General features: G+C 43.2%; 1 protein-coding gene across 2 annotated transcripts; it reads left to right on the top strand.

Annotated features, from left to right (window-relative positions):
* Window positions 1-8,362: 8,362 nt before the first annotated feature.
* Window positions 8,363-113,327, top strand: FAM124A (family with sequence similarity 124 member A). Of its 2 annotated transcripts, none has more exons than XM_077298121.1 (4): window positions 8,363-8,649; window positions 30,954-30,985; window positions 101,345-102,081; window positions 110,894-113,327. In XM_077298121.1, exons 1-4 carry the CDS (start codon window positions 8,597-8,599, stop codon window positions 111,650-111,652), a joined length of 1,581 nt encoding a protein of 526 aa, XP_077154236.1. In that variant the 5' UTR covers window positions 8,363-8,596; the 3' UTR covers window positions 111,653-113,327. The 2 variants fall into 2 exon arrangements, with proteins under 2 accessions (XP_077154236.1, XP_077154238.1); XM_077298123.1 differs by having other exon boundaries at window positions 110,897-113,327.
* Window positions 113,328-144,179: the final 30,852 nt, after the last annotated feature.

The following is a 144,179-nucleotide window of genomic DNA, read 5'->3' on the forward strand; positions in this document are numbered from 1 at the left end:
CATCTCCCACCTCGACTACTGTAGCCTCCTGCTCTGTGGCCTCCACTCTAACACTCTCACACCCATCCAATGTATTCTAAACTCTGCTGCCCAACTAATCCACCTGTCCCCCCGCTATTTCCCGGCCTCTCCCATCTGTCAATCCCTTCACTGGCTCCCCATTACCCAGAGACTCAGAAACTACAGTGAAAAACCCTAACCATGACATACAAAGCCATCCACAACCTGTTTCCTCCATACATCTGTGACCTCGTCTCCCGGTACTTTCCTGCATGCAACGTCCTATCCTCACAAGATCTCCTTCTCTATTCCCCTCTTATCTCCTCTTCCCACAATCGCGCCTCACCCCTACTCTGGAACCCTCTACCACAACATATCAGACTCTCGCCTACCATCGAAACCTTCAAAAAGAACCTGAAGACCCACCTCTTCCGACAAGCCTACAACCTGCAGTAACCACCGATCGACCAAACCCCCCGCACGACCAGCTCTACCCTCACCTACTGTATCCTCACCCATCCCTTGTAGATTGTGAGCCCTCGTGGGCAGGATCCTCTCTCTTCCTGTACCAGTCGTGACCTGTATTGTTTAAGATTATTGTACTTGTTTTTATTATGTATACCCCTCCTCACATGTAAAGCGCCATGGAATAAATGGTGCTATAACAATAAATAATAATAATATTAATTCCAACAATTGTAACATTAGACTTGCAGTGCTTTGTCTAGCAACACTCCTTTTCTGGATGTTATGCTACAGGGCAACACCATTACTAATAGGGCAGATTAATCTTTATATAGAAAGGACACTGCTGGAACACCATTCTTCTATCCACAAGTTCACACCCCAAATAAATAAACGCCATTCCAAAGGGGAATTCAATCGAGCTAGAAAAATTTGCTCTAATGATGAGTTCTTTACAGAAAGTAAAATTGTTAACGATAGATTGATTGACAGGGGATATGGCACATCTAACATCAATCGTGTATTATAGCAGGATAGAAACACCCCACAATAAAATGCACTATATGGATCAGGCAAAAGTCGTGAATCTTTTTCTCCCTCCACTATTGCTTTCTCCACTGCTTACAGTTGTCTCTTCAATACCATTAAAAGCATCATTTTGAAATATCAGCCAGTAGTGAAACAAGACAGTTGTCTTCGCACCATGATAAGTAATGGGTGCCAGGTGATAGCAAAAAGAGGTAGGACACTTGGCGACATGTTTTCGCCCAGCATTAGATCTCCTTTATTGTGGCTATCCACCACAGGCTTTTAAAAATGTGCATTAAACAGATGCAATGTATGCCACCTTGCGGATAGTGGTATACCGTACTTAATTTTTTCTCAACACAGGGAGTCTCTTTCCCGATCAAATCATTCATCAATTGTGAAACCACCCACATAGTGTACTGTATCTGTTGCAATATTTGCCGCTTGCAGTACATAGGATACGCTACACATAAACTCAAGAAGAAGATAGCCGAGCATAATGGCAACAATAATAGCAGAAATTCTAGCTACTCTGGAGCTGTGAAACATTTCACCATCATACACAAAGGTGACATTTCGAGCCTGTCTTTTTTTGGAATTGAGAAGGTCAATCGTTCCTTTCGGGGAGGTAGCTGGCAAAAACAACTGACTTTAAGGAAAGCACAGTGGGTATTAACCCTGGACACAAAACATCCTCATGGTATAAATTTCAGAAATGATTTCTTTCTTTCTTTTTTTTTCTTTTTTTATGTGTTTCATGATGCTTTTTCTTGTGCAAACTGTTTTATATGTATGTTAATATTTTTTCCGTCAATTCTGTCTAGTGATTACTACAATCGAGAATACATATTAACAACCGGTTTTTAGAGTTGTTTTTTTTTTTCTCTTGTTATTATTTGCAACAATGAATAACTAAATTGGATCTAAGTTATACACATACTTTTCAAAAATGTTTTGATTTAATTGAGACTATCCATTTTTATTTTAGGCTTACATATTTTTGATTTGTTTCCATACGGGCAAGTGAATTAAATTTGTTTTCAGGATTTCCTCAGCTACCTCCCTTTTCAGACCTGCGTGGCAGTTTAACTGCTTTCTTTTTATTTGATTTCCTTGCACGCCGTCTTTTGACTGTTGAATTCCATGTGTTCATTCACTCTTAGGTTGTGACATACGATCCATTTTTCTCAGAAGTATTGGTATTTAATTCAGGGGCGGACATATTATTAGTGCAACCTGTGCAGTGGCGTAACTACAAAGCTATGGGCCCCGGTGCGAACTTCCAAATGGGCCCCCCCCCCACATTCCCCTAGATACGCCTCGGACTGTTGCAGGAATCTCCTGCTCTGCAACATGGTGTTGGGTGCCAGCACAGCCCGCACAGTGGTATATCCAGCACAGCCCGCACAGTGGTATATCCAGCACAGCCCGCACAGTGGTATATCCAGCACAGCCCGCACAGTGGTATATAGAGCACAGCCCGCACAGTGGTATATCCAGCACAGCCCGCACAGTGGTATATAGAGCACAGCCCGCACAGTGGTATATAGAGCACAGCCCGCACAGTGGTATATACAGCACAGCCCGCACAGTGGTATATCCAGCACAGCCCGCACAGTGGTATATCCAGCACAGCCCGCACAGTGGTATATAGAGCACAGCCCGCACAGTGGTATATAGAGCACAGCCCGCACAGTGGTATATAGAGCACAGCCCGCACAGTGGTATATCCAGCACAGCCCGCACAGTGGTATATAGAGCACAGCCCGCACAGTGGTATATAGAGCACAGCCCACACAGTGGTATATAGAGCACAGCCCGCACAGTGGTATATAGAGCACAGCCCGCACAGTGGTATATCCAGCACAGCCCGCACAGTGGTATATCCAGCACAGCCCGCACAGTGGTATATAGAGCACAGCCCGCACAGTGGTATATAGAGCACAGCCCGCACAGTGGTATATAGAGCACAGCCCGCACAGTGGTATATAGAGCACAGCCCGCACAGTGGTATATAGAGCACAGCCCGCACAGTGGTATATCCAGCACAGCCCGCACAGTGGTATATCCAGCACAGCCCGCACAGTGGTATATAGAGCACAGCCCGCACAGTGGTATATCCAGGACAGCCCGCACAGTGGTATATCCAGCACAGCCCGCACAGTGGTATATCCAGCACAGCCCGCACAGTGGTATATAGAGCACAGCCCGCACAGTGGTATATAGAGCACAGCCCGCACAGTGGTATATCCAGCACAGCCCGCACAGTGGTATATAGAGCACAGCCCGCACAGTGGTATATACAGCACAGCCCGCACAGTGGTATATAGAGCACAGCCCGCACAGTGGTATATAGAGCACAGCCCGCACAGTGGTATATCCAGCACAGCCCGCACAGTGGTATATCCAGCACAGCCCGCACAGTGGTATATAGAGCACAGCCCGCACAGTGGTATATCCAGGACAGCCCGCACAGTGGTATATCCAGCACAGCCCGCACAGTGGTATATCCAGCACAGCCCGCACAGTGGTATATCCAGCACAGCCCGCACAGTGGTATATACAGCACAGCCCGCACAGTGGTATATACAGCACAGCCCGCACAGTGGTATATAGAGCACAGCCCGCACAGTGGTATATAGAGCACAGCCCGCACAGTGGTATATCCAGCACAGCCCGCACAGTGGTATATCCAGCACAGCCCGCACAGTGGTATATAGAGCACAGCCCGCACAGGGGTATATAGAGCACAGCCCGCACAGTGGTATATAGAGCACAGCCCGCACAGTGGTATATCCAGCACAGCCCGCACAGTGGTATATAGAGCACAGCCCGCACAGTGGTATATCCAGCACAGCCCGCACAGTGGTATATCCAGCACAGCCCGCACAGTGGTATATAGAGCACAGCCCGCACAGGGGTATATACAGCACAGCCCGCACAGTGGTATATCCAGCACAGCCCGCACAGTGGTATATAGAGCACAGCCCGCACAGGGGTATATACAGCACAGCCCGCACAGTGGTATATAGAGCACAGCCCGCACAGTGGTATATACAGCACAGCCCACACAGTGGTATATGGAGCACAGCCCGCACAGGGGTATATACAGCACAGCCCGCACAGTTGTATATAGAGCACAGCCCGCACAGTGGTATATAGAGCACAGCCCACACAGTGGTATATAGAGCACAGCCCGCACAGTGGTATATAGAGCACAGCCCGCACAGTGGTATATCCAGCACAGCCCGCACAGTGGTATATCCAGCACAGCCCGCACAGTGGTATATAGAGCACAGCCCGCACAGTGGTATATAGAGCACAGCCCGCACAGTGGTATATCCAGCACAGCCCGCACAGTGGTATATCCAGCACAGCCCGCACAGTGGTATATCCAGCACAGCCCGCACAGTGGTATATCCAGCACAGCCCGCACAGTGGTATATAGAGCACAGCCCGCACAGGGGTATATAGAGCACAGCCCGCACAGGGATGTATACAGCACAGCCCGCACAGGGATGTATACAGCACAGCCGGCACAGGGGTATATACAGCACAGCCCGCACAGGGGTATATAGAGCACAGCCCACATCTCATCCCACCACCCACGATAATGGCCCCACAGTCCGGTTAAAAAGAAAAAAAAACAAAACACTCTCCTCACCTTTCCTTTTGCCCGCGCTGCTCGTCCCTGCTCCTGTCTCGGTGGCTGCAGTCTGCGCAGGACACAGCAGGTGCGCGATGATATGACGTCATCGCGCACCCGCAGTGTACTGTCAGAGGCAGAGCGGGGAATGATGGGACATCATTGCATTGAACTATACCGGTGTCATAGACGCCGGTATAGTTAAATGCGGCGGCGGCGGCACTGGCGGGGGGCACAGTACAGCGGGCGGCCCACTACTGGCACCGGCTCTTCTGGCATTTGCCAGAAGTACCCGATGGCCAGTCCGGGCCCGCAGGTCAGGGGCCGGCCCTGGGCCCCTGACCTGCGGGCCCCGGTCGCAATGGCGACCGCTGCGACCGCGGTAGTTACGCCCCTGAACCTGTGCATTCATACAGGGGCACAAGAGGTAAGGGGGCCAATTTATACCTCCAAATCAGGTGCAATCTTGCCTTTTTAGGAGCCCTTGGGCTGCAAAGGGCCCATATACTGTTCTTGCACAGAAGCCCTTTTCTGTGTCCACCAGTGATTTAATTGCTTGCTTTTCAGTGAGGCTCTTGCGTGCCGCCCGTGCATCTAATATCAGGGTGTTTACAACACTTTATTCCACCATCTACTCTATCAGTCGATACGTAGGATGCCTCTATGGACATAGTCAATTCATATGTTTTGTCATTTTTTGTATCATTTTATCCTTATATAATCCGACGCGGACTTAGATACACTTCGTGGCAAGAAGAGAACCATATAGTGAAAATTATATATATAAATCTTTATTAATGATATATAAAAACAACAAGGCCAAGCTATATCCTAGAAACAGAGTATCAAAGAGAATGATAAGATCACACTTCAACCAATTATGTCAAAACTTATCCATAGCTCTATTAAGTAACATGATATTATGTTTCAAAGAAATCCTAGGCTGATGCTATCCTCAACTGCAGATATATAAGGGCAGAAGTAATCCTTATTAGATATCCCCTATTCACAAAAAGAAGATCCGGCCATCAATAGCCAGCACGTGTGCCCGTTAAATCTGGATTATCATTATTACCTTGGAAGATGAAATTAATCCCCAAGCTGACCTAGTGGTGTGAAGTGAGAGCCGATCAATCCTCCCTCGTGCGCCCCGACGCGCGTTTCGCCCTGAGCTTCTTGATGGGTGCAGTTTTTATAATTATGTCACTTTTGGGTATTTTCTGTTATATTGACTGCCAAATTTCCAATTTTTCCACAAATAAACACATAAAGAAGACATTTTACCACTATTATGAAGTACAAAATGTCACACAAAAAAGACTCAAAATCAGTGGGATCCGTTGAAGTGTTCCAGAGATATGACATCATAAAGTGGTGATAACGAGCTGAGATCTCAATCAGTGCATGGCCCGCCTCCTCCTTTGAATATGCGTTTCGCTCGAAACACGTTGACATATGTCCTCTATTCCCCCTACGCTGCACATTCCTATCCCCCATATTTTCAACCATTTGATCATGTTCCTTCTGTTTTAATGTTATTATTATAAGTCATGTTTTAACCCTATTATACAAGGTGGATGCTGGAAACCCCGTTTTCTTTTTTTATTGTCTGTTGCCCAGCTGCCAGGCTGGAGTCCGTTCACCTCATATCGTGATGGAGTCTACATTCTCACACTTGGTGAGCTGAATAATCCTCTCCCTTTTTTTTCCTTTCACTTCCTGGCAATGACTGGCACCAGGTAAGGCTCCTCCTGATGACTGGCACTGGGCAAGTCTCTTCCTGGCAATGACTGTCACATGGCACCTCCTGACTATGACTAGCACCAGTAACGACATTTCCAGGCAATGAATGGCAACAGTTAGGACATCTTCTGGCAATGACTGGCACATGACACCTCCTGGCAATGACTGGCACTAGGTAAGTCACCTCCTGGCATTGACTGGCACCAAGCAAGGCTCCTCCTGGCAATGACTAGCACCAGTTAGGGCACTTCATGGCAATGACTGGCACCAGGTAAGGCACCTCCTGGCAATGAATGGTACAAAGTAAGGCTCCTCCTTGCAATGATTGGCATCAGATAAGGCTCCTCCTGGCAATGAATGACACCAGGTAAGGCTCCTCCTGGCAATGATTGGCATGAGGTAAGGATCTTCCTGGCAATAATTGGCATGAGGTAAGGTTTCCTCCTGGCAATGATTGGCATGAAGTAAGGCTCCTCCTGGCAATAACTGGCACCAGTTAGAGCACCTCCTGGCAATGATTGGCACCAGTTAGGGTACTTCATGGCAATGACTGGCACCAGGTAAGGCACCTCCTGGCAATGAATGGTACAAGGTAAGGCTCATCCTTGCAATGATTGGCACCAGTTAGGGTACTTCATGGCAATGACTGGCACCAGGTAAGGCTCCTCCTGGCAATGAATGACACCAGGTAAGGCTCCTCCTGACAATGATTGGCACCAGGTAAGGGTCCTCCTGACAATGATTGGCACGAGGTAAGGCTCCTCCTGGCAATGACTGGCACCAGGTAAGGATCCTCCTGGCAATGATTGGCACCAGGTAAGGGTCCTCCTGACAATGATTGGCACCAGGTAAGGCTCCTCCTGGCAATGAATGACACCAGGTAAGGCTCCTCCTGACAATGATTGGCACCAGGTAAGGCTCCTCCTGACAATGATTGGCACGAGGTAAGGCTCCTCCTGGCAATGACTGGCACCAGGTAAGGATCCTCCTGGCAATGATTGGCATGAGGTAAGGCTCCTCCTGGCAATGACTGGCACCAGGTAAGGATCCTCCTGGCAATGATTGGCATGAGGTAAGGATCCTCCTGGCAATGATTGGCATGAGGTAAGGATCCTCCTGGCAATGATTGGCATGAGGTAAGGATCCTCCTGGCAATAACTGGCACCAGTTAGAGCACCTCCTGGCAATGATTGGCACCAGTTAGGGTACTTCATGGCAATGACTGGCACCAGGTAAGGCACCTCTTGGCAATGAATGGTACAAAGTAAGGCTCATCCTTGCAATGATTGGCACCAGTTAGAGCACCTCCTGGCAATGATTGGCATGAGGTAAGGTTCCTCCTGGCAATGAATGACACCAGGTAAGGCTCCTCCTGACAATGATTGGCACCAGGTAAGGCTCCTCCTGACAATGATTGGCACGAGGTAAGGCTCCTCCTGGCAATGACAGGCACCAGGTAAGGCTCCTCTTGGCAATGAATGACACCAGGTAAGGATCCTCCTGACAATGATTGGCACGAGGTAAGGCTCCTCCTGGCAATGACAGGCACCAGGTAAGGCTCCTCTTGGCAATGAATGACACCAGGTAAGGATCCTCCTGGCAATGATTGGCATGAGGTAAGGCACCTCCTGGCAATGAATGGTACAAAGTAAGGCTCATCCTTGCAATGATTGGCACCAGTTAGAGCACCTCCTGGCAATGATTAGCATGAGGTAAGGTTCCTCCTGGCAATGACTGGCGCCAGGTAAGGACCTCCTGGCAATGACTGGCACCAGTTAGGGCACCTCCAGGCAATGACTGGCACTGGGCAATGAATGGCACAAGTTCAGTTATTCCTGCAGTGAGCCTGTGTCTGGTGTAGACCCACAAGTTTCTCACAAGTTCACAGGGTCACTTCATCACAAGCACCTCTGTGAGAGTCACGCCCCGAGAGTCCCCCTGGCTGGGTATATAGTGGTAGCTGCTGCTGATGACAGAGGATGGAGACAGGCGAGCTCATTCACTGGCCGATACAAAGGATGGGGGGAGGCGGGGCCGTGGGCTGCTAGGGGCGGCTGCATCCTGGAGAAGGAGAAGAAAGGAGAGAAGGTCGGAAGGCGGAGAGACCCGGGCAGGAGAGACCCGGGCAGGAGACTCCGGGGGCTCAGCCGGGGAGGTCTGGGTACTGGAGAGACACAGCAGCCGCACATCAGCCATGGCTCCCTGATCCCTGACATGGAGAAGACTGCAGAGGATGACTGCGAGGACTCGGGAGCAGAGACCGGCGGGTACGTGCTGTGGGACCCCCACATCGGTGCACTGTGGGGGCAGCAGAGCCCAGTGATGGGCAGGTGTCAGCTGTGCAGCACATGGAGCTGACAGACAGATGTGTGGGGCAGATATGGCGTGTATCATACCTGTATACTGCTATATGTAGTGTCCTATGTGTATATATATATATATATATATATATATATATATATATATATATATATATATATATATATATATATATATCTCCTGTGTGTATAGTGATGACTGGCACAAGAGTGGGCACATGGCGGGCACTGCACGCTGGTTACATGTAGGGCTCATTTATTATTGTCCCTTATTGCACTTGTACTGGACTACTGATAACTTTAGGTGGGTGCAGGTCTCTGTATCCACGGTCACAGACCACCAAACACGGAGGCGAGGGCACATGGGTCGGGTAGTGCAAGGTTTTCAAATTTGGGGAGCAGTCCTGCTGTCCCAGTAAGTTGGGGTGTGCCCTACTTTAACCGTATGTGTGTCATCAGGTTCAATTACAGCTGAATATTATTTATTTATCATGCTTTGCTGATACAGCGCCATTAATTCCACAGCACTTGACAGATATCATCACTGTCCCCATTGGGGCTCACAATCTAGATTCCCTAACATTATATCTTTGGAGTGTGGGAGGAAAGCGGAGGAAACCCACACAAACATGAGGAGAACATATAAACTCTTTCCAGATGTTGTCCTTGGTGGGATTTGAACCCAGGACCCCAGCGCTGACATAGCAACAGTGCTAACCACTGAGCCACCATACAATGGAGACCAAAGAATTATCAGATCCCTACTCCTTGATCAGTCGTGGTACAGACTGAAGGACCTCCATGTCACGGGACTGGCAGCACAGACAGCTCAGCAGAGAATCAGGACCCACTGTGAGATCCTTGTGTGTTGGGGGGACGGTGGGGGTGTTGGGGCATTATAACCTGGTGGGGCTTCCCAGCAAACTCACTCCAAGGTCAGAAAAATTGCAAAAAATTAGAGACAGCTACATTTGAGTCTAATGACCTTAGTTGTAAATCTTCCAAGTTTATTATAGCACATTTAGAAGACTGGACAAGTGTGACTTGGTTGGAAGTGTTGCCTGGAGAAAACGTCGTCCTTCTAAAAGAATATGGCAGCTTGGCTCAAGTTTGCAAAGTTGCTTCTGAACAAACTACAAGACTTCTGGAATGTCTCTTGGACAGATGAGACCAAAGTGGAGATGTTTGGCCATTATGCCCTGCTCCTCTATGTTTGACATAACTTAAAGAAGTTGTTCAGTACTTGGACAACTTCTTCTCACACCCCATGCTTGGCCTCCCGTGTCGGCGCCGTTCCTGCAGTGTCAGCACTGTCTTTCCCAGGGATCCGGTGCTGTTGTGACACGTGATGCCGGCGCCCAATCAGCAGCAGCCCGGACTTCCTCTTCATGTTTGATTTTTCCAAAGGCGGGGACAGTGACGTCAGCACTGATTGGGCACCAGCGTCACGTGTCACTACGGTACTGGAGCCCCAGGAGAGCCAGTGCCGACACCACGGGAACGTCTCCGGCACAGGAGGTGAGTATAGGCTTTATTATTTTATTGGGGCCAAACATTTTGATGAAGAAGGGGTTCTCCAAGTAGTGGTCAACCCCTCTAAAGAAGCACAAACACCTCATATCAATTGTCAAGCTTGGTGGTAGAGGGGTAATGATTTCACCTTGTTCTGTAGCCACAGGATTTGGGCACCTCAAGTGTGTGACCATTTAAGCCAAAAGCTAAAGCTTAACCAAAATTGGGTCATACAACAGGACAATAATCACATCCACACCAGCAAGTCTACATCAGCATGGCAGAAACAGAAAAGAAGGTGTTGGAGTGGTCCAGGACAAGTCCAGGCCTGAACGTAATTGACAAGCTGTAGACCAGTGTTTCCCAAACTCCAGTCCTCATGACCCCCAACACCTCATGATTTCTGGGTTTCCTTAGTATTGCACAGGGGATGGAATAATTATAAAAGCATCAGAAACCACCGCAGGTTCTCTCACCAGGCTGTGCAACCCTAAGGAAAGCCTGAAAACATGAGGTGTTAGGTGGCCATGAGCACAGGGTGTGGGAATCACTGCTGTGGAAGGACCTTACAGGGGTTGTCCTCTCCAAAACGATAAGTCAGCAGTCACTCTTCGGATGTGCTGGTTTCAGACCCGGGACCGGAGGGTACGTGTGAGTTGTATATCATACATATGTTGGCCTCGCTTCCATACACTTTTAGTGACGCACCCGTGCGTACAAATGTGTGGAGCGAGATCGCTCCCTCTGCCCGGGAGTATGTATAACTCATAAATACCCTCCGTTCCTGGGCCTGAGACTGGCGAATCCTCGCAACTCATAGTGCGTGCTCTGGGGGAATTCATAAGTTTGCAGTCATACAGGGTGACTGCAGATTTATCGACTTTAACTGGAAAACCCCTTTAAGAAATGTGCCCAAACGACTGAACTTAAACAACGCTGTAAAGAAGAGCGGGCCAAGAGGTCAGACGGAAAACGATTACTGGTTCCTCAAGTTAGTCGCTGCTAAAGATGTTTCTACAGACCATAGATTTATGGGGTGTACTTAATTTTTGTTATGCTGCTTCTGCATGTTGACCTTGTTCTTGGTAAATAAATAGTGACCCGGTGTCATTTATTACATGTTGTTGTTCCCCTGAGTTTACATTTACCTAGATTGAGACCTTCTAAGGACCAAGTGGTTTTATTTTTAATGTTTTGATTCTTGAAAGCGTAAAATTCAAATAGGGTGTACTTAGTTTTTCTCCTGCCTGTAGGTGATATATATCTCCATGTGGACGTTCTCAGTATTTATACTGCACAGTCCATGCCCGCTGTGCCAGCTGCTCATATCATCTGTGATCTGCCGATCCGCTGACTTCTGCATTCGTTTCATTGCTGCTTATCTGCCACCGTTGAAGTCATTAATATTTGTGTCATCAGTCACGGCTGTACATGCCCAGGGACGTGCAGCCCCCATGTGCCAGCAGTAAAGACTGTGGCACTGTATTCGCCTGTTTGTGGTGGCAGGATGGAGCCCCCCGTCCTGATCTCGGCCTCTGGGGTGGACGGTTGATCCTGCATTATTTATATTACAGCTCTCTTGTGTTGTGTATGAGGAGTGATGCATTTTTCCGGATTAATATAAGTCAGCAATGTTAATCCCTCTCCACCTGTAGCAGGCAGCATCACTAGGGAACCACAGGGCATTACTGCCACTCACTGGAGCCCATGCACTGAGCTTCGTGCCTGACTGTCCCTGGTGGCTGTACGTGTAGTGAAGGGGTGACGTCTGCTGTTCAGTTTACTACATGTTACACTTTGTGGGACTTAGGAGCTTTGAGTGTTAATGCCTCTTCTTCTCCTTGGGTATACCAGTCTAAAGAACCCCATTGATGATAACTAAAGGGGCTCATACATTTCACCCCCAAATTATGTGTAACTGTGTTTTCTTATATAGCAAGTCAAGTCATGTGCTTCATTATTATGATTATGCTTTGCTTATATCATATTCCACAGCACTTTACAGACATTATCATCGCTGTCCCCATTGGGGCTCACAATCTACATTCCCTATCAGTATGTCTTGGGAGTGTGGGAGGAAATCAGAAAACCCAGAGGAAACCCACACGAACACGGGGAGAACATACAAACTCCTTGCAGATGTTGTCCTTGGTGGGATTTGAACCTACGACCCCACCGCAGTAGTGCTAACCACTGAGCCACCGTGCTTCATCTTATGGTCTTTTATGCTGTATTATTGCTTTGTTCATTTAGATCTATAGGATCAATGAAATCTTGTCACTTGCCATAAATACAGTATGTTTTTTTACCTGATTGAAATACTGCTTTCCTCTTGAATCTGCCATTGTTTTTTTTTAGTTCCTGTATTTTTCCGCTCCTGAGTTACGACCCTATTTTCCCTATATATAAAATGTAGTCTACTTATCAGTGAATAGTTAAAGGCCACACCCATTTGGCTATAAAGATTTATGTGGAGCGCCCGGTCAGGGCAGTGGGGTACTCGGTACCGGGTCCTGCGGTTCACAGGGGGGATGTCACGGTGGCTGACCCGGTCCGTGACCCTGGGACGTCCGTAATAAAGGGAAAGGTCTTTAAAGGGATAAAGTTTATGTTCGTGACGCCACCTGTGGTATTCGGTCAGGGTGACCAACGCTGTTTTAAGGGGTCCGCTGGGGTGATGTTATGGCAGCTAGGTGGTATACCTTCCCACAGGTGAAGTATATCCCCAGGACTTCACAGTGTGTAGATGGTAGGATGGTGAGAGGCGCAGTGAAGAACGAGGACACAGGATTGCAGTCTCTTTACCTTTACTGAAGACTTCAGCATCCACAGTCCAGAGTCCCCTTGTCCAGGTGGAGAATAAAAGCCTTTCCTCTAGTGCCGTGGTAGTGTAGTCCCTTACTGCTAAGCTTCTCATAAGGTCCTCACAGATGTTATCTCTCTCTGTCCCCCGGATTGGATAGGACATACCCGTATGACTGGTGACTTTATAGGGACTCTAGCACGACTCAGCCTCTACGGTTGTCACCGTGCCTTCTGGGTGTTAGGTCAGACAGGTAACGTGGAGTTCAGCTGTCCTGCCGGTCTCTGATGTAAGTCATAGAGGTCCTTACAACCTCGGTGTTCCAGCTACCGGTCTCTGCACCTCAGAAGGAGGCAGCCTGCTTGGGGCTGGTCCCCTTCTGATATCCTCTCCTGTGCTTCCTCTCTTGCACGCTCGCTGCAAATAATTTGGCCTTCAACTATCTCTTTCTGGGAGCTGCAGCTCTGAGGGCAGGCACAGCTCCGTGAACCCTCTCCTCTGTCCACTGACAGGAATTCGCTCCTGCCAGGAACAGCTTCCCTGAAGGACTGACTAACTTTCCCTACAGACTACCGGTTATATATATACTAGATGGTGGCCCGATTCTAAAGCATCGGGTATTCCAGAATATGTATGTATGTATATAGCAGCCACATAGTATATAGCACAGGCCACGACATATTCTAGAATACCCGATGTGTTAATACAGGCCACACAGTATATAACAGTGGCCACGCAGTATATAACACAGCCCAAACAGTATATAACATTGCCCACGTAGTATATAACACTGCCCACATAATATACAACATTGCCCACGTAGTATAGAGCAGCCACGCAGTATATAACACAGCCCACGTAGTATATAACAGCCCAAACAGTATATAACATAGCCCACGCAGTGTATAACATTGCCTACATAGTATATAACACTGCCCACGTAGTATATATCAGCCATGTAGTATATAACGCAGCCCACGTAGTATATAACACTGCCCACGTAGTATATAGCAGCCATGTAGTATATAACGCAGCCCACGCAGTATAAAACACAGCCCACGTAGTATTTAGCAGTGTGGGCACCATATCCCTGTTAAAAGAAATAATTAAAATAAAAAATAGTTATATACTCACCCTCCAGCATCCAGTGAAGCTCTGTCGATGCGCGTGCGGCTGCCGCCAGCTTCCGTTCCCAGGATGCATTGTGAAATTACCCAGATGACGTAGCAGTCTCGCGAGACCGCTTAGTCTTCTGGGTAATTTCGCAATGCATCTCTGGGAACAGAAGCTGGCGGCAACTGCGCGCGCCTCGGCGGACGACGGAAGGTGAGAATAGCAGGTTTTTGTTTTTTTAATATTTTTAACATTAGATCTTTTTACTATTGATGCTGCATAGGAAGCATCAATAGTAAAAAGTTGGTCACACAGGGTTAATAGCAGCGTTAACGGAGTGCGTTACCCGCGGCATAACGAGGTCCGTTAACGCTATCATTAACCCTGTGTGAGCGCTGACTGGAGGGGAGTATGGAGCGAGCGCCGGACACTGACTGGACGGGAGTAGAGAGGGACTAATTCTCGGCCGGGCTGTGCCCATCACTGATTGGTCTTGGCAGCCAGGACAGGCAGCTGGTGAGACCAATCAGCGACGCAGGATTTCCGTGACAGAAGTTGCAGACAGACAGACAGAGGACAGACAGAAAGACGGATGTACCCCTTAGACAATTATATAGTAGATGCGGAGTCACCTAGTAAATAGGATCAGAAGCTCCCCCTGGTGGTATGAATGTGTTGCATGTTTGTGATACCTGGATGCAGTTGTCCTTCCTTGCCTCCAAACGTAGCATCTTTCTCCCCGGGAGGAAAGCAATACCACTGTGACGACCAGGACCCTGGGGCGCCACATATACAACAGGAAGAGAGGGCCATATCTCAGGATGGAGAGGAACAAATGAAAAACAATGCCAGATTCAGAAGAGCATAAATACAAATTTATGGCATGCGGCAGGTCCTCTTTAAGGAAGCCTTTAAGGAACTTAAAGGGTATTCAGGCTTTTCTATAAATTGCCCAGCATCAAGGAATTGTTCTAAAATAATGTGTCATTACTTACCTGTTCCATCCTTTCTCCACTCCAGCACCACCTCTCCAGTGTTCCTCACTGGTCCCACATTAATGACGTCACACCCATCTTTTACGTGACAGCTATAGCCTCAGTGGTCACATGTCACACATAGAAATGTCACTCAGGCCAGAACTTAAACTAGTTTTTCTGACCCTGAATTTAATTTCTAAAACCACTGACCAAGATGCCAGTAGGTTGCAATAGCCCCCAAACCGAACCAGACCATTACACAACTCCTGATTGACTACATACAAACTGTATGCAGCCAATATTAATATTGAATGTATATATATATATATATATATATATATATATATATATATATATATATATATATATATTCAATATATGCAATTCCTTATTCCATTTTTCCTCCAATTTACACTATTTGATATAGGAGTCATTATGATTCTTGTGACCCTTTTGATGCACGAAAGGGATTGTTCTGGGATTTTGGCCCTAAGGTCGGGAATGTTCCAATATAAGGAATATATATATATATATATATATATATATATATATATATATATATATATGAACATTCCGAACCTTAGGGCCAAAATCCCAGAACAATCCCTTTCATGCAACAAAAGGGTCACAAGAATCAGACCAACTCCTATATCAAATAGTGTAAATTGGAGGAAAAATGGAATAAGGAATTGTCAGTTATTGAACGCCTATGATGAGATTGCTCCAAAACATGCAAAATGATTCGATAAGGCTGAGGTACTCGCTAATAAAATATTAGTAGCATTTTCCATGTTCTCTCTTAAGTGATCAATTTCCATAGCACTGCTAAATATATTGGCGCTATATAAGCAAGAAAAATAAATCATGAATATAGTATAAAGTACAGTTCTTTTGTCTCTCACCCCTATGGCTGATGTATCTGATGACAGCACTTTGGGCCTCTCCCATGCCACCTCTAGCGTGACAACCAAGAAACATGGGTAACAAGGCTGACAATGACCTGAAACCTGAGTCCCCGTCAGTGTCATAGTCTGGCATGACTTGGACCCAGTGTCAGACTTAGGTGCCAAGCCCACCAGTAACCAACTTCAAGGCCCCACTTTTCAGCTTCATGCAAATGTGACATTATCCTCAATCACAAATTTATATAACCACTAGATGGTGACCCGATTCTAACGCATCGGGTATTCTAGAATATGCATGTCCACATAGTATATTGCCCAGTCACGTAGTATATTGCCCATTCACGTAGTATATTGCCCAGTCACGTAGTATATTGCCCAGCCACGTAGTATATTGCCCAGTCACGTAGTATATTGGCCAGCCACGTAGTATATTGCCCAGCCACGTAGTATATTGCCCAGCCACGTAGTATATTGCCCAGTAATATAGTATATTGCCCAGCCACGTAGCATATTGCACAGCGACGTAGTATACAGCACAGAGCCACGTAGTATACAGACTTAAAATAAAAAATAAACATATACTCACCTTCCGAAGGCCCCTTGAAGTCCTGGCCCTGCGTGCTGTGCACGCGGCAGCTTCCGGTCCCAGGGTTGGTATGAGCGCAAGACCTGTGATGACGTACCGGTCACATGACCGTGACGTCATGGCAGGTCCTTCTCGCAGACCATCCTTGCCACCAGAACCTGCCGCTTGCATGGAGCGATCACCGGAGCGTCGCGAGAAGCGGGAAAGGCGGCGGAAGGTGAGTATATAATGATTTTTTATTTTTTAAATTATTTTTAACATAAGATCTTTTTACTATTGACGCTGCATAGGCAGCATCAATAGTAAAAACTTGGTCACACAGGGTTAATAGCAGCGGTAACGGAGTGAGTTACCCGCAGGATAACGCGGTCCATTACCGCTGGCATTAACCCTGTGTGAGCGGTGACTGCGGGGAGTATGGAGCGGGCGCCGGGCACTGACTGCAGGGGAGTAGGGAGGGACTAATCGGACTGTGGCCGTCACTGATTGGTCGCGGCAGCCATGACAGGCAGCTGGCGAGACCAATCAGCGACTTGGATTCCATGACAGACAGAGACCGCGACCAATGAATATCCGTGACAGGCAGACAGAAGGACAGACGGAAGTGACCCTTAGACAATTATATAGTAGATGAACTGGGCAGATTGTTATATGAATAAGATGTCGCCTTTCTCTATAACATAGTGATTCATGTATATAGTGCCAAGTGCTGCTCATATAAGAGGGTGGTGGCCCACCTGAGGATTCTCCTGCTCTCCTGTGGGCCAGTCCAAGCCTGCAAAGTTGGACGATACTTCTTTTGTCTTCGAGGCTCCTAGATTATAACGTTTTGTATATTGTCAAAAGAAAGCGTCCTTATGAAACACTGAAAATGTAACTTTTTGGTCATCATATACATTATTCTCGGATCATATTTTTGACTATGAGGGAACTGTAATAGCATTTACAGCCCACTTATCTAAGACCCCTGACACAGCCTTGTAAAGTGTGCCTACAGGGATGTCTGTGTAAATGCTTGCATGGTGTTTTGTGTACAGCCTGGAGGTTGCAGGATTTTATGACATACATCAGTTATCTAGCACAGAGACAGCGCCACAGCCTATAAATACTACTTAGCGGATTGTTTATTTATTGTATATAATGACTGGTAAGGGACCACAACGCACCGTGATTGATAGCACCTCCTGCCAGCGTCCAATCACAGGCGACCATCAGACATAAAACACTCAGGGTACACAGTGAGGATAAACACTGGCGCATTCTTTTTCTATCCCACCGTTAATGAACTAGTCAGTAGGTATAGAGGGAATCAGGACCACCCTGGCTGGTGATGACAATGTTTGGAGATTCCCATCAGGGGGGCTGTAAGGAGTGATAATGTGTTATCCCTCAGGGCAGATGTTCTAGCACATGTCTGACAGTATCAGCCACAAGCAGTGAGCTCATGTTTCCACTCACAAAGTGATGAGGATAAAACGCCATATTCTGCTTTGTTTCCTATTCCTCCTATTGTGTCTTTTGTTTCCTAGTTGTACACCAATCAGCCATAACATAATATTGTGTAGGTTCCCCTCGTGCTGCGTTAAGTAGCTCTGACCCATTGAGGCACAGACGCCACAAATCAGCACATACTTAAACGGAACCTGCCAGGTCGGATAACGCAGATAACCAAAAGATATAAGGTAGCATCAGCAAGGTGTGCGGGCCGGCATTGCATTAGGAAGGTTTGTGGGCCGGCAGTCATCAGAAAGGTGTGCGGGCCGGCAGTGCATCAGGAAGGTGTGCGGGCCGGCAGTGCATCAGGAAGGTGTGCCTGCCGGCAGTCATCAGGAAGGTGTGCGGGCCGGCAGTGCATCAGGAAGGTGTGCAGGCCGGCAGTCATCAGGAAGGTGTGCGGGCAGGCAGTGCATCAGGAAGGTGTGCGGGCCGGCAGTGCATCAGGAAGGTGTGCGGGCCGGCAGTCATCAGGAAGGGGTGCGGGCCGGCAGCGTATCAGGAAGGCGTGGGGGCCGGCAGCGCATCAGGAAGGCGTGCGGGCCGGCAGCGCATCAGGAAGGCGTGCGGGCCGGCAGTCATCAGGAAGGTGTGCGGGCCGGCAGTCATCAGGAAGGTGTGCGGGCCGGCAGTCATCAGGAAGGTGTGCGGGCCGGCAGCGTATCAGGAAGGCGTGCGGGCTGGCAGTGCATCAGGAAGGTGTGCAGGCCGGTATTGCATCAGGAAGGTGTGCGGGCCGGCAGTGCATCAGGAAGGTGTGCGGGCCGGCAGTGCATCAGGAAGGTGTGCGGGCCGGTATTGCATCAGGAAGGTGTGCGGGCCGGCAGTCAGTCAGTGCCGGGGTGCGCTTATGGCCGCCCCTCACTGAGTGGTTACTGAAGCACGTCTCTGTAACTGAAAGCCAGCTTCTCTCAGATGAAATAAAGTCCATTTTCTCCCGGGTACTGGGGCCAGGCACCTTCCTAACTCTAGTAACCTACAGATTAATCCTATTTCTGCAGGTTACTAGCATTATCTCACCTGAGAGGTTCCCTTTAAACTCTTGCGATATGCGGCCTCATGGATCACACTTATTTTTATGGCACATCCCTACATTCCCGATATGATTGTGATTTGGAGAATTTGAAGAACATGCCAATACCTTAAAGGGGTTGTCCACTTCTAGGACAACCCCTTCTTGATTTAAATGTTTGGCCCCAATGAAATAAAAAAGCCTATACTCACCTCTTATGCCGGCGCTGTTCCAGCAGTGTCGGCAGTCGTGGTCCCGAGGCTTTCATGCGGTTATTATGACACATGACGCCCGCGTCCAATTAGCTCTGACGTCACTGTCCCCGCCTTCGTACTGATTGAACATGAAGAGGAATCCTGGGCTGCATCTGATCTCGGACTTCCTCTTCATGTTCAATTTGACAGAAACCGGGGACAGTGACTCCAGCACTGATTTGGCGCCAGGCTCATGTGTCATACAATCACATGTTAGCCCCGGGATTGCGAGAGCCAACACTGCCGGAACGGCGCTGGCACGGGAGGTGAGTATAAGCGTTATTATTTTATCTGGGCCAAACATTTAAATCAAGAAGGGATTGTCCTAGTAGTAGACAACCCCATTAATCTCTGTTGCCCAAACTATTCCCTAACAAGCTGTACTTAGTTTCTGACAATGATTGAGTAGCTAGTACATGTCACATTCATATAATTACCAGGATTACCAGCATAACATTGTCCAGAGCATCTGACTCGGCTGGCTTTACTTTTTCCCATCCTAGTACCATCTTCCATTGCATAATGGTTCCATTTCTTTTCCTGGTAAGTGACACTCACCCCTGGTCAACCACTCAATAAATGTATTTAATCAGACCTGACCACCTTCTTCCATTTCTCCATGATCCAGGTTTTATGCTTCTCTGATCATAGTAGGTGCATTTGGCGGTGGGCAGGGGTCAGCATGGATACTAACTTATCTGTGGCTGTAGCCCCACGTTCAGTGGGTACAGAAAGTATTTATATCCCTTTAAATTTTTCACTCTGTTTCATTGCAGGCATTTGGTTAATTTTTTTCTCATTAATGTATACTCTGCACCCCATCTTGACTGAAAAAAAAAAACAGAAATGTAGTAATTTTTTCAAATTTATTAAAAAGAAAAACTGAAATGTCACTTGGTCATAAGTATTCAGACCCTTTGCTCAGTGTTGAGTAGAAGCACCCTTTTGAGCTAGTACAGCCATCAGTCTTCTTGGGAATGATGCAACAAGTTTTTCACACCTGGGTTTGGGGATCCTCTACCATTCACCCTTGCAGATCTTCTCCAGTTCCATCAGGTTGGATGGACAACGTTGGTGGGCAGCCATTTTCAGGTCTCTCCAGAGATGCTCAATTGGGTTCAGGTCAGGGCTCTGGCTGGGCCAGTCAAGAATGGTCACAGAGTTGTTCTGAAGCCACTCCTTTGTTATTTTAGCTGTGTGCTTAGAGTCATTGTCTTGTTGGAAAGTGAACCTTCGGCCAAGTATGAGGTCCAGAGCACTCTGGAAGAGGTTTTCATCCAGGATATCTCTGTACTTGGCCGCATTCATGTTTCCAAAGATATACTGATAAGGGATTTAGATTGTGAGCCCCATCGCGGACAGCAATGATAGTGTGTGCAAACTGTAAAGCGCTGCGGAATGTTAGCGCTATATAAAAATAAAGATTATTTAAAGATTTATTCCTTCAGTGACAACCAGTCTTCCTGTCCCTGCAGCTGAAAAACACTTCCATAGCATGATGCTACCACCACCATGTTTCACTGTTGGGATTGTATTGTGCAGGTGATGAGCAGTGCCTGATTTTCTCCACACATACCACTTAGAATTACCACCAAAAAGGTCTATCTTCGTCTCATTTGACCAGAGAATCTTATTTCTCATAGTCTGGGAGTCTATGCGGGTTTCATATGTCTTGCACTGAGGAGAGGCTCCGACAGGTCACTCTGCCATAAAGGCCCGACTGGTGGAGGGCTGCAGTGATAGTTGACTTTGTGGAACTTTCTCCCATCTCCCTACTGCATCTCTGGAGCTCTGCCACAGTGATCCTCGGGTTCCTCTTTACCTCTCTCACCAAGGCTCTTCTCCCACGATTGCTCAGTTTGGCGGGACGGCCAGGTCTAGGAAGACTTCTGGTGGTCCCAAACTTCTTCCATTTAACGATTATGGAGGCCAAAGTGCTCTTAGGAACCTTGCGTACTGCAGAAATTTTGTTGTAACCTTGGCCAGATCTGTGCCTTGCCACAATTCTGTCTCTGAGCTCCTTGGTCAGTTCCTTTGACCTCATGATTCTTATGTGGTCTGACATGCACTGTGAGCTGTGAGGTCTTATATAGACAGATGTGTGCCTTTCCAGATCAAGTCCTATCAGTTTAATTAAACACAGCTGGACTCCAATGAAGGAGTAGAACCATCTCAAGGAGGATCACAAGGAAATGGACATCATGTGAGTGAAATATGAGTGAGCAATGGGTCTGAATGCTTATGACGATGTGATATTTTAGTTTTTCTTTTTTTATAAAATTTGCAAAAATTTCTACATTTCTGTTTTATTTCAGTCAAGATGAGGTGCAGAGTGTACATTAATGGGAAAAAAATGAACTTTTTTGAATTTACCAAATGCCTGCAATGAAACAAACAGTGAAAAATGTAAAGGGTTCTGAATAATTTCCGTACCCACTGTATATCAACTTGCAGTATCAAATTTTCCGACACCTTTCTGTCATAGCCAGAAATAAGTTCTTTAGCCACTTGTCACTGGTTGTTCCTTGGACCACTGTTGGTAGATACTAACCTCTGCATGCTGAATACCCCCCCAATAGACCTGCCTGAAAGCTCGCTCACACTTGGATGAGTGCTATCTGTTATTTTATCAGATAACACATGGACCAATGTTATACTGTGGGGCAGCGCTGATCTGTGTTTTCTCTCATGCTGAATTGGCTTTAGAAAAAGTGCATGTGATAACGGGACCATGAGCACCCATACAAGTCTATGGGTGACTGTAAAACATCGGACTGCGCTCGGGTGGAGAAGATTAAGTTCTCCGTCTTCTCCGTACCTATGATACAATTCTCTCATCCGAGTGTCACTGAGCAGAGTGTCATTACCATAATCGATCCAATTCTAATTTCGCACCTAATAGAAAAGAGAAGAATTAGCTGGGTAGAAAGGCAAAATAAGCAATTGTACAGTAAGTGCACAGTGCTGTAGGACAGGTTATGATGACTGCAGTATATCAAGAGGATAAAGGAGTGCTTCTGGAAAGTGAATTAAAATGCTAGCGCCCTGCAGTCTCCACTCAAGGAAAGCTCACGGCATGCAGATTTGTACAGCTGCTATTGGGTGTATAAGTCCATAGATTGCGAGATTCATATGGTGGTCGCTGCAGGTAACCAAAGTGATTGGGTGTTCATGTGGAAATCAGAAAGCACACGGATCCAATGTTGGCCTACATGCTATTTTTTACACGGACATTGAAAGAGGTAAGAATAGTTGTAGTCATATGAGGACCACTGAAACTGGCAAGTGGAGCTGATTCTGAACAGTGTGCATAAACCACAGTGCTTGCCAAAATTTTACTAAGGACTGGACAATCCCTTAAACTAGAAGTGTTTGTTCTGACTTCTTCAAAAAGAGAGGTCTGTGCTATTTCTCTATGGCGAGGACAGTGTTTACATGCAGAGCGGAGAGGAAGCATCTCGGGGCGCTCCAGTTGCCAGAGAGTATACTGGGACTCGCAGTCCAGAGCAGCCAGATGACAACTATTCAGATACAGTCATATAGGTAATATCACCGATAGTCACAGTTCTGAAATCTCAGTTATAAAGAATGTTTTATTTATAACTGAGCATGGATTATACTTGTAGAATATCACAAATCAATCCTGAGTCTTGTAGGAAGTAGGTATTTGTGTATTGGTTTCTGGTTATACACGTATGTTTCTGTACGTCCGATACTAGAGATCATGCATGAGCATACAATATCCATACATCCTGGTGAATAAAAATGTGTAATTAACAGAAACCGTTCCTCTCCACCATTGACATCAGTTCCAGAAACACTTCAAGCTAAATTTTAAGCTATTTTCCAGTACAAACATGTTCCCTTATATCACATTGTGGACCCTCGAAAAAGGAAGCGTGTCTTAATCATAGCTCATTTTAGAGAATAAATAGGTTCTCTCTGATCGTGGTTAATAGGTGCTCAGAAGTAAGACGTAGTCTTCAAATTGATAGCGAAAGCTTCGCTCAGATGATTGAAAATGAAGATAGTAGCTATATTAAATTGAACCGACTCAGGTGAATACAGCGTGAGCCAACGTTTCAGCCAAATAGAGTTTTTATCCAGTTATATCTGTGCAGAAAGTGGTCTGTTGGTCCTGAGCAGTGCAGATCTAGTCGCGACATGGCTCCTCGACATCTCTAGATCCTTACTGCTCAGGACCCTCCGACCACTTTCTGCCCAGATATATGGTACTTTGATAAAGTCCCTATTTGGTTAAAACGTTGGCTCAGTCTGTATTCACATGAGTCGGTTCAATTTAATCATTGTAGATGGCAGCTACTTGTTAGGACCAATATTGCAACCACAAGACACGGACACCCTACTGTTATTACACTGAACTGAATTTAAACTATATCACCATAGGATCCCATGATTATCTAAGTCCTGTTCTCTAGAAGCGCAGGGGATCTAGTTGTGAAGACTAGTGAAGAGCGAGTATACTCATTGCTCGGGTTTTCCCGAGCACGCTTGGGTGGTCTCCGAGTATTTGTGACTGCTCGGAGATTTAGTTTTCCTTGCCAAAGCTGCATGTATTCAGGCTGGCTAGCAGCTGTAAATCATGCAGCTGCATCAACAAAAATGAAATCTCTGAGCAATCACAAATACCCGGAGACCACCCGAGCAACGAGTATACTCGCTCATCACTAGTGAAGACCTTATTATGGATGCCTAGACAGTGTTCACATCTGTGTAGTAGCCTCTGGCATACCCATCAGAACATGAATGACTTAACTGAGGTTTACCAGGGCTCCCTCACATTTTCTGACATTTCAATACACAGGACTGCATGTCATAAACTGTCTCTTAGGTTCCTGTCAAATATATTCTCATTTATATCCACCACCCTTTCTCAGACAAAAATGGACCTAGTAGCTTGGCCCCTGAGTGGAAATTTGGAGGCATTATTGAGATGGCACAAACATGCCTACTAGTCCAACTTTCATAAGGTTTCATATAGGTGTTCCTTAAACAATAAGGCCCTGATTCGTCATGACTGGCTCTTTATGAATTTGGAGATAAAAGTACATTTCTACCATAATTTATGCCACTTTTATGGTGTAAATTATGATGAACTTGTTGGGTGTCCATGGACCTTCCAGCTAAGTTCCTTCGACTTTTCGAAAAGTTAAGGGTCTGGTGGCAATTAAAAGAACAAAAAGTAGCAAAAGATTTGTACAGCTACTCCAGAATTTTGGCAAAAATGATTAATCGGCAGATTTCAGTAGTACTAAATCTGTCAGCTGAAATGTATATGAAGTTTTGAAAAAGTTTAAATTCTTTTGTTTTCAAGATAACTTTTATTCCTGTCTACTAAAAACAGAGTGCTCAGCTGAGCTGAGAGTTCATGTGCATGGGGGGAAGGTTGGGAGCAATTGATCGAACAGACATTGATCCGACAGCTCTTTTGTGTAGCTTTAAGAGCTTTCCTTGACTTACGGAACCTGCGTCGGTAGCAGGTTTCCGTTATATAATTTGGCAGCGTTTCTCACTGTAAGTTTTGTTGGAATCGCTTTTCTGTATACATGACATCAGAGCGGAAAAAGATGTATAATTTACTTCTTTAACTTTCTGATTTACACACTAATTGGATAACTAATTTCCCGATAACAATTTCCGAGGCTGCGTGCCGTACACAATATTATTTCACTCCCGAGCCACTTTTCCAGCCAGCAGATAATTTTCCTTAATTTCACGTAGGGAAGATCTGCTCTTTGTTCTAAACGTTTGTTATTCTAAACCATCATTGAGCACTGACCTTCCAGCCATCTGGTGCTAATTAATGGAAAAGTGGACATGATGGACCCTAAATTGCAAGATGCGCTATGCCTTTATGGATGGACTGCGACATTTGGCTATTGCAATAGACTGAAGTCTGTAACACATGAGAAATGTATCACCTTGCATAGGAGGTTATATGTTTTCCCTCTAGTTTATACCAATATCTGATAGACATAAATTCAGCATTTTTATGAATTGTTCTTGGCACAAAGTATGTCGCCGTTTGCTTCGGACACTACTTCATTCATCTCTCGTGGCCAACCATTTTTAATCTAGCCATTATTTGGCCACAATGCCTCATTAAAATGTGAAAACCCTTAGTCCGCTTTCATTAGAAAATACTCACAAGCTGCCATATGTCTTCAGCTGGTGAAACCTGAAGGCAGATTACCGGACCAAAATAGTGTCCGAATAATGAGGGAATGCTCTAAGAAGAAAGCCAATTAGTTTCCATCTCTGGGCGCAGCGCATGGAGCTTCTAGGAAAACACATGGTAGATTTATTATCCACTAGCCGCTCAGAAGTAGAGGGAGCTGCTTATTGTCTCAGACGTCAGGTTTTTTTCCTTCTCTTGTTTCGGACAGTAAACATATCATTTTTCTTGTATGTGTAGATTTTCGTTGCTTGACACTATGCAATGTATGTATCTAATAAACAATGGGCTATGTTGATATAAGATGTCATGGTGTAGCGGAGGCCACGTCGCTAATAAATCAGAAAACTAAGCGATATTTGGAGGAAAAAAAAACACCTGTGAAATCCATTATGATGTAATCACGTGATATTATGTCAGGTTACAAGGATGTGTATGTAGCAAGAAGAGAAGTATTAAAATGTAACTTTTCATGCATATTGCGATAAAAACAAACCTTCAAGGCCTGTTAGGAGATTGGGAAGCTATTTAGGGTAGTGAATAATATTAGTGGCAGTCCTATACTTGGGTGCTGCCCTTGTAAGCAAATTTATATACCGGCATTAATGGAGTTGTCCGGCCCTAGTCTACAAATCTGCAGTCACTCCATGTGATTGCAGACTTGTAAATCCTCACATTGCGCTTACTGCGATTGCGCTTACTTACTGTGCTTACTGCACAGCGGGCGGTCATGTGATTTGCATTCTTCCGGCCCCATCCTACTAGACTTTCCTTGATCAAGGCTGTGCACATCTAGTCGGTATGTGACCGCATGTATAGGAATCGCATATTTGCCTTCCGCTACCGCTGTTGGCACCAGAGAATCCTTGCAGCACGCAGCACTAGCGATGTGAGGATTCACCAGTCTGCAGCCTTCTGGTTTCTGGTCTGTAATGGCAATCACTTTAAAAAAAAACACACATTTTTTATATAGAATGGTAAGTTCCTGCATGGTGAAAAATCCACTTCTGGTGCAAATTTCCAACAAAACCTGTTGCATGTGAATTCTGCTGTGGATATGTCTCTGATATCATGCTTTGCATTACGTTTTTCTTCTGACACGTCTGATTAGGGTTTAGACTGTAATGAGCTACAGATTTTAAGAGCAGAATCTGCACCTAAAATCTGCAACACATCAGCAACGTCCAACTGTGGCCAAATTATCCTTCTATACAGCTCGCCACTTATTAGCAAGTGTCCTATATATTATTGGTGCAGTGCTGTATTGGAAGCGTGATTGACGTGAAGCACCCTATGAGACCATCACAGTTTAACATCAAGGTTTCTTTAGCTTTAGTTCAATTTTTCAAGGACAACGAACAATATTTTTTGTTTTGCTTGTATAAAAGGATCTGTAACTACTGAAACGTGAAGTGCTACAGTAAAGGTAGCGGCAGCCATTGTTCTGAGAAATGCCGGCTTTAGCACATGTTGTGCAATTCAACTAGAGATGACGTCTGCTCTGAAAGTCTCTTCATACCAGCCATTGTCCATATTGTAAACCTAAAAGCGATGTGCCGACAGACATCTATTGAGAGTGAAGTACATTCTGCAGAGTTACATTCCACCCTAGAGAAGTACAGTCACCATAAGAAGTACAAAACCAGGATTACTGCGCTGCGGGTCTCGCCCTGAATATATTAAGGCTGACCAGTCCGGGATTCAAGAACAAAGCTAGATATTGTCTATGTAGAGCTGCTCTGTGTACAGAGATTTCTACGCCACCTTTTGTGACTGGCCATGTTTTATGGTTCTGAAAAGGGGTTAGTGATGATGACTTTTTGGGTGGCACGGTCATACAGCTCTACCACCTTACATTACTTAGTGATGGGTTTTATTCTTATTTTTACCGACTTCAAATGGCTTCTCGTAAAGCTCATTTATTATGGTTAAGCATCTAGCATGTTAAGCTGATACATCCGTGGAGGATCGAGGTTGAGTTGAATTACCAGTTTCATGCGAATTCAAACATTTTGAGATTTGATTAATAAAAAAACAAATCCTGGCACCATTTCAAACAATGCGGAAGCATCAAGAAGTGGGCTAATGTCATTTGCATGGCCACACAAACCTCTTGATAATGCCCTGCAGCTATGACATTTTACATCATCATCCCTAGTACAGTGGTGGTCAGTATCGGGGCCATCACAGATCAGCGTTCTCAGTGGTGCCCAGTTTGTATGGCAGAGTAATTTTCCATCTCCCGAGTCACTGAGTAAGACCTCGCTCTCACTGCCGTATAACATGGGTGAGTGCTATGTGATGTTTTATCAGATAGCACTCGCCACAATGTTATAGAATGGGGCAGTGCAGATCAGCGATTATTATTCAGCATGTGAAAACAATCGCATCATGCTGCCATTGTCAGCAAGACTCGGCTCACTCGCACCCATATAAGTCTATAGGTGTGTGTGTGAAACATCGGACTGCACTCGGATGCCAACCGACATGCTCTCACATCAGATGCCATTCGTTAGTGTGACTCCGGCCTAAGTCGGCAAGGTTATCATTCACAATCTCCTGTAGAGTGTAAGCTCTTATGACCAGCTGGGTCCCCTCTCTCTTCTGTAGAGTAAAATGTAATCCCTCTCTCTTCAGTAAAGTGTAAGATCTTATGGTCAGCAGGTTCTTCTCTCTCTGTCTTCTGTAGAGTAGAGTGTAAGCTCTTATGGTCAGCAGGTTCCTCTCGGTCTTCTGTAGAGTAGAGTGTAAGCACTTATGGTCAGCAGGGTCCTCTCTCTGTCTTCTGTAGAGTGTAAGCTCTTATGGTCAGCAGGGTCCTCTCTGTCTTCTGTAGAGTAGAGTGTAAGCTCTTATGGTCAGCAGGTTCTTCTCTCTGTGTCTTTTGTAGAGTAGAGTGTAAGCTCTTATGGTCAACAGGTTCCTCTTTCTCTGTCTTCTGTAGAGTAGAGTGTGAGATCTTATGGTCAGCAGGATTCTCTCTGTCTTCTGTAGAGTAGAGTGTGAGATCTTATGGTCAGCAGGGTCCTCTCTCTCTTCTGTAGAGTAGAGAGTAAGTTCTTATGGTCAGCAGGGTTCTCTCTCTCTCTGTCTTCTGTAGAGTAGAGTGTAAGATCTTATGGTCAGCAGGGTCCTCTTTCTCTGTCTTCTGTAGAGTAGAGTGTGAGATCTTATGGTCAGCAGGATTCTCTCTGTCTTCTGTAGAGTAGAGTGTGAGATCTTATGGTCAGCAGGGTCCTCTCTCTCTTCTGTAGAGTAGAGAGTAAGTTCTTATGGTCAGCAGGGTTCTCTCTCTCTCTGTCTTCTGTAGCGTAGAGTGTAAGCTCTTATGGTCAGCAGGTTCCTCTTTCTCTGTCTTCTGTAGAGTAGAGTGTAAGATCTTGTGGTCAGCAGGGTCCTCTCTCTGTCTTCTGTAGAGTAGAGTGTAAGCTCTTATGGTCAGCAGGGTCCTCTCTCTGTCTCCTGTAGAGTAGAGTGTAAGCTCTTATGGTCAGCAGGTTCTTCTCTCTCTGTCTTCTGTAGATTAGAGTGTAAAGGTACCGTCACACTAAACGATATCGCTAGCGATCCGTGACGTTGCAGCGTCCTCGCTAGCGATATCGTTTAGTTTGACACGCAGCAGCGATCAGGATCCTGCTGTGATGTCGCTGGTCGCTGAATAAAGTCCAGAACTTTATTTGGTCGTCCGATCGCCGTGTATCGTTGTGTTTGACACCAAAAGCAACGATACCAGCGATGTTTTACACTGGTAACCAGGGTAAACATCGGGTTACTAAGCGCAGGGCCGCGCTTAGTAACCCGATGTTTACCCTGGTTACCAGCGTAAAAGTAAAAAAAACAAACAGTACATGCTCACCTGCGCGTCTCCCAGCGTCTGCTCCCTGCTCTGACTGAGATCCGGCCCTAAAGTGAAAGTGAAAGTACAGCGGTGACGTCACCGCTGTGCTGTTAGGGCCGGAGCTCAGTCAGTGTCAGGAAGCAGACGCTGGGAGACGCGCAGGTGAGCATGTACTGTTTGTTTTTTTTACTTTTATGCTGGTAACCAGGGTAAACATCGGGTTACTAAGCGCGGCCCTGCGCTTAGCAACCCGATGTTTACCCTGGTTACCCGGGGACCTCGGCATCGTTGGTCGCTGGAGAGCGGTCTGTGTGACAGCTCTCCAGCGATCAAATAGCGACGCTGCAGCGATCGGCATCGTTGTCGCTATCGCTGCAGCGTCGCTTAATGTGACGGTACCTTAAGATCTTATGGTCAGCAGGTTCCTCTCTCTCTGTCTTCTGTAGAGTAGAGTGTAAGCTCTTATGGTCAGCAGGGTCCTCTCTCTGTCTCCTGTAGAGTAGAGTGTAAGCTCTTATGGTCAGCAGGTTCTTCTTTCTCTGTCTTCTGTAGAGTAGAGTGTAAGCACTTATGGTCAGCAGGTTCTTCTCTCTCTGTCTTCTGTAGAGTAGAGTGTAAGTTCTTATGGTCAGCAGGTTCCTCTTTCTCTGTCTTCTGTAGAGTAGAGTGTAAGCTCTTATGGTCAGCAGGTTCTTTCTCTGTCTTCTGTAGAGTAGAGTGTAAGATCTTATGGTCAGCAGGGTCCTCTTTCTCTGTCTTCTGTAGAGTAGAGTGTAAGCTCTTATGGTCAGCAGGTTCTTTCTCTGTCTTCTGTAGAGTAGAGTGTAAGATCTTATGGTCAGCAGGTTATTCTTTCTCTGTCTTCTGTAGAGTGTAAGCACTTATGGTCAGCAGAGTCCTTTCTCTCCTCTTCCCCACATGTTTTTTGCAAGCAATCACAAGCTTTCCAGTATTAAGATTCACACTAATGTATTTGCCACTAATCAAACTTTTGGGGGAAATTTGCTGGGTGCTCACGATCCGGAACTAGCAGAGCTTTGAACGTAGCGCATATTTGTTGCTTCCAAAGCACTGCCGTCTATTGAACGCAGGTAAATCCGCACAAAAAACAACGTATGCCATTGATGCTGCATCTGTGTCCTGTCTAGTTTTTACTCAATGGTTGCTGGGAAAATCTTGGGAAACTTTATCATTTTCATACGAATTTAAAAATGGATGACACTCGGATGGTAAAAATGGACACAGAGCAAAAACATTGATGAAAATGGTCCTTTGTTAGCATACAAGGAAAAAATGATGTGTGAATACGGTGTAACTGTGCATGCCGGATAAATAGTGATCATTCTTGATATTCACTGAAGTCAGGGTTGGTAACTGGTACAATATTAGATGACAATACCCAGTGCACTCCCGGCTCCAGGTAAGATCCACAGATATAGATATTGCACTTATACATGCCACATACAAGCACTGATGTATGACATCTCTCTCCACTAACATTATTTATGCATGAGCCCCGATGAGCCTGGAGTATTCTGACCATGTTCTATCTTTACTTTGCAGGTCAGACTACAGCCGCATGTCCTCTACAAGTAGTAAGTATAATTCTACATTCTCCGTAATCTTCATCTACATTGTGGTTCTTAGATGAAACAGACATAATTAACAAAATATTGTGAAATAGGGCTGGGAAACAATATGAATCATAGGACTTTTGGTGTTTTCCTATACAGTGAAGGAAATAAGTATTTGATCCCTTGCTGATTTTGTAAGTTTGCACACTGACAAGACATGAACAGTCTATAATTTTAAGGGTAGGTTCATTTTAACATTGAGAGATAGAATATCAAAAATAAAATCCAGAAAATCACATTGTATAAATTATATAAATTTATTTGCACTTTGCAGTGAGAAATAAGTATTTGATCCCCTACCAACCATTAAGAGTTCTGGCTCCTACAGACCAGTTAGACGCTCCTAATCAATTCCTTACCGTCATTAAAGACAGCTGTCTTACATGGTCGCCTTTATACAGTGCCTTGCGAAAGTATTCGGCCCCCTGTAACTTTTCAACCTTTTCCCACATATCATGCTTCAAACATAAAGATACACAAGATGTACATTTTTGGGGAAGAATCAACAAGTGGAACACAATTGTGAAGTTGATGAAATTTATTGCTTATTTTAAAAAATTTTGAAAATTCAAAAACTGAAAAGTGGGGTGTGCAATATTATCACTCCAGAAGTTCATTGTGGATCTCTGAATGATCCAATGTTGTCTTAAATGCCTAATCATTATAAATATAATCCACCTGTGTGTAATCAAGTCTCCATATAAATTCTCCTGCTCTGTGATAGTCTCAGGGTTCTGTTTGAAGCACAGAGATAGAAAAAAACCTCTCCAAATCATAATTTACCATATATATTGCGATGTCTACCTAACATCTATATGCCAATTGCATATTGTGAACATAAGCGACTCAGGAGCTGCATATTATACAAAAAAAGGAAAAGAGTCATAGCTAGATAAATAGAAAATAGATACCAAATTTTATTAAATACAAATTAAACACACCATACAAAAATTATGTTTAAAAGAAGCAACGTATAGAGCAATCAAAAATAGGCCAGTAAATGTATATTGGGTTAGTGACAAAATATCGCCCAAGATAGTGAGTGCCAGCGGACCTGCAGCACAACTAGGGATGTAAAATCTTAATTGTCACATAAAAAGAAAAACAGAACACTGGATAGTGACTAGTTAGTATAGCTTAGGGTGGACAGAGTAACTGTCATAATCAGGCTCACAGGTGCAACCAGCTACCAGCGGCTGATTTATAAAGCATATCCACCCATTAAAGTGTACCAAACTAACAAACTCCAGCGGCAAAAGTATATCAGCTGACAAAGAAAGATAATAAATATACATGTGAAGTCACATAACATTACCCGTCATGGTGTAGTGCAGGGCGGCTGGGACTCTCCCCGACGTACGTTTCAGTACGAATGACCTTCCTCAGGGGGCGTGACTATTACTAGAAAGTGTCTCAGTATTTATATGCGTCCGAACTGATCACATGGTCAGAAGGCACCAATAGGAATAAGCTGGGCGCGCACCATCGCATCGCTGCCCATCACCGCACAGCGGCACCAAGAATCCGGACCCAGGTCACATGGGGCGGCCGGCGCCTGGCCGTCACCAAGCAACCTGGTACACGGAAGTCGGCACCGTCCCACGGCATGTTAGCAGACAGTGAAAAGGTACCGTGCGCGTCAGACTGCACCAGGGCTATAAAGAGATAATATATCGGCGTTTATACTGCAACCAGCAAGTGCTTTTTTCCGTGCTGCAGATACAACCATATAATATGTATTGAATCCAAAAAATGACACCCATTTTTTTTTTTTTTTTTTTTTTTAAACACAAAAAAAAAAAAAAAAAAAAAAAAAAAAAAAGGGGAGAAAAGAAGGGGGGGAAGGGGGAAGGGAGGGGGAAAGGGGAAAAGCGGAGGAACAATAGGGAACATAAGCTGTATATTATAAATATTACAGTAGAGATGTAGTCCGTTTCTTCCCACCACATATAGCATCGGGTAAATAGATTTTCCTAATAGATGGCATAATTCCAGCACAATTTCCGATGATGGAAAAAAGAGGAGCACTTTTCTTCCATCCAAGTAATGCCATTTGTAGTCATATGCGGAACAGATAAAGGTCATCACGTTAGGATGTAGTCCATTTCTTCCCTCCACATATGGCACCAGGTAAGTAGATTTTCCTAATACATGGCATGATTCCAGCACAAATCCCAATGCTGAAAAAACGGGGAGCACTCTTCTTCCATCCGAGTGATGCCATTTGTAGTCATATACGAAACAGATAAAATTCATCAAATAAGGATGTAGACCATTTCTTCCCTCCACATATAGCACCAGGTGAGTAGATTTTCCTAGTAGATGACATAATTCCAGCACAAATTCCAATGATGGAAAAAAGGGGAACACTTTTCTTCCATCCAAGTGATGCCATTTGTTGTCATATACGAAGCAGATAAAATTCATCACTTGAATTCAAAAAGAAAAAGACAACACAGTGAATAGAAACGAACAAATAAAATGAATAAAATAGCCATAAAATCAAATCAGTGACAGGACGGCGACAGGGACACATGCGGGCAAACACAGAAAAACCCTGGTTACAGGAATGAGGCGAACCCTTGTGACTCGTTTAACCCATTCGGGGACATTGTCCCCAGAATGGTGATCCATCTACATTCCTTTTGGGCTAATAGACGTTTAATGTCTCCACCACGGATACCACACTGGACATGCTGGATGCCCCTCACCATGAATGATTTAGGATTGCACTGATGGAATAGTTTGTAATGCCTGGGGATTGTCTTCAATATTGTCAGGTCAGCGACATTTGCCGCTGCCTGGATATCTCGTACATGTTCCCTTGTGCGTATTCTCAATTGGCGCGATGTCAAACCAATATAGATTTTGGGGCATCCACATGTCGCATAGTATATCACCTGAGTAGTGGCACATGTGATATACTGTTTGATGGAGAAATTTTTAGCACCGTCTACTGAAGAGAAGGTGGCTATTCTCAGAGTGTTTTTACAGGCCACACATGTCCCACATGGGAAACAGCCCTGTGGGGGGCCTCGGGATGTAAAAAAGCTCTTGGTCACCGGAACATAGTGACTTCGGACTAGGATATCGGCCAGATTCCGGCTCCGTCTAGCCGTCATGAGGGGATTTTCTGTCAGACATTTGGCCAAGACTGGATCAGTATGTAGGACATTCCAATGTCGCTGGAGGCATTCCCTCATTTGGCCCCATCGTCCATTGTAGGTAGAGATGAACCTAATGTGATCCTGTCCATCTTTCGTCCTTGCCTGAGAGTGCAAAAGCGCAGCACGATTGCTTTTTTTGGCCCGCACATAGCCCCTTCTGATGCTTCTGCCGCTGTACCCGCGCACCCGGAACCTATCAGTCAGGTCCGCGGCCTGCCGCTCAAACCCCTCCTCGGTAGAGCAAATTCGTCTTATCCGTAAAAACTGTCCCACCGGGATGGCCCTTATAGTGCTCCCCGGATGGCTGGATTTAGCATGTAGCAAAGCATTGACCGAGGTGGGCTTCCGATACACATCGGTCACCAATTGTAGATGTGCATTGGTAAAAATCTTGATGTCAAGGAAATCCACCTCGGTCCTGCTATATTTATAAGTCAATTTGATGTTAAAGACATTTATATTCAAGCCATCCATGAAGAGCTGCAGCTGCTGTTCATTACCTTGCCAAACAATAAATAAATCATCAATGTACCTTAGCCAGCACTGCACATGGTCCGCAGCCTGGGCGCCCTCCCCGCCGAAAACGCCCCTCTCCCAGAACCCCAGAAAGAGGTTAGCGAAAGAAGGCGCACAGGCCGCCCCCATGGCAGTGCCGCACTTCTGAAGGTAGAAGATGTCACGGAAAACAAAAAAATTATGGGACAGAACAAACTGCAGCAATTCAAGGATGAGGTCACATAAGGGGCCATCCCAGTTACTATTGGAGAGGAAAAAGCGACAGGCCTCAAGACCATCGTGATGCCGGATGCACGTGTACAGCGACTCCACATCAGCAGTAACCAGTATCATGTCTTGATCAAGTGACATGCCATCAATTCTGGCAAGGACATCCATTGTATCCCGGGCATAGGAGGGCAGAGATTCCACAAGCGGTCTCAGGTAATAATCTATAAATTTGCATACAGGTTCACATAGCCCTCCTATGCCCGACACAATGGGTCGACCAGGTGGGTCGGAGGGGTCCTTATGGATCTTTGGTATAAAATATATAGTGGGGATCCTTGGGAATTTAGTTAATAGTCCCTCCAAAACCTTTTTGGGGATAATCCCCTTCTCAAATGCCTGGTATAGGACCATTTCTAATTCAGTGGAAAAAGTCAATAGGGGATTATGATCCAAGCGTTGATAGGTTTTTTTATCTTTTAACTGCCTGGATGCCTCTCTCTCATATAGATGTTGTGGCCAAATGACTATGTTTCCCCCTTTGTCAGCCGGCTTGATAACTATATCATTATAGTTCTTTAATTCATTTAGGGCCCTGCGTTGTAGGTTGGTGAGATTGTCATTGCCCCATGTTTCTGATATACGTCTAAAGTCGTCCATGACCAGTCTAGTGAAAATATCAACTGCTGGGCAGGCTGACAAAGGGGGGAAACGGGTGGACCGTGGATATATAGAGTGAGGGAACATACCTGAACCAGTGGGTTCCTGTTCGTTTAGTAATTCCTCAAGGGCATTTAAGGCTTCTTCTTCTGCTTGGTCAGTGTTAGATTGTTCACCCATACCCTTCGTGTGTAATTTTCTAAGGATCAACTTTCTCGAAAAGAGAAAGAGATCCTTTATAGCTGTAAAAGAGTCATAATTATTTACAGGGGAAAAGGTTAGACCTTTAGAAAGAACCTCAATCTGTGGTGGAGTAAGTATGTGATTAGATAGGTTGATTACCTGAAGATGACTGTTTTTATTTCTCTTATCCTGTTTATTTAGTTGTGTGATCTTTCGTTTGGTCACCTGGGTTTCCTTATTGGGGAACATATTTATGGGTTCTGACACTGCCATAGTTGGCTTAGAAGAATCTTCACTAGATGCATAGGATGTCATAGATATAGATTTTGATCCAGACCTTCTCCTAGGTCCTCGTCTTATTTGACGTGCTTTACGGTTCCATCTGTATACAGTGTTGGTCTGCTTATCGCTTATATCCCTCTGAAATTTCGTAGTTTTTAGCGTACATATCTCCTTTTCCCATTTTTGGAACTCACTATCCATTTCACAATTCAATGCCTGTAATTCAGCCTCTGACAAGTCTTGTTTTTTGGCCCGCACATAGCCCCTTCTGATGCTTCTGCCGCTGTACCCGCGCACCCGGAACCTATCAGTCAGGTCCGCGGCCTGCCGCTCAAACCCCTCCTCGGTAGAGCAAATTCGTCTTATCCGTAAAAACTGTCCCACCGGGATGGCCCTTATAGTGCTCCCCGGATGGCTGGATTTAGCATGTAGCAAAGCATTGACCGAGGTGGGCTTCCGATACACATCGGTCACCAATTGTAGATGTGCATTGGTAAAAATCTTGATGTCAAGGAAATCCACCTCGGTCCTGCTATATTTATAAGTCAATTTGATGTTAAAGACATTTATATTCAAGCCATCCATGAAGAGCTGCAGCTGCTGTTCATTACCTTGCCAAACAATAAATAAATCATCAATGTACCTTAGCCAGCACTGCACATGGTCCGCAGCCTGGGCGCCCTCCCCGCCGAAAACGCCCCTCTCCCAGAACCCCAGAAAGAGGTTAGCGAAAGAAGGCGCACAGGCCGCCCCCATGGCAGTGCCGCACTTCTGAAGGTAGAAGATGTCACGGAAAACAAAAAAATTATGGGACAGAACAAACTGCAGCAATTCAAGGATGAGGTCACATAAGGGGCCATCCCAGTTACTATTGGAGAGGAAAAAGCGACAGGCCTCAAGACCATCGTGATGCCGGATGCACGTGTACAGCGACTCCACATCAGCAGTAACCAGTATCATGTCTTGATCAAGTGACATGCCATCAATTCTGGCAAGGACATCCATTGTATCCCGGGCATAGGAGGGCAGAGATTCCACAAGCGGTCTCAGGTAATAATCTATAAATTTGCATACAGGTTCACATAGCCCTCCTATGCCCGACACAATGGGTCGACCAGGTGGGTCGGAGGGGTCCTTATGGATCTTTGGTATAAAATATATAGTGGGGATCCTTGGGAATTTAGTTAATAGTCCCTCCAAAACCTTTTTGGGGATAATCCCCTTCTCAAATGCCTGGTATAGGACCATTTCTAATTCAGTGGAAAAAGTCAATAGGGGATTATGATCCAAGCGTTGATAGGTTTTTTTATCTTTTAACTGCCTGGATGCCTCTCTCTCATATAGATGTTGTGGCCAAATGACTATGTTTCCCCCTTTGTCAGCCGGCTTGATAACTATATCATTATAGTTCTTTAATTCATTTAGGGCCCTGCGTTGTAGGTTGGTGAGATTGTCATTGCCCCATGTTTCTGATATACGTCTAAAGTCGTCCATGACCAGTCTAGTGAAAATATCAACTGCTGGGCAGGCTGACAAAGGGGGGAAACGGGTGGACCGTGGATATATAGAGTGAGGGAACATACCTGAACCAGTGGGTTCCTGTTCGTTTAGTAATTCCTCAAGGGCATTTAAGGCTTCTTCTTCTGCTTGGTCAGTGTTAGATTGTTCACCCATACCCTTCGTGTGTAATTTTCTAAGGATCAACTTTCTCGAAAAGAGAAAGAGATCCTTTATAGCTGTAAAAGAGTCATAATTATTTACAGGGGAAAAGGTTAGACCTTTAGAAAGAACCTCAATCTGTGGTGGAGTAAGTATGTGATTAGATAGGTTGATTACCTGAAGATGACTGTTTTTATTTCTCTTATCCTGTTTATTTAGTTGTGTGATCTTTCGTTTGGTCACCTGGGTTTCCTTATTGGGGAACATATTTATGGGTTCTGACACTGCCATAGTTGGCTTAGAAGAATCTTCACTAGATGCATAGGATGTCATAGATATAGATTTTGATCCAGACCTTCTCCTAGGTCCTCGTCTTATTTGACGTGCTTTACGGTTCCATCTGTATACAGTGTTGGTCTGCTTATCGCTTATATCCCTCTGAAATTTCGTAGTTTTTAGCGTACATATCTCCTTTTCCCATTTTTGGAACTCACTATCCATTTCACAATTCAATGCCTGTAATTCAGCCTCTGACAAGTCTTGTTTCAGATTATTTTGGACTATTTCGATCTCCTTGTCCAGATCCTCTATTGTATCCTTGTTTAATTGGGCCAAAAGTTCCATATATCCCCTTGAGCATATATTGGCACAATCTTCCCATTTTTGCCGAAAAACTATGTCCTCCACTTCAAATGAGGGGAACACCTGGACTCTAAGGCCTCTTGGTGTGAGGCCAAAAAAAGCAATCGTGCTGCGCTTTTGCACTCTCAGGCAAGGACGAAAGATGGACAGGATCACATTAGGTTCATCTCTACCTACAATGGACGATGGGGCCAAATGAGGGAATGCCTCCAGCGACATTGGAATGTCCTACATACTGATCCAGTCTTGGCCAAATGTCTGACAGAAAATCCCCTCATGACGGCTAGACGGAGCCGGAATCTGGCCGATATCCTAGTCCGAAGTCACTATGTTCCGGTGACCAAGAGCTTTTTTACATCCCGAGGCCCCCCACAGGGCTGTTTCCCATGTGGGACATGTGTGGCCTGTAAAAACACTCTGAGAATAGCCACCTTCTCTTCAGTAGACGGTGCTAAAAATTTCTCCATCAAACAGTATATCACATGTGCCACTACTCAGGTGATATACTATGCGACATGTGGATGCCCCAAAATCTATATTGGTTTGACATCGCGCCAATTGAGAATACGCACAAGGGAACATGTACGAGATATCCAGGCAGCGGCAAATGTCGCTGACCTGACAATATTGAAGACAATCCCCAGGCATTACAAACTATTCCATCAGTGCAATCCTAAATCATTCATGGTGAGGGGCATCCAGCATGTCCAGTGTGGTATCCGTGGTGGAGACATTAAACGTCTATTAGCCCAAAAGGAATGTAGATGGATCACCATTCTGGGGACAATGTCCCCGAATGGGTTAAACGAGTCACAAGGGTTCGCCTCATTCCTGTAACCTGGGTTTTTCTGTGTTTGCCCGCATGTGTCCCTGTCGCCGTCCTGTCACTGATTTGATTTTATGGCTATTTTATTCATTTTATTTGTTCGTTTCTATTCACTGTGTTGTCTTTTTCTTTTTGAATTCAAGTGATGAATTTTATCTGCTTCGTATATGACAACAAATGGCATCACTTGGATGGAAGAAAAGTGTTCCCCTTTTTTCCATCATTGGAATTTGTGCTGGAATTATGTCATCTACTAGGAAAATCTACTCACCTGGTGCTATATGTGGAGGGAAGAAATGGTCTACATCCTTATTTGATGAATTTTATCTGTTTCGTATATGACTACAAATGGCATCACTCGGATGGAAGAAGAGTGCTCCCCGTTTTTTCAGCATTGGGATTTGTGCTGGAATCATGCCATGTATTAGGAAAATCTACTTACCTGGTGCCATATGTGGAGGGAAGAAATGGACTACATCCTAACGTGATGACCTTTATCTGTTCCGCATATGACTACAAATGGCATTACTTGGATGGAAGAAAAGTGCTCCTCTTTTTTCCATCATCGGAAATTGTGCTGGAATTATGCCATCTATTAGGAAAATCTATTTACCCGATGCTATATGTGGTGGGAAGAAACGGACTACATCTCTACTGTAATATTTATAATATACAGCTTATGTTCCCTATTGTTCCTCCGCTTTTCCCCTTTCCCCCTCCCTTCCCCCTTCCCCCCCTTCTTTTCTCCCCTTTTTTTTTTTTTTTTTTTTTTTTTTTTTGTGTTTAAAAAAAAAAAAAAAAAAAAAAAAAAAAAAAAAAAAAATGGGTGTCATTTTTTGGATTCAATACATATTATATGGTTGTATCTGCAGCACGGAAAAAAGCACTTGCTGGTTGCAGTATAAACGCCGATATATTATCTCTTTATAGCCCTGGTGCAGTCTGACGCGCACGGTACCTTTTCACTGTCTGCTAACATGCCGTGGGACGGTGCCGACTTCCGTGTACCAGGTTGCTTGGTGACGGCCAGGCGCCGGCCGCCCCATGTGACCTGGGTCCGGATTCTTGGTGCCGCTGTGCGGTGATGGGCAGCGATGCGATGGTGCGCGCCCAGCTTATTCCTATTGGTGCCTTCTGACCATGTGATCAGTTCGGACGCATATAAATACTGAGACACTTTCTAGTAATAGTCACGCCCCCTGAGGAAGGTCATTCGTACTGAAACGTACGTCGGGGAGAGTCCCAGCCGCCCTGCACTACACCATGACGGGTAATGTTATGTGACTTCACATGTATATTTATTATCTTTCTTTGTCAGCTGATATACTTTTGCCGCTGGAGTTTGTTAGTTTGGTACACTTTAATGGGTGGATATGCTTTATAAATCAGCCGCTGGTAGCTGGTTGCACCTGTGAGCCTGATTATGACAGTTACTCTGTCCACCCTAAGCTATACTAACTAGTCACTATCCAGTGTTCTGTTTTTCTTTTTATGTGACAATTAAGATTTTACATCCCTAGTTGTGCTGCAGGTCCGCTGGCACTCACTATCTTGGGCGATATTTTGTCACTAACCCAATATACATTTACTGGCCTATTTTTGATTGCTCTATACGTTGCTTCTTTTAAACATAATTTTTGTATGGTGTGTTTAATTTGTATTTAATAAAATTTGGTATCTATTTTCTATTTATCTAGCTATGACTCTTTTCCTTTTTTTGTATAATTTGAAGCACAGAGAGCATCATGAAGACCAAGGAACACAACAAGTAGGTCTGTGATACTGTTGTGGAGAGGTTTAAAGCCGGATTTGAATACAAAATGATTTCCAAAACTTTAAACATCCCAAGGAACACTGTGCAAGCGATCATATTGAAGTTGAAGGAGTATCATACCACTGCAAATCTACCAAGACCCGGCCGTCCCTCTAAACTTTCATCTCAAACAAGGAGAAGACTGATCAGAGATGGAGCCAAGAGGCCCATGATCACTCTGGATGAACTGCAGAGATCTACAGCTGAGGTGGGACAGTCTGTCCATAGGACAACAATCAGTCGTACATTGCACAAATCTGGCCTTTATGAAAGAGCGGCAAGAAGAAAGCCATTTCTCAAAGATATCCATAAAAAGTGTTGTTTAAAGTTTGCAACAAGCCACCTGGGAGACACACCAAACATGTGGAAGAAGGTGCTCTGGTCAGATGAAACCAAAATCGAACTTTTTGGCAACAATGCCAAACGATATGTTTGGCGTAAAGGCAACACAGCTCATCACCCTGAACACATCATCCCCACTGTCAAACATGGTGGTGGCAGCATCGTGGTTTGGGCCTGCTTTTCTTCAGCAGAGACAGGGAAGATAGTTAAAATTTATGGCAAGATGGATGGAGCCAAATACAGGACCATTCTTGAAGAAAACCTGTTGGAATCTGCAAAAGACCTGAGACTGGGACGGAGGTTTGTCTTCCAACAAGACAATGATCCCAAACATAAAGCAAAATCTGCAATGGAATGGTTCACAAATAAACGTATCCAGGTGTTAGAATGGCCAAGTCAAAGTCCAGACCTCAATCCAATCGAGAAAAAATGTGGAAAGAGCTGAAAACTGCTGTTCACAAACGATCACCATCAAACCTCACTGAGCTTGAGCTGTTTGCCAAGGAAGAAAGGGCAAGAATTTCAGTCTCTCGATGTACAAAACTGATAGAGACATACCCCAAGCGACTTGCAGCTGTAATCGCAGCAAAAGGTGGCGCAACAAAGTATTAAGTTAAAGGGGCTGAATAATAATATTGCACGCCCCACTTTTTAGTTTTTGAATTTCCACAAAAATTTAAAAATAACCAATAAATTTCTTTCAATTTCACAATTGTGTTCCACTTGTTGTTGATTCTTCACCAAAAATGTACATTTGGTATCTTTATGTTTGAAGCATGATATGTGGGAAAAGGTTGAAAAGTTTCAGGGGGCCGAATACTTTCGCAAGGCACTGTAAAAGACTCCTGTCCACAGACTCAATTAATCAGTCAGATTCTAACCTCTACAACATGGGCAAGACCAAAGAGCTTTATAAGGATGTCAGGGACAAGATCATAGAACCTGCACAAAGCTGGAATGGGCTACAAAACCATACGTAAGACTCTGGGTAAGGAGGAGACAACTGTTGGTGCAATAGTAAGAAAATAGAAGAAATACAAAATGACTGTCAATTGACATCGATCTGTGGCACCATGCAAAATCTCACCTCGTGGGGTATCCTTGATCATGAGGAAGGTGAGAGATCAGCCTAAAACTACATGGGGAGAACTTGTTAATGATCTCAAGGCAGCTGGGACCACAGTCACCAAAAAAACATTGGTAACAAATAAACACATGGATGATTCTGTGAGTGATTGGGAGAAGGTGCTGTGGTCAGATGAGACAAAAATTGAGGTCTTTGGCCTTAACTCAACTTGCCGTGTTTGGAGGAAGAGAAATGCTGCCTATTAACCAAAGAACACTGTCCCCACTGTCAGGCGTGGAGGTGGAAACATTTTGTTTTGAGGGTCTTTCTCTGTTAATGGCACAGGACTACTTCACCCCATCAATGGGAGAATAGATGGAGCCATGTACTGTAAAATCCTGAGTGCCAACCTCCTTCCATCCACCAGGACATTAAAAATGGGACGGGGCTGGGTCTTCCAGCAAGACAATGACCCAAAACATACAGCCAAGGCAACAAAGGAGTGGCTCAAAAAGAAGCACATTAAGGTCATAGAGTGGCCTAGCCAGTCTCCAGACCTTAATCCATAGAAAACTTATGGAGGGAGTTGAAGCTCCGAGTTGTCAAGCAACAGCCTCAAAATCTTAATGATTTAGAGATGATCTGTAAAGAGGAGTGGACCAAAATTTCTCCTGACATGTGCCCAAACCTCATCATCAACTACAAAAACGTCTGACTGCTGTGCTTGCCAACAAATTTTTTGCCACCAAGTATTAGGTCTTGTTTGCCAGAGGGATCAAATACTTATTTCTTACTGCAAAGTGCAAATAAATTTATATACTGTAATTTATACAATGTGATTTTCTGGATTTTATTTTTGATATTCTATCTCTCAATGTTAAAATTAACCTACCCTTAAAATGATAGACTGTTCAGGTCTTTGTCAGTGGTCAAACTTACAAAATCAGCAAGGGATCAAATACTTATTTTCCCCACTGTACATTAAATTCAGGCCACACAGATCTGCAATACACATATATGCTCTTGATTGTGTGTGTGTGTACATCCACCTTCTGGAATAGTGGAAGGTCATATATGAGATTGGCCAATCTGTATTTAAAGAAGCACTCCTCCTTTCATCCAAGTTTTTGTCTTACTAATATACAGTATTGCAGTCATCACATTATATAGCACTGTGTACTTACAATTGCTCATTTTGGCTTTCTAACCAGCTAATTCTTCTCTTTACTCTGTGGTATGTAGAAACAGGAAGTCTCTTGTCCCTGCATTTATAATTTCCTGACCCAGCTGCTCCCTCCTCCCCGACAGGGACTTTTGCAGTCACTCATGACTCATGCAGGGAAAATTGACCTCCTCTTTCTACATAGACCTAATGGAAAAGAGATGAATTATCTGGGTTGAAAGGCAAAATTAGCACTTGTAGGTACACAGTGCTGTGTAATATGATGAGAGCAATATATTAAGAGGATACACATTTTAAAGGGAGTGCTTTATTATAGTCACAATATGGAGAACTGTAACCACACTCAAAAAATTGTCCTTATCATTCGTGGTTGCATGTAGACTAGAGTATATCATGGACCTGCTGCTTAAAGATAATCCCGAAGTATCAGCTTAAAGAACGTCATGGGAAAGCTGATGGTTCCATGATGTTACACTGGAGATGATGCCTCATAATCCCTATTTTGTATAAGTAGTAAAGCATGTTGTGCTGTTTTCACTTAATAACTCCTAGTAATGTGTCTCTGTGTTAACCAAATTAACGATGGGGAAATCTACATAATGGAACAAATTTAAGTAAAATCCCATTAATTTTAGACTTTGCTTATTTTCTTGCTTTTTTTTGTAATGCATTGATTCATGGTCTTATTTGCAGCAATATATTACTGCTCCCTATTATCTTACAATGGATTTTCCTTAAACTTTATTCTCTTTATTTGTATATCTTCTATATTTTTTATTGAAAAAAGTAAAACCATCAGTTCCTATTATACTACATTTCACGATCCTGCCACTCACTGTGTCCTAGGGACGCAGTGAGTGACAGTTCAGCCGCCCTATGGATAGCGATATTATGCCGGGTCAATATTGTGAGTGACAGCTCAACCGCCATAGGGATAGCGGTATCGTGCCGGGCTGTCAGTATTGTGAGTGACAGCTCAGCCACCCTATGGATAGCGGTGTCATGCCGGGCTGTCAGTATTGTGAGTGACAGCTCAGCCGCCCTATAAATAGCAGTGTTGTGACAGGCTGTCATTATTGTGAGTGACAGCTCAGCCACCCTATGGATAGCGGTGTCATGCCGGGCTGGAAGTATTGTGATAGCTCAGCCGCCCTATGGATAGCGGTGTCGTGCCGGTCTGTCAGTATTGTGAGTGACAGCTCAGCCACCCTATAGCATGCAGGGAGGTGCTGGGCTGTCAGTATTGTGAGTGACAGCTCAGCCACCCTATGGATAGCGGTGTCGTGCCGGGCTGTCAGTATTGTGAGTGACAGCTCAGCGCCCTATGGACACCGGTGTCGTGCCGGGCTGTCAGTTTTGTGAGTGACAGCTCAGCGCCCTATGGACACCGGTGTCGTGCCGGGCTGTCAGTTTTGTGAGTGACAGCTCAGGCACCCTATGGATAGCGGTGTCATGCCGGGCTGTCAGTATTGTGAGTGACAGCTCAGCCGCCCTATGGACACCGGTGTCGTGCCGGGCTGTCAGTTTTGTGAGTGACAGCTCAGGCGCCCTATGGATAACGGTGTCGTGCCGGGCTGTCAGTATTGTGAGTGACAGCTCAGCCGCCCTATAGTATGCAGGGAGGTGCTGGGCTTTCACTATGGCTATAGCATTGCCCACCATCTCAATCTGGTCGTCCTACTGGGTTTCCTCCAGGTGTCACCCCTTCTGGGTGATTACCTGGCTATTTAGCTGGCTGATGATTGTCGGAACATTGCCAGTTGTAGCTTTGATCGGTGGTGTGTGCTTTGAGCTGTGTTCTATGATTCTGATCTTCGTTGCCTGACCTCGGACTTTGCCTTTGACTATCCATCTTATTCCTATGTCTCTGACGTACTCTCCTGGCATTTGACCTCTGACTTCGTGACTTCATTGCCTTGTCCATGAGAAGTGCCGTTTACAAGCGTCACACTAAACATGCCAAACTGCCTTCTGCATTGTGTGGGCATATTGCTCCTGCCTTTTTAGTAAAATTAGAAGACCATCAGGCAGCCTCCAATCGTTATCATTGTGAGCGTACCTGTGTGTATGTGCATGCATTGCATACCGTAAATGAAGCGCCCCTTAAAGCAATCTATTTGTAAAAGATCTTGTGCCTGAAAGTTTTTTTTTTAAGTTAAAAAAAGCAATACTTACAGAAACTTATCTCCAACATCCTTCACTGCTCCCGTTCTGACACTGACCTTGTCCCCCACAGTTATTACTTCCTGTCCACTTCTTGACACCCAAAAAAATGTCAGTCAGTCCATCACTAACTGAAGTGGGTCCCCACTGTAGACAGTGATTGGCATTTCCTGTGTCTCCAGGAACCAGAAACGGTGAGAACCTGGAGCGACGAAGGTTTGGATGGTGGGTATTGCTTCATCTAAGTATTTTTAACTCATCCTGAGCCATAGGTAAACATTTTGACCTGCTGGACAACCCCTTTAAGCTTTGGCTTACAGATCTTTGTTGTGCCTCAGGGAGATTATGATGGGAACACTACAGCGGCTAGAGGATTAATCCTGATAACCGTATTATGCAGTGGAATTATATTTTAGTAAATCAGGATTACGCTCTTGATTAGAATGCCGGCCACGGTAGTGGGGTATATAAAACATGACTTCTACTAAAACATGTTCTATGTCTATCCTGATCCGAATATTACTGCTGGTCACTTGTAGGTCCATACTGGCGGTTCTTTACTAGGACTGATGCTTCCTATTGTGAGACCTGCGGAGTGACATCAGGAGCTGGGTTCTGGTTAGAGTAGTAGATAATATCCATATTGATATATTGCACTACGGTTTATGCCTGGATTGACTTGAATAGCAGTAATGGGACATGATTCTTACCGGAGACGGCTTCATTCAGTGAGCGCCCTACTCTGCTGACAGCTACATTTCATACAGTAGGAATTATCTTGGTGTTTCCGGATTAAGTCGTTCACCAGGACATAATAGCTGTGCAGTTTTTTCTACAAAAGCTTTGCTAGCATAAGACAAAAGAAGTTATATCCCTGTAAAGAATCTATGCTGGTGACAATGCAAACAGAACGCACACAGAATATCGAGTGACTAGAGGGCCATTACTACTGACACTGATAGGACCGTGAGATTCTGCGTGCAAGGCTTGAGTCACACAACGTATAAAAAATGGGTCTGTTTTACATGGGCGAGAATCGTAGAAATGTTCCCTGAACAGTGATCCATATGTCATCTGTGTGCAGTGCGAGGATACGATTTTTTTAAGCATCCGTGTGGCATCCGTATGGCGAGATCTTCTCGCCGGCTTGCAAAATGGACATATAATAGATCCATGGCCTCAAATATTCGTGAAAACACATATATATAGTCTACATATATATATGTATATATATATATATATATGTATATATATATATATATATATATGTGTATATATATATATATATATATATATATATATATATATATATATATATATATATATATATATACACAGTGCCTTGCAAAAATATTTGGCTCCCTGGAACTTTTCAACCTTTTCCCACATATCATTCTTCAAACATAGAGATACCAGATGTAAATTTTTGGTGAAGAATCAACAACAAGTGGAACACAATTGTGAAGTTGAACGAAATTTATTGCTTATTTTAAATTTTTTGTGGAAATTCAAAAACTGAAAAGTGGGGCGTGCAATATTATTCGGCCCCTTTACTTTCAGTGCAGCAAACTCGCTCCAGAAGTTCATTGTGGATCTTTGAATTATCCAATGTTGTCCTAAATGCCTAATAATGATAAATATAATCCACCTGTGTGTAATCAAGTCTCCGTATAAATTCTCCTGCTCTGTGATAGTCTCAGGGTTCTGTTTGAAGCACAGAGAGCATCATGAAGACCAAGAAACACAACAGGGAGATCCGTGATACTGTTGTGGAGAAGTGTAAAACCGGATTTGGATGCAAAATGATTTCCAAAACTTTAAACATCCCAAGGAGCACTGTGCAAGCGATCATATTGAAATGGAAGGAGTATCATACCACTGCAAATCTACCAAGTCCCGGCCGTCCCTCCAAACTTTCATCTCAAACAAGGAGAAGACTGATCAGAGATGCAGCCAAGAGGCCCATGATCACTCTGGATGAACTGAAGAGATCTACAGCTGAGGTGGGACGGTCTGTCCATAGGACAACAATCAGTCGTACACTGCACAAATCTGGCCTTTATGGAAGAGTGGAAAGAAGAACGCCATTTCTCAAAGATATCCATAAAAAGTGTTGTTTAACCCCTTAATGCCATATGACGTACTATCCCGTCGAGGTGACCTGGGACTTAATTCCCAGTGACGGGATAGTACGTCATATGCAATCGGCCGTGCTCACGGGGGGAGCGCGGCTGGGTGTCAGCTGACTATCGCAGCCCCCGGCACATTAACCCCTGGCACACTGCGATCAAACATGATCGCAGTGTTCCGGCGGTATAGGGAAGAATCGCGCAGGGAGGGGGCTCCCTGCGGGCTTCCCTGAGACCCCCGGAGCAACGCGATGTGATCGCTTTGCTCCGAGCGTCTCTTACCTCCTATCCCTGCAGGCCCCGGATCCAAAATGGCCGCGGGGCTGCATCTGGGTCCTGCAGCGATTACTTCCGGGTCCAGTGCAGGCGCTGGTATGCCTGCAGCGCTGTCAGTCAGATCGCTGATCTGACAGAGTGCTGTGCAAACTGTCAGATCAGCGATCTGTGATGTCCCCCCCTGGGAAAAAGTACAAAAGTAAAAAGAAAAAATTCCACATGTGTAAAAAAAATAAAAAATAAAAATTCCTAAATAAAGAAAAAAAATATATATTATTCCCATAAATACATTTCTTTATCTAAATAAAAAAAAAACAATAAAAGTACACATATTTAGTATCGCCGCGTCTGTAACGACCCAACCTATAAAACTGTCCCACTAGTTAACCCCTTCAGTGAACACCGTAAGAAAAAAAAAACGAGCCAAAAAACAACGCTTTATTATCATACCGCTGAACAAAAAGTGGAATAACACGCGATCAAAAAGATGGATATAAATAACCATGGTACAGCTGAAAACGTCATCTTGTCCCGCAAAAAACAAGCTGCCATACAGCATCATATGCAAAAAAATAAAAAAGTTATAGTCCTCAGAATAAAGCGATGCCAAAATAATTATTTTTTCTATAAAATAGCTTTTATCGTATAAAAGTGCCAAAACATAAAAAATGATATAAATGAGGTATCGCTGTAATCGTACTGACCCGTCGAATAAAACTGCTTATCAATTTTACCAAACGTGGAACGGTATAAACGCCTCCTCCAAAAGAAATTCATGAATAGCTGGTTTTTGGTAATTTGCCTCACAAAAATCGGAATAAAAAGCGATCAAAAAATGTCATGTGCCCGAAAATATTACCAATAAAAACGTCAACTCGTCTCGCAAAAAACAAGACCTCACATGACTCTGTGGACCAAAATATGGAAAAATTATAGGTCTCAAAATGTGGAGACGCAAAAACTTTTTTGCTATAAAAAGCGTCTTTTAGTGTGTGACAGCTGCCAATCATAAAAATCCGATGTAAAAAAACGCTATAAAAGTAAATCAAACCCCCCTTCATCACCCCTTTAGTTAGGGAAAAATAATAAAATTAAAAAAAATGTATTTATTTCCATTTTCCCATTAGGATTAGGGCTAGGGTTAGGGTTAGGGCTAGGGTTAGGGCTAGGAATAGGGTTAGGGCTAGGGTTAGGGCTAGGAATAGGGTTAGGGCTAGGGCTAGGGTTAAGCTTATTGCTAGGGTTAGGGCTAGGGTTAGTGTTAGGGCTAGGGTTAGGGCTAGGGTTAGGGTTGGGGCGAGGGTTGGAGCTAAAGTTAGGGTTAGGGTTGGGGCTAAAGTTAGGGTTAGGGTTGGGGCTAAAGTTAGGGTTAGGGTTGGGGCTAAAGTTAGGGTTAGGGTTTGGATTACATTTATGGTTGGGATTAGGGTTAGGGGTGTGTCGGTTAGGGGTCTGGTTAGGGTTACCGTTGGGATTAGGGTTAGGGGTGTGTTTGGATTAGGGTTTCAGGTAGAATTGGGGAGTTTCCACTGTTCAGGCACATCAGGGGCTCTCCAAATGCAACCTGGCGTCCCATCTCAATTCCAGCCAATTCTGCGTTGAAAAAGTAAAACAGTGCTCCTTCCCTTCCAAGCTCTCCCGTGCGCCCAAACAGGGGTTTACCCCAACATATGGGGTATCAGCGTACTCGGAACAAATTGGACAACAACTTTTGGGGGGCTAAAAATCATTTTTCTGGGAAAAAAAAGATTTTTTATTTTAACGGCTCTGCGTTGTAAACTGTAGTGAAACACTTGGGGGTTCAAAGTTCTCACAACATATTTAGATAAGTTCCTTGGGAGGCCTAGTTTCCAATATGGGGTCACTTGTGGGGGGTTTGTATTGTTTGGGTACATCAGGGGCTCTGCAAATGCAACGTGACGCCTGCAGACCAATCCATCTAAGTCTGCATTCCAAATGGCGCTCCTTCCCTTCCGAGCTCTGCCATGCGCCCAAACAGTGGTTTCCCCCCCCCCACATATGGGGTATCAGCGTACTCAGGACAAATTGGACAACAACTTTTGAGGTCCAATTTCTCCTGTTACCCTTGGGAAAATACAAAACTGGGGGCTAATAATTAATTTTTGTGGAAAAATTTTTTTTTTTTATTTTCACGGCTCTGCGTTATAAACTGTAGTGAAACACTTGGGGGTTCAAAGTTCTCACAACACGTCTAGATAAGTTCCTTGGGAGGTCTAGTTTCCAATATGGGGTCACTTCTTGGGGGTTTCTACTGTTTGGGTACATCAGGGGCTCTGCAAATGCAACGTGACGCCTGCAGACCAATCCATCTAAGTCTGCATTCCAAACGGTGCTCCTTCCCTTCCGAGCTCTGCCATGCACCCAAACAGTGGTTCCCCCCACATACAGGGTATCAGCGTACTCAGGACAAATTGGACAACAACTTTTGGGGTTCAATTTCTCCTGTTACCCTTGGGAAAATACAAAACTGGGGGCTAATAAATCATTTTTGTGAAAAAAAAAAGGAATTTTTATTTTCACGGCTCTGCGTTATAAACTGTAGTGAAACACTTGGGGCTTGAAAGCTCTCAAAACACATCTAGATAAGTTCCTTAGGGGGTCTACTTTCCAAAATGGTGTCACTTGTGGGGGGTTTTAATGTTTAGGCACATCAGGGGCTCTCCAAACACGACATGGTGTCCCATCTTAATTCAAGTCAATTTTGCATTGAAAAGTTAAACGGCGCTCCTTCCCTTCCGAGATCTGCCATGCGCCCAAACAGTCATTTACCCCCACATATGGTGTATCAGCGTACTCAGGACAAATTGCACAACAATTTTTGGGATCCAATTTCTTCTCTTACCCTTGGAAAAATAAAAAATTGGGGGCGAAAAGATCATTTTTGTAAAAAAATATGATTTTTTATTTTTACGGCTCTCTATTATAAACTTCTGTGAAGCACTTGGTGGGTCAAAGTGCTCACCACACATCTAGATAAGTTCCTTAGGGGGTCTACTTTCCAAAATGGTGTCACTTGTGGGGTGTTTCAATGTTTACGCACATCAGGGGCTCTCCAAACGCAACATGGCGTCCCATCTCAATTCCAGTCAATTTTGCATTGAAAAGTAAAATGGCGCTCCTTTCCTTCCGAGCTCTGCCATGCGCCCAAACAGTGGTTTACCCCCACATATGGGGTATCAGCGCACTCAGGACAAATTGTACAACAACTTTTGGGGTCCATTTTCTCCTGTTACCCTTGGTAAAATAAAACAAATTGGAGCTGAAATAAATTGTGTGAAAAAAAGTTAAATGTTCATTTTTATTTAAACATTCCAAAAATTCCTGTGAAACACCTGAAGGGTTAATAAACTTCTTGAATGTGGTTTTGAGCACCTTGAGGGGTGCAGTTTTTAGAATGGTGTCACACTTGGGTATTTTCTAGCGTATAGACCCCTCAAAATGACTTCAAATGAGATGTGGTCCCTAAAAAAAAAAATGGTGTTGTAAAAATGAGAAATTGCTGGTTAACTTTTAACCCTTATAACTCCCTAACAAAAATAAATTTGGGTTCCAAAATTGTGCTGATGTAAAGTAGACATGTGGGAAATGTTACTTATTAAGTATTTTGCGTGACATATCTCTGTGATTTAAGGGCATAAAAATTCAAAGTTGGAAAATTGTGAAATTTTCAACATTTTCACCAAATTTCCATTTTTTTTCACAAATAAACGCACGTTATATCGAATAAATTTTACCACTATCATGAAGTACAATGTGTCACGAGAAAACAATGTCAGAATCGCCAAGATCCGTTGAAGCGTTCCAGAATTATAATCTCATAAAGAGACAGTGGTCAGAATTGTAAAAATTGGCCCGGTCATTAACGTGCTAACCACCCTCGGGGCTTAAGGGGTTAAAGTTTGCAACAAGCCACCTGGGAGACACACCAAACATGTGGAGGAAGGTGCTCTCGTCAGAAAAAACCAAAATCAAACTTTTTGGCAACAATGCCAAACGATATGTTTGGCGTAAAGGCAACACAGCTCATCACCCTGAACACACCATCCCCACTGTCAAACATGGTGGTGGCAGCATGATGGTTTGGGCCTGCTTTTCTTCAGCAAGGACTTGGAAGATGGTTAAAATTGATGGGAAGATGGATGGAGCCAAATACATGACCATTCTTGAAGAAAATCTGTTGGAGTCTGCAAAAGACCTGAGACTGGGACGGAGATTTGTCTTCCTACAAGACAATAATCCCAAACATAAAGCAAAATATACAATGAAATGATTCACAAATAAACGTATCCAGGTGTTAGAATGTCAAAGTCCAGACCTTAATCCAATCGAGAATCTGTGGAAAGAGCTGAAAACTGTTGCTCACAAATGATCTCCATCAAACCTCATTGAGCTCAAGCTGTTTGCCAAGGAAGAATGGGCAAGAATTTCAGTCTCTCGATATACAAAGCTGATAGAGACATACCCCAAGCGACTTATAGCTGTAATCGCAGCAAAAGGTGGCGCAACAAAGTATTAAGTTAAAGGGGCCGAATAATATTGCACGCCCCACTTTTCAGTTTTTGAATTTCCACAAAAATATAAATAAGCAATAAATTTCTTTCAACTTCACAATTGTGTTCCACTTGTTGTTGATTGAAAAAGTTGAAAAGTTCCAGGGAGCCCAATTGTTGGCATCTGTAAAATCATTACAGAACCCGACAGGATATGCACTTAGCCTCTCTCTTCCCACTGCCCTGTAGCGGTGGAATATGGGGTAATAAGGGGTAATGTCACCTTGCTATTGTAAGGTGACATTAACCCCTTTCTGTCATTAGACGTACTATTCCGTCCATGTGGGGTGGGCCCTACTTCCCAAGGACGGAATAGTACGTCATACGCGATCAGCCGCGCTCACGGGGGGAGCGCGGCCGATCGCGGCCGGGTGTCAGCTGCATATCGCAGCTGACATCCGGCACTATGTGCCAGGAGCGGTCACGGACCGCCCCCGGCACATTAACCCCCGGCACACCGCGATCAAACATGATCGCGATGTGCCGGCGGTGCAGGGAAGCATCGCGCAGGGAGGGGGCTCCCTGCGGGCTTCCCTGAGCCCCCCGCAGCAACGCGATGTGATCGCGTTGCTGCGAGGGTCTTACCTCCCTCCCTGCCTGCTCCAGACCCGGATCCAAGATGGCCGCGGATCCGGGTCCTGCAGGGAGGGAGGTGGCTTCACAGAAGCCTGCTCAGAGCAGGCACTGTGAAACAGCCTGCACTTCTCGCAGATCGGTGATCTGTCAGAGTGCTATGCAAACTGACAGATCAACGATCTGTATTGTCCCCCCCTGGGGCAAAGTAAAAAAGTAAAAAAAATTTTTTCCAATTGTGTAAAAAAAAAAAAAAAAAAAAAAATATTCCAAAATAATGGAAAAAAAAAAAAAAATTATTCCCATAAATACATTTCTTTATCTAAATAAAATAAAAAAAACAATAAAAGTACACATATTTAGTATCGCCGCGTCCGTAACGACCCGACCTATAAAACTGGCCCACTAGTTAACCCCTTCAGTAAACACCGTAAGAAAAAAAAAAAAAAAACGAGGCAAAAAACAACGCTTTATTATCATACCGCCGAACAAAAAGTGGAATAACACGCGATCAAAAAGACTGATATAAATAACCATGGTACCGCTGAAAACGTCATCTTGTCCCGCAAAAAACGAGCCGCCATACAGCATCATCAGCAAAAAAATAAAAAAGTTATAGTCCTGAGAATAAAGCGATACCAAAATAATTATTTTTTCTATAAAATAGTTTTTATCGTATAAAAGCGCCAAAACATAAAAAAAATGATATAAATGAGATATCGCTGTAATCGTACTGACCCGACGAATAAAACTGCTTTATCAATTTTACCAAACGAGGAACGGTATAAACGCCTCCCCAAAAAGAAATTCATGAATAGCTGGTTTTTGATCACTCTGCCTCACAAAAATCGGAATAAAAAGCGATAAAAAAATGTCACGTGTCCGAAAATGTGACCAATAAAAACGTCAACGCATCCCGCAAAAAACAAGATCTCACATGACTCTGTGGACTCAAATATGGAAAAATTACAGCTCTCAAAATGTGGTAACAAAAAAAATATTTTTTGCAATGAAAAGCGTCTTTCAGTGTGTGACGTCTCTCAATCATAAAAATCCGCTAAAAAACCCGCTATAAAAGTAAATCAAACCCCCCTTCATCACCCCCTTAGTTAGGGAAAAATAAAAAAATTAAAAAATGTATTTATTTCCATTTTCCCATTAGGGTTAGGGTTAGGGCTAGAGTTAGGACTAGAGTTAGGGCTAGGGTTATTGCTAGGGTTGGGGCTAGGGTTGGGGCTAGGGTTGGGGCTACAGTTAGGGTTGGGTCTAAAGATAGGGTTAGGGTTTGGATTACATTTACGGTTGGGAATAGGGTTGGGTGTGTCTGGGTTAGAGGAGTGGTTAGGGTTACTGTTGGGATTAGGGTAAGGGGTGTGTTTGGATTAGGGTTTCAGTTATAATTGGGGGGTTTCCACTGTTCGGGCACATCAGGGGCTTTCCAAACGGGATATGGCATCCGATCTGAATTCCAGCCAATTCTGCGTTGAAAAAGGAAAACAGTGCTCCTTCCCTTCCGAGCTCTCCCGTGTGCCCAAACAGGGGTTTACCCCAACATATGGGGTATCAGCGTACTCAGGACAAATTGGACATCATCTTTTGGGGTCCAATTTCTCCTGCTACCCTTGGGAAAATACAAAACTGGGGGCCAAAAAATAAGTTTTGTGGGAAAAAAAAGATTTTTTATTTTCACGGCTCTGCGTTGTAAACTGTAGTGAAACACTTGGGGGTTCAAAGTTCTCACAACACATCTAGATAAGTTCCTTGGGGGGTCTAATTTCCGATATGGGGTCACTTGTGGGGGGTTTGTACTGTTTGGGTACATCAGGGGCTCTGCAAATGCAACGTGACGCCTGCAGACCAATCCATTTAAGTCTGCATTCCAAATGGCGCTTCTTCCCTTCCGAGCTCTGTCATGCGCCCAAACAGTGGTTCCCCCCCACATATGGGGTATCAGCATACTCAGGACAAATTAGACAACAACTTTTTGGGTCCAATTTATCCTGATACCCTTGTGAAAATACAAAACTGGGGGCTAAAAAAATCATTTTTGTGAAAAAAAAAAAGAATTTTTATTTTCACGGCTCTGCGTTATAAACTGTAGTGAAACACTTGGGGGTTCAAAGTTCTCACAACACATCTAGATAAGTTCCTTGGGGGGTCTAGTTTCCAATATGGAGTCACTTGTGGGGGGTTTGTACTGTTTGGGTACATCAGGGGCTCTGCAAATGCAACGTGACGCCTGCAGACCAATCCATTTAAGTCTGCATTCCAAATGGCGCTCCTTCCCTTCCGAGCTCTGTCATGCGCCCAAACAGTGGTTCCTCCCCACATATCGGGTATCAGCATACTCAGGACAAATTGGACAACAAATTTTGGGGTCCAATTTATCCTGTTACCCTTGTGAAAATACAAAACTGTGGGCTAAAAAATCATTTTTGTGAAAAAAAAAAAAGAATTTATTTTCACGGCTCTGCGTTATAAACTGTAGTGAAACACTTGGGGGTTCAAAGCTCTCAAAACACATCTAGATAAGTTCCTTAGGGGGTCTACTTTCCAAAATGGTGTCACTTGTGGGGGTTTTTAATGTTTAGGCACATCAGTGGCTCTCCAAACGCGACATGGCATCCCATCTTAATTCCAGTCAATTTTGCATTGAAAAGTAAAATAGCGCTCCTTCCCTTCCGAGCTCTGCTATGCGCCCAAACAGTGGTTTACCCCCACATATGGGGTATCATCGTACTCAGGACAAATTGCACAACAACTTTTGTGCTCTAATTTCTTCTCTTACCCTTGGGGAAATAAAAAAATGGGGGCGAAAAGATCATTTTTGTGAAAAAATATGATTTTTTATTTTTACGGCTCTGCATTATAAACTTCTGTGAAGCACTTGTTGGGTCAAAGTGCTCACCACACATCTAGATAAGTTCCTTAGGGGGTCTACTTTCCAAAATGGTGTCACTTGTGGGGGGTTTCAATGTTTAGGCACATCAGGAGCTCTCCAAACGCAACATGACGTCCCATCTCAATTCCAGTCAATTTTGCATTGAAAAGTCAAATGGCGCTCCTTCCCTTCCGAGCTCTGCCCTGCGCCCAAACAATGGTTTACACCCACATATGGGGTATCAGCGTACTCAGGACAAATTGCACAACAATTTTTGGGGTCCAATTTTCTTCTCTTACCCTTGGGAAAATAAAAAATTGGGGGCGAAAAGATCATTTTTGTGAAAAAATATGATTTTTTATTTTTACGGCTCTGCATTATAAACTTCTGTGAAGCACTTGTTGGGTCAAAGTGCTCACCACACATCTAGATAAGTTCCTTAGGGGGTCTACTTTCCAAAATGGTGTCACTTGTGGGGGGTTTCAATGTTTAGGCACATCAGGAGCTCTCCAAACGCAACATGACGTCCCATCTCAATTCCAGTCAATTTTGCATTGAAAAGTCAAATGGCGCTCCTTCCCTTCCGAGCTCTGCCCTGCGCCCAAACAATGGTTTACACCCACATATGGGGTATCAGCGTACTCAGGACAAATTGCACAACAATTTTTGGGGTCCAATTTTCTTCTCTTACCCTTGGGAAAATAAAAAATTGGGGGCGAAAAGATCATTTTTGTGAAAAAATATGATTTTTTATTTTTACGGCTCTGCATTATAAACTTCTGTGAAGCACTTGTTGGGTCAAAGTGCTCACCACACATCTAGATAAGTTCCTTAGGGGGTCTACTTTCCAAAATGGTGTCACTTGTGGGGGGTTTCAATGTTTAGGCACATCAGGGGCTCTCCAAATGCAACATGGCGTCCCATCTCAATTCCAGTCAATTTTGCACTGAAAAGTCAAATGGCGCTCCTTTCCTTCCGAGCTCTGCCATGCGCCCAAACAGTGGATTACCCCCACATATGGGGTATCAGCATACTCAGGACAAATTGTACAACAAATTTTGGGGTCTATTTTCTCCTGTTACCCTTGGTAAAATAAAACAAATTGGATCTGAAATAAATTTTGTGTGAAAAAAAGTTAAATGTTCATTTTTATTTAAACATTCCAAAAATTCCTGTGAAACACCTGAAGGGTTAATAAACTTCTTGAAAGTGGTTTTGAGTACCTTGAGGGGTGCAGTTTTTAGAATGGTGTCACACTTGGGTATTTTCTATCATATAGACCCCTCAAAATGACTTCAAATGAGATGTGGTCCCTAAAAAAAAATGGTGTTGTAAAAATGAGAAATTGCTGGTCAACTTTTAACCCTTATAACTCCGTCACAAAAAAAAATTTTGGTTCCAAAATTGTGCTGATGTAAAGTAGACATGTGGGAAATGTTACTTATTAAGTATTTTGCGTGACATATGTCTGTGATTTAAGGGCATAAAAATTAAAAGTTGGAAAATTGCGAAATTTTCAAAATTTTCGCCAAATATTCGTTTTTTTCACAAATAAACGCAACTTATATCGAAGAAATTTTACCACTATCATGAAGTACAATATGTCACGAGAAAACAATGTCAGAATCGCCAAGATCCGTTGAAGCGTTCCAGAGTTATAACCTCATAAAGGGACAGTGGTCAGAATTGTAAAAATTGGCCCGGTCATTAACGTGCAAACCACCCTTGGGGGTGAAGGGGTTAAGCCCGGTTAATAATGGAGAGGTATCAATAAGACACCTATCCATTATTAATCCACTAGTATGAAAGGGTTAAAAAATACCCACACATGCAGAATAAAGTCTTTTAATGAAATAATTAAACACACAGGTTTTCCATCTTTATTGCACTCTCAATCCAATCGAAGCCCTCGTTCTTCTGTAAAAAATCAAAAATAAAAAAGCAACAATATCCCATACCTGTCCGCCGTACAGTCAAGTCCCACTCTGCAATCCATCTCAAGGGGTTAAAAAGTTTACAACCGGGAACCATGCTAATGCTACCGCCCCGACTGTAAGCCACTGTGTAATGAATGAAAAAGCTGCCTGCGCAGCCTCTCCGCCTGACCGGACATGAACTCATTAACGTGGGAAAGTTTCTGATCATTTTCCCACGCTGTCAGTTCACCACGGGTCAGGCGGTAGTCACTGACGCTGCGCAGACTCCCTGCCTGATGGGGTGAACTTGCAATGATTTTACAGAACCCGACAATTGAATTATCGGCTATTCTGCTATTTAACTCTCTATGATATATAAATATATATATACAGTATGTGTCTCACTGATATATATATCTACCTATACTATGTGTAGACATTTATTTTATCTATTCTATTCTAACCTGTCAGTGTGATATTACTGTACACAGCACTGAGTTGCCGGCTTTTCTATAGGACACCGGTGCGTATTTCTCGCAAGTAACACTGATGGTCCGTGTGGTGTGCGAGTTTTTCCGGCACCCACACTCATTGGCGAGTCTTGGGCGATATACGGTGTAAATCGCAGCATGCTGCGATTTCTCTCGCACATATAATACGGCCGAGAAAACAACGGATGATGGGAGCTGCCCCATAGATTAATATTGGTCCAAGTGCTATGCGATTTTTTTCTCTCATAGCACTCGTCCGTATTTCTCTCTAGTGTGACTCCGGCCTCATAGGAAATAAATGGAGACTCATGCCTTGTATACATAAAGCAGGATCGGATATAGGACAGGATATATCAGGAGCAAGTGAAAATCCAGTTCTATATGAGCTGTGCTGAAAAAATGTGCATAATATGTGAAATTCACTAGAACCTGCAGACCGTGTGATGTGTAAGGGGGAGTCCAAACTGTGGAGCAACAGATGATGTTGGGGGAGAGATGGATCGTTAGATTTTCAATACCCAATCTTTTTGATTGCAGGGAATAAAAGCTGCTGCCAAAAGCGTCTGGCAGTGGCTTTTTTCTCTCTCCGTATTGAAAGTACATGAATGCTTGGCCTAATTGAACGTTGTATGGGGGAGTTGGCAGAGATAGATGTCAAATCTGAACAACTTGTCCGACAGCTGTCTCATGTGTATGGCCGTCTTGAAGGAAACCTGTCAGTAGGATCAACCTTCTTATGCCGTCTATATGAGCATGCGGGTGATAGGAAGCTGAATAAACTGATACCTTGATATCTGAGACCCAAAGTCTTATTACAAAGTAATCAACATTGATCTTAATATGTAAATTAGCTCTTGAGATCTATGAGCTAGACCATTGTGAGACTTGTAGTTCAGGAGAGCAGACTGTCAGTCCTTACATGTTTCACACTGTTAATTTTCCCTTCCATATAAAATCATCTCTACACTATGTTCCAAATTATTATGCAAATGATATTTTTCTCAGATTTTCCTAAATGGTCAGTGCAAATGACAGTCAGTCTAATAAAAGTCATCACCCGTTAGAGTATACATCGAATTTTATTAAAGAAACCTCCCAATGATAACAGTATAATCTCCAAAATGAATAAAAACTCAAAATGCACTGTTCCAAATTATTAGGCACAGTAGTATTTCTAAACATTTGATATGTTTTAAAGAACTGAAAATGCTCATTTGTGGAATTTGCAGCATTAGGAGGTCACATTCACTGAACAAAAAAGCTATTTAACTCCAAAACATCCTAACAGGCCAAGTTACATGTTAACATAGGACCCTTCTTTGATATCACCTTCACAATTCTTGCATCCATTGAACTTGTGAGTTCATGGAGAGTTTCTGCTTGTATTTCTTTGCATGAAGTCAGAATCACCTCCCAGAGCTGCTGTTTTGATGTGAACTGCCTCCCACCCTCATAGATCTTTTGTTTTGATGATACTCCAAAGGTTCTCTATAGGGTTGAGGTCAGGGGAAGATGGTGGCCACACCATGAGTTTATCTCCTTTTATGCCCATAGCAGCCAATTACTCAGAGGTATTCATTGTCATGCATGAAGATGATTTTGTTCCTGAAGGCACGTTTCTGCTTTTTAGACCATGGAAGAAAGTTGTCAGTCAGAAACTCTATTTACTTTGCTGAGGTCATTTTCACACCTTCAGGAACCTTAAAGGGCCCTACCTGCTGGTTCCCCATGATTCCAGCCCAAAACATGACTCCTCCACCTCCTTGCTGACGTCGCAGCCTTGTTGGGACATGGTGGCCATCCACCAACCATCCACTACTCCATCCATCTGGACTATCCAGGGTTGCTCGACACTCATCAGTAAACAAGACTGTTTGAAAATTAGTCTTCATGTATGTCTGGGCCCACTGCAACCTTTCTGCTTGTGAACACTGTTTAAGAGTGGCCGAATAGTAGGTTTATGCACCACAGCAAGCCTCTGAAGGATCCTACACCTTGAGGTTCTAGGGACTCCAGACGCACCAGCAGCTTCAAATAACTGTTTGCTGCTTTGTAATGGTATTTTTGCAGCTGCTCTCTTAATCCAATGAATTTGTCTGCCAGAAAACTTCCTCATTATGCCTTTATTTGCATGAACTCTGTCTGTGCCCTGTTTCAGTCACAAATCTCATCAGAGTATGATGATCACTCTTAAAGGGCCACTGTCACCCCCCTCCAGCCGTTATAAACTAAAAGAGCCACCTTGTGCAGCAGTAATGCTGCATTCTAACAAGGTGGCTCTTTTAGTTTTAGGTTCAAGTATACCCCAAATAAAGCGTTTTTATACTTAGCCACAATTCCTGTCTCTAGCCAGGTAGGCGGGTCCTCACTCCCCAGCTTGACCAGCTCCTCTGCCGTCACTCCAATCTTCCTGCGCTTTCGGCTCCACCCCCTCAGCGCTGTTATCGATTCAAAACCGGCGCCTGCGCAGTGTACTGCTGTGCTGCGCAGACGCAGTAAGCTCTGGCCGTCTGACGTTCCAGCCAGGCTTGCACACTGCGCCTGCGCGGGCATTGCGGCCAGCCACCTTTGGAATCCCCGCCCCGCACTGTGCATAATGCATAACACATAGTGCGGGGCTGGGATTCCAAAGGTGGGTCCTTCAATGGAAGTCTTCAAACAGAGGCTGGACAGACCTGAGATGGTTTAGTGACTCTTGCGTTGAGCAGGGGGTTAAACACGATGATCCTTGAGGTCCCTTCCAACTGTAACATTCTATTATTTTATAACCTGTCTCTAATCTCCCTTTCAATTGTATTCTCCTGAAATGGCTAATCTGATATCTCTCAGATCACTCCCTCCTTGACTTTACAATCTGGCATCCACTGTTTACACTCTACCGAAACTGACTCTCTCTAACGTCTCTAATGACCTACTAACAGCAAAATCTAATGGCCACTACTTCTTGCTGATTTTCCTGGATCTCTCTTCAGCATTCAACAGTGTGGATCACCAGCTCCTCCTCAATATGCTCTGCTCTGTCGGCCTCGAGGACACCATTCTCTCTTGTTTCTTCTCCTACCTTTCTGACCGCTCCTTCCCTGTAACTTTTTCCAGCTCTTACTCTTCTAATCCTAGGCCCCCTCCTATTCTCCCATATACTGCCCCTATTGGACAAACCATCAGTAGATTTGGTTTCCAGTATCATATCTACGCTGTTGACACCCAATCATACACTCATTCTCCTAACATTACCCCTACCTTAATTCAAAATACCAGGGATTGTTTGTCCACTGTCTCTAACATCATGTCCTCCCAATGTCTGAAACTAAATCTCTCCAAAACTGAACTTCCCGTGTTTCCTCCTTCTAGTAACCAGCTTTTACCTGATATTGCAATTGCTTTGGATGGTTCAACCATAACTCTCAAGCAGCACGCTCGCTGTCTTGGGGTTGTATTTGACACAAAACTTTCCTTTTATTCCCTATATCAATTCTCTCTCACTCTTGTTACCTGCATCTTAAAAACATTTCCATAATCTGACCTTTTCTCACGTTTGAAACTGCAGGAACTCTTACGGTCGCTCTTATTGATTCTCGTCTGGACTATGGCAACTCTTTATTGGTCGGTCTCCCTCTAACCAAACTTTCTCCGTTACAATCCATCCTGAAGGCAGCAGCCAGGGATGTATGGATGTATTTCTGTCCAGCTGCTACACCGATTCCTCCACCCTATGCCAGTTTTTGCACTGGTTGCCCATTTGCTACAGAATACAATACAAACTCTCTCACACACAAGGCACTCCACACTTCTACACCACCCTATATCTCCTCCCTCATCTCGGTCTACCACCCTACCCATGCTCACCACTACGCAACTGATCTAAGACTAACATCCTTCATAATAATAGTAATACCATAATTTCCCTCCGGATCAATAAAGTGTATCATATCGTATCGTATAATCTGAACCTCCCACCTCCGTCTCCAAGACTTCTCTCGTGCTGCGCCAGTTTTCTGGAACACACTACCCCTGACGATCCAACTAATACCTATCCCCCACATTTTTAAGTGTTCTTTAAAACCACATCTCTTTAGACAGGCCTATCAAATTCACTAACTCTCCCTTTGCATCTTTTTAAATTTTACTCAGAACCTGATCCCCCTGTCCACATCCTCCTTGCACGCAATAGGATTTGGTAAATGTACCTAAGCAGATATGGACCAGCACTTTCTACCTATTGTGTCCTCCCTATTTCCTTATGGATTGTAAGCTTGCAAGGAGGGCCCGCACTCCTCCTGTAATTGTTGAACTGTGTTACTTGATGCCTATAATGTCTTCATTGTTTATTCATTTCCCCGATTAATTGTAAAATGCTGTGGAATGTGTTGGCACTTTATAAATAAAATTATTATCATTATAAAGAGGTCCCAACTCTTAATGCCCATAGTTTTGAAATGGGAAGTCCAACAAGCTTCTGTCAGCTTTGATAGTAAACTGTCCATATACTTTACTTTTGGTCATATACTATAATAATTATAGGCTTTTCAATATAACAAAGTTTTTCCTGCCTGTCATTTTGATAGCAGAAAAAGTTTGCATGCTTGGTTCTTTTAAATGGATTCAGATGGATTTTTAAAGGGGTTGACTTTTTTCTTAGGCATGTATCTTCTAAAAACAATAATAAAGAACATGTCATTAGGGAAACAACCACTAACATGGTTTTTAGTCTTCTGACTACTGCAACCAATTACATGCTTCAGTTGTCTTCAGTCAACCGGAGTGTGCAGTCATTGCTTCGAAAGCCAGCGCAGACCATCAAAGTTGATTGTGCTGGACTGGTGATTATGCCTCCAATTATTAATTTGAAAAGATCAATGCTTATAAAAAAATACATTTTTTTCAATGCCGGACAACTCCTTTAAAGTAGATGTGAACATAGTCTGAGAAAAATATGTGCATAAACACATGCCTTGTAGGAAAAATTAGCAAAGCAGCGTGTCTAAAAAGAAGCACACACCAAAATATATCAAGTTCACATGGAAACCAAATTAGTAAAGATAAAAATTATTTCATTTATCCAACTCCAATTAATGCAAATTAATTTTCTACTGACATAGAAAAATTTAAAAAACATCCTAACAGGAGGTATAAACTATGTGGTAAAGGCTATAATAAACCCTCCACATATATACAAAAAACACCCCAACCACCCAGGGCAAATAAGATAAACTGGACTCAATGAAATCAAAGAATACCGCTAAATAAAAAGCCCCCCCAAATGAAAATAAAGGCTAATAAGCTATAAAGAATATTAAAGGACACAAAAAAGTGATAGTTATAATATACCCACCCAAATGGGGTCCTCTGTACCCTTCAGCACCCTAATACATCGCTGTTAAATATATAGTGCAATTATTGATTCCCCCTTTTCTTTTTGCTTCCTTTAATTTTTGTTATAGCTTATTAGGCTTTATTTTCATTTAGGGGGTCTTTTCTTTTATCATTTTTATTTGGTTTCAGTGAATCCAGTTCATTATTTGCCCTGGGTGGTTGTGGTGTTTTGTGTGTATGTGTGGACGGTTTATTAGAACCTCTTTATGCCCTATTTTGGTCGGATAGCCTTTTAAATGTTTGTATTTTTTTTCTATGTGCCCATTTCATTTTTATTTATTGTAGTTGAATAAATAAACCTCTTTTTACATGGCTGACATGCAATGTTAATATATTTTGGTGTGCTCTGCTTTTTATGTATAAAAACGTAGCTACTTTTTCTTCCATGCTTCACCTTTATATGCTGTTCATGGTCATGCCATTTCTTGCTGGGCACATGCCGAGAATACCGTAAAGCTATAGTGACAGCTCAGTTTCCTCTTGAGATATGAGGACTTCCTGTTTTGGGTTCTTATGGAAGATTTCTGCACGAAAGAAAGGAAAGAGACCAGCAAAAATTACATTTTCCTCTGGAATCGCGTTTTGTTTCTACATTGCGGTGCATGTAATATATATAGAGAATAACTAATCATGGAGCAGATGACAGGTCTTAGCACAGGGGTTATATACTCTTGACTTGTGAATTTTATGAGTTTCTTGTTACACAATTCAAGGATTTGACGTGACGTTTCGGTCATCTCATGTGACCTTCATCAAACATGTTGCAGATGGCTTGGTGGCTTGTCGGTCTTAATGCATGTTTGATGGCTGGTAAACTTCTATTTCGGGTATGGTGCTATTACATCTTAGCGGTATACCCGCCATTCCCAACATACCTCCAATCCATCTCCATAAGTTCATCTGTTGATGAAGGTCAATTAAGATGACCGAAACGTCACATGTTATATCCTTGGCTTGTGTAACAATAAAGTCAATAAACTCACAAGTGAGTTATATACAGGGAGGAAATGGTTGAGGAGATAAGAGTGGCTGGGAACCTAGGAGGTATTGACCATGCTATCTTAGAATTTTGGATAACTAGAGGAGGAAGACCAGTGAAGACTCAGACTTCAAGGTTAGATTTCAGAAAGGCAGATTTTAAGGGACTCAGAAAGAGAATCGGAGGGATCCATTGGCTGGATATCCTTAAGGCCAAAATGTCCAGGAAGGATGAGAAATCTTGAAAAATGAGATTCTCAAAGCACAATCATTAACAAGTTCAAAAAGAGGGAAGAATACAAAGCATGTAAGGAAACCAGGATGGATGAACACAGAATTTAAACACATGCTAAAAAGGAAGAAAGAAATGTTTATCGAATGGAAAGAGGGAGGCATATCTAAAGAAGAATATAATGCTGCCTGCAGAACCTGCAGGGCACGAATAAGATTAACTAGAGCTGACAATGAATTAAGACTTAAGGTACCTTCACACGAAACGACTTTGTAACGATATCGCTAGCGATCCGTGACGTTGCAGCGTCCTCGCTAGCGATATCGTTTAGTTTGACACGCAGCAGCGATCAGGATCCTGCTGTGATGTCGCTGGTCGCTGAATAAAGTCCAGAACTTTATTTGGTCATCCGATCGCCGTGTATCGTTGTGTTTGAAAGCAAAAGCAACGATACCAGCGATGTTTTACACTGGTAACCAGGGTAAACATCGGGTTACCAAGCGTAGGGCCGCGCTTAGTAACCCGATGTTTACCCTGGTTACCAGCGTAAAAGTAAAAAAAACAAACAGTACATACTCACCTGCGCGTCCCCTGCCGTCTGCTTCCTGACACTTACTGAGCGCCGGCCCTAAAGTGAAAGTGAAAGCACAGCGGTGACGTCACCGCTGTGCTGTTAGGGCCGGAGCTCAGTCAGTGTCAGGAAGCAGACGCTGGGGGACGCGCAGGTGAGTATGTACTGTTTTTTTTTTTATTTTTACGCTGGTAACCAGGGTAAACATCAGGTTACTAAGCGCGGCCCTTCGCTTAGCAACCCGATGTTTACCCTGGTTACCCGGGAACCTCGGCATCGTTGGTCGCTGGAGAGCGGTCTGTGTGACAGCTCTCCAGCGATCAAACAGCGACGCTGCAGCGATCGGCATCGTTATCGCTATCGCTGCAGCGTCGCTTCGTGTGAAGGTACCTTTACAAGAGACGACAAAAGCAATAAAAAAGGATTTTGGGGGATATGTCAAAAGAAAAAGAAAAATCAAAGATACTATAGGATTTTTACAGAACTTTTAGAACTTTTAAATTCCTATTTTGCATGTTTTCTCTCAGAAAGGAAATGTAACATCAACTGATTTTCACTGTCCTATTAAAGGAATAGAAAAAACCAGGATATCTATAAACAGAAAGATAGTGAGGAAACACTTAGCTAACATAAATGAATTCAAGTCTCCAGGTCCTGATGAATTACACCCCAGAGTACTGAAGGATATGGCAGAAGAAAATTTTTAACCACTCTCCATAATCTTTGAAAATTCTTGGAGAACAGGAGAAGTCCCAGAAGATTGGAGAAGAGCAAATGTTGTTCCTATCTTCAAAAAGGGGAACAAGGTGGACCCAGGGAACTATAGGCCGGTGAGTCTGACTTCTATACCAAGAAAGATCTTTGAACAAATTATTAAACAACATGTATATAAGTACCTGGATAAGAATGTAGCGATTAACCAGAGTCAGCATGGGTTTGTAACTAATAAGTCATGTCGTACTAACTTAATTTCCTTCTATGACAGAATCACTGACTGGATGGATCAGGGAAATGCTGTAGCTATAGTATATCTTGACTTTAGCAATGCATTTGACAAAGTATTTCACACCATCTTTATTGAAAAAATGACTAAGTATGGAATGGACAAGGCAACTGTTAGGTGCATTCATAACTGGCTTAATGATCGGCCCCAAAGTGTGGTTGTAAATGGCTGCACATCCAGTTGGAAGAAGGTCTCAAGTGAGGTACCACAGGGTTCTGTCCTGGGCCCTGTATTGTTCAACATCTTTATCAGTGATTTAGATGAAGAAATTGAGGGTACACTGATTAAATTTGCTTACTATGCTTACTACACAAAGCTAGGAGGGATAGCTAATACTAGAGAAGAGAGAGAGGATTCAAATGGATATATATGAACTGGAGCAGTGGGCAGCAACTAACAGAATGATTTTAAACAGGGAAAAATGCAAAGTACTACATTTGGGCAATAAAAATGAAAAAAGCATATACAGAATGGGAGGAATAGGGCTAAGCAACAGCACATGTGAAAAAGACTTGGATATACTAATAGATCATAAACTGGACATGAGTCAACAGTGTGATGCAGCAGCAAAAAAGGCAAATACAATTCTGGGATGTATTAACAGGAGCATACAGTCTAGATCACGCGAAGTCATTATTGCCCTCTACTTCTCTTTGGTGAGACCTCATCTGGAATACTGTGTCCAGTTTTGGGCACCACATTTTAAAAAAAGACATCAACAAACTGGAGCAAGTTCAGAGAAGAGCGACCAGAATGGTGACCGGTCTGCAAACCATGTCCTATAAGGAACGGTTACAGGATTTGGGAATGTTTAGCTTGCAAAAAAGAAGACTGAGGAGACTTAATAGCTGTCTACAAATATCTCAAGAGCTGTCACAATGTAGGAGGATCATCTTTATTCTCATTTGCACAAGGAAAGACTAGAAGCAATGGGATGAAACTGAATGGGAGGAGACACAGATTAGATATTAGAACAAACTTTTTGACAGTGAGGGTGATCTATGAGTGGAACAGGCTGCCACGAGAGGTGGTGAGTTTCCTTCCATGGAAGTCTTCAAACAGAGGCTGGACAGACATCTATCTGGGATGATTTAGTGAATCCTGCTTTGAGCAGGGGGTTGGACCAGATGACCCAGGAGGTCCCTTCCAACTCTACCATTCTATGATAACTTGTGTGATGAACTCCTTCTGTTGTAGTAGATGGGAATGGGATCCTATTCAAGCACGAGAGCCTTCTTTTCAGAGTGCCTCATTCTGTAATGTAGACGTAGTAGTCAAATAAACTTACTTTTGATGGCAAAAGTGAATCACCATCAATAACATTAAGGCCCGTTCAGATGATGTGAAATTGGAACGTACTGAAACATCCTTATGGCAAACTATGGGAATAAAGCCAAGTGGATTTTAGGACACAGTCTTGAAGTTTACATCCACAGCAGCCACTATAGGACTTTGGGTGGCTTTTGATGATGCTGTTCTAATAGAAGGATTTATTGGTTCTGTTTATGGAAACTGCCTAGAAGGGAAGAATAGTAGTCACATATTTTGGTCATTAACCCAATGCTTTTAATGCTCCAGCCTCTTCCGCTTCCTACGGTGCTATTAAAACTTCATGTGAAGTCACTGATCACATCACGATGTGTTGATGCACAATTACAGTGGGTACGGAAAGTATTCAGACCCCTTTACGTTTTTCACTCTTTGTTTCATTGCAGCCATTTGGTAAATTCAAAAAAGTTAATTTTTTTTCTCATTAATGTACACTCTGCACTCCATCTTGACTGAAAAAAACTGAAATGTTTATTGTTTTGTAAATTTATTAAAAAATAAAAACTGAAATATCACATGTCCATAAGTATTCAGACCCTTTGCTCAGACACTCATATTTAAGTCACATGCTGTCCATCTCCTTGAGATGGTTCTACTCCTTCATTGGAGTCCAGCTGTGTTTAATTAAACTAATAGGACTTGATTTGCAAAGGCACACACCTGTCTATATAAGACCTCACAGCTCACAGTGCATGTCAGACCAAATGAGAATCATGAGGTCAAAGGACCTAGCCAAGGAGCTCAGAGACAGAATTGTGGCAAGGCACAGATCTGGCCAAGGTTACAACAGAATTTCTGCAGTACTCAAGGTTCCTAAGAGCACAGTGGCCTCCATAATCCTTAAATAAGAATGGTTTGGGACCACCAGAAGTCTTCCTAGACCTGGCCATCCAGCCAAACTGAGCAATCGTGGGAGAAGAGCCTTGGTGAGAGAGGTAAAGAAGAACCCCAAGATCACTGTGGCTGAGCTCCAGAGATGCAGTAGGGAGATGGGAGAAAGTTCGACAAAGTCAACTATCACTGCAGCCCTCCACCAGTCGGGCCTTTATGGCAGAGTGGCCCAATGGAAGCCTCTCCTTAGTGCAAGACATATGAAAGCCCGCATAGAGTTTGCTGAAAAAAACATATGAAGGACTCCCAGACTATGAGAAAAAAGTTTCTCTGGTCTGATGAGACAAAGTAGACCTTTTTGGTGATAATTCTAAGCGGTATATGTGGAGAAATCCAGGCACTGCTCATCACCTGCCCAATATAATCCCAACAGTGAAACATGGTGGTGGCAGCATCATGCTATGGGGGTGTTTTTCAGCTGCAGGGACAGGACGACTGGATGCCATTGAAGGAAACATGAATGTGGCCAAGCACACAGATATCCTGGATGAAAACCTCTTCCAGAGTGCTCTGGACCTCAGACTTAGCCAAAGGTTCACCTTCCAACAAGACAATGACCATAAGCACACAGCTTAAAGGGAACCTGTCACCACGTTTTTGGAAGATGGGATAAAAATAGCGTTAAATAGGGGCAGAGGTGGGCGTTACATTAGTGTGTGTGTTATGCGTTTATTACCCACCTAAGTTGCCGAAATAACTTTGCAAAGTCTCCGTTTTCGCCTGTCAATCAGGCTGGTCAGGTCGCATGGGCGTGGTGTCTTCACCCAGATTTGGCGTAGTTTTCCGTTGGTGGCGTAGTGGTGTGCGCATGCCCAAGGTCCCGAATCCTCTTCCAGGGGATTTAAAATAGCGCGGTGTTCGTTATTGCATTGGTGATCGGTGGGCGCGGCCATCTTCCTTTGGCCGCGCGTGCGCAGAAGCGGCGCTCTGCTGGCCGCGGCTTCAGGAAAATGGCCGCCGCGATGCCGCGCGTGCGCAGATGGATATCGCGGCGGCCATTTTCCTGAAGCCGCGGCCAGCAGAGCGCCGCTTCTGCGCACGCGCGGCCAAAGGAAGATGGCCGCGCCCACCGATCACCAATGCAATAACGAACACCGCGCTATTTTAAATCCCCTGGAAGAGGATTCGGGACCTTGGGCATGCGCACACCACTACGCCACCAACGGAAAACTACGCCAAATCTGGGTGAAGACACCACGCCCATGCGACCTGACCAGCCTGATTGACAGGCGAAAACGGAGACTTTGCAAAGTTATTTCGGCAACTTAGGTGGGTAATAAACGCATAACACACACACTAATGTAACGCCCACCTCTGCCCCTATTTAACGCTATTTTTATCCCATCTTCCAAAAACGTGGTGACAGGTTCCCTTTAAATAACAAAGTAGTGGCTTCAGAACAATCTGTGACCATTCTTGACTGGCCCAGTAAGAGCCCAGACCTAAACCCAGTTGAGCATCTCTGGAGAGACCTGAAAATGGCTGTCCACCAAATTTCACCATCCAGCCTGACGGAACTGGAGAGGATCTGCAAGGAAGAATAGGAGAGGATCCCCAAATCCAGGTGTGAAAAACTTGTTGCATCATTCCCATGAAGACTCATGGCTGTACTAGCTCAAAAGAGTGCTTCTACTCCATACTGAGCAAAGGGTCTGAATACTTATGACCATGTGATATTTCAGTTTTTCTTTTTTTAATAAATTTTACATTTCTGTTTTTTTTCAGTCAAGATGGGGTGCAGAGTGTACATTAATGAGAAAAAAATGAACTTTTTTGAATTTACCAAATGGCTGCAATGAAACAAAGAATACAAAATTTAAAGGAGTCTGAATACTTTCTGTACCCAGTGTATGTGATGACAGCTCACAATGCTGTAGTTATCAAGTTTTTTGTGCAGTTCACCGCTGTGGTTGTGCATATTTTCTGCATTATTGAGTCCACACTTACTGCACCAGATTTGTACCTGAAAGGTGCTGTCTACCCATCTGTATCAATATATAAACTCCACAATATTATTTATTTTTCTGCATGATTAAAGAGGTTTTCTAAGAGCATAAACATTTTGGCCAGAGGTGCATAATGCGATACCAAGAGATCCTATATCCACCCATTAATACCCCCGTGCCCCTGATCCATTACTCTGCTGCTTCCCGCCAATCTTAGGTTACATGGCTGCAGTGATGATGTGCTGCATAAACATGTGACTGCTGCAGCCAATTGTTGCTGCAAGAAGTAAACAAAGACTGGTGGGAAGCAGGGATATAAAGTTCAGCTGCTGTTCTTTCATGTTGCCTGCCCATGGCCACATTTTTTAAGATTTTAGAAAACCACTTTAACAATTGATCTCTTAGTTTGTTATCAGTTCGGACATTACTGTACGTCAGACAGGAGATCCATATCTTGTTCTTCTCTGCTTTGACAAGTGATATAGCGGATTGAGCACACCACAGCAGTACGCCATGAAGACAGCTGAGCCTGTGGAGCCATGTAGCGGGTGGATTTTAAATTTCAAAAGGCCAAGTCGAGGACAAGCGTGTACATGGAAATCATGGGGCCGCATAGCAAGAATCCGTATTGGACCCCCCCCCAAAAAAAAAAGAAAAATATCTTGTGGAGTAGGCGGGTCAGGGCGCATAGGCGTAGTCACAGAAGAGCATTTCTGCCACAGTCCCCAATCAATAGGATACCACTTTAGTATGACACAGTGGCTTGTAAACATTTGGGCACCCCTGGTCAAAATTACTATTATTGTGACAAGTGATGTAATTTAAAGATGAAGTGATCTCTAAAACGGCTAAAGTTAAAAGATGACACATTTACTTTGTATTTTAGTTGAAAAAAATTGTCATTTTTTACATTTTAATATTTACAAAAAGGAAAATGGGCCTATGCAAAAGATTGGGCACCCTTGGAGATTTGTGCGCTAGTTCAGGCCTCAATTAGCCTGTTAGGGTTATAGCTTGTTCACTATCGTCGTTAGGAAAGGCCAGGTGATGCATATTTCCCAGCTTCATCAGAAGAAAACCTCTCCTGCATCCTCATCGTAAAATTCAGCATAAGAAGTATGCAAAAGAGCATTCTAAACAAGTCTGATGCATTTTGGAAACAAGTCCTGTGGACCGATGAGGTTACAATAGAACTCTTTGGCCTCAATCAAAGCTATGTGTGGAGAAAAAAGGGCACAGGATTTCAGGAAAATATCATCTCGACAACCTTTAAGCATGGGAGTGGATCAATCGTTTTGGGGTTGTGTTGAAGCTAATGGCACTGGGAACATTTCATGGGTAGAGGGAACATTGGATTCAATGAAATTTCAACAAATTCTTGACGCAAATATAACACCATCTGTAAAAGACTCTCATCATTAATGAAGGGAAAATTAGAGGCAACAGCCAAAATTACGGGTATATTATAAAATGTATTAATTTATTTCATACACAAAAATTAAAATTGACAAGAGAACATCACCAGAAGTTCCGAGGATAGTACAAAAATTATATGTATTGAGGAAAAAAGGACACACCTAATGTAATAAAGCAATGCTAAAATGCCCGATTAGCCTGATAAATGGTTGCCTATAAACCAGGGTAGAAAACTACTAAATAGCAGAATGCTATACCTAAAGTGACCGTGCAAAAAACATATAACGGGCAAAAATAGAGCTGTGTGTCTATGTGCCAAATAACTCTCAATAGAAACTGCTCAATGTCAGAATCCTAGTTATAGGATGGCCATGCTGATTGCAAAAAGTACCAACATACAGCAGCCTATATCACATACACAATATTAAGGCATGCTACTTACATGTGACTTTTAAACCTTTAAACCTCGTATGTACTACCACGGACACCCCGACAGCGCCGTTTCGCCATGTGGCTTCCTCAACAGGGGGCATATGTGTTAATGGTGCAGCTACGGTCTAAATATACTAGCGGTCACAGCTGTCTGCAATGTCCGTATCACCCGTCCGTCAGACGCTCTGCGTAACCATGGTGAGCGAAGCAGGAAGTCAGAGCGTCTGACGCCTGGGTTCCAGATGCGAAGAGCAGGAAGTCCATGTTTCACTTCTGTGAGGAGACGCATGGACCGGCGCATGCGCAGTGTGATACCGGTGATACGGACATTGCAGACAGCTGTGACCGCTAGTATATTTAGACCGTAGCTGCACCATTAACACATATGCCCCCTGTAGTGGAAGCCACATGGCGAAACGGCGCTGTCGGGGTGTCCGTGGTAGTACATACGAGGTTTAAAGGTTTAAAAGTCACATGTAAGTAGCATGCCTTAATATTGTGTATCTGATATAGGCTGCTGTATGTTGGTACTTTTTGCAATCAGCATGGCCATCCTATAACTAGGATTCTGACATTGAGCAGTTTCTATTGAGAGTTATTTGGCACACAGACATACAGCTTTGCTTTTGTTCTTTATATGTTTTTTGCCATTTTTAACTAGGACTCTGACATTGAGCAGTTTCTATTGAGAGTTATTTGGCACATAGACACACAGCTCTATTTTTGCCCGTTATATGTTTTTTGCACGGTCACTTTAGGTATAGCATTCTGCTATTTAGTAGTTTTCTACCCTGGTTTATAGGCAACCATTTATCAGGCTAATCGGGCATTTTAGCATTGCTTTATTACATTAGGTGTGTCCTTTTTTCCTCAATACATATAATTTTTGTACTATCCTCGGAACTTCTGGTGATGTTCTCTTGTCAATTTTAATTTTTGTGTATGAAATAAATTAATAAATTTTATAATATACCCGTAATTTTGGCTGTTGCCTCTAATTTTCCCTTCATTAATGATGAGGGGTGTTGTTCAGTGATTTAGGTGTGGGGGTGTTGCCTCATAGTTTGGATTTTGTAATGTATACCATCTGTAAAAGATCTGAAGTTGGAAAGAGGATGCTGTCTACAAATGGAGAATGATCCTAAACACACATCAAAATCCACAATAAACGATCTGAAAAGGTGCAAGCTGAAGGTTTTACAATGGCCCTCACAGTCCCCTGATCTGAACATCATTGAAAATCTGTGAATAGCCCTCAAAATAGTAGTGCATGCAAGACGACCCAGGAATCTCACAGAACTGGAAGAATAGATGAAAATCCCTCAAATAATTTTTAATATGTAAAAGATGGAAAAAAATATATATTTTTTTCTGGCCTAAAATGCAAATAAAATGCAAAGGAAATGTGACATCTTTAACTTTAGACCTTTTAGAGATCATTTCATCTTCAACTTGCTTAACAGTTCAAAATAATAGTCATTTTGACCAGGGGTGACCAAATTTTACATAACACTGTAGTACCTACAGCTTCCCACACAGTATCTTGCCCCCATAGATCCCTCTATAAGTAATGACTGACATAATAAAGACAAATACTACTGTCCCCTCACCCGCTCATGCTACCCTGGTCTGTGCGTGGTGAGGCCTGGCGGAGCAGGCGCAATGTAGTGATATCATTGTTCATTGAAGATACTGTTGAAATCAAAATGCCCAGTAGAAGAGAAGGTGGGTAGCAGCATAGCCGCCTCCTGTCTGCCACCATGGGTGGTGCTCATGCTCAAGGGCATGCATCCTGTGATTTTCCCACTATAGTCTAAGGTTTACACTTTTATGCAGCAGATATTTTGTAGTAATGTATGTGACTTTCCTATTTGTCTGAATTACGCTTGCAACAATCCTGCAAACTTCTGCAACAAATGTGCTGTGTGTGAACGCACCCTGAGCATAAGTGATCGCACCGTGCCCAGGTCACTTCAGGGGCCCCAACGAAGAACCGAATCTCTACTGCATCCAAAATGGCTGTGAGCCAAAGAAATACTCAGTGTCCATTCAATTAGCTGTGCAAATAAAAGGAATGGCCGACTATAGGAGGTCACACGTTACATTAAATGATCACATTGTGAAGTTGTGAACAGTAAATATATCTTCTCCCCGTCTGACACAATGGAAAAAGACGAGAGGGGACTGTTTCAGTCACTTTTAAAAGGCCTTTTAACAATGGCATGCTCTCTAAATGGGCACATTCCCTTTGCCAGCGGGTGCAGCATGGCATTAATCATGCACTTGTCTATAGCACTGCTGCACATCACACAGATAAGACACAGTGTTCTGTGGCCTCAGGAAATTAGTCACTTTCCCACAGAGCTGGAAGACATCATGTTTTCCTTTTGCTTTGTCTTAATCATTTGTGTATTCTCACTTATAGGGGATCAGACAGTTGCTCTCTTTCCGTACTTCTTTATCATTACTTCTAAATCAACTCATTATTTTTAATTCCTGCAAAAAAATGAAGCGACTTTGCAATTAGTCTTCTTAAGGTTACTATAACTAAACTTTTTATTAAAAAATATTATACGTTGCAGCCCTTTAAATGCCTTGTAAAATGGAAAAGGTCCAGGTCCTGAGACCCACGCCAAGCATTCTGTACTTTGCTGTGGGTGCTCTCATTCAGCAGTGGACCACTTCAGAATAGGTCGTTTGGGTGATTGTGGGGGGTCTCAAAACCCCAAACAATCTACAAAGCTTTGAAAGGGCTCCAAATTATACAAAACTTCCGTATTTTTCAGACCATAAGACGCACTTTTTTTCCCCAAAATTTTTTTTAGAAAAATGGGGGTACTTCTTATGGTCGCAATATACTTACAAATCCTGCAGCTGTGGCGGTGCGGTGGGGCTCTGGTGTGGTGGTGGCGAGTTGTGCTCCGGGGCAGGGGCTCTCTGCTCCTTTGGGGGCTCCGCCGGCATTTTGTCAAAGCCCGGAGGCCCCCGCACATCCGTTGATGCCATGTTGCGGTGGCCTCCGGGAACATGGCCCCTGGGAAGATGGCCGCCGGGCCGGGGGCAGTGCATGCTCAGATTCAGATTTCTTCCCGAGATCTTGGGACGAGATCTTGTTGCTAAGATTTGAATCTGAGCATGCGCTGACCCGGCGGCCATGTTCCCAGGGGTCATGTTCCCAGAGGCCACCGCAACATGGCAGCAACGGATGTGCGGGGCCTCTGGGCTTTGACGAAATGCCGGCGGAGCCCCCCACGGAGCACAGAGAGCCCCTGCCCCAGAGCACAGCCTGCCCCGGAGCACAGCCCCCCTGCCCCTGCGCAGAGCCCCTGCCCCAGCATAGAGCCCCTGACCCAGTACAGAGTCCCTGCCCTAGCACAGAATCGCCACCCCTGCCCCAGCACAGTACCGCCACCACAGCACCAGCTTGGGATGGGATTTCCCGGAGGCCACCGCACCAGCCTTGACTACCGAGCGACCCCTGTGACCACTCCTCCACCTGTGCCGATCCCTTCCCTGGTAACCTGAATTCGGACTGTAAGACAGACCCCCATTTGACACATTTTTTTTTTCTTCCTTATTTTCCTTCTGAAAATTTGGGGTGCGTCTTATGGTCCGATGCATCTTATAGTCCGAAAAATACGATATATAAGGTTTGTAAAACTTTAACATATGTTCTATCGTTTTGTGTCTACAGGTCGTAGGCAAATGTTTGATTCTCCATAATTGCGGGAAAAAAACAACTTTATGTTGACTAATCCTTTAAATATTGTACTGCAGTCGGTCCCCCTTCTGTAGCATACGTTTCAGGGGGACACAGAGAGAACAGGGCCCCTGTGTAAGAACAGTATATGGACCCTTTAAGTCCAGTAGTTCATATTATTGTTTGTGCTTGGACCAGAAGCTGCTTGCTGCTGTGGAGGTAGTAGTGGGGCCCCCTTACTTCATGGGCCCTTGTGTGACTGCACAGCTTGCACCAGTGGTATGTCCGCCCTTGATATATTGGTCAATTAGGAGGAGTTGGGGACAGATGGAAGAGTATGACTTCAGGGCCAAACAATGGTATTTTTTGTTTTCACCATGGGAACAGGTACCGTAAGTCTCCTTTGCGGGTTAAAAAGGAGACTATTTGTAAAGTTACTGCACTTTGTATTTTAGGTGCAATGAAGCAATAAAAAATGGTTCCATAAGTAGAGAGAACCTTTAAAGGGGTTCTCACACTTTCAAGCTTGGGCGGGAAACCTACCGCTGGCCCCGACTGTGCGCTTTCCCCTTCTTCCAAAAGATGCAACTTTGCTCGTGCAGCATCAGAGGAGCACAGGGACACTAAAGTGGTCTCATCCAGCTTCAGAGCAGCATTTGCAAGCTCTATATTAAAGAGCTTTGCAAGTGCTGCGGTCCTTGCTTAGGTGACCGGCGACCGCTGCTAGACGTGAGAGCTGGACGGTAATTTAGGCAATGAGCAGAATACAAAAGAATGTTTAAAAAAAACTCTGTCCTGAAGAACTGACAGGATATTTAATGAGAGAGATCTTGCAAAGTTACTTGTTTTTAAAATCACTGTTCAATTTTACCCATTTAAGAAGATTGAGACAACCCACAGTTGAGGGTGTACTTAATTTACAATTTTATTCAATGGTGCACCACCTTGGTTGTCAAGTCCGAGCATTCGTACATGAACAGTTTCCTGGAAAGTGGATTGGTCATTGTGGGCAGTTGAACGGCCACCAAGGTCTCTCGATCTGACCCCCTTAGACTTTTATCTTTGGGGTCATCCGAAGGCAATTGTATAGGCTGTGAAGATACGAGATGTGCAGCATCTGAAACAACGGATACTGGAAGTCTGTGCTAGCATTTCTTCTGTGGTGTTGCTATCAGTGTGTCAAGAATGGGAGAAGAGGGTTGCATTGACAATCCAACACAATGGGCAGCACTTTGAACACATTTTATAAGTGGTCATAAACTTGTAAATAACTCAAGAAAGAATAAAGCTATGTTAAAACCAAGTGCACCATTGTTTTTCTTGTGAAATTCTCGATAAGTTTGATGTGTCACATGACCCTCTTCCCATTAAAAAAAATAAAGTTGGATCCAAAATGCCCGACTTCAAAATGGCCGCCATGGTCACCACCCATCTTGAAAAGTTTCCCTTCTCCCATATACTAATGTGCCACAAACAGGAAGTTGATATCACCAACCATTCTCATTTTATTTAAGTATATCCATATAAATGGCCCACCCTATATAATTGTGACTGCACATACACAGTCGGTGTGCCATATATGAGCAAAATATTGGGATAGGATTTATTTCCCTGAAACAAATTGTGATTTTTCAGTCCTTTATGCTGTTATACTAGTGTCCTATAGACTTGTGTCCTGAGCACATTCCCTAGGGGTCTAAACATACCGGGTACTGCGTCTTCTGTCCGTCTGCTACGTAGTGGCAACCCAGGGGAGCTTAGGGATGGACGACGCACGAGTGGGAGCACCATCTTGCGTTTCCTTTCTAGGTCACCAACCTAGGAAGGTATGGACTAGGTGTAGATATCAGGGGAAGACTACCCCTTCCAACAGCGGTATCTTATTAGACTGCACCATAGGCTATATGGAATTTATGATCATTTGTATGTTCCGTATTATGTACTTATACTAGAGGCACCCATTTTTGCCCTTTATCACTTTGGAATAAACATTGAGATTTCTCTGAGTGTATCAGTTGGTGGGAATTATACCTGTGTGCGCCTAGGGCACGCTAGTTTATGATAATAATAATAATATACAATATATTGCTGGTTTATGTGTTTTTTTGTCTGTTTCGTTACATGAGGCAGAATAAATATCTTGTTTTATAGGGTGTGTCGGCCTTTATCTGTCCTTCACTGTGGATTATTTAGGATAACTTAGGGACAGGCTACGTACTAGCGGGGGCACCATCTTGTGTATTTTTAAAGGGGCTTCCTTCTGCAGCTAGTAGGGTGTTCACTGAATATGGGGCTATAGCACCCTTTTGACACTCTCCTATGTGACATTGTTCCACTATAGATGCGCTTCATTCACATTTTATTTCACAGGGGTCGTGATCCAATGCTTTAATGCATACTGTACCTAATAAAGGTTATATTTTAACAAAGGGGTCCTTGTTGTAAGCATTAATACCCTGGAATTGACTGTCTTATGTAGACCCCCCTCCCATGATTAAAACCCAAATGCTGCTGGGAGAAATAAAGTTCATTTTCTCCCGGCAGCAGGGCTCAACGTTCGGGCATCGGGCAGGTTCAGAACTCTATTAACCTGCAGATTAACCCTCTATAATAGCGTTTTTTCACTTGAGCGGTTCCCTTTGATTTTAGTATTTTGCGTGGATGCTCAAACATCACAAGCTCCTGAGCGGCTGATGCAGGCGGTTCCTCGTGCACTTGGATGTAAACCATATGCTGACCCCCAGCGCTGTGCCTGCTCCCTGCACAACCTCCTAAGATGAGCAGGTCTGCAGTGGGTTTCCACTAGCCTGGGGTTACAAACCCATCTTGAAGTTATTACATTAGTAGGCGCCGTGTTTTCTCCCTTTTTCTTTTCAGACCATATCTTATGGTCTCACTCTATAAGGTTTCTACATTACAGTGGTAGCTCTGAGCTACTTTAATAAAGTAATGTAAGGGATCAATGTATTATGTTGAATTTTTGGTGTATTGGAACTCCCAACTAGAGTTGAGCGAATATGTTTGAGTTCGGCGGCCAAATCTAAATTTGCCATATTCGTGCCATATTGGTACCCTATTCGTGCCAAATGTATGTTTTATGACCAGTTACGAACTTATTCGTTCATTTCTACTTCCATTGGCTGTGATGCTCGGCTGTGTTCTTTTGTTTTTTCAATATTGTTTTTTTCAATATTTGGCGCAGATCATAATTGGAACCAAATTTTGAAAAATTCGCTCAACTCTACTCCCGACACTAACCTAAACATCATGGTTTGTCGGCGGTGGATGGGCTGTCAAGAATAGGCAAAATGTTTAGGGATAAAAAATCTCAGCAACAAATATTTGTCCCGTGTGTAAAAGGAAGGTTAGCAAGCATCAATCAGCATCTATATCATTGATCTTCCAGCGTTACGGACCGATATGGATTTTTATTTTTCACAGTACTGCAGTAGGTAGAGCAGCTCTTTGTGCTCTTTAGGGATAAAAAGAAAGTTGCAACCATAGTCAACCATTTTTGTAATATTGGAACTACCGTAGGTTTTTTCGGTCACGCTTTCATATATGTAATCACTGATTCTTCCATACATATGAACTCCAACATGACAGTCCACATTTTCTGATAGAACGGTGGTTTCTTTGTTTTTTTTTCATTTATTTTTATTTTTTAAAAAGGCAATTGGCTAAAACAGCTCACCCAGAGGCAAATGTCTACAATATCCATTGGACAAATATCTTGACACATGCTGGAATATTTCACATTATATATTTAAAGTTTTGCAGGTGAAAAGCAAGTTCACATTTGCTCTTAATGAAAGCCAGAAGTGTATTCTTCCTCTCCTCTGTTTGCATCTGTGTCTATTGTAACAAAGCTCTCTGCCAAGTAAACTGCTGGTCTGATGCATTTCTCATCGCTGTGGACCATCATTACCAAATCCTATTTCAGGCTACATCATGCAAATCCTATTGAATCACTAAATCCTCCCCCAGTGTGCTGCTTGGCAGCTTTTGTGTTATATCCCGAATATAGCTGAGTTCTCGAGTTATAAAACAGATGTTTATAGTCTACACCATTCCTAGTCCAAACCTTAGAGTTACTTGTGGTCAGCACTCTAAGGGAACATTATTGAAAAGCCATTTAAAGGCTGTGACAACGGATGGATGTATCCTCAGGAAGTCGAGGGCGGCTTCATTCTTTGATGTTACAAGAAGCATTCCATCAATCTTTTTACCGGTTCCTATCAATGGCATTAATCAAAGAGACGGAAGCACTGTAAGTGTCTCTTGTCCTATACTTCATTTCTGACATCGGTGTTTGGGATACAGCGTGAATTTTTTGTGGCTAGTGAAAAATGTAAAACTTTTTAATTTAATTTTTTCACTGTGACTATGCAGAAAGCCAAAAATGATCATTGTTGACAAGCTACAATTAAATACAAGCTAAGCCAAAAAATATCTCTGTATTGTATTTAATTACATGGATCTAATAAAAAATAATTTCACAATCCATGGTCGCCCTTATGGTATTTGGCTCCCAAAAGGTTATTCTCATCTCAGCCTCTTAGGGATAAAGGAGCATTGACAATGATAGATTATAATGAAATACTAATACAAATGATAATGGTCATGTGTCGTGGAAAGTCTTATTACCTATAAATCAGATACATGACCTGAAATTTACAAAGACCATATTAAGTCAAGTTTATTTAGTACAAAATATTATAAAAATTTCAACGGGAATACTATTCCACAATTAAATATTAAAAACGTACAGACACATGATGAGAGTAGAAGTGAATATGACTGGTAAAGAAAACCCTATATCTTTGTATTACATATATTCAACAAATCACTATCTAATATATAATTTCCAATTGGCTCTGTCACAGCTTCCGGCGATTGTGTCGCTATCCCACAATCCACCGCGGCCAGAAGCTGTGACAAAAACGGCACAGCTATTCCGTCAGGAGCGCCCCTGGCCTTAGCCATTGAGCGGCGCGGGATTCACATCCCCACTAAAGCCGCGCTGCTCCGCTCATTGGCTGAACCACCTGCCGGCTGAGGTATGGCGGGAAATTCAAATCCCGCACGACACTGCTCATTGGCTCAGCCGGCGGGCGGGGGATTTGAATCCCGTGCCACTCATTGGCTGAGCGCCCCTGGCAGTGCCGCCGGCTGAGCCAATGAGCGGTGCAGGATTCAAATCCCCCGCCAAAGCTGTGTTTGGCACCGCTCATTTGTTGAGCCACCCGCTGGCTGAGCCAATGAGCGGCGCGGGATTCAAATCCCTCGCCCCGCCGGCTGAGCCAATGAGCTCATTGGCTGCCGGGGGTCTGCCGGGGATGTCGGGGGTCTACTGGGGCTGTCGGGGGGGTCTGCTGGGGCTGTTTTTGTGTGTGTGTGTGTGTGTGCAGGCATCATCCGATGGGACTACAAGTCCCATCCGGCTATGCCTGCTACAGTGACAGGGATTGACACACTAGCCAATGATGGGACAGCAGTAGTCCCATCATCCGGCTAATGTATTGAATGTAAAAAAAACATACACACATATACAGTACAGACAGTACATACAGTACATACAACATACATACAGTACATACAACATAGAGTATACTCACCAGTCACCTTGATCCCGAAGCCATCGATCACCTGTAAAAAATATTAAAATAATAAACCAATAATATACTCCCTGATCCGCAGAAATCCAATTAATACGAGTGTCCCACGACGATCTCCCGTGGAGAGCTGCTACATCCGTTGATGCGACCGCTCTCCAGGGGCTCCAGCGATACAATGACGGAAGGTTTCCTTCCACACTGTATCCCTCCGCCGCTGTGAGTATAGTTCATACTCTCAGTTGCGGCACTGCTGGGTGGGAAAATTCCCACTCAACATTGCCATAAAGTGAGAGACTGAACTCAGGTAACTTCTTCAGTGATGCACTGCAGGAGCCATTGTCTCCTGTCAGTTCATCACTGGGAGGCCCTATAGAGCGGTGACATCACCAGATGTCACTGTTCTATAGGGGGGATTGTCGTGGGACATTAGTTATTAATTGGACTGCGGCGGACAGGGAGTATACAGCTGGTTTATTATTTTTTATTTTTTGCAGGCGATCGAGGGCGTCGCAGGAATTAGGTGTTTTTGTAAGTATGGTGAAATTAAGAATATTAAAACACTTTATTCTGGCTGTGTCTTTTTATTTAACTCTTTCACTACTATAGGATTAGTAATGGATAGGCGTCTTATTTACGCCTCTCCATTACTAACCGGGCTTAATGTCACCTTACAATACAAAGGTTACATTAACCCCTTATTACCCCATATGCCATCGCTTCAGGGCAGCGGGAAGAGAGGGGCTAAGTGCCAGAATTGGCTCATCTTAGAGATGCGCAATTTCTGGAGCGGCTGCAGGCTGGTATTTGTAGCCGGTGGGGGCAAATATCCATGGCCCCTCTCTAGGCTTTGAATATCAGCCCGCATCTGTCTGCATAGCCTTTCTGGCTATAAATTATAGGGGGACCCCACGTCATTTATTTTTGGGGTCCCCCTATTTTAATAGTAAAGGCTACGCAGACAGCTGCGGGCTGATATTCATAGCCTGGAAAGGGGCCATGGGTAATACCCCCTTCCCAGGCTAAAATATAAGGCCCCTGGCCGTCGCTTCCTCCCTCTGGTGCAGAAAATTGCGCAGGAGTCACCCCATTTTTTTCCTGTTTTTTTTTTTTTTTCAAATTAAACATTGTTCATTAATAAACATCAGCCTTGCTATTATATATCTATGGATAGATGTAGATAGATATATGGATAGTTAGATAGATATATGGATAGATAAATAGATATATCTATAGCTATATCTATAGATACATAGATATATCTATCTACATCTATCCATATATCTAACCATATATCTATCTCATTCCTTCTATCTATCTATCTATCTATCTATCTATCTATCTATCTATCATCTATCTATCTATCTATCCCATATCTATCTATCTATCTATCTATCTATCTATCTATCTATCTATCTATCTCATTCCTTCAATCTATAGATAGATAGATAGAAGGAATGAGATAGATAGAAGGAATGAGATAGGTAGATAGAAGGAATGAGATAAATAGAAGGAATGAGATAGATAGATAGATAGATAGATAGATAGATAGATAGATAGATAGATAGTAGGAGAGCAAGACTAAGAACCATGCATATAGAGTGCACTCCCAAAATATAATCAAATTACAAAAATGCTAAATTTATTGAAAAAGAGTGAACACAATATCATCTCTCTATCTATTTATCGATCTCATTCCTTCTATCTCTTATTCCTTCTTTCTGTCTCATTCCTTCTATCTATCTATCTATCTATTGATAGAAGGATAGATAGATCTATAGATAGATAATATCTATCATCTATATATCGATCTATCTATCTCATTCCTTCTATCTATCATCTATCTATCTCATATCTATTATCGGTTGGACAAATGTAAAAGAGGAGGTTGGACAAAAAATTACATCACAAATCTTTTTTTTGTTCAATAGATCTTTATTAAGCTTTCAAAACGCATAAAAATCTGTATAAAAAAAACCACATCCAAACTGCGCAAAAAAACGCATCAAAAACGCACCTGGGTTTTCTGCCAAGAGATGCGGATTCAGTGCGGAAAAATCCGCAGGCAAATCTGCAACGTGTGCACATAGCCTTAATCCCGCGCCGCTCAAAGCCAGGCGGCACTGCCCATTGGCTGAGCTGTCGCCGGCTGAGCCAATGAACGGCGCAGGATTCAAATCCCCTGCCAGAGCCACGCGGCGCCGCTCATTGGCTGAGCGCCCCTGGCTCATTGGCTCAACAAGGAAGAGACAGTGCACAGGTGTGAAAGAAGTCAAATGATGCAACAAATACAATACACAAATGCGGAAGGATGACATTGCACAGGTATGTATGTATACCAATAATTATAATTATCAGTGTCAGAAATACTGCAATATTGTCTATAGAAAAAAGCGCAAATTTATGAAAACAAGTCAATTCCCTAAATGATATAGTTCACTGTATAACTGCCACATTATCTATACAAGTCCCATTATATATTTTTTCTCTTGTGTATCGCTTTTTGCACTGTCACCTATTCCCTTCTTAGCCCAGTACATTATTTTGCAAAACACTTTACCTTCTTTTTTGTATACCTCAAATTACCCACCTGTCATTAGTTACTTCAGCACGGCACTTGTGTTCCACAGCTTTGCCTCCTTGCTCTTCAGGGTGAAGCACACTCCGAGATCATATCCTCAGTGGAGAAGGTACGTCATAAGGCACAACGCTTTAGCACGGCACTTGCATTCCACTGTGGCTGTGGAGTCAGAGTCGGTGTCCATTTTGGTGTAGTCAGAGTGGTATAAAATGGACGAACTCCACCTTCTAAAATATATATAGAATACATTGGGTGCAGTAGTACAATTCAGGATGTGCTGTAAATGTTTTCATAAGAATTTGGGAAAGTTATGAAATGTCCGATAAGTGTCTGTTCTGTTCCTGATCTCGGCTGTTAGTGGAGGTGAATCTGTGCTGCACTTCATGTACATGCTCAGCAGTGACCAGTGCTGTGGGGTCGGAGTCGTGGAGTCAGATAAATTGAAGAATCGGAGGTTTGGCTTACTGAATCCACAGCCCTGCTGTCACGGGTTAGCAACAGAGGGGCCAGGAGACCGCAGCGTCTGATTTCACGTACTCCTGCACTGATTAGAAGCATGTCTCCTTCGTATTAAATGATGCAGGTTTCTGTTAGCAGTGAAGGAGTTAAAATGTTCAGCTTAGGCTACTTTCACACTAGCGTCGTGCACTGCACGTCGCTATGCGTCGTTTTGTAGAAAAAACATCCTGCAAAAGTGCTTGCAGGATGCGTTTTTTCTCCATTGACTTGCATTAGCGAGTTTTCTTATATTTACTATGTACTATTTTTCTGGCTTGAACGCTCCGCCCTTCACCATGCTGTGATTTTATTTACATCCTAACACAGTTGGTTCTGAGCTTCCTATAAAAGCAGGCTTTACCATGTTATTAGCCAGAGGTAAGTGTTCACACTAGGCAGTCAGCTCAGTTACCCATCCGATCTGAGATTACCTTGACGTTTGGTGGATGGGCTCACAACTTTTGGCCAAATCTTGTGCTAAGAATCTCGTGTTTTTTCATAAATTTCCCTAGCCATTATGCTATTCACATTTCACATATTGCACATTTCCTTGCCTTAGCACAGTAAATTTTGAGTGCAGCCATTGATCTACACTCACCGGCCACTTTATTAGGTACACCTGTCCAACTTCTTGTTAACACTTAATTTCTAATCAGCCAATCACATGGCGGCAACTCAGTGCATTTAGGCATGTAGACATGGTCAAGACAATCTCCTGCAGTTCAAACCGAGCATCAGTATGGGGAAGAAAGGTGATTTGAGTGCCTTTGAACGTGGCATGGTTGTTGGTGCCAGAAGGGCTGGTCTGAGTATTTCAGAAACTGCTGATCTACTGGGATTTTCACGCACAACCATCTCTAGGGTTTACAGAGAATGGTCCGAAAAAGAAAAAAAATCCAGTGAGCGGCAGTTCTGTGGGCGGAAATGCCTTGTTGATGCCAGAGGTCAGAGGAGAATGGGCAGACTGGTTCGAGCTGATAGAAAGGCAACAGTGACTCAAATCGCCACCCGTTACAACCAAGGTAGGCCTAAGAGCATCTCTGAACGCACAGTGCGTCGAACTTTGAGGCAGATGGGCTACAGCAGCAGAAGACCACACCGGGTACCACTCCTTTCAGCTAAGAACAGGAAACTGAGGCTACAATTTGTACAAGCTCATCGAAATTGGACAGTAGAAGATTGGAAAAACGTTGCTTGGTCTGATGAGTCTCGATTTCTGCTGCGACATTCGGATGGTAGGGTCAGAATTTGGCGTAAACAACATGAAAGCATGGATCCATCCTGCCTTGTATGGAGCATCTTTGGGATGTGCAGCTGACAAATCTGCGGCAACTGTGTGATGCCATCATGTCAATATGGACCAAAATCTCTGAGGAATGCTTCCAGCACCTTGTTGAATCTATGCCACGAAGAATTGAGGCAGTTCTGAAGGCAAAAGGGGGTCCAACCCGTTACTAGCATGGTGTACCTAATAAAGTGGCCGGTGAGTGTATTTGCATTAGCGACGCAGTGCGACGCATTGCCATACGTCGCAACCGTCATGCGACGGTTGCGTCGGACCGTCGCCATCAAAAAACGTTGCTTGTAACGCTTTTTGGTGCGTCATTCCCGTCTTTTCCGACCGCGCATGCGCGGCCGGAACTCCGCCTCCCCGCACCTCACAATGGGGCAGCGGATGCGTTGAAAAACAGCATCCGCTGCCCCCGTTGTGCGGCGCATTCACTGCTAGCGTCGGTACGTCGCAACGACGCAATTCGTCGTGCGTCGTCCGACACTAGTGTGAAAGTAGCCTTAGAGTCTCTGAAGCCTCCCTACTTTGATGATCTCAGCTGTGCAGTATTGGCCACTCCCCACTGTTATATATACTCCCTCTGGCAGTCTGGATTGAAGTGTTGTACTGCCTGGTGAGGAGTGAAAGTCTGTTAGTGGTAGAGGCATTAGGAGTACTGTTCAGTGACTGTTGCTTGGACTTTTTGGCTGTGTGAAAATCCTCTTCCTCGCCTATTTTGGTTTATATTCCTTTTCTCTCCTGTGTTCCGCTCTGTTGTCTGTGAGTGCTTATTTGTATGATTGGTAATTTTCCTTTATCCCTGTTTGTCTTTCCTTATTAATCTGGTTTGTGTATATTCATACACTGTCATGATCTCCATGGCCAGAGAACTAGCATAAGCCTCTATGGGAACAAGCTCTTGGAAGATGTAACTATACTGACCATGAACTAAACCTACCGCATCATCTAGAAGTAGCCAGGTAGCATGTCCTACTTTTTATCCCTATATGCCCAGCGCCGGCCGGAGAACTAAATAATGCTAGCAGAGGGAAATATAAGACCTGACTCACCTCTAGAGAAATGCCCAAAAAAAGGAGACAGAGGCCCCCCACATATATTGGCGGTGATTTTAGAAGAAATAACAAACGCAGCAGGAAAATAGTTTTAGCAAATTTGAGGTCCGCTTTCTAGATAGCAGAAGACAGAAAGCATACTTTCATGGTCAGTAGAAAACCCTAACAAAACACATCCAGAAATTACTTTAGGACTCTGGCATTAACTCATAATACCAGAGTGGCAATTCCTGATCAACAAGAGCTTTCCAGACACAGTAACGAAACTGCAGCTGTGAACTGGAACCAAAATACAAAAACAAAACATGGACGAATGTCCAACTTATCTAGTAGATGTCTGGGAGCAGGAACAAGCACAGAGAGGCTTCTGATAACATTGTTGACCGGCAAGCATCTAACAGAGAAGCCAGGTTATATAGCGACACCCAGATCTAATCAGAACAGGTGAACAGGGAAGATGATGTCACAAGTTCAATTCCACCAGTAGCCACCGGGGGAGCCCAGAATCCAAATTCACAACAGTACCCCCCCCTCAAGGAGGGGGCACCGAACCCTCACCAGAACCACCAGGGCGATCAGGATGGGCCCTATGAAAGGCACGAACCAGATCAGAGGCATGAACATCAGATGCAGTGACCCAAGAATTATCCTCCTGGCCATATCCCTTCCACTTGACCAGATACTGGAGTCTCCGTCTGGAAACACGGGAGTCTAGGATTTTTTCCACAACGTACTCCAACTCACCCTCAACCAACACCGGAGCAGGAGGCTCAACGGAAGGCACAACCGGTGCCTCATACCTGCGCAATAACGACCGATGAAAAACGTTATGAATAGAAAAGGATGCAGGGAGGTCCAAACGGAAGGAAACAGGGTTAAGAATCTCCAATATTTTATACGGACCGATGAACCGAGGCTTAAACTTAGGAGATGAGACCCTCATAGGGACAAAACGAGAAGACAACCACACCAAATCTCCAACACAAAGCCGAGAACCAACACGACGGTGACGGTTGGCAAAAAGCTGAGTCTTCTCCTGGGACAACTTTAAATTGTCCATCACCTGCCCCCAGATATGATGCAATCTCTCCACCACCGCATCCACTCCAGGACAATCCGAGGATTCCATCTGACCGGAGGAAAATCGAGGATGGAACCCCGAATTACAGAAAAACGGGGAAACCAAGGTGGCAGAGCTGGCCCGATTATTGAGGGCGAACTCCGCCAATGGCAAAAAAGCAACCCAATCATCCTGGTCAGCAGACACAAAACACCTCAGATATGTCTCCAGGGTCTGATTAGTCCGCTCGGTCTGGCCATTAGTCTGAGGGTGAAAAGCAGACGAAAAAGACAAATCTATGCCCATCCTAGCACAAAATGCCCGCCAAAATCTAGACACAAATTGGGTTCCTCTGTCAGAAACGATATTCTCAGGAATACCATGCAAACGAACAACATTTTGAAAAAACAGGGGCACCAACTCGGAAGAAGAAGGCAATTTGGGCAGGGGAACCAAATGAACCATCTTAGAAAAACGGTCACACACCACCCAGATGACAGACATCTTCTGAGAAACAGGCAGATCTGAAATAAAATCCATCGAGATGTGTGTCCAAGGCCTCTTAGGAATAGGCAAGGGCAACAATAATCCACTAGCCCGAGAACAACAAGGCTTGGCCCGAGCACAAACGTCACAAGACTGCACAAAGCCTCGCACATCTCGTGACAGGGAAGGCCACCAGAAGGATCTTGCCACCAAATCCCTGGTACCAAAAATTCCAGGATGACCTGCCAACGCAGAAGAATGCACCTCAGAGATGACTTTACTGGTCCAATCATCAGGAACAAACAGCCTATCAGGCGGACAACGATCCGGTCTATCCGCCTGAAACTCCTGCAAGGCCCGCCGCAGGTCTGGAGAAACGGCTGACAAGATAACTCCCTCCTTAAGAATACCTGTGGGGTCAGAGTTGCCAGGTGAATCAGGCTCAAAACTCCTAGAAAGGGCATCCGCCTTAACATTCTTAGAACCTGGTAGGTACGATACCACAAAATTAAACCGAGAAAAAAATAATGACCAGCGCGCCTGTCTAGGATTCAGGCGCCTGGCGGTCTCAAGATAAATCAAATTTTTGTGGTCAGTCAATACCACCACCTGATGTCTGGCCCCCTCGAGCCAATGGCGCCACTCCTCAAACGCCCACTTCATGGCCAAAAGCTCCCGATTCCCAACATCATAATTCCGCTCAGCGGGCGAAAATTTACGGGAAAAGAAGGCACAAGGCCTCATCACGGCGCAGTCAGAACTTTTCTGCGACAACACTGCCCCAGCTCCGATCTCAGAAGCGTCGACCTCAACCTGAAAAGGAAGAGTCACATCAGGCTGACGCAACACAGGGGCAGAAGAAAAACAGTGCTTAAGCTCCTGAAAGGCCTCCACAGCATCAGGGGACCAATTAGCAACATCAGCACCCTGTCTAGTCAAATCGGTCAATGGCTTAACGACATCCGAAAAACCAGAAATAAATCGACGATAAAAGTTGGCAAAGCCCAAAAATTTCTGAAGACTTTTAAGAGAAGAGGGCTGCGTCCAATCACAAATAGCTTGAACCTTGACAGGATCCATCTCAATGGAAGAGGGAGAAAAAATATATCCCAAAAAGGAAATTCTCTGAACCCCAAAAACGCACTTAGAACCCTTGACACACAGAGAATTAGACCGCAAAACCTGAAAAACCCTCTTAACTTGCCGGACATGAGAGTCCCAGTCATCCGAAAAAATCAGAATATCATCCAGATACACTATCATAAATTTATCCAAAAAATCGCGGAAAATATCATGCATAAAGGACTGGAAGACTGAAGGGGCATTAGAAAGACCAAAAGGCATCACCAAATACTCAAAGTGGCCCTCGGGGGTATTAAATGCGGTTTTCCACTCATCCCCCTGCCTGATCCGCACCAAATTATACGCCCCACGGAGATCAATCTTAGAGAACCACTTGGCCCCCTTTATGCGAGCAAACAAATCAGTCAGCAACGGCAATGGGTATTGATATTTAACCGTGATTTTATTCAAAAGCCGATAATCAATACATGGTCTCAAAGAGCCGTCTTTTTTTGACACAAAGAAAAAACCGGCTCCTAAGGGAGATGACGATGGACGAATATGTCCCTTTTCCAAGGACTCCTTTATATATTCTCGCATAGCAGTATGTTCAGGCACAGACAGATTAAATAAACGACCCTTTGGGTATTTACTACCCGGAATTAAATCTATAGCACAATCGCACTCACGGTGCGGAGGTAGTGAACCCAGCTTGGGTTCTTCAAAGACGTCACGATAATCAGACAGGAACTCAGGGATTTCAGAGGGAATAGATGATGAAATGGACACCAAAGGTACGTCCCCATGAGTCCCCTTACATCCCCAGCTCAACACAGACATAGCTCTCCAGTCAAGGACTGGGTTGTGAGACTGCAGCCATGGCAATCCCAGCACCAAATCATCATGTAGATTATACAGCACCAGAAAACGAATAGTCTCCTGGTGATCCGGATTAATACACATAGTCACTTGTGTCCAGTATTGTGGTTTATTATTAGCCAATGGGGTGGAGTCAATCCCCTTCAGAGGAATAAGAGTTTCCAAAGGCTCTAAATCATACCCACAACGATTGGCAAAGGACCAATCCATAAGACTCAAAGCGGCGCCAGAGTCGATATAGGCGTCAGTAGTAATAGATGACAAAGAGCAAATCAGGGTCACAGACAAAATAAATTTAGACTGTAAAGTGCCAATGGAAACGGATTTATCAAGCTTTTTAGTACGCTTAGAGCATGCTGATATAACATGAGTAGAATCCCCACAATAGAAACACAACCCATTTTTCCGTCTAAAATTCTGCCGCTCGCTTCTGGACAGAATTCTATCACACTGCATGCTTTCTGGCGTCTTCTCAGTGGACACCGCCAGATGGTGCACTGGTTTGCGCTCCCGCAGACGCCTATCGATCTGAATGGCCATTGTCATGGACTCATTCAGACCCGCAGGCACAGGGAACCCCACCATAATATCCTTAATGGCATCAGAGAGACCCTCTCTGAAAGTAGCCGCCAAGGCACACTCATTCCACTGAGTAAGCACAGACCATTTACGGAATCTTTGGCAGTAAATTTCAGCTTCATCTTGCCCCTGCGATAGGGACATCAAAGTTTTTTCTGCCTGGAGTTCCAAATGAGGTTCCTCATACAGCAAGCCCAAGGCCAAAAAAAACGCATCCACATTGCGCAACGCAGGATCCCCTGGTGCCAATGCAAAAGCCCAGTCTTGAGGGTCGCCCCGGAGCAAGGAAATCACAATCCCAACCTGCTGTGCAGGGTCTCCAGCAGAACGAGATTTCAGGGACAAAAATAGCTTACAATTATTTCTAAAATTCTGAAAGCTAGATCTATTCCCTGAGAAGAATTCCGGCAAAGGAATTCTCGGCTCAGATACCGGAGCATGAATAATAAAATCTTGCAAATTTTGTACTTTCGTGGTGAGATTATTCAAACCTGCAGTTACACTCTGAAGATCCATTATTAACAGGTGAACACAAAGCCATTCAAAGATTATAAGGATAGAGAAAAAAAAGAAAGACTGCAGCATAGACAGACTGGCAAGTGATCCAATTAAGAGCACAGAGAAAAAAAAAAAAAAAAAAAAAAAACTCTCAGCAGACTTCTTATTTCTCTCCTTTCTCAGCCAAGGATTTTAACCCTTTAGTAGTCCGGTCAAACTGTCATGATCTCCATGGCCAGAGAACTAGCATAAGCCTCTATGGGAACAAGCTCTTGGAAGATGTAACTATACTGACCATGAACTAAACCTACCGCATCATCTAGAAGTAGCCAGGTAGCATGTCCTACTTTTTATCCCTATATGCCCAGCGCCGGCCGGAGAACTAAATAATGCTAGCAGAGGGAAATATAAGACCTGACTCACCTCTAGAGAAATGCCCAAAAGGAGACAGAGGCCCCCCACATATATTGGCGGTGATTTTAGAAGAAATAACAAACGCAGCAGGAAAATAGTTTTAGCAAATTTGAGGTCCGCTTTCTAGATAGCAGAAGACAGAAAGCATACTTTCATGGTCAGTAGAAAACCCTAACAAAACACATCCAGAAATTACTTTAGGACTCTGGCATTAACTCATAATACCAGAGTGGCAATTCCTGATCAACAAGAGCTTTCCAGACACAGTAACGAAACTGCAGCTGTGAACTGGAACCAAAATACAAAAACAAAACATGGACGAATGTCCAACTTATCTAGTAGATGTCTGGGAGCAGGAACAAGCACAGAGAGGCTTCTGATAACATTGTTGACCGGCAAGCATCTAACAGAGAAGCCAGGTTATATAGCGACACCCAGATCTAATCAGAACAGGTGAACAGGGAAGATGATGTCACAAGTTCAATTCCACCAGTAGCCACCGGGGGAGCCCAGAATCCAAATTCACAACAATACACTATTTCTCCCCACTTCCCTGGGTGGAGGACGGGGTCTGATATAGGGCTGATTCAGGAGCTCAGCAAGGTACATGGCCCCAGCGTCTTCACCATCAGAAGTGTTTGGGTTCGTGGTGTGAGGTCAGTACTTTACTCTGATATGCATTCTGCTTCCATACATATGGATTGATACATATATTTGTACCACTTGGGGTTCTTCTTATTATATCCACAAATGGATGTTTTATATTGTTACCTTTTTAAGTATATTTTTTCTCTTGCTTCAATTTGTTTTTGGTTTTTTTGGCGGGGTTTTTTGCACTTATATACTAAACTATATCCTTTAGGGAATTGACTGTTGTATTCATAAATGTGCACTTTTTTCATTGATAATATTGCAGTATTTCTTAAGTTGGTTATTATTATGGATAACTTTTTCATATTTTTGCATTTTTTTTTCTATTTATGTGCGCTATAGCGATTTGTTGTATATATGTAATACAAAGATACAGAGTTTTCTTTACCAATCATATTCATTTCTCCTCTCATCTTGTGTCTGCATGTTTTTAATATTTAATTGTGGAATAGTCTTCCCCTTTAAGTTTTTATAATATTTTGTACTCAATAAACTTGACTTAATATTGTCTTTGTAAATTATGGCTCCTGTATCTCATTTATAGTTAATGATAGATTATCTGGAGTGTTCCTAGCAAGTTGCAATAGATGAGTCCGTGCATCGCTGTGCGATCCGTGCACACTTGGTGCAACCTTCCACAACGTGGTAGCAATACAGAGAAATCCAGGAGCCAGTGCACCAGACTTCCTCCTTTTGGTAACTAATAGTACAGAAAAATCACAACGTTTTTGCCTCCTTTTATTTAGCGTCCTATGGTTAACTCACTATAAATAGTACCTATCTATTCTAGTTGTCCATGCAATATCTCCCTTTTTCTATGGCTTGATAAAGGCCCTGCACTTTGTGATTTTTCTGTACTATTAGGCCATGTGCACACGTTCAGGATTTTTAGCGTTTTTTTCGCGTTTTTTCGCTATAAAAAAGTGATAAAAACGCGAAAAAAACGCTAACATATGCCTCCTATTATTTACAGTGTATTCCGCATTTTTTGTGCAAATGTTGCGATTTTTTCCGTGAAAAAATCGCATCGCGGAAAAAAAAGCAACATGTTCATTAAAAATGCGGAATTGCGGGGATTCCGCACACCTAGGGGTCCATTGATCTGCTTACTTCCCGCACGGGGCTGTGCACACCATGCGGGAAGTAAGCAGATTATGTGCGGTTGGTACCCAGGGTGGAGGAGAGGAGACTCTCCTCCACGCACTGGGCACCATATAAGTGGTCAAAAATAAAGAATTAAAATAAAAAATAGTCCTATACTCACCCTCGATGTCTTCCCGCCTCTCAGCTGCATGCTGCCGCTTCGGTTCCTGTAGCTGATGTGCGGTGGAGGACCTGCGATGACGTCACGGTCTTGTGACCGTCCTGTGATTGGTCGAGACCGGTCATGTGACCGCGACGTCATGGAAGGTCCTGCGCGCGCACACCATCTATACGGAACGGACGCCGGTGAGGATATCAGCTGTCTGCGGGTGAGTATAAGCATTTTTTTTATTTTTTTTATTATTTTTAAACATTCTATCTTTTACTATAGATGCTGCATAAGCTGCATCTATAGTAAAAAGATGGTCACACTTGTCAAACAGTATGTTTGACAAGTGTGACCAACCTGTCAGTCAGTTTTCCAAGCGATGCTACAGATCGCTTGGAAAACTTTAGCATTCTGCAAGCTAATTACGCTTGCAGAATGCTAAAAAAACGCGAAAAAAACGGAAAAAAAACGCAAAAAAAAAAATGCGGATTTCTTGCAGAAAATTTCCGGTTTTCTTCAGGAAATTTCTGCAAGAAATCCGCAACGTGTGCACATACCCTTAAAGTTACTAAAAGGAGGATGTCTGGGGCACTGGTTCCTGGATTTCGCTCTGTGCTCCTAGGAATGTTTGTTTCTTGATAACCCTGCGTGAACAGGCTACCAATCACCCAATGACTGAGCAAAATTCTCATGCATTGGGTGAAATGATTTTTAAACAAGCTTAAAAATCCTCTTTGTCGATGGTATATCGTACTGTATAAACAGGGCTCGCACTGCTAATGGCAGGGTGCTGTCCCGCTATCTTGATCAGGGATTAGACATATCACTAGGACATACATATGATGTCTTAATTGTATTATTGTGCTTGATAGAGTATTTGTTGACCTTTTTGTATGCTCAGGTACCTTTGACCAAGGATTCAGACCTTAATTAGCCTTTTAGGCCATGTGCACACGTTCAGTATTTTTCGCGTTTTTTTCGCGTTTTTTCGCTATAAAAACATGATAAAAACGCGAAAAAAACCCTTACATATGCCTCCCATTATTTTCAGGGTATTCCGCATTTTTTGTGCAAATGTTGCATTTTTTTCCGCGAAAAAATCGCATTGCGGAAAAAAAAGCAACATGTTCATTAAATTTGCGGAATTGCGGGGTTCCGCACACCTAGGAATGCATTGATCTGCTTACTTCCCGCACGGGGCTGTGCACACCATTCGGGAAGTAAGCAGATTATGTGCGGTTGGTACCCAGGGTGGAGGAGAGGAGACTCTCCTCCACGGACTGGGCACCATATAATTGGTCAAAAAAAAGAATTAAAATAAAAAATAGTGATATACTCACCTTCGATGGCCTCCGGAGTCTTCCCGCCTCTCCGGTGCATGCTGCCGCTTCGGTTCCTATAGCTGGTGTGCGGTGAAGGACCTGCGATGACGTCGCGGTCTTGTGATTGGTCGCGAGACCGGTCATGTGACCGCGACGTCATGGAAGGTCCTGCGCACACACACTATCTATAGGACAACGGACGCCGCTGAGGAGATCGGCTGTCTGCAGGTGAGTATAAGCATTTTTTTTATTTTTTTTATTATTTTTAAACATTCTATCTTTTACTATTGATGCTGCATAGGCAGCATCTATAGTAAAAAGTTGGTCACACTTGTCAAACACTATGTTTGACAAGTGTGACCAACCTGTCAACCAGTTTTCCAAGCAATGCTACAGATCGCTTGGAAAGCTTTAGCATTCTGCAAGCTAATTACGCTTGAAGAAATGCTAATAAAAAGCGAAATAAAAGGAAAAAAAAAACGCAAAAAAAAAATGCGGATTTCTTGCAGAAAATTTCCGGTTTTCTTCAGGAAATTTCTGCAAGAAATCCGGACGTGTGCACATACCCTTAGTGTTATGGCTTGTTCACTATCATCGTTAGGAAAGGCCAGGTGATGCAAGTTTCCCAGCTTTATAAAAACCAAGCCTCTTTTAACCTTGTGCCAAAAAACAGCAGCCATGGGTTCTTCTAAGCAGCAGCCTAGCACTCTGAAAATTAAAATGGTGGAGGCCCACAAAGAAGGAGAAGGATTCAAGAAGGTACAAAAGCGTTTTCAAGTTGCCCTTTACTCAGTTTAAAATGTAATTAAGAAATGGCAGTTAACAGGAACAGTGGAGTTCAATATAGGGTCTGGAAGACCAAGCAACATTTCAGTGAGAGCTGCTTGTAGGATTACTAGAGAGGCAAATCAGAACCCCTACTTGACTGCAAAAGACTTTCAGAAAGATGTATCAGACTCTGGAGTTGTGGAGCATTGTTCTACTGTTCAGAGGCACCTGCACAAATATTGCCTTCATGAAAGAGTCATCAGAAGAAAACCTCTTGCGTCCTCACCATAGAATTCAATGTCAGAAGTCTCCCAGAACAGGAAAAATTTTCCAAGGAAAAATGGATGAAAATCCCTCAAACAAGAATTGAAAGACTCTTGGCTAACTACAAGAAGCGTATACAAGCTGTGATAATTTCAAAAGGGTTTGCTACTAGGTACTAACCAAACAGGTTGCCCAAACCTTTGCATCTGCCCATTTTCCATTTTGTAACTTTTAAAATGTAAAAAATGACAATGTATATATTTTTTTTCCTACAATACATAGGAAATGCGTCATCTTTAACTTTAGCTCTTTTTGACATCAACTTGCTTGTTCACAATAACAGTAATTGTGACCAGGGGTGTCCAGACTTTCACATGCCACTGTACATATTCTACCTCACCTTCATCCCTTCCTCCTCCCTTCCCAAGACATCTCATCATCATTGGTCAAGGTACTGTGAATAAACAACCTAAAAGTGTATGCACTACATCTTCCTTCCAGGATCATCTACGTGCAGCTGGTCAGGGATAGCGAGTAATGCTATCTTCCATTGCTTGTACAGATATCCATATATCCATACTCACATCCCTCAGACACATCTCAGCTACATACATTGGTGGCAGAATAAGCAGTCTGTGCGCATAGAGCTATCTACTACAGATCACTCAGTGTGCATCATTTAGCCTGGTTTTCCTGCCTACAAAGGCTTTTAACTGGCAGCTGATCAGTGAATATTTACCGATCGGCGGTCATGTAGTGGCACCGGTCGGTCCGTGTAAGCGATCCCTAACACAGGAGTAACTCCGCCCAGGTGCCAACCACTTGAGTTGGAGATACTGAACCTGCTGAGAGTGTTTGATATATACACTCACCGGCCACTTTATTAGGTACACCTGTCCAACTTCTTGTTAACACTTAATTTCTAATCAGCCAATCACATTGCGGCAACTCAGTGCATTTAGGCATGTAGACATGGTCAAGACAATCTCCTGCAGTTCAAACCGAGCATCAGTATGGGGAAGAAAGGTGATTTGAGTGCCTTTGAACGTGGCATGGTTGTTGGTGCCAGAAGGGCTGGTCTGAGTATTTCAGAAACTGCTGATCTACTGGGATTTTCACGCACAACCATCTCTAGGGTTTACAGAGAATGGTCCGAAAAAGAAAAAAAATCCAGTGAGCGGCAGTTCTGTGGGCGGAAATGCATTGTTGATGCCAGAGGTCAGAGGAGAATGGGCAGACTGGTTCGAGCTGATAGAAAGGCAACAATGACTCAAATCGCCACCCGTTACAACCAAGGTAGGCCTAAGAGCATCTCTGAACGCACAGTGCGTCGAACTTTGAGGCAGATGGGCTACAGCAGCAGAAGACCACACCGGGTACCACTCCTTTCAGCTAAGAACAGGAAACTGAGGCTACAATTTGTACAAGCTCATCGAAATTGGACAGTAGAAGATTGGAAAAACGTTGCTTGGTCTGATGAGTCTCGATTTCTGCTGCGACATTCGGATGGTAGGGTCATAGTTTGGCGTAAACAACATGAAAGCATGGATCCATCCTGCCTTGTATGGAGCATCTTTGGGATGTGCAGCCGACAAATCTGCGGCAACTGTGTGATGCCATCATGTCAATATGGACCAAAATCTCTGAGGAATGCTTCCAGCACCTTGTTGAATCTATGCCACGAAGAATTGAGGCAGTTCTGAAGGCAAAAGGAGGTCCAACCCGTTACTAGCATGGTGTACCTAATAAAGTGGCCGGTGAGTGTATATATATATATATATATATATATATATATATATATATATATATATATATATATATACATATATATATATATATACATACACACTATTACTGTATCCACTATAAAAATAAAATGGGAGTTATTGCATCACTTTTCAAATCTCCTAAAATGTAAACAGAGTAGCCCACCCTCTCGGCTGTTTCTGCAGCTCCACCATCAGGGTTAAAGACTTACCAGAATTCCTGTCTCAGCTATGAAAGGTTGAGATGAGAATGTCACTTTAAAGTCACAATAAGCTGACATTTTAAGTCTTCTGCAGGTTATTTGCCAGCTTTGCTGTACAGCCTGGGACAGAACCATAGTTGGCACGTTATATAATGACAAATAATTGGTCTATTGTACTGCTGAAGGCACAGATAAGGCAGTACAACAACAATCAAAATTAAGCTATGGTTATTTTTCCATCTTCCATGTCTCTCCTTAGTCACAGGGGATGGAACTGTAATTCCTCACTTCCTGGAGACTGTAATAGTTTATGACATTTACTTCCCCTATTTTGCAGCTGCCATAAAGCACACTCCCTACAGAACTGCCTATACAGATAATACAGGAAGGAATTATTTCTGAATTATAGCTGCTAACCACAAGAAATAGAATCACAAAATAAGAATATAACAATACCAGCTGCTTATCATTCCATATTATACAAATCTTACTACAAAGACACTAGTCCATGGATCATTTTGTTCTAATTTCTATGGTCGATATTATGTGTGGGACCTGATAAAGTGGTTGGTAATTATTGGGATCAGTTTACACAGGAGATATTAATAGCTTTAGGCAATCAACTAATAAAATACAATCATCAGATAGATAGGGATGGCGTTGAGAGCATCTGAAACGTGTTGCTAGTCTTATCTATGGACTAATGATGCCTGTGAAGATGTTTTCATCTTTTACCAATAAAGCTGAAGATTTTATACTGTTAATAAACAATGACACTGTTGAGCTGTATTTCTTCTAATACATATACACCCCATGTCAGACAAGTTATAGTATATTTTCATTATAACAGACGTGATCTGTGATTGTGTTGTGGGAGATGATAATTTGTCAGTTCATCAGCATGAAATGCTAGGAAACGAGTGATAACAATCAGCAATTAGGAACTTTTTTCAAGTATACAATACATTTTTCAACCAGGGTGTCAAAAACGAAATTACCGTAAATGATGACTGACCCGTCGAAACAGGCCAAGGAAACACCCAATGAACAAACCAAACATTCTATTGTTGGGTACGATGATTCTTAGTCCTTCAGCGCCTTGTCCTTGGTGAACTCAGGGTCTTCTTCCACTAACATGATGCACTGTGTGCACAGAATGATCTTCTGAATGATCTTATTAGTGATCAGTCTGTCGGTAGGTTTAAGCAGACCATAAGCTGACCGGCAATCGTCAGTCGTGTAGACAGCAAGTCTAAACCCAACTTTCTTGTAAAACAATGGAAAGAAAATCTGAGAAACTCTGGCTCTCCCATGGGTAGTACTGTATATAGCTATAGAGCAGTAGGTGTATATAGTATTTGCTCACCTGGTGAGCTATGTAAGCACGTATGGCAATGTGCCGCTGACTCCTGCTCAGATGCCCACACTAGGCCATGAACAATAGTGGAAAATACAGGAACAAGAGGAGCAACACTGGCGCTGTCTGTGGTATAAAACCACTTTTATCACTAGTCACAGATAAAACCAGGATAAAAAATGGGGGTGGAACAAACAATAAAAAACATAGCTGAAGTAATTGTTTTCGAGGGGTTAAATTCAGTTTTTAATGTGTATGAGCCCCTTAAAGGGTAACTTAGCGCTGTGGATGAAGAAATCAAGACAATGTGTTATGTGAACAGATTTGAAAGATTTCTCATTCTCAATGAATTTGCCAAGATCCATTGTACATGACATGAATACCCCGACTCTGTGCCACGATCACATCTCTCCAAAAAAGCACAGAAGTCACTTAATTGCAGGTGGGAAAATAAAATCTAAGAGGATCTTCTGCGATTTGCTGGAGTGTACAGTACTCTACTTAACAAGCTGATTAGCCATGCCGCGTCTTTCTCTTGGCACAAGCTTCAGCTTTTCTACCGCTCAACAAAAGCAGATTTTCTGTGCTGTCTGTGTAACTCTAGCTCCTAATGATGGCTTTGTACAGTTCTCCGGTGGTCTTCTGAAGCTATTTGTTTTACAATTTTAGCCCGATGACACCATCAGATGTTCCCCCTGAATACTAATGCTGGTGACAGATCTGACAAAGCTCCTGATTCTATCCCTGTTCTGACTTTTAATTAGTTCATCACTGATCGCAGAAACAGACAAGTGAGTGGGATGGTGGAATGAGAATACCTTGACTCCAAAAACAGAGCTTTATCTTGAGACACCTCAATCTTCTGAGGACACCAGACAGAGCTGATATTTCTGCAACTACCGTAATTAAAGGTTTTAATAGATGTGTTTGGCAAGATTGGAATAGGTGTTGAGGGTATATTGAGGGTATATTGTATAGTTGTATTCCGGGACAGAGCTGGATGTTCTTCTCATCAAGGACAAAAATTCAGTTTGATGCCAGAATGTAATGTATACAGATGACTATAAGCTGTTGTTTGCATGGATTTGTGGTTCAGTGACCCATTTGTCAGTCTGTCTGACACCTCAACTGGCTTGGGGTCGTGAGCTCCCTCACCATGCAAAGTGAGTCTCCTGCTAATTTTGGAACACTGTCTTACTATTACTTGTTAGCTTCAGCATTTTTCTAAATAGTTATAACGTTTTTTTAAAGTGTGTTTGGCATGAAACAGATCATATAATATATATTATACTTCTTTCTCACTAGGTGAGCTCTCCGTAGACGATGTCCAAGACCCATTCCTTGTCAGTATCCATATCATTGCAGACCCTGGGGAATCCAGATGTCTCCAAGGAGCTATTGACAAAATCCTAGCATGGATCCATCCTGACCTGCAGTTGTTCCGTGTCTCGGAAAGAAGGACTTCCAAGAAAAAGAAGCTGAAGCAAACCTTTACCTCTCAACCTGCTCTTGCAGTCATTTTGTTTCTGCAAGAAGAATATGGAGAAGATCAGATCTTACATGTTCATGAATGCTTCCAAAAACCTCCCTGGCAATTCCATCACACAGAGCGTGTACATGGCAAATTTCTCCCTTATATGCCATGTAATCAAGACTTTTTTACCTTGGCAAATGGAACTCCTCTATGGGCCATCAGGCAGGTGCATTATGGAAAGGAAATTATCCGCTTTACTATATATTGCAGTTATGAAAACTTTTTGGATATGATGAAAATGTATGAACTCGTGCTGAAAAAATCTGTGTGGAAGAAAAAAGCTGATTTTTGTGTGTTTCCAATTTACTCCAATATGGACATAGACATAGAATTTTCTTTAAAGAGGCTTCTCAAGGGTCAAACACCTGTGCCCCTGGATTCATCTTTATTAGAGTTCAGAGTGAAAGACTTTGGGCAACTAGTTCCTCTCTTGCCCAACCAATGCAGCCCCATCAGTGAAGGCAGATGGCAGACGCAAGATCATGATGGCAATAAAATACTGTTACAGGTTAGTATTGGATCATTTCACATGGTTCTGGCTTGGAATTTGGTGTCATCCATAATAATAAGTTTGGGATTTACACCTATATAAGATTTAAGGTGGCCATACACATTAGATAGAAGTTGGTTAATGGCTGAACAGCTGTTAAACGATCATTCAGCCCACAAAGGAATATGCCTTTTATTCGAAAATTGCTTGTCACAATTGTTCAACTTAGCTACGCAATAATATTTTTTGGCCAATCTGTGCGCTTTTGTGTAAGTGAAGTGCATAGAAACCTGTAATAGCTCAAATCATGAGGACAATCCTATATGACATTGGCTGTATACCATCCATAAAAATATTCCCAGCGTACAACCGTTCAGTAACAGGAATGCAAATCTGACTGGCTACACTACAAACATTCCCAGTATAGCTGCAGGTCATATGAATCAGTTGGCATCATCAATGTTGGCCAACATTTACCGAAAGTGTCTGTCGAAATTGTACATGGTTCTTACAATCAGATCTACTCCATCTAAAAGTTGGACTGAATTAAACTTTCACTACGGCTGGTTTCACACATCCAACATTCACGGTGTGAATACAGACTGTGTCCAAACCAGTAGCAGGTCTCTTGGTCTGAACTCGACAGTCTCATAGCCACACATGTGACTGCTGACTACGGATCAGGAGATGTTACCGACCCAGACATAGAGATCCACACTTTGACCATGAATGTCGGACATGTGAAACCAGACTAATTCTAATCGCGTACATGCACTACCAAATTATAATTTGTGCAGTAGGGTATATTGTAGACATATTTTGCTCATGGCCACTCTATAAAATACGATAAACCCACCTGTTGAATATATTATACGGAAAATAATTTATCCATTGAATATTTTTTATGAGGCCTGGTATAAAAATTATCCTCTAAGCACCACAAGTCATATCCTGTGACTGTGTATTGTGAGGGGTTATAGACTGCTGAAGAATATAGCCATCCAAATCTAAACAAGGGTGTGGAAAGAGGTTTTGTAGAAAGGCCTACAGTGACACATAAGATCATATGTGAATGCAATGACATTTGTTGACATAAGAGATCTGGCATGAGGAACAATGGAAAATTTATCCAAAAACAGACATTGTCCTTGGATTTCTTCTGTGATCTCCTCACTTATAGTTATCCCTACCTACTGGTGCCTGCTTCCATTTAATATCCCTTCCCCACTTACAGAATCATTCCCCGCACTTGATGGCCGAGCCATCAAGTGCATCTAACAGCCGCGGGTGGATCTCTGATCCACCCGCGGCTGTTAACCAGGTAAATGCCTCTGTTAATCACTGACAGCTGCATTTAACACGCGCAAACAGGAAGCGCGTCATTGATCCTGCCCATCGGCGCCCGTCACATGATTGTGGGGCACCGATGGGTTGTTATGACAGTCGGAGGTCTGCTGAAGACCCCCGTGCCTGTCATCATGATCCTTCTGAGAACGCTGGCCCATGGCTGGCGATCATAGGAGATTGTGATTTTTGCTATACAGAGCACATGTGATCAGACGATCGTAGCTTCAAGTCTCCTAAGGGAGCTGTTAAATAAAGTTAAAAAAAAAAAGTTTAAAAAAATATTTTAAAAATAAAAAGTTCAAATCAACCCCCTTTGTCTTAATTAAAAATAAAATAATAATAAAAAATACACATATCTCTGCTTTCAGAAATATCTTATCGCTAAACAGCGTAATGAGAAAAAAATCAAAACTCTAGAATTATGTTTTTTATTATATATGTTTTTTATTGCAACATTGCAATAAAATATGATAAAAGCATCATCCCTACCCCCAAAATGGTTTCAATAAAAACTACATCTCAGGGCACAAAAAATAAGCCCTCAAACAGTCCCAGATCCCCAAAAATAAGAACGTTACGGTTCTCGAAAAATGGCGACAAAACCCAAAACACCTTTCTGACAAATTTCTGATTTTTTTTCACCACTTAAATAAAAAATAAAAAAACTATACATGTTTGGTATTTGTGTGCTCATACTGACTTGGGTAATAACCTGCCAGGTTAGTTGTACCATATATTGAACATGGTAAATTAAAAAAAAACACATTGTGGACTTGCATTTTTCTTTGCTATTTCACCGCACGTTTTTTCACGTTTTCCAGTACACTATGTGGCAGAATGAATGGTGTCATTCAAAAGTACAACTTGTCCTGCAAAAAACAAGCCTTCATATGGCTCTATCACTGGAAAAATAAAAAAGTTATGGCTCTTGGAAGAAGGGAAGGAAAAAATAGAAAATCACCCAGGTTGAAGAGTTGAAATCAAATTTGTGTGTTATATGTATTAATTTTTTTATATACCATTTCATACCATGGTTTATTATACAACAAGATTAGTAATCTTGCAATTTTCACACTGACCCACAGCGACATTTTTAAACTCATACTTCATGTCCTTTCAGAAACATTTTTTCAGCAGGCTCCTTATCATCACAGACAGGATTATAAAGATTGGTAACACCTCTATTCACAGCTGATAACACAGGATCCACCTCTGTTCACAACAGATAACGTCATGGCGGACCCTGCTCCCCATCTATTCAGAACTACCTCTGCACTTGCTCATTCGATGCTTATAGGGTCGGGGGTCTACAGGATAACTATAGGGTCCGGGTCTATTCATTGGTGCTAATGTATACTGTATGTGGACTGATAGAAAAAAAATAAAAACCATTGTACACATGTATTTTCAGGGAAGGCAGGCATAAACTAGGGAGTCCAGGTACAGTAATGGTATAAGTGCAGAAATATTCCTACTATTTCCCTATAAATCCCTAGATGAAAACCCTGACTGTCCGCAGAGGTTGGCACCCTCAAAAATGTTGTCTGACCCTATAATTCCAGGGGTACCTCAGCGGCCAGGCAGGGTTTTCACCTAGACATTTCTAGGGGCAGTGTAGGAATATCTCTGCACTTATACCCCCACAGTACTTACACTCACCTGTGTATCAATGGTTCTGGTTGGTAGTTAAGTAAACTGTTTTTTAATCTAAATAGTAATAATGTAAATGTGGATTTCCTGAAATAAAAGGAAGTTAGAGTCTAAACATGCCCCAGTGACCAGTGTCAAAATTGCAAGATTTTTCATTTTCCTCTCAAACGAAACATCACAAGAAGCAAATTTAGAAAACACATATACAAAATAGCAGAATAGGGAGAATTGTAGAAAATGTAATAATATAGCTAATTACAAGAGTGCCTAGGGCATAACGATAGGTATTTATAAGGGCTTCATAGGTATCGGACCACCCCTTTAACAGTCTATCTATCCTGTGATTTTCATACTTCCATGACTTTTCTTACTTGAAATTTCATTGTTGAGGAGTATATGCAACATGTGAAATAAGTATTGAACACATCACCAGTTTTCTAAGTAAATATATTTCTAAAGGTGCTATTTATATGAAATTCTCACCAGATGTTCTGGGACAGCTCATAAAGTCCCATGGTTTCCATTACCACCTACATGTTTATTACACGCAGATCTACCACTCTGGCGTCCAGAATCTCAGAGTGTCTATCATCCATATCCTCTTACTTTCTAAGGCCATGTTCACATTTTGCAGGTTTTACCGCGGATCCGCAGCGTTTCTGCAGCTGCGGGTCCGCAGCAGTTTCCATTGCGTTTACATTTACATGTAAACCCTATGGAAACAGCAATCCGCTGTGCACATGCTGCGGGAAAAAACGCGCAGAAACGCAGCGGTTTACAACCCGCAGCATGTCACTTCTTAGTGCAGAATCGCTGCGATTCTGCACACATAGGAAAGCATTGATCCACTTACTTCCCGCATAGGGCTGTGCCCACGATGCGGGAAGTAAGCGGATCATGTGCAGATGGTACCCGGGGTGGAGGAGAGGAGACTCTCCTCCAGGCCCTGGGAACCATATTAGTGTAAAAAAAAAGAATTAAAATAAAAAAGAATGCTATACTCACCTCTCAGCGCTGCACGCGGCCGTCCGGTCTCGTTGCTGTGCGAGCAGGACCTGCGGTGACGTCGCGGTCACATGATCGTGATGACGCCGCGGTCACATGACCGTGACGTCACGAAGGTCCTTCTCGCACAGCATCTTTGGAACCGGATCGCCGCGTGCAGCGCCAAGGAGATCGGGACGTCAGAGGGAGAGTATAACGATTTTTTATTATTTTTAACATTACTATTGATGCTGCATATTGCTGCATATGCAGCATCAATAGTATAGGAGTAAAACCCGCAGCGGAAACTGGAAGACAAACCGCGATAAATCTGCAGGGATAACCGCCTCAAACTTACCCTCAACTCTGCCCTGTCTTTCAAACATCACTTCCAGCTCTTGCCACCTCCAACTCAAAAATATTTCCAGAATTTGTTCTTTCCTCAATCCTGAATCGACATCATCTTCTTCCGCCTCAACTACTGCAATATCCTCCTTTGTGGCCTCCCTGCTAACACCCTCGCACTTCTCCAGTTCATCATTAGCTCGCTGCTTGACTAATCGACCTCCTTACTCCTCTGCTTCTATCTCTTTATTGGCTCCTAATTCTCCATGAATCCAGTTGAAACTATTAACGCTGATCTACAAAGCCGTCCATAATATTTCTCCTCTGTATATTTCAAAACTAATCTCCTAATATCTTCCAACGTGCAACCTCTGGTTGTGACGTTAGAGCGAGGAAAAAGTGGACCCTCTGGTCCGCGGCAACGAACCCCTCACGGACGAGCTGACCAGATGGACCTCCCCCTAAACAGGGAGAGTTAGGGGCAGGCCCGTGAGGGACTATCGCCACGGGAGCTGGGGGACCTGGACAGAAAAGAGGATACACTAAGCTGACGGGAGTGACAGAGGCTAGAGGAGGGGCAAGGACCCAATAGGAAACACAGATGATGCAAGGACAGAGAGACTGGCAGGAGTACCGCAGGGAAACTGGGGCCGACAGGTACACCACAGGATACAGGATACAGCAGGATACTGTGGAGATGGGAACTGGCAGAAACTAGGCAGGAACACAGGAACGGACGGGTACCGGAGGAACTGGCAGGAACACAGGAACGGGCTGGGTGCTGGAGAGATGGAGAAAGAGAACAAAGGTCAGAGAGCACGAAAGATGCACAGAGTCCAAGGGAGCCTAGGGCAATGAAAAACACAAATGACCAAAGGCACAGAAGAGAGGAAGAGGCGGATTTTATAGCAGCGCTGCGCATTACCTCCGGGTGAAGGTCCTCCAGGATGATAGAGAGGACTGAGCCGGGAGCGCAGGAGGGAAGTTAGAGGGGCGCACGCGCAGAGCTGAACCTGGTGTGCGCGCGCACTCGACGAGCAGCAGGGGGCGAGAGCGGACGCCGAAAGGAAGACGCTGCAGAGGAGGAGCCGCGCCGGGACGCCGAGGGCAGGTAAGTATGAGAAGATGTGGCGAGCTGCGGCGGCAGCAGCGGCATGACACTGGTCCTCTTATGACCTCCTTCTCACCTTCACACTCATACGTTCCTCACCCAGTCGCCTCCTAGACGTCTCCCGAGTGTCCCCATCCTCTGTAATTCTCTGCCTCAACACATCCGATTACCTGACACACTTGGAACCTTCAGACTTGAAAATTCATCTCTTCAAGAAAGCTAACAGCTGCAGTGACCCCGTTGCCACCTCACCACCATCGGTGCTGCCACAGTCCCCTACCTTACTGTCTCCTTCCCCATTATCCTGTAGACTTATAAGCCCTCAAGACCAGGGTCCTCTCCTTTCTGTACCAGTCTGTCATTAGTTGGTTGACCATGTTTTATATTTGTATCTTAGATGTAACCCCTTCTCAAGTACAGCACCACGGAATCAACGGTGCTCTAAAAATAAATAATATTATTGTCAGTAACAGCCCATCTAATCCTCACAGGCAGAGAAATCAAACCATAGATGTCCATAAAGTTATGTGTAATAATGAAAAATGACACAGGGAAAAAGTGTTGAACACATGAAGAATAGAGGTACAAAAAACCATGTAAAGTCATGACACCTGCTGAAACCCATCATTAATTAGAAAGCAATCCTGCCACTTGGTGAAAAATAATATCCGATGGTTCAACCGATGGCCAATGAAAAAAGTATCTCATTAGCAAGGCGCCACACAAGAAACATCTCATGATGGGTAAAACCAGTGTTCTGTCTCAAGACCTTTGAAACCTTATTGTTGCAAAACATAGTAATGGCATTGGTTACAGAATAATTTCTATACTACTGAATGTTCTAGTTGGGGCCATAAGAAAATAATTTCACTATAAACCAGCCACGGCCAGGTCTTCCCCGCAAGATTTCAGATGGAGTGAAAATAATGATCAGAAAAGTTGTCCAAGAGCAAAGGACCACCTGTGGAAACTACAGAAAGACCTGGAATCAGCAGGTACAATTGTTTCAAGGAAAACTAAGTAATTCACTCAACCTCCATGACCTGTATGCACCCTCACCAAGCATTACTCCTTTGCTGAACAAAAAAGCATGTTCAAGCACATTAAACGTTTTCTCAACAACATTTAGACAAGCATGTGAAATACTGGGAAAATATAGTCTGGTCAGATAAGAAGAAAATTGAGCTTTTTGGATACCATAATGCATACCATGTTTGGAGGCCAAAAGGCACTGCATGTCACCCCAAAAACACTATACCAAAGGTGATGATTTGGGGCTGTTTTTCAGCATCCGGGCACTGGCAAACTTCAAATAGTTGAAAGAAGGATGAACAGAGAAATATACTGAGACATTCTTGATAAAAATCTGCTGCCATCTACCAGGATGATGGAGATGAAACAAGAGGGGACATTTCAGCAAGACAATGATCCCAAACACAGAGCCAAGGAAACTCTCAATTGATTTCAGAGAAAGATAATACATCTGCTACGATGGCCGAGCCATCACCTGACCTGAATCCAATGGAAAATGTATGGAAGGAACTAAAGCTTAGAGATCACAGAAGGAGCCCATGGGACGTTCAGTATATGAAGAGTGTTTGTGTGGAAGAACGGGCCAAAAATCACACCTGAGCAATGCATGCGACTAGTTTCCCCATACAGAAAGCGTTTGAAGCTGCCATCACCAACAAAGGCTTTTGTGCTAAGTATTAAATACATTTCTGTAAGCGTGTTCTATGCTTTTTTCCTGCGTAATATCTCATTATTACACATAACTGAATTTATGGACATGTATGATTTTATTTCTTTGCCTGTGTGGATTGTATGGGTTGTTACCAACATCTAGTGAGAATTTCATGTCCATGGCATCTTTAGAAATATATTTACTTGGAAAACTGGTGACGTGTTCAATACTTATGTGACTGAAGGGGCCTGTTCCTTAAGAACTGCATCAAAACATCAATTCTTCTAGGTACACTTACTTACTTACTTACACAACATTTTTAAAGTATGAGTTACAAAACTTTGAAAAGAGAGAACCTGATATCCCGGCACAGCATCTGATCACACAGAAAACTGATTTATTAATTTATTCGATTAGCTTAAAGCATCATTGCTCAGATGGATGCAACTACACACAGATGTCTGTTCATATAGTGACTTAAAAATACAGTAGAGAGGGGCAAGTAATGTAGAGAGATAGCTAGATAATAAATAGATAATAGATGGATAGATAGATAGATAGATAGATAGATAGATAGATAGATACAGTAGAAGATAGATAGATTATAGACAGATATATAGATAGTAGATAGATATTAGATAGATAGATAATAAATAGATAAATGATAGATAGACAGATATATAGTTAATAGATAAATGATAGATATATGTTACATAGATAGCAGCTACTGCATCCATAGTACTCTCTGATTTTTATGCACAGCACCATCTGCTGGAAAATTTCTGCTATGACACTAAAAATCATTGTAAAAACATTTACAAAAAAAGCACATTTATGCCTGGATAAAGTAAATATAAAAAATATATATTCCCTAAAATTCTTTGTAATGAGTTACCCAAAATTCCCAGGATCCAAGGGGTAACGTTTCTCCTTGCAGAGACTGACATGTCAAGTATGACATTCCAAGGTGAGGAGACTTTTAAGCTTTGCAGTTCTTTTCTGGCAAATATGCAAATTGTCTCTTCAGATAGCGTTTTAGTCCTCTTCCTCTCTGAAGAGACAATTTCCATAATTCCCAGACACGCATTTTGTTGTGTACAATTTTTGATGCAGTTATGATTTTAGTTTAAGTCTTTAAAACTATTTTCTGTTTTTGCCGATATTATATCCCGAATGATGTGCAAAATTGTAGTGTATGAGCTAGGCAAAATCCATGAGTTGCATAAAAATGAATGGCTACTTAAGGAGTTGTCAACCACCTTTATTAAAAACAAACATATTTAGTAAAATGGTGGCATTGAGAATTTAAAGAGATTTTGAAAGACCTTTATATTGATGGCTCATACTTAAGAAAATTCCTATCACCCCCAATAACCAGCTGATTGCAGGGGCCGTGGAGCGTCAGGAAGCGCTGCATCCACTGCGCATTGTTACCCAGACACAGCTCCATGCAGCCTCTAGTGGCAGCACCGTGGTACTGCAGCTCTCCGGTAGAGAAGGAATATAGACCATGGTGTGTGGACTTGTGAAATAGCGCAGTTACATTGTGAGCCCTGATGGGTGAAGGGATTGTTATAATCTGTGTGCAAGGTTCTGCAATATCAGTAGTACATACTAGTTATTATCTTGTTAGTTAAATCTGATGACTAGTGCACATATCTGGGCATTTCTAAATAAGAAAATCACTAAAAATTGTTGTTTTCTTGCAGCAGGTTCATCGCTTGACCAGAAAGTCAATCTGGAAACATCAACGGTATTTATCCAGAAAATCCTTCGGGACGACGCCATTTATAAGCATGATTTCTCACGCTCGTAAAAACAAATATGACCAAACCCCGACGCACCCAAACAGCGTAAAAGCTCCAGGGCTTCGAACGTCTGATCAAAATGTCTGTAAGACTCCTGTGGATGTTAGCCCAAGTTCTAAGAGCATCGCGCAGTGGTTTCAGAGAAGCAAGTCCTTGGTATCTCTGCCAACACTGAACTCTTTCCCATCATGCGAGTCTTTCCCGTTCAGCGAGCCGCCTGTTTTTTTTGAGCATGACCCTCATTCATCTGTATGTCGGAGCAGCCCCAGGATCAACATTGATGAACTCGAGGGGGCACAGGAGACCGACGTGGACACGGGCATGAAGCTTTCCAGCTCAGACCTGTCCGTTGTGTCGGCCTATTCCCCCCTAGATGGACTCTCTAGTGACTTGGAAGCTTCCCTCCCTTCACCAGGAGACTCCAACCATGAGAAACCGTCTTCAAGGAACAAGCTCCGTGAGCTTTCATATGAGTCATTCAACTCAGTGTCTGAAAGATCTTCCTGTTCTTTGGCTTCCTCAGTGTTCCCCAACGTCTCAGGTTGCAATTCCCTGACAGAATCCCAGAAAGACATGGAAAGCCAGTACCAGAACAACATGGAGGTCACCGAACCTCCAGCGGAGGCCCAGACCTTCGAAGAGGAAGAATTCTATATCTAATATTTGGTGGGATCCCCCTTTGGCCTATGTGGATCTTTCTAATAACACGCCACATTATGGGATGAGACTAGTGTTGGGTGAGTATGCTCGTTACTCGAGTTTCTCCGAGCATGCTCAGGTGGTCTCTGAGTATTTGGGCATGCTCGGAGATTTAGTTTGTGTCGCCACAGCTGCATGATTTACGGCTGCTAGACAGCTTGAATACATGTGGGGGTTGCCTGTTTGTTAGGGAACCCCCACATGTATTCAGCCTGTCTAGCAGCAGCAAATCATGCAGCTGTGGCAACACAAACTAAATCTCCAAGCACACCCAAAATACTTAGAGACCACCCGAGCATGCTCGGAGAAACTCGAGTAACGAGTATACTCACTCATCACTAGATGAGACCATTACTTTGGAAGTCTTGGATTTTTTCCTTGTGTGTTTATAGTTAAAAGAGACATTTATATTTAGTAGTTTAATTGGGATTGTCCGCTCTTATCTGTTAGAAGGATCCATTAACAATATGCAGATCATAAATTGAGACCCCCAACAATCACCAGTGATCTGGAGCAGTGAGTGTTTAGTTTCCCTGCAGCGCCGCCACAGGCGAAATTAAGCATTACACATTGCTCATTGAAATCAATGGGTTGTCTTTGTAAAGCAGAACAGGACAGACAGGGCTCCAAAGCTCCCCACTAAGGACAAAACATGAAGATTGTGGATCCTCCGTCATTATTAAAGGGGTTGTACGCTACTTGGACAGCCCATTCTTAAATACTATATTCCTCAGTGTAAAATGTAACATTCATATAGCGCACTGGAGCCGTTCCTGTGATATTGGCGTCGGGTCTCCCAGGACATTATGATGCCACGTGAGCACTGCAGCCAATCAGTGGCCACTAATGTTCTGCTGCACTCACTTCCTGCAGAATGCTGATTGGCAGCAGCGCTCACGTAGCATAACAGTGTCACCTGAGCCTTGCTGACATTGCTGGATTGCCTTCGGTGGGGTAGGTGAGTATCTTTTAAGTTAAATTTACACCGGACAATATAGTATTTAAATAAGGGTTGTTCTAGTAGTGGACAACCCCTTTAAGAAGTTTCTAATAGAATATATGATAATGGGCTTTTGAAAATGGGCAACAGATGGGTGAACTATTCAGATTATATTAGGGCGTTGCTTAGCTGAAGTGATTTCCTGATATTATGTGATTATTGGATTTGCCACCTACCGTGTATTTGTGTTTGTGACCCCATAAAAACATTCAGGGCTGCTTGTAAATTTCAGATGATTTCTTCTTTCATTGAGGACCATTGACACTTGGCAGACGATAGATGTCTGGCCGTATTCTGAATTTATAAGCTTTCGAAACCTAAGTTTTATTCGCTTTCTAACACAATAACCAGATATTTTGGAGCTTGAGTCTGTGATGATATACTATATTCTATAGATTTTTTTTTTTTGTGAAAAATATAAATGACTTTTTTAAAGAACAATATTTTTACGATGTGACATTTGCTCAAAAATGTAATTATTCTCATGATTTTTTTCACAGAGCTGCTAAGAGCACAGAGAACAACGGACTTTTTGTGCCTTATTGTGTTGTCATAACTGTACAGATTTTCTAAAATGGAGATAAATGAATAATCTGTGTCCCAACTGATCTCACAATAAATATCTGGGCATTTTTTCCTCAATTCTGCATCTGGTTTACGTCATTAATATGTATTTCTGGTTGTTTGCACATTACACAGAAGCCAGCCCTCTGATTGTATGTATGTATGTATGCATTATCAATGTGATGGGGGGATACCGCTTTCCAGTCTAGCAGATTATGTATTGGAGGGTCTGCAGTAATGATCCCATCAGGTGCAAGGATGCTGCTGGAACACAAAGAATTGGTATTAAATACAAACATTTGATAAAATTCCAGCACCTCATGTTACATTATTCAATCATGGTGAAAACCACTTATCCCCTTAGTGACGGAGCCAAATTTTTGAAATCTGACCAGTGTCACTTTATGTGGTAATAACTCTGTAACGCTTCAACAAATCCCAGTGATTTTGAGATTATTTTTTCGTGACACATTATACTTTATGATAATGGTAAATTTAGGTCAATATGTTTTGTGTTTATTTATAAAAAATATTAAAAATTTGAGAAAAATGTTAAAAAATTAGCAATTTTCAAAATTTGAATGATTATCCCTTTAATCCAGATGGTCATACCACAGCAAATCATTAATAAATAACATTTCCCACATGTCGGCTTTACATCAGCATCATTTGTAAAATGTTATTTTATTTTGTTAGCATTTTAGGAGGTTTAAAAATGTAGCAGCAATTTTTCATTTTTTCAAGAAAATTTACTAAATTTATTTTTTTAGGGACTTATCCATGTTTGAAGTGACTTTAGGGGTCCTATATATTGGGAAACCCCCAAACGTGATACCATTTTAAAAACCACACCTCCTGATGTATTGAAAACTTCTGTCAGGTAGTTTATTAACCCTTCAGGTGCTTTACAGGAATTACATAGTTACATAGTTAGTAAGGCCGAAAAAAGACATTTGTCCATCCAGTTCAGCCTATATTCCATCATAATAAATCCCCAGATCTACGTCCTTCTACAGAACCTAATAATTGTATGATACAATATTGTTCTGCTCCAGGAAGACATCCAGGCCTCTCTTGAACCCCTCAACTGAGTTCGCCATCACCACCTCCTCAGGCAAGCAATTCCAGATTCTCACTGCCCTAACAGTAAAGAATCCTCTTAATTAATTAATGCAAAGTTGCATGACAGAAATAAAAATGTGTATTTTTACCACCTAAATGCCTCTAACTTCTTAACAGATTACTACAGCCGTCAGACTCTAAGGGTATGTGTCCACGGTCAGTTAACGCTGCGTGTTTGACGCTGCGCAGAGCTGCAGCATCAAACACGCAGCGTCCAGATGTTCCAGCATAGTGGAGGGGATTTTATGAAACACGGTGGAAACACGCATCCGACTTCCCTGCGACTCCGGACATGCTGCGTAATATCACAGGGCGCTATGCGAGGGTGCGATGATCCCGGATGTGTACAGTTAACACATCCGGCATCATCGCGTCCCAGAAAGGGGGCGGGGCTTAGCGCCGAGCGGCTTCGCCGCTCCGGCGATACCGCCGGCCATCCTGACCGTGGACACGTACCCTAAGGCCGCTATTTGGTCATGAATTGCCATAGCAAACATCAGGACTACACAATCATGATCTGAGGGCACCAATTGGGGTAAAGAAGAAGCCACTACACTCTGTTAACCATTTATAATGATGTAGTCACTATTGACAGCAACATCTAAGGGGTTAAACAGATTTGAACGGTGCAAACACTGATTGTGGCTGATGCAGCAAGTTGTCAGCTGTAGTGCACAACCGACAGATGCTGGATTGTCACCTGTATTGGGAGGCTATTCTCTTATATCACAGGTCAGTTAAAAGACGTATTGACTGTCATTAAGGGGTTAAACCTACAGTCTTATCCAAAACTGTTGGCAGCCTTGAAATTGTTCCAGAAAATGAAGTATTTCTCCCAGAAAATTACTGCAATTACAAATATTTTGTTATACACATGTTTATTTCCTTTGTGTGTATTGGAACAGCACCCAAAAAAACAAAAAAAATGCATATTGGACATAATTTCAAGCAAAACCCCGAAAATGAGCCAGACAAAATTGTTGGCACCCTCAACTTAACACATTGACCTCTGACGTCAAAACGACCTAGGCAGCCTTGCTAAACTTGTCTGACATTCCTGAGATGCTAAGGGAACGTCCCTAGGACGCTAATATTGTTCATATAATACCGTATAATTTTGATTCATTGGGGTACGTATATATTAGTAGGCAGCGCTGAAAGAATAAACTCAACTACCGATATATAAGTGGGCAGCGGCCAATGTGTTAATATTTGGTTGCACACCCTTTGGAATAAAATACTGCAATCAATCGGTTCCTATAATCATGAACAAGCTCCTTAAAACATTTCTCAACTGGAGTTTTGGATTTCTCTTCTTTGGCAAACTGCTCAGGTCTCTTATATTTGAAGAGTGCCTTCTCCCAACAGACATAAAAAGCTAGATTGCAGTTTGCCAAAATGCACATATGTGAGTAATCTGAAATCTTACTTAGGCCGGTTTCACACGTCAGTGCCTCTGGTACGTGTAGTGACAGTTTTCTCACGTACCGGTGACACTGACACACGTAGACACATTCAAATGAATGGGTCTATGCAGATGTCAGCGTGTTTTTACAGACCTTATGTCCCTTTTTACCTGGACACATGGCCCGCACACGTGCACACGGAAAACAGTGTACACTGTCACCTGTGCGCACGGACGGCCGTGGGGGAAGCATCTCTACTGTAAGTGCTGTTCCCCTGCGTGTGGTGCTGAAGTCGGCTCTCATCCACTGTGCCCTGCTCTGCCGGCAACATTGCGAGCAGGGGACAATGAATGAATTCAAACCCGACATGGTGTCCCCCCTATATTTTGCAACCAACCCAGCAAAACTCACAGGTGCGGGCTGCTATTCTCAGGCCTATAAGGGGACATGGATATTGCCCCCCCCTCAGCCTAATAGCAGCAGCCCACAGCTGCCCAGAAAAGATGCATCTATTAGATGCGCCAATTCTGGAGCTTTGCCCAATTCTTCCCACTGCCCTGTAGCATTGGCATATGGGGTAATGAGGGGATAATGTCACCTTCCTATTGTAAGGTGACATTAAGCCGGCTTAGTAATGGAGAGGCGTCAATAAGACACCTATCCATTACTAATCACACAGTTGTTAAAGGGTTAATAAAACACACAGTCAGGAAAAAGTATTTTAATGAAATAAAACAATACACACAGTTTTTCCATCTTTATTCTTCTGCCATTCCAGGCGAAGCCCTCGATCTCCTGGAAAAAAAGTCAACATTAAAAACCAACAATATACGACTACCTGTCCCCGCCGTACAGTCAAGTCCCACGCAGTAATCCATATCTGGGGGCATTTACATTTTACAACTGGGAGCGCTGCTAATGCGGCTGCTCCCGGCTGTAAATGACTGGGAAATGAATGAAATGCCGGGAGCGGAGCTTCGGTGAATAGCGGTGACGTCACCGAAGCTGCGCCCCCTGGCGGCACGAACTCAAATGAACTCTTCAGCCTGGGAAAATCAGCTGGGTGTGGATGTGCCACGCGGGCACGCGGACACACGGATAACTCCGGTACCGGAATTATCTGGACGTGTGAAACCGCCCTTAGAAAGCGTCTCGTGGACAAATGAGACCAAGATAGAGCTTTTTGGTTAAGCACATCATTCACTGTTTACTGAAAACTGATTGAGACCTACAAAGAAAAGAACACGGTACTTGTAGTCAAATATGGTGGAAGTTCAAAGATGTTTTGGGGTTGTTTTGCTGCCTCTGGCACTGGGTGCCTTGACTCTGTGCAAGGCATCGTGAAATCTTAAGATTACCAAAGGATTTTGGGTTGCAATGTAGTGCCCAGTGTCAGAAAGCTTGGTTTGCGTCCTATGTCATGGTCTTCCACCAGGACAATGACCCCAGATATACTTCAAGAAGCTCCCAGAAATGGATGGAAACATTGCTAGCCATTTCTGAACTCCAGCATATTGAGTGTAAACATGTAATTGCAATAATTGTCTGGGAGAAATATTTCTTTTTCTGGAACAATTTCAAGGGTACCAACACTTTCAGCCATGACTATATAATGCGCGGATTGCATAAAAAATACTGTGATGGCAGCTAAAAAAGAGTAATAAAGGGCATCTATTACCTCCAGGAATGCAATATGTAGGGGAATCTGTAGGTAAGCATGTGTGGCTGCCTTACTGGAGCAGCGGCTACAGGGAGGAAATGATGAAAACAAAAAGAGGTGCACCCTGGCTGTAGGTTAAATAAATATGGGGGTGCAATGCCTAGTCCAATATTGTATTAGCCAAAAAGGAAGAGAAAGAACGGACTAATAACGGCTTGCACACCACCAAATATAGAAAAGTAACAAACTTTATTAAACACCACAAAAAACATAAAAACACTTAAAATACCACAATCATGTGTAGAACACCCCTATATAAACATAATATGTCTGCCAGAGCAATATGAAAACAGGCTCCCATGCATAAATGTTATAAGTAACGTGGCTCAGTAGATCCTAAATGGTAGAACAATGGAGTCCTGGTGAGATAAAGACCTCACTGGTGGGATAGAGTTAATCCCTAAGCCACCTATGCAGAGATGCATGCAAGATGGTAATGCAGAAACATGTCATAAAATATAAAAAAGCATGCAGGATTAGCTGAAAGAACCACTCATGAGATGAAAAAACAGCCCTGTTTTTTCATCTCATGAGTGGTTCTTTCAGCTAATCCTGCATGCTTTTTTATATTTTATGACATGTTTCTGCATTACCAGGACTCCATTGTTCTACCATTTAGGACTTACAGAGCCACGTTACTTATAACATTTATGCATGGGAGCCTGTTTTCATATTGCTCTGGCAGACATATTATGTTTATATAGACATATTATGTTTATATAGGGGTGTTCTACACATGATTGTGGTATTTTAAGTGTTTTTATGTTTTTTGTGGTGTTTAATAAAGTTTGTTACTTTTCTATATTTGGTGGTCTACAGGGAGGAAATGAACTTACCGTATATCTTCACTGCAGTCGCTCGCTTCCAGTCACTGGGACAGTGCAGGGAGTGATTGCAGTCGTTGCACACTACACATTGATTGACATCCTGCTTTGCAGTGTATGTGTGCAGCTGTGTGTGCAAAGTGCTGGGGAGTGATCACAGCATGCTCATAGTGTACTGATTTTTGATTAACAGCCCCCTGCACCACCCTTACGAGTGGAAATGAGCAGCTGCAGGGAGAATAAAACTTAATTTTCTCACTGTAGTCGCAGTAAGGCAGCCAAACATGATTAACTACAAATTACCCTTATATCTGCAGGTAAGCAGTATTTCTGAAGGTCACAGGTTCCGTTAAATTCTCTTTAGCTTCTGTCTCCAGTAAGGCAGCCAGATATGATATCTGCAGGTAGTAAGTAGCTTTTGTGGAGGTGACAGCAGGTTCCCTCTAATATAAAGATACCAATGTGCTCTTAAATTGATGAGCCCCCTGATCACTATAGGGAAGAACACATGGAGGATACTGTGCGACTGGACATAGTGGGGATGTCAGCTACACGAGCTACAAACTGATTGGTAGAGATCCCTACACATATCTTTATACTGTTTCCTGGGTTAGAGCAATTTTCTAATTGCAAAGCTTATAGTGGCGGTTAACAATGGAGCATGCCTTGATATTTCTCTGCCAAATTTGGACAGAATCTGCCAGAAAAAAATGCATGAAAGCTCTTATTGACCTCTCTAGGACTCCTATTACTTCCAAAATGGAGTTATAGTTCAACTGTGTGTATGACAGCTGATTAGCAAAAGTACCGTATTTTTCAGACTATAAGACACACTTTTTCATTGGAGGAAAATGGAGGGTGTGTCTTATAGTCCAGATGTACCTGCTGTGGATGGGGAGGTGGGAGAGCGGCTGACGAGCGGTTGACAAGTGGCAGGAGCCAGCTGCTGCGGCTAATCCCTTTGCCCGCTGCTAAAGAGAAATGAATATTCACTGCTCCCCACGCCCATAGTCCCACCTCCTCTATGCACTGAAGCCGGTGCTGAAAAGTGGGAGGGACTATGGGCGTGTGGAGCAGTGAATATTCACCATCTTTAATAGCGGGCACAGTAGCCGCAGCGGCCAGCTTCCGGCAGCTGCTGGGTGATCACATGTGCCCGCTACTAAAGATGGTGAATATTCACTGCTCTCCACTTTCACAGACGTGGAGAGCAGTGAATATTCATTCTCTTTAGAAGCGGTCACACGTGATCGCCCGGCAGCTGCAGGAGCCGACCGCTGCGACTAACAGTGTGCCTGCTAGTAAAGATGGTGACTATTCACTGCTCCACACGCCCATAGTGCCCTTGTGGACCTCGCTTTACTTACTAAGGCACTGTCTCACTGGAACAGAAAAGGTCTCCACCAAACTGTTCCCACAAATTTGGAGGCAAAGAATTGTCCAAAATGTCTTGGAATGCTGAAGCCTTTTGCTCATTGGAACTAAGGCCGAGATGTGAGAAAGATCCCATAGCGTCATTCCTACTCCACCAAACTTTACAGCTGGCAAGTAACGTTCTCCTGGTAGTCACTGACCCTGATTCATCCATCAGACGGCCAGATACAGAAGCGAGATTCATCACTTCCCAGAACATAATGTTCTATCTAAAGGTGTGATACATTTCTCAAACACTGTGCGACACTTTGATAAATGTGTAGCAAATAACAGCAACACAGCCACAAGCAAAACTGACATTTCCTGACAATTCCCGTCATGATGAATTCCCCTTTATTGACCTTCTCTAATCTCACTTGTGCTTAGATGATAGCTGGAACTGCACTCAGAATCCTGCTAATTGCTTGATTACGATGTTCACATTTATGTATCTGACCATTGAGTTTTCTACTGACCCAATGATAATGCTGCATATAAAGAATGTAAATGATCAGTTTGCACCACTCATCGATCCATATGTAACTGCTCTGCTGACATACATGCATTCATTCCAAAAATACCTGGTTTTGTCCACTGGGGGCGCTGCAGAAGAGCCTATGGAGCATTCAGGTTTCTAAGGCCCAGTGGTAATAATTACACTTCCTCGGATTGACGCTGTCATGGCATATTCTCTTTCACATTAATGCTCGGTGCTTGGGATGAGGGACTGCATAATTCACTTTCTCTAGCAACCCACTAAATCACAGAGAAGTAGTAAAGTAGAAAAGTGTGCGGTCTCTTCATTATTAGCAGCATCAATACATTGCAGCACACAAATGGCGTACACAATGCTCCTATTTGTTTCACAGAGCAACAATCGTTACTGGCAACATAAACTGATTTAATAGTCATTATTCAGTACTACTGGTGTGCGACATTATTAGGCCGGCCTCACACTTGGCGTAAGGGTCCCTTTCCACTTGCGAGGAAAACGGACGCGTGCAATCCGATAAAAAATCGGATTGCACTCGGACCAATGTTAGTTAATAGGTGTCTTTTGATTTGCGATTTTTTTCTCAGCCGAAATCGGACTGAGAAAAATCTGGATCGGCTGAGAAAAAAATCGCAGCATGCTGCGTATTGCTGCGATTCTCGGACGAGACTCGCCAATGCAAGTCAATGGGTGCGAGAAAAAAATCGCACAGCACTCGCACCATGCGAGTTCTGTCCGATTTTTACGCACCGGTGTCCTTTGAAAAGCCGGTAATTCAGCGCGGTGTACAGTAAAATCACACTGACAGGTTAGAATAGACTAGATATAGACACATAGAATGTGTCTATATACATATATATATGTCAGTGAGACATCTATATATGTATATTTATATTTAATGCAGCACTAGATAGCATTAAAGCCGCTAATTCAATTGCCGGCTTCTCATTTCTCCTGCACAAACCCGACAGGATATGAGACATGGTTTACATACAGTAAACCATCTCATATCCCCTTTTTTTTGCATATTCCACACTACTAATGTTAGTAGTGTGTATGTGCAAAATTTCAGCGCTGTAGCTGCTAAAATAAAGGGTTAAATCGCGGGAAAAATTGGCGTGGGCTCCCGCGCAATTTTCTCCGCCAGAATGGTAAAGCCAGTGACTGAGGGCAGATATTAATAGCCAGGAGAGGGTCCATAGTTATTGGCCCCCCCGTGGCTAAAAACATCTGCCCCCAGCCACCCCAGAAAAGGCACATCTGGAAGATGCGCCAATTCTGGCACTTGGCCACTCTCTTCCCACTCCCTGTAGCAGTGGGATATGGGGTAATGAAGGGTTAATGTCACCTTGCTATTGGAAGGTAACATTAAGCCAGATTAATAATGGAGAGGCGTCAATTATGACACCTATCCATTATTAATCCAATTGTAGGAAAGGGTTAAAAAAACACACACACACATGATTAAAAAGGATTTTAATGAAATAAACACAGCGGTTGTTGTAATAATTTATTGTTCTCGCAATCCATTTGCAGGCCCTCACTTGGCAAAATAATTAACGCACAATATACATACCTTCTGATGTCAGATCACGTCCCACGAAGTAATCCATCTGAAGGGGTTAACTAATATTACAGGCAGAGCTGCGATAAACCACTCGCTCGTGCCTGTAATCCCCGGGTGCTGAAAGGAAAGCAGGATCTGTACTTACATTCAGTCGCGGTGATGCGCCCCTGCTGGATGTTCTCATGAACTGCAGCCTGGGAACTTTTTCCCACGCCCCAGGTCATATGAGGACATCCACCAGGGGGCGCCTCACCGCGACTGAAGGAAATGTAGGTCAATGACCTACATTTCCTTCATTCGCCGGGGATTACAGGCACGGAGCACCGCTGCATTTGCAGGGCTCCTGCCTGTAATATTAGTTAACCCCTTCAGATGGATTACCTCGTGGGACGAGACGGTTCACCAGAAGGTATGTATCTTGTGCGTTTATTATTTTTCCAAGCGAGGGACTGCAAATGGATTGCGAGAACAATAAAATATTAAAACAACCGCTGTGTTTATTTCATTAAAATCCTTTTTAATCATGTGTGTGTGTGTGTTTTTTAACCCTTTCCTACAATTGGATTAATAATGGATAGGTGACATAATTGACGCCTCTCCATTATTAATCTGGCTTAATGTCACCTTCCAATAGCAAGGTGGCATTAACCCTTCATTACCCCATATCCCACCGCTACAGGGAGTGGGAAGAGAGTGGCCAAGTGCCAGAATAGGCGCATCTTCCAGATGTGCCTTTTCTGGGGTGGCTGGGGGCAGATGTTTGTAGCCAGGGGGGGGCCAATAACCATGGACCCTCTCCTGGCTATTAATATCTGCCCTCAGTCACTGGCTTTACCACTCTGGCGGAGAAAATTGCGCGGGAGCCCACGCCAATTTTTTCCGCCATTTAACCTTTTATTTTAGCAGCTACAGCGCCCAAATTTTGCACATACACACTACTAACATTAGTAGTGTGGAATATGCAAAAAAAATGGGGATATGAGATGGTTTACTGTATGTAAACCATGTCTCATATCATGTCGGGTTTGTGAAGGAGAAATGAAAAGCCGGCAATTGAATTACCGACTTTTCACTAACAGCGCTGCGTATTTCTCGCAAGTCACACTGCAGGTCCGTGTGGAATCCCTATTTTTCTCGCCCCCATAGACTTTCATTGGCGTATTATTTGCGCAATACGCTGACAAACGCAGCATGCTGCGATTTTGTACGGCCGTAGAAAGCCGTATAATACTGAACCGTAATATACGGCTGATAGGAGCAGCCCCATTGAGAATAATTGTGCCGTATGTAATGCGAGTTTTACGGACGTAGTTTCTGCGCTCTTACGTCCGTAAAACTCGCCAGTGTGACGGCGGCCTTAAAGGGATTCTGTCACCAGGTTTTTCTATTTAATCAGAGGTAGGGTCTGAGACACTGATTTTATCAATGTGTCACTGATTAGGCTGCTGTTTCAATACAATGAGTGTTTTATTAGCAGTAGATTATCACTGCCAAACCACCTGGTTCAACTCCACCCCCACCACTGATTATCAGCTCACTGTCAATATACTATGTAAAAAGAAAGCTGTGGTTTTCTGTGCTCTGCTACATCCAAAAACTCTTAAGGTACCGTCACACTAAACGATATCGCTAGCGATCCGTGACGTTGCAGCGTCCTGGCTAGCGATATCGTTTAGTTTGACACGCAGCAGCGATCAGGATCCTGCTGTGATGTCGCTGGTCGCTGAATAAAGTTCAGAACTTTATTTGGTCGTCCGATCGCCGTGTATCGTTGTGTTTGACAGCAAAAGCAACGATACCAGCGATATTTTACACTGGTAACCAGGGTAAACATCGGGTTACTAAGCGCAGGGCCGCGCTTAGTAACCCGATGTTTACCCTGGTTACCAGCGTAAAATGTAAAAAAAACAAACAGTACATACTTACATGTGTCCCCCGCCGTCTGCTTCCCACACTGACTGAGCGCCGCAAAGTGAAAGTGAAAGCATAGCACAGCGGTGACGACACCGCTGTGCCCTGCTACTGCCGGCGCTCAGTCATTGCAGGAAGCGGACGCCGGGGGACGCATGTAAGTATGTACTGTTTGTTTTTTTTACATTTTACGCTGGTAACCAGGGTAAACATCGGGTTACTAAGCGCGGCCCTGCGCTTAGCAACCCGATGTTTACCCTGGTTACCCGGGGACCTCGGCATCGTTGGTCGCTGGAGAGCGGTCTGTGTGACAGCTCTCCAGCGATCAAACAGCGACGCTGCAGCGATCGGCATCGTTGTCGCTATCGCTGCAGCGTCGCTTAGTGTGACGGTACCTTTAGGCTGGCCTCACACTAGCGAGTATTACAGACGTATGAGAGGTGCAGAAAATACGGATTGCATACGGTACAATGATTCTCTATGGCCCAGCTCCTATCTGCCGTATTTTACTGATCCGTATTATACGGTCTTGTACGGCCGTAGAAAATCGCAGCATGCTGCGTTTGTCACCGTATTGAGCAAAAAAATCGCCAATGAAAGTCTATGGGGTCGAGAAAAATACAGATTACATACGGACCATGCGTGTGACTTGCGAGAAATACGCACCGGTGTTCTCTAGAAAAGCCAGTAATTCAGTGCGGTGTACAGTAAAATCACACCGACAGAATAGAATTGAATAGGTAGAATAAATGTCTACACATAGAATAGGTATATATATATATATATATATATATATGTCAGTGAGACATATATATATATATATTTATTTATATTTCATACAGCGCTAGATATCATAAAAGCCGGTAATTCAATTGCCGGCTTTTGCTATCTCCTTCCCAAACCTGAGACATGGTTTACATACAGTAAACCATCTCATATCCCTTTTTTTTGCATATTCCACACTACTAATGTTAGTAGTGTGTATGTGCAAAATTTGGGCTTTCTAGCTAGTAAAATAAAGGGTTAAATTGCGGAAAAAATTATCGTGGGCTCACGTGTAATTTTCTCCGCCAGAGTGGTAAAGCCAGTGACTGAGGGCAGATATTAATAGCCTAGAGAGGGTCCATGGTTATTGGCCCCCCCGGCTAAAAACATCTGCCCCCAGCCACCCCAGAAAAGGCACATCTGTAAAGATGCGCCTATTCTGGCACTTGGCCACTCTCTTCCCACTCCCGTGTAGCGGTGGGATATGGGGTAATGAAGGGTTAATGTCACCTTGCTATTGTAAGGTGACATTAAGCCAGGTTAATAATGGAGAGGCGTCAATTATGACACCTATCCATTATTAATCCACTAGTATGAAAGGGTTAAAAAATACACACACATGCAGAATAAAGTCTTTTAATGAAATAATTAAACACACAGGTTTTCCATCTTTATTGCACTCTCAATCCAATCAAAGCCCTCGTTCTTCTGTAAAAAATCAAAAATAAAACAACAATATCCCATACCTGTCCGCCGTACAGTCAAGTCCCACTCTGCAATCCATCTCAAGGGGTGACATTAAGCCAGGTTAATAATGGAGAGGCGTCAATTATGACACCTATCCATTATTAATCCAATAGTACGAAATAGTTAATAAAACACACACATTATTAAAAAGTATTTTAATGAAATAAAGACCCAGGGTGTTGTAATATTTTATTATACTCTTAATCCATCTGAAGACCCTCGTTCTGTAAAAAAGGAAAAATAAAAAATCACCAATATCCCATACCTTCCGTCGTTCTGTCACTTCCCACGATGTAAATCCATCTGAAGGGGTTAAATCATTTTACACCCAGGAGCTCTGCTAATGCAGGTGTGCTCCTGTCTGTAAAATGTTGTGAATGAATGGAGTGCAGGGGAATGTACTGTAGTTACCTTGAGTCGCGGTGATGCGCCCTCTGCTGGATGTCCTCATATGAACTCGAGCGTGGGAACTTTTCAAGATGTTTTCTGGTAAAACTGAGATGAGCCTTTATGTTCTCATTGCTCAGCAATGGTTTTCTTCTTGAAACTCTGCCATGCAAGCCGTTTTTCCCAGTCTCTTTCTTATGGTGGAGTCATGAACACTGACCTTAACTGAGACAAATTGTTGTGGAGTCTGTGGTAGAGCAGCTCACTCGGCTGGACACAGAGGTATGACTTGAACTGTCTCTTTAAGAAAGGGCTTGGTTTATTGTAGACTGCATAAACCAAGCTTGAGAAAGTAATTATGGCACTCTGGGCAAAACAGCAAAGTCCTTTTCCTAGTTGGGGTCAGCCTGCTCACAGGTAGCAATGTCCGCTGTTCAGGTTTAGCACACACCTTCCTGGAGTTCTCTCTCTCCAGACACACACTGAACACTGAAAGCTTTGGCAGTCAGACATTTAAGCCCAGACCATGTGACTCGTCCATCATGTGATTGATCACATGATCTCGACATCACACAGCTCCTGTCAGGACATTGCAGGTTGAGATACATGGACATTCTCCCTCCCGCTCTATGAATGTCCACTAAAACCAGCCCATAATATAACTTCCAGTAAACCGTCCCAACACGTAGTGTGCTGGAGGAAACTATTCTGGTTCTGGTTTTACATCACTGACGCCATCAAGCGCAGTGACATGTATCTCCCCTCCATCACTTCAGTGACTCTGTCACAGGTCTTTTGTGACCTCTTGGATAAGTCGTCGCTGCACTCTTGGGGTTGGCCAGCCACTCTTGGGAAGGTTCACAGCTGTTCCATGTTTTTGCTATTTGTGGATAATGGCTTTCACTGTGGTTCGCTAAAGTCCCAAAGCTTTAGAAATGGCTTTATAACCTTTTCCAGACTAATAGATCTCACTTTGTTCCGGAATTTCTGTGGATCACAGCATGATGTCTAGCTTTTGAAGAACTGTTGGTCTACTTCACTTTATCAGGTAGGTCCTATTTAAGTGATTTCTTGATTGAGAACAGGTGTGGCAGTAATCAGGCCTGGGTGTGGCTAGGGAATTTTAACTCAGCTTCCTGAAGAAGTGATAAACCACAGTTAATTTATGTGTTAAGAGGGTCAATCACTTTTTCACACAGGACCCTGTAGGTTTGGATTTATTTTACCCTTAATAAAGACCTTCATTTAAAAACAGCCTTGTCTGTTTACCTATGTTGTCTTACTCTAATATTTAAATTTATTTGGTGATCTGAAACATTTAAGTGTGACAAACATGCAAAAGAATAGGAAGTCAGTAAGGGGGCAAACTCTTTTTCACACAACTGTACATACTGCAGCCCCATGTCTCCTATGATGTACATACTTCAGCTCCAGCATCTCCTGTGATGTACATGCCCCAGCTCCGGTGGTCTTCTGTGATCTATATACAAAAGGCTCAGTGTCTCCTATGTGATGTATACAGCTTTCTCTTGGTGTCTCCTATGTGATGTGTATACAACAGTCTCAATGTCTCCTAAGTGATGTATACAGCTCTCTCTTGGTATCTCCTATGTGGTGTGTACGTGACACTCTGTGTCAATGTGATGTATACTGGTGATCTTCCATTGCTTGAGTTCTATAAATGTAATCTGAGCAATTATGAATTTCCCTCTGTGAGAAGACCTGCAGTGTAATATACACCTGTGTACGGTACAACTTACTGCTATGATCAATTCTTTACAAAATTTATCATCGCAAATATTTGCCTGCTCTCCAGACTGATGCAAATTTGGAAAAGCAGTTGCAAACGGCAACATCATAAATCCCACCTAACATCACAGCCTCACCAAAGAGAGTCGTGGAGTCAGAGTAATTGAGGAATTGGAGGTTTGGCTTACCGACTCCACAGCCCTGCTGTCACGGGTTTTCAACAGGGGGCCAGAAGACCGCAGTGTCTGATTTCAAGTGCTCCTGCACTGATTAGAAGCATGTCTCCTTCATATTAAACGGTGCAGGTTTCTGTTAGCAGTGCAGGAGTTAAAATGTTCAGCTTAGAGTCTCTGAAACCTCCCTCCTTGGTGAGAAAATATTCAGAAAATTTACCATGCTACAGTTCAAATTAGTTTATGCCATCAGGGGGCGCAGCTTCTATGACGGCACCGCTAGTCACCGAAGCTCCGCTCCTTGCATTCCATTCATTCCCCAGTCTTTTACAGCCGGGAAGGGTCGCATTAGCAGGCTCCTGGTTGTAACTGTATTTAACCCCTTCAGATGGATTTACATCGTGGGACGTGACTGTACGGTGGACAGGTATGGGATATTGTTGCTTTTTTATTTTGGAATTTTTTACAGGAGAACAAGGGTCTCCAGTTGGACTGAGCATACAATAAAGATAATAAAACCTGTGTCTTTCTTTCATTAAAATACTTTATTCTTAGTGTGTGTGTGTTTTTAACCCTTTCAGACTAGTTACTTAATAATGGATAGTCTTATTGACACCTCTCCATTATTAACCAGGCTTAATGTCACCTTACAATAGCAAGGTCACATTAACTCCTTATTACCCCATGTCCCACTGCTACACGGAAATGGGAAGACAGAGGCTAAGTGCCAGAATAGGCGCATCTTACAGATTCAGCTTTTCTGGGGTGGCTGGGGGCAGATGTTTTTAGCCGGGGGGGGGGGGGCAATAGCCATGGTCCCTCTCTAGGCTATTAATATCTGCCGTCAGTCGCTGGCTTTCCCAGTCTGGAGGAGAAAATTGTGCGGGAGCTCACGCCAGTTTTTTCCGTGATTCAACCCTTTATTTTAACACCTAGAGCTCCCAAATTTTGCACACACACACTACTAACATTATTAGTGAGGGATATGTAAAAATATAAGGGATATGAAATGGTTTACTGTATGTAAACCATGTCTTATATCCTGTCGGGTTGGGTAAGGAGATAGCAAAATCCGGCAATTGAATTATTGGCTTTTAATAATAAATAATACTAATTTTATTTAGATAGCGCCAAACATATTCCGAAGCGCTTTACAAATTATAGAGGGGACTTGTACAGACAATAGACATTACAGCATAACAGAAATCACAGTTCAAAATAGATACCAGGAGGAATGAGGGCCCTGTTCGCAAGCTTACAAACTATGAGGAAAAGGGGAGACACGAGAGGTGGATGGTAACAATTGCTTTAGTTATTCGGACCAGCCATAGTGTAAGGCTTGGGTGTTCATGTAAAGCTGCATGAACCAGTTAACAGCCTAAGTATGTTGCAGTACAGACACAGACGCTATTAACTGTATAAAGTGTATGAGAACATGATGCGAGGAACCTGATTACGGTTTAAGTTTTTTTTTTTTAATAGGCCACACAGGGATGGTTAGGTTAATGCGTTGAGGTGGTAGGCCAGTCTGAACAAATGAGTTTTTGGGCACGCTTAAAACTGTGGGGATTGGGGATTAATCGTATTAACTTGGGTAGTGCATTCCAAAGAATCGGCGCAGCACGTGTAAAGTCTTGTAGACGGGAGAGGGAGGTTCTGATTATTGAGGATGCTAACCTGAGGTCATTAGCGGAGTGGAGGGCACGGGTAGGGTGGTAGACTGAGACCAGAGAGGAGATGTAGGGTAATGCTGAGCCATGGAGAGCTTTGTGGATGAGGGTAGTAGTTTTGTACTGGATTCTGGGGTGGATGGGTAGCCAGTGTAATGACTGGCACAAGGTAGAGGCATCGGTGTAACGGTTGGTGAGGAATATGATCCTGGCTGCAGCATTCAGGACAGATTGGAGCGGGGAGAGTTTGGTAAGAGGGAGGCCAATTGGTAGAGAGTTACAATAATCCAGACGAGAATGAATAAGTGAAACAGTAAGAGTTTTTGCAGAGTCGAAAGTAAGAAAAGGGCGAATTCTAGAAATGTTTTTGAGATGCAGATAAGAAGAGCGAGCCAGTGATCGGATGTGGGGGGTGAATGAAATCTTGGAATCAAGTATGACCCCAAGGCAGCGGGCATGTTGCTTTGGAGTAATGGTGGAACCGCACACGGAGATGGCAATGTCAGGCAAAGGTAGGTTAGTAGAGGGAGAGAACACAAGGAGTTCAGTTTTTGACAGGTTCAGTTTCAGATAGAGGGAGGACATGATGTTAGAGACAGCGATAAGACAATCACTGGTGTTTTCTAAAAAGGTCGGCGTGATATCAGGAGAAGAAGTGTATTATTGGGTGTCATCAGCATAGAGATGGTACAGGAAACCAAATCTACTGATTGTTTGTCCAATAATGGCAGTATACAAAGAGAAGAGGAGGGGGCCTAGGACTGATCCTTGAGGAACCCCAACAGTAAGGGGAAGGTGAGAGGAGGAGGAACCAGCAAAAGATACAGTGAAGGAGCAGTCAGAGATAGGAGGAAAACCAGGAGAGAATTGTGTCCTTGAGGCCGATGGAGCGGAGCATAGTGAGGAGGAGCCGATGATCCACAGTGTCGAATGCTGCGGAGAGATCCAAGAGAATTAGCATGAAGTAGTGACCATTAGATTTAGCTGTTATTAGATCATTAGAGACTTTGGTGAGGGCAGTTTCAGTAGAGTGTAAAGAGCGGAAACCAGATTGAAGAGGGTCAAGAAGAGAGTTATCTGAGAGATAGCGGGTAAGACGGGAGTGGACCAGGCGTTCGAGGAGTTTAGAGATGAAGGGAAGATTAGAGACGTGTCTATAATTAGCGGCACAGTTTTGATTGAGGGATGGTTTTTAAGTAATGGATGTATGATGGCATGCTTAAGTGAGGAGGTAAAAATACCGGAAGTGAGAGAAAGGTTGAATATTTTTGTTAGGTGAGAGGTGACAGCCGGGGAAAGGGACTGGAGGAGATGTGACGGAATGGGGTCACTGGTGCAAGTGGTTGGGCGAGAAGATGCAAGGAGCCTGATTACTTCTTCTTCTGTAACTGGTTCAAAGAGAGTGAACTAGATGCAGTGGGGGAGGGAGGACAGTGCATGGTATGAAGGGATTGGGAGGTAATTTCCTGTCGAATGTGGTCAATTTTCTCTTTGAAGTAATTGGCCAGATCGTCAGTGCGGAGATCCGTGGTTGGGGCCTGCACTCTTGGGTTGAGTAGGGACTGGAAAGTGTCAAAGAGACGTTTAGGGTTATTGGACAGGGAGGTGATGAGGGTGTTGAAATAGGTTTGTTTGGAGAGGTGAAGGGCAGAGTTGTATGTTTTTAGCATGAACTTATAATGGATGAAATTTTCAGGTAGATTAGATTTTCTCCACAGACGTTCGGCGCACCTGGAGCACCGCTGCAGGAAACGTGTTTGCAGAGTGTGCCACGGTTGTCGCCGTCTGTGCCGAGTTGTTCTATGTATAGGAGGTGCAGCTTCATCCAGGGCACTTTGCAGTGTTTCATTGTAATGCTTCAGAGCAGAATCAGGACATGAGATGGAGGAGATTGGGGCCAATGAGGACTGCAAGTCCTTCACAAGTTTCTGGGTGTTAATGGCCTGTATGTTTCTATAAGTGTGGAAAGTGGGGGTGACCTGGGCAGGATGGCAGTTCTTCATAGAGAATGAAAGAAGGTTGTGGTCAGAGAGCGGGAGAGGGGAGTTTGTGAAATCATCCACTGAGCAAAGCCGGGAGAAGACCAAGTCGAGGGAGTTTCCATCTTCATGCGTTGGAGAGTTAGTATGCTGCGAGAGGCCGAAAGAGGAGGTTAGAGATAAAAGGTGAGAAGCAGACGGGGAGAGGGGAGAAGCAATGGGGATGTTGAAATCACCCATGATGAGGGTGAGGGTGTCACAGGAGAGAAAGTGTGGAAGCCAGGTGGCAAAGTGATCCAGGAACTGATGAGAGGGGCCAGGAGGACGATACACCACCGCCACTCGCATGGAGAAGGGGACGTAGAGTCTGACAGCATGGACCTCAAAGGAAGGGAATTCAAGTGAGGGTACTTGGGGGATAACTTGGAAGGTACATTTGGGTGAAAGAAGCAGACCAACGCCTCCACCTGCTCTGTTGTCCGATCTTGGGGTATGAGAAAAGTGTAGTCCACCATATGTAAGAGCAGCAGCAGCGGTGGTGTCTGACTGCTGGATCCTGGTTTCAGTAAGAGCCACAAGGTTAAGAGAATTAGAAAGGAAGAAGTCATGGATGAAGGAGAGTTTATTACACACAGAGCGAGAATTCCAAAGGACACAATTGAAAGAGACAGAAGGCATGCATGGAATATTAATAAGGTTAGAGGGGTTTCTGAGTGTAGCAGTTGGGAGGTTTGACTGGCTATAACATGGGGGGCCGGGGTTGGGAGAGATGTCTCCAGCGACTAGGAGAAGGAGGATAGGAGCAGATGGTTAAGTGATTTGTGAGAGCGTCTCTTGTGTTGGATGGTGGGACTGAATGGATCTGCGCTGTTAAGCAATGTGTACAGAGCATGAGTGCTATACGTAGGAGAGGCAAGGGCAGAGGGGTCGATATGGATGGAGTGTAAAGAGTTTATGCAAGGGCGGTGAATGTGAGTGAATGCAGCAGCCAGGATATAGATTATACAAATACATATGGTGATTATTTGTCCTGTTCCAAATTAATAGGGAATAGTTTTAGATTGTCTTACCTGTCTCCTGCCCTGTCTAACTGCCATGTTATAACTGCTAGTACTTAGAAAAAGTACTTTGAATAAATGTATACGAATAATAGTGCACGAAATCACCCCTGCACTAATGCGTCCCCAAAGTATGTCTACATTTATGCTATCTAGCTCTGTATTAAATATAAATATATATATATATATATATATATATATATATATATATATATATATATATATATATATATAATGTATATATGTTTTCTCGAATATTTGAGGCCATGGATCCATTCTATGTCCATTTTGCAAGCCAGTGAGAAAATCTCGTCGTACAGATGCCATACGGATGCCATACAGATATTTTTTGGAGAAAAAAAATCGCATCCTCGCATTGGATACGGATCACTGTTCAGGAACTTTTCTGAGTATCTCGGCCTTAAAAAACGGACCGTATTTTTATACGTTATGTCTGACCTGGCCTTAAAAGAAATGCACATATTTGGTATCACTGCGTTCATAAAAGTCAGATCTATCAAACCATAAAGTAAATTAATCCGATCCGTAAACAGTTTAATGAGAAAAAAATATCAAAACACCAGAATTAAATTTTTGGGAGCTGCTGCAACATTGAAATTTTTTGGGGCTGCTGCAACATTGAAATAAATTGCAATCAAAGTAAATCAAAAGATTGTATCGGTCCCAAAATGGTATCAGTAAAAACATCAGCACATTATACAAAAAATAGGCCCTAACCCAGTCTCATATCCCGAAAAATGAAAACATTACGGGTCTTGGAAAATGGCGACAAAAGCAAACTTTTTTATTTATTTTTTTACAAATTTCTGAATTTTTTTTCACCTCTAAAATAAACAAAAGCTATGAATGTAGGTATCTTGCATACTCCTACTGACCTGGAGAATCATATTATCAGGTCAGTTTTACCACATAGTGAACATGTTAAAAAAAAATCAAAATACAATTGTGGAATTGCATTTTTTTGAAACTTCAACTCATTCTTTTCTAATTTTCCTGTACACTATGTGGTAGAAAGAATCATTCAAAAGTACCACTCGTCCCGCAAAAAATAAGCCCTCATCTGGGTATGTGGACAGAAAATTTAAAAAAAAGGTATTGGAAGAAGGGGAAGAAAAATGAAATATGAAAAAAATGAAAATCGCCTGGGGGTAAAGGGGTTAAAATCCTTGTAATAGCCTTACAATGGCAGCACGAGAGCTCCCTGCAGGCTTCATTCTTCAGATGTTCACGATGCGTTTAATAAAGTAAAAGAATAATCAGATCTATAAAATGTGATTAGGGTTAGCGACATCTGAGTGAGATCCTAGGGGGTTGTTCACATGCTGCATTTTTGCTGCACATTTTTCAAAGGTAAAAACTGTTGCAGTTCACAGTACCAGCAAAGTGAATGATACTTCTGAAATCTCCTGCACGAAGCTGATTTTTTTCCTTGCAGGTTTTAACCTTCAGATATTATTTTTTTTTAATCTGCAGCAGGTCAATTCTTTCAGCATTTTTGCAGCATTTTTTTCACACATTAAAATGAATGGGGGAAAAACGCAATTAAAAATCCATAAAAAAAAAAGTGTCAAAAATGCACCAAATACTCATAATAGGAACTTAGCCTTATGGTAGCAACATGCTACAGATCATTGATCTGCATCCTATGACCTTCCAGATGCAACAGCTGAACTGAGAATGTGCTGACAGTCTGTACGTTCTAAGAAATAGTGCTCAGTGGGTGCAGAGCAATAGCGCCATCTAGCCTTAGTACAGTAGTAGGCAGTTAGCATATGTCGTTTTGTCCCATTGATGTCCGCTCTCATCATTTTGCTAAGTCGCCGTAATTATTTTTATGGTTTTGTTATAACAGATACATTAAAGACCATTTGTCCAACCTTTACCACATGACTTATGGTATTTTGGCAAAAATTCTGATATGGCAATACTTGTTAGGGAATCTGTTAGCAGATGTTTGTTATGTAATCTGAGAGCAGCATGACATAGTGGCAGAGACCCTGATCTCAGGGATGTGTCACTTACTAGGATGTGTTGATGTTTCAATGCAATCAGTGTTTTATCAGCAGGAGATTATCACTACAGAACTAAGTGTTATATGCCTCCTAGTCAACTTTTTCATTGTGTGTAATAATGCTGCAAAAATGTTTCCTTCCCCTGATTTAAAGAGTTTGATTTTTTTTCCACAAATTAATATTACGCTTGAAGAAACATTGTCATTTATCTTATTAGAGAAATCAGCTTATTTTGTTTTCAAAATTTTTCTCAATTCACAGGTGGAGCATTGTGGCTTTAAGTCTCCTCATCTTGGCATGCTTAGCATGTCAGTCTCCGCAAGGAGAAATGATACTTCTTAGATATGAGTTCACAGGTTAAACCGGTTTTCCGTGAACACAGATTTTCCCATTACTGAGACAGGAGATGACAATTGGTGCCTATAAAGTTCTATGCAAAACTATAACTGTCATTTCAGGAGAACTTGCAGCAGAATGTCTGTGTGACTTTAGCTCTCCCGCTCCATGGATTTTTAGAAGAACCCCCTATCATCTCCTGTCTCAGTAATGTGGAAATTTGCCTTCACTGAATACACATTTTACAGATTTTACCTATAAATTGAGAATGAATGATCAATCCAGGAGGAGAAAGATGCAGAGTGCTCGAATAAGATAGAACAAAATTTGGACAATTGATTAATTAAATAAAAATGAATCCGAAGCTTGCTCTTTAAATATATTGGATCTATAGAAGAACCGTCCTATGGCTTCTGATTTCTGATGTTACCACTATTATCGGTATAGGTAATGCTCCTGGTGGTGTTGGGTCACTGTAGTTTCCAGAGACATAGATAAATCTTAAAATCGTGATTTAGATCTTTGGCAGAAGACCAAGCTCAGGTTGTCAGGAGTAACAAACGTCAGAGTGATTTACGGATCTCCTGCCATTGATTGTTGTACCTGGTGAATTAGTTAACACGGCTGTCAGGCTCATTTGTGTCTTAAATCATATGAAAACGTGCCGAGCGGTTTATCACGAAGGGCAAAATTATCACAGATCTGGTAAGAAACAGATTGGAAAATCACTTATATACTGGCAAGTTTACACAGTAATCTTTAGAAAGGTTGGATGGAAGGAGAGAAAAATGTCAGTAGAACTGGGAAGCACCAGAGAAGACTTGGGAGGAGATCACAGAGGAGCTTGTCAGTGGCAGGGCGGTGCTGGGTTTAGGGTGGTAGGACCATGTCGGTCTGGATGGGGCTTTGCACTTTTGTAGGTTCTTGAATTGGATTGTGTGACGGGCAGTGAGTGGACAGATGGGCTGCCATTACAGAAGCAGGAGAAGAAGTACCTGAGCCCTGAGAATTTGAAATACGTTTGAAAGGTGTCAAGCTGGCCAAAGACCTGAGATATTTATCTGCAGACCATTGGCGTATTCATCTACATTTGGTGAAATTTGATGTCTGTAATGGTCAAAAACATTAAAGGGATATCCAGGACTTTAAAAAACAAATGTGCATGGGCGTACCCACCGAAGGGCGGGGGGGCAGCTGTCCCACCCTCCTAGAAGCAGGGGCGTTCTAAAATTTTACAACCTGAACGACCATGGCTTGCCCCCCCTACTTTATATCTTGGGTATGCCCATGCAAATGTGGCCAAGTACTAACAGGTAGATAGTTGCTACTTACCTGCTTGTTGTGCCCGATTCAGTTCTCCGCCTGCACAGAGCGGTCACAGATGTCCGCTGATGTCACGTCATCATAGCAACAGTTTCTCTTCCTGTTGACAAGTGGTGTCATGCTGATTGACCGCCGGCTTCTGCTGCCTAATTGGGGGAAGCCAGCTGTCAATCAGCATGACGCCAATAGACCCCCCTGTCCGCAGGAAGAGAAATCGCTGCTCTGTGGATGGAGCAGCTGAATCTCCAGCAGGAGCAGTCAGTGACCAGCGCCGGGTACAACAGACAGGCGTTGCGCAAAAATATTGCTACTTTTGGTGTTTTCACATCAATCCTGGGTATCTATGCCGATATGGACATAACGTGAGCTGACATGGGCAGGATGAGGCATGGTGACGTCCATTAAGATAGGTGTGCACTACGCCACTCTTAATGAATCACCTCCTAAGAGATAAGCCACAGATTATTTAAAATAAGATGGCTATGCCAATCATCTGTAGATAAATATCTAATGTCTATTGATAGCTTAAAGATTGCCATATACTTTGGCCTCTTGAAGCAAATGACCTTGAAGGAGGCAGAGGCATGCAAAACCATTGGGCAGAATAGTGCACCGAGTCTCTTGGCCACACCATGGGTGCACTGAGCACCCTAATGAGCATGTTTGATTAAACTTCAGTTTCTGCAGAATAGAGAAAGCAGTTGGATTACTAAAGGTTTGATGTTAATAGGGGCTGTGTTACCTACAAGGTTATGGTCCTGATTCATCAAGCAGTTTTCTGGCCTAAAACTGCTTTAAATGTCACAAACTTTTTGCACAACTTTTAAATTTGAAAAATTTTCCAACTTTTGGCATCTTGTGCCAGTCTCAGCCAGGTCCTCCAGCTTTTTGAAAAGTGGGTGTAGCTTAAACAAGAGTTGGCGTTGCCAAACACAGCTAACAAATTCATCACAATTTATGCCAAAAATATATGTAAATTACAATAGCAATGTCCTCTAGACTGACTGGAGTAACATTTCTGAATGTGGTGCATGGCAGCAGGAAATGCACAAAACCGAGGCTTACTGTTATGATCCTTAGTGGCTGAGGATCACAAATAGACCAGCAAGTGAATACACTTAGGACAAGCTCTAGGGAGATGGTAACTGGACTGATCGCAAATCTGAACCTATCAAACACAACTAGAGGTAGCCGGTGAACGTGCCTAAAAAATTCCTAGACGTTTCGAGCCAGCCTGAGGAACTAGCTACCCCTAAAGAGAAAGAAAGACCTCACTTGCCTCCAGAGAAATAATCCCCAAAGATATAGAAGCCCCCAACAAATATTAACGGTGAAGTAAGAAGAAGGCACATACGTAGGGATGAAATCAGATTCAGCAAAAGAGGCCCACTAGTACTAGAAAGCAGAAAATAGAGCAGGGGTCTATGCGATCAATAAAAATCCCTTACAAAATATCCATCCTGAGATTTCAAGAACCCACGCACCAACTAACGGTGTGTGGGGAGAAACTCAGTCCACTAGAACAACCAGCGAGCGAGGGAATCACATCTTAGCAAGCTGGACAAGAAAACATGATAACACTGCTGATAAAAAAAAAAAGAGCAAACAAAACTTAGCTTGTCCTGGATGGACTGGGAGCAAGGTAGTCAGACGGAATCTGAGTAGCACTGATTACATCGACAGCCGGCAACAAGTGAAAGAGAAACAGAGCTATATAGGAACCTCCCAGAGGATAACGAATTAGCTGATAGCCAGAGACCAGCAGGATAACAAACAAGGCCACCAGGGGGAGCCCAAAGCAAAAGTGACACCATACCACCAGTGACCACAAGAGGGAGCCTGAAAACAGAGTTCACAACAGCTTACGTCTTAATTAATTAAGCCCATCCTACCACAGACAACTCTTCATCAAGACTGGTTTATGACACGCCAGTCTTGATGAATCAAGGCTTACAGTGGCATGTAAAAGTTTGGACACCCCTGGTCAAAATGACTGTTATTGTGAACATTTAAGCAAGTTGAAGATGAAATGATCTCTAAAAGGGATTAAGTTAAAGATGACACATTTCCTTTGTATTTTAGACCCCCCAAAAATATATATTTTTTTATATTGTCATTTTTTTACATTCTAAAATTTACAAAAAGGAAAATTAGCCAGTGCAAATGTTTGGGCACCATGCATGGTTAGTACCTAGCAGCATGTTTGAGTGTATTTTCATCCATTCTTCCTAGGAAAATTCTTCCAGTTCTGTGAGATTCCTGGGTCGTCTTGCATGCACTGCTATTTTGAGGGCTAGCCACAGATTTTCAATGATGTTCAGATCATGGGACTGTGAGGGTCATTGTAAAACCTTCAGCTTGTGCCTTTTCAGGTAGTCTAATGTGGATTTTGATGTGTGTTTAGGATCATTCTGTGCCTTTTTTCTCCACACATACCTTTGATCATTGTGGCAAACGAGTTCTGTTTTAACCTCATAGGTCCACAGGACCAAAATGCATCAGGCTTGTTTTTGCTCTTTTGCATACTTCTGACTGAATGTTATGGTTGAGGATTCTGGAGAGGTTTTCTTCTGATAACTATTCCATGAAGGCCATATTTGTTCATATGTCTTTACAGTTGAACAATGTACCACTACTCCACTGTCTGCTAAATCTTTCTGAAGGTCTATTGCAGTCAAGCTGGGGTTCTGATTTGTCTCTCTAGTAATCCTACAAGCTGCTCTCACTGAAATTTTGTTTGGTATTCCAGATCTTATCTTCACCTCTACTGTTCCTGTTAACTGCCATAGCTTAATTTTCATTTCAAACTGAAGAAAAGGCAACTTGAAAATGCATTGCTATCTTGTTATAGCCTTCTGTTTTGTGGGCCTCCACTGTTTTCATTGTTAGAATGATAGGCAGCTGCGTAAAAGAACCCATGGCTGCAGTTTTCTAGCACAAGGTTAGAGGAGGCTGGGTTTTTTAAAAGCTGGGAAATTTGCATCACCTGGCCTTTCCTAACGATGATAGTGAACAAGCCATAACCATAACAGGCAAATTAAGGTCTGAAACCTTGGTCAAAGTTATCTGAGCACACAAATCTCCAAGGGTACCCGAACCTGTGAATCCTCCCATTTTCCTTTTGGTAACTTTTAAAATGTAAAAAATTACTATATATATATTTTAATATTATAATTTTGACCAGAGGTGTCCAAACTTTTACATGCCACTATTTGTAATTAGCTTATACTTTTTGTGCTGACAGACACCCCATAAGTTTGACCAGATCTACAACAGTTGACGGTTTAATTGTCCACCATTAGGCTGGATTCACTCAGTTTTTGCACTTCCAAGTAGATGTAATAAGGTTTTGAATCAGTTATTAGTGACAATATACATAACTTTAGGCCACACAGGGGAAAAAAAATTACTTCGTACTAGATACTCTGAATGTCCACTTTACTGGAGACACTCATCTAGTAGCTTGTTGGACCTCCTCTGGCCATTTAAAGAAAATCAAGCCATTGTGGCACAGATTCTACTAGGTATTGAAGACATTCTGGAGGAACATTGGCCCTTCTGGACAAAATAGCTTCTTCGAGGTGGTGCAAATTACCATATTTTTCGGACTATAAGGCACACCGGACCATAAGACGCACCCCAAATTTTGGGGTGGAGAAAAGCAGAAAAAAGATTTTTATAAGATGGGGGTCTATCTTATTGTCTGAATTTAAGGCATCTTACCTGAGAGCCGGCGGTGGTACAGCAGGGTCACAGAAGGTAGGGTCCCTTCCTCAGGAAGCCAGCAGCGACAGAAGTGGGGCACTGCTGCAGTCCCGGGGTGCGATGTTGCGGGTCTGGTGTCGGTGGTGAAGCAGAGCTGGAGCAGGGTCCCATCCGCAGGATCCTGGCAGCGACAGAGGTGTAGCGATGCTGCATGTGGAGTGCACCTGTGCAGGGTCCCTTCTTCAGGAAGCCAAGGGCAGAAATGTGGCGGCACCGCGGCCCGGTGTTCACGGTGAGTAGAGCGCATCACCGGTTTCCCTGCGGCCATCTTCCTGAAGCCATGGGCCACCGGAGGCTTCAGAAAAATGGTCGCTGGAGGCCGTGTGTGCGTAGATTGAGATCTTGGCAGCCATTTTCCTGAAGCCGAGTGTCGCTGAGATTTCAGTCTGCACATGCACGGCTTCTGGCGGCCATTTTACTGACGTCTTCAGGAAGATGGCTGCAGGTAAACCGGTGATGTGCTCTGCTCACCCTGGACTCCGGGCCGTGGTGCCACCACATTTCTGCTGCGGCATCCTGAAGAAGGGACCCTGCTCAGGTGCACTCCGCACTGCTGCAGCATCGCCACACCTCTGCCGCAACCCCCGGTAAGCCTGCGTTCGCACTATAAGACGCACCCCCCATTTTCCTCCCAAATTTTTGGGGAAAGGTTGCGTCTTATAGTCCAAAAAATACAAAATTTTTGGAACCTCATCCAAGAGATGCTCTTTTTAATTAGGACCCGAGGACTGTGAAGGAACAGGGAAGCATGAAAAATTTGCTGTCATGTTCAGGGAACCCATTCATGACCTTACGACCTCTTTGACATTGTGCATTATCCTTCTGACATAGAGTAAACAGCTGCCATGAAAGGACTTGGTCGCCCACAACAGTTATGCCCTACTGTCCAAACATCAAGACACAGATTTTGCGCCTTCCATCAGCACTTTCTAGAAGAGTTCTGCATTCATCTAATCAGGCAATGTTTTTCATCTGTTGGGCAATCCTCTTTTATGCTTTGGCTAATCCAATTTTCATCACTTAAACTGGTCATGTCTCATCTTCGGTTTTAGTCCATCCTTCCTAAGAAACAATGAGTTGTTGCACATCCAGACATGTTAGTTGGAAAACTAGCATTGTATTCGGTTGCATTTTACTTGACTGTGCTTTTCACAATGTGTCTTTACAGGTCACGTGTCTCCAAGAAAATGCCTATTTAGTGTATGTTGTAATATTATAATTCAGGGACTGATGCTTAGAAATCAGGGATTGTCTCTGAACACTTCAGCCAGCTCTGTCGCGGCCAGGGGACAAGGTGTTACTCTTCACTCATATAAGCCTTATTATAGACATAAATGCATTTCATGCTTGTGAATTAGCATATGTCCCCAGCCAAGAATTGGATTGGGAAATATCTAGTCTATCTAGATGCCACTTGCCAATTCAGAGAACCCCTCTTGTTTCCCACTGTATTTTCATTAACTATCTTGAGGACTGTTAAACACAAAAGAACTTACGGTAATTTTCATTTTTCAATCCAGTTGTGACAGAAGTGTCGGGATTAATACTCTTTATATATTTTTATTAATGTGCAACACAAAAAAGCAACATTGTACCCGTTAGGAGCACAAATGGTTTTGGGATACAAAGTGTCACTTGTCATGTAGCATTTTCTGTTTTCACCTCTGGGCTTTGGCAGGGCTATTCTCAACAATCGGAGCACATGCTGTGAGATTTTAACTTATTAGGCAAAGATTTCCCCTTGGAGCAGAGAAGGGAAAAAACATGAAAGGAAGAAATTGGAACATCTTAACACTTCAGTGCCAGCCACCAAACAGCAGATTAACAGCTTGAAGGAGACTGTTCCTCTAAGCTGGGACTGATATGGCACCACACAGTTCCTGGGCACCGGAAAATAATTGTACTTGAAAGAAAATTAAAACTGAGTTAAGTTTCCTAAAATACTTTTCTATTATTAATGTCTGCAATAATCAGCTAAGCAGAAAAATCTATAATCTATCCATTCATACATGATTGCCAATTCTCCTATAGTGTAATTATCAGAACAATATTTCAGCAAAAGATCAGAAATTGTAACTGATCAAGATAGACCTACCCTTTGAGATACAATGAAAATACAGCAGGGCTAGGAAATTAATAAAACGTAACTTTTAATAAGTTTGCCTAAAATGTTATCAACCAATGTGTACACAGGACAAGCAAATATTCATGAACCAAAGTGCAAGTGCTCATGTTTAAGTGCTCTAGTTAAAAAAATAGGTTTGATCTCACCAACGCAATTTCTTGTTCCTTCTCTCCTTTATAGGATCACCACTGAGGAGAAAGGGGGGGGAGGCTATAATGGTTTCTCTGAGCAATAGGGAATAGAAAAGGAAATATACCAGACCCTATATTGCCACTTGTCGTGCCCCTGCTTTACTCCTGCCGTAACAAGGGCCGTACCCAAGTGTAAACCTATTCATCAGTTACCCATATGAAAGGTGTAGCCACCCTTCCTTCTCCTCGGTGGTGGACCTATAAAGGAGAGAAGGAATGACAAATTGCGTTGGTGAGATCAAACCAATTTTAAATAGGGCACTGTTAAACATGACACCTCACCCTACCATAAGTCCATGCCGAGAACCGGATGCATCGGACACATAGCAGTCACCTCCCGATGGAGGGGCATTTCTTTTGAATATAATATCCCACAATTTTGTATGTTCCCCTGATGAGTCTCACTGATGTGAGAGGAAACGCGTAGGGAAGTTAAATTTTTCTGTGTGGTGGGTACAAGCATTTAGCCTGACTTGGGTACTGCCCTTGTCAGGGCAGGAGCAACACAGGGGCACGACCGGGGTAGTATAGTGATTACTTTCTTTCCCCCTCCCCCGTCAAGCAACAATAGGCTCCTGCCAGGAACTAACAACTAACTTGGTGAGACAAAACCATTTTTTATTGAGCACTGGTATGCACTGTTTGCACTTTATCACGTTTATTGTCCATAAAAATGTTTTTATAACAGCAGTATTAAAGGTTATGTTTTAGTTTATTTTATAAAGGACTCTCTCGGCTACTTACACACACACACACTGTTAAACATGAGCACTTGCACTTTGATTCATGATTGTTTGTTTGTCCTGTGAACACATTGGCTGATAACCTTTTAGACAAACTTATTAAAATTTATGTTTTATTAATTTCCTAGCCCTGCTGTAATTTCATTTTTACTATCAGAGCAGAATCAACAGGATCTTACCAATAAGACAAATTCAGAGCTGTGGGAAATCTGAAATGTGCAATAAGCAGACACTGATGTATGTGTATTATCAGATCACTCGTGCGCCTAATGGCACAATCTCAATAAATTACTCTTATAATTAAAGGGAACCTGTCATTGGATTCTTGCTGTTCTGAACCACGAGCAGCATGAATCAGAGCTTGGCAGCATGATCGCCAGGTATGTTTTACTCTGAAACGTTTCAACGTTTAATAAAAAACTAATTTGGTAGGCGACTGGGGCCTAGAGGGAGGAAGGTGATTAGTCTGATGCAGTCCCCGGATGGCTTTTCTCCACCTTTTCTCCTTTAGCCTACAGGACATTGGCATCCAGGCACAGTTGGTGCCATGTCGTCACTATATTACGCCACCTGTGTTGGCCTTCTCTTGAGTCTTGATTTTAGGGCAGAAGAGGACTTGGTGCCACTGACCAGATTAGGTGAGTAAAAGCTTTATATTTTGCAGGATGTGTAACACCACAGCAGCATTATTACATAAGAGTACACAATGGGGGGATTTTTTCCTAGGGGATAATTACCGTAAATCCTGGATGGGGTAAACTAAGGGGATTTTTACTTGGACCGCATTGTTTCTGAAGAGGCATTAATACTGAAAGGGACACAGGGAAAAAGGGGGACATTATTCCTGGAGATGGCACTCTGGTGGGATTACTATTGAAAGGAGCACTCTGGGGGGTTTTATAAATGGAGAGCACATTATTACTGAAGGGGGCTATTGCGGGTCATATTACTGGATGGTGACTCTGGGTACATTATTATTGCAGTGGACACTTAAGGGCATTATTACCTGGAATAGGTGTGAAAAATGTTGAAATTGTGAGAAGTAAAATATGTCTGCATTACAACTTCTTTAGTAGTCAGGTCAATTTAGCCCAGAAAAAAAAAACATAACTTAAAACAACTTCAAACAAAAGGTCTGTGAACGTTTTTTGTCTCTACCAAGTGTAGTGATAATCAAAAAAAAGTCTACCGAGATCTGCCAACCGGAAGTGGGATATTTTAGATGGCCATTGAAAACTGTCAAAATCGGCACAATCTTATTTTTAAGCATCTTCTACTTTCTTATTATTTTTAATATTTTATCAGACCAAACATTTTATGATATTAATTGTATCTTTTCTTTTGTTCCAGGTGTGAAAAATGAGTACTAATCTTAGTGAGAAGTGTCCTATCTGCAAAGAAAGTTTGACAGACGGCGCAGTAAT

The sequence above is a fragment of the Ranitomeya variabilis genome, chromosome 3 (assembly GCF_051348905.1).
Source record: "Ranitomeya variabilis isolate aRanVar5 chromosome 3, aRanVar5.hap1, whole genome shotgun sequence".
Classification (NCBI taxonomy): Eukaryota; Metazoa; Chordata; class Amphibia; order Anura; family Dendrobatidae; genus Ranitomeya; species Ranitomeya variabilis.

Excerpts from the sequence above, each read along its gene's own strand:
- FAM124A (XM_077298121.1), top strand. The coding sequence starts at position 8,597 with ATGGAGAAGACTGCAGAGGATGACTGCGAGGACTCGGGAGCAGAGACC. Across the intron at positions 8,650-30,953 it reads TCGGGAGCAGAGACCGGCGG|GTCAGACTACAGCCGCATGT; the intron begins GTACGTGCTGTG and ends TTTACTTTGCAG. Across the intron at positions 30,986-101,344 it reads CCGCATGTCCTCTACAAGTA|GTGAGCTCTCCGTAGACGAT; the intron begins GTAAGTATAATT and ends CTTTCTCACTAG.